This window comes from Misgurnus anguillicaudatus, chromosome 7 (genome assembly GCF_027580225.2).
Source record: "Misgurnus anguillicaudatus chromosome 7, ASM2758022v2, whole genome shotgun sequence".
Taxonomy (NCBI): domain Eukaryota; kingdom Metazoa; phylum Chordata; class Actinopteri; order Cypriniformes; family Cobitidae; genus Misgurnus; species Misgurnus anguillicaudatus.
The window spans coordinates 40,623,928-40,746,356 of record NC_073343.2 but is presented as its reverse complement, the minus strand read 5'-3'; the positions used below and the strand labels follow the sequence as shown (position 1 = coordinate 40,746,356).

At 36.5% G+C, this 122,429-nt stretch overlaps 3 protein-coding genes, 1 long non-coding RNA gene and 3 other non-coding genes across 7 annotated transcripts in view; 3 read left to right on the top strand and 4 right to left on the bottom strand.

Moving 5' to 3' along the window:
• The first annotated feature begins 17,225 nt into the window (after positions 1-17,225).
• On the top strand, positions 17,226-24,547 carry dact1 (dishevelled-binding antagonist of beta-catenin 1). Its single transcript, XM_073869989.1, has 4 exons — positions 17,226-17,903; positions 20,374-20,503; positions 21,416-21,576; positions 22,071-24,547. Exons 1-4 carry the CDS (start codon positions 17,601-17,603, stop codon positions 23,901-23,903), a joined length of 2,427 nt encoding a protein of 808 aa, XP_073726090.1. The 5' UTR covers positions 17,226-17,600; the 3' UTR covers positions 23,904-24,547.
• Positions 24,548-30,253: 5,706 nt separating this feature from the next.
• LOC129418287 (uncharacterized) lies at positions 30,254-34,849 on the bottom strand. Its single transcript, XR_008636072.2, has 2 exons — positions 34,480-34,849; positions 30,254-30,742 (listed from the first exon to the last, which is right to left on the bottom strand). It is a non-coding gene; the product is annotated as an uncharacterized lncRNA (long non-coding RNA).
• Positions 34,850-53,741: 18,892 nt separating this feature from the next.
• trnal-uaa (transfer RNA leucine (anticodon UAA)) lies at positions 53,742-53,824 on the bottom strand. Its single transcript has one exon. It is a non-coding gene; the product is annotated as a tRNA-Leu (tRNA).
• A 785-nt stretch (positions 53,825-54,609) lies between these two features.
• trnal-uaa (transfer RNA leucine (anticodon UAA)) lies at positions 54,610-54,692 on the bottom strand. The gene has a single exon. It is a non-coding gene; the product is annotated as a tRNA-Leu (tRNA).
• A 5,111-nt stretch (positions 54,693-59,803) lies between these two features.
• On the bottom strand, positions 59,804-59,886 carry trnal-uaa (transfer RNA leucine (anticodon UAA)). Its single transcript has one exon. It is a non-coding gene; the product is annotated as a tRNA-Leu (tRNA).
• A 50,248-nt stretch (positions 59,887-110,134) lies between these two features.
• Positions 110,135-115,759, top strand: lgals3b (lectin, galactoside binding soluble 3b). The gene is made up of 6 exons (XM_073869988.1): positions 110,135-110,228; positions 113,202-113,214; positions 113,304-113,720; positions 113,827-113,915; positions 114,066-114,234; positions 115,244-115,759. The coding sequence occupies exons 2-6, from the start codon at positions 113,209-113,211 to the stop codon at positions 115,400-115,402; spliced, it is 840 nt and encodes a 279-aa protein (XP_073726089.1). The 5' UTR covers positions 110,135-110,228; positions 113,202-113,208; the 3' UTR covers positions 115,403-115,759.
• A 4,454-nt stretch (positions 115,760-120,213) lies between these two features.
• Positions 120,214-122,429, top strand: part of fbxo34 (F-box protein 34) — a 16,863-nt gene continuing 14,647 nt past the window's right edge. Inside the window, exon 1 of the mRNA XM_055172739.2 lies at positions 120,214-120,419. The gene's annotated coding sequence lies outside the window, so the exon portion shown is untranslated. The remainder of the gene's footprint in view (positions 120,420-122,429) is intronic.

Genomic DNA, 122,429 nt, shown 5'->3' with positions numbered 1-122,429 from the left:
AGCAGACCGACATCAGAGCACCCGAGGATCCCTAAAAAAACAGATCCTAATCCAGGAGCTTAAGAAAGACCCAGAGCCAGTATTAAAGTGGGAGCACGGGAGGCAGGCATGAAAACCTCACAGTTTTCCTAACATGAAGCAGATCTTTAAACAGTTCGGCCTTAATGGAGTCCATCTTTTATTCTGTGACGTTTGTGAGAGGCCTACACCGGTCTCTCAGGACCGACGCCGCTACCCGCTCTCACCACAGTCACTTTCAGCCTCTGCAGATGTTTGTTTGATCTGGCCTTTAGGTTGGTGGAAACTTGAAGCTATTCTTGGAGTCACCATTTAATTAAAGCTATTAAGGGATCTCGCCTGAGATGAGGAAACCGGTCGCCACGGTGATTTACGCCTATGATGGCGCGAGCGATACGATGGTGAGAGAGATGTCGTCTGGAATAAACACATCTCGGGGTAATTAAGTGTGCGATGAAAATCCAGACGGGCTTGTGTTTGTTGGGAGTCACTCTCCGACCGTGTCAAGTTACCGAATCGGGGAAAGCTGGCCTTAAAATAGCAAGTTTGTGTTTTCATACAGTTTGTTTCCACTCCCTTGGGTTTGATTTAATCAGCTCGGTGTATTATTTGATTTATTCTTGTGATGCAAGTGAATATGTTTATTTTTTCTTTTAATATCTCAATCAGAAGAAAAGTAATTATACTGAGCTGTAGATGTATGACTGCTGGTTATCACGCTGGAAGCCACTTAATCATGTTTCAAAGACATTAGCGTATGGGTGATTCTCACGAAACCATTGAAACACCACGGCACTAATGATTTTAGCTTTAAAATGTGTAATATAGTAACATTAAAAAGCATCAGAATTTACACAATACTGTGTTCTACCTTGCAAAAGTTGTGATTTCAACATAAGAATTTATAATTGTAAATTTTATCTCATTTTCTGCTGAAAATCTCATTACCGCAATGTGTCCGGCTGTGTTTGAACATGCGTTATGTTGTAATTTAATCAAATTAACACAAAAATATTTAGAAAAAAAAAACAAATGGATGTTTTGCTAGACTACTTTAGATGACAGAAAAATATTTACTGAATATTCATGTATAATAATAATGAAGAAAAATTTGGAAAATGATGTGTCCATGCCTGATGTTCTTATCCTCCGCAACACTTTTTGAGAACAGTTTAAGCACACATACAGAATTTTAATAAAGTTTGATTTTGAGTGACTAAGCACATGGACCAGTTACTTCAAGATGGCTACCAGGTAAGATCATTTTTTTACAGTTAATTTGAAATATTGTCTTGTCAGAATGCTTACACGACATTTTGATTATCATTACCGCAACAGATGCTTATTAAATGTTAATTTAATTAATAGAAGCATAATACTTTGATTTTAAATGCATGTGCAGAATCTCCAAATTGTGTTCTTTCAGGTTTGTCATGTCATTTTGAAAATAGGTCAGTGTTGATGTTTTCTGACTGTTGCGGTAATGAGATTTTTTAGGACTAATTTTTAAAATTATGTTACAAAAAGTGTTAAATGATAAGTAAACGTTTTTAAATTAATGTTCCCATTTACTCCAGACTTTGTTTTTCAATGTCTGGTGGGAAAAAAGGTAAATTTAAGCAATTTTTACATTTTCATGCTTGACATTTTTAAAACCAAGTTTTCGTGAGAATCACCCGTATAAGATACTGATAAGTCTGATGCATCAATCCACATGGGTGTTGACAGACAGCTTTAATAACCGGATTTTAAGCCTGTAATTGTGTTTGCATTTGGCTCAACTGAGAAAGCCAGGTTGGGTATTGAGTGTTTCTGTGATTTTTAAGGTGAGTCTCACCCTGAAGGACATTTTTTACTGTAATGGTTGGCTGAATAAGCATTATTTTATTTATTTACATGGCTGCTTACCAAATACAAGGAATATTATTTTCAGTAAAAGAAAGGCCACAGAGTGATACGAGAGGGACCAGTGGCTAAAACTGGATGCCTGGGGCAGCCGTCCATTATACACTTTAGCTGTCATTACACTAAAATATCTGTAATCGTAATATAAACAAACTTCACCGTCATTTTCTGGAATAAATTGTAGCTGAGGGCTAAAATAATCTTATACATGCCTTTTGCAGGTTATGACCTACAGAGCAAAACTTGTATTCGTTTAAAGACACAGCACTCCATTGTGCACTTTAATAACCCAGAGGCTCTTTATAAAATGGTGTGTGTGAAGCCACATCGTGACCGTGTTTTAATTACACACGAATCCCTGTGATGAATGACTGAGGGGTAAGGTACCGGTGGCTGATAAAGGCGTTGCCATGGCAACCACATCCACATATCCTCCCTGTTAAAGCGAGCATTGAGGAGGTTAGGAAAGCTAAGCAAAATGTCAATCGGTACTCATTTGAGAAACAGATCTTGGCATAAAAACTCATTATTTTAGGATTACATTTTCATCTTAGAGGCTCAATAGAAATTCACCTAAATAAAATAAATATTAATATATTACATAATTAAAATCAATATTTAATCTTTATCTTTAAGGAAAACACCACAGTTTTTTCAATATTTTACTACTTTCCTCAACATACATACCTATCTTTTTTCAATGCGTGCACTTTGTGAAAGTGTTAGCATTTAGCCTAGCCCCATTCATTCCTATGGCTCCAAACAAAAGTTTTATTTTGTGCCACCAAACTTACTCGTGTAACTACTCATGTAACAGTCTTAAAATGGGGAAAACATGAAAGTGTTTGGTGGCTTCTAAATTCATCCCTGTTTGGATCCTAAAGAATGAATAGGGCTAGGCTAAATGCTAACACATTCACGAGGCGCTGTACAAAGATTAACTGCATGCATTGAATAAAGATAGGTATGTATTAATTCGTCTAATTTGGGGTAAGAACGGTGGTGTTTTCCTTTAATAATAATATTGAATCTGTAAACCTTTAATCTATCTATACCACATGTAGTGAGACCTCACTCATAACACATATGAAGAGCTCAGATGCATGCTATAAATGTCACCTCCGTCAAAAAAGAGATAATGATATTGACTGAATGATCTTGGCATGTATTACCTTCACCAAATACTTTTGTTTTAAATCCGCTTAATCCCGGCCTCAGGCCATTTAGAATTCCACAATTCATGAACATCAGACAAGACAACTACACCTGGTCTTAAAGGGGACAATACACAAGACTTTTTAAGATGCACAATAAATATTTGGTTTCCACAGAGTACGTATGTGAAGTTTTAGATGAAAATACCCCACAGATAATTTATTATAACATGTTAAAATTGCTACTTTGTAGGTGTGAGCAAAAATGTGGCGTTTTTGGTTGTGTCCTTTAAAATGCAAATGAGATGATCTCTGCACTAAATGGCAGTGCTGTGGTTGGATAATGCAGATTAAGGGGCGGTATTATCCCCTTCTGACATCACAAGGGGAGACAAATTTCAATGAGCTATTTTTTCACATGCTTGCAGAGAATGGTTTACCAAAATTAAGTTACTGGGTTGATCTTTTTCTCATTTTTCAGGTTGATAGAAGCACTGGGGACCCAATTATAGCACTGATTTTTATGCTATGTCCCCTTTAAGGTGTAGTTCGTTCGTCAAGTTCATGCAGGTGAAGATCAAAACTTGTTAAATGCTTTGCTTAAAAAGTGTTCTTGTGCAACTTTTTTATTAATTTGTCCTCTAAATCTAGTTTTTATTTTTAAGTCACAATAATCTATACCTGGGCATAGTTCACTTTGATTGAAATAACCAGAGTAATCCTTTGTCTACAGTTTTTTCTCTTGGTGTTGTTTTTTGAATGGCTTTTTTAAACATGATGGCTGTCTGCATGTAATCATTGTGTACCTGCAATGGAAAACTACTTACGCATGTGCCGTGTCACGTGTTTTTACTCAAGCGGTCATAGTGAGCATGTGTTCAGGGTAAATGGGTGTGAAGGGGCCTTTAAGAGGGGTCTATGTGACAAGGGGAGTAATTGGCATTGTGCAGACCTACATCACCCCACCATTAATACTCTTAATGATCCACAGGATGACAGTTAGGAGATCGTGAAGACCGCATGGCCTGAACGCTATTGTGTGTGTATGTTTTTTACTAAGACACTTTTTGTAGACAGCATTCTTTTAGCTGAAGTACTTCCTTTTTATATGTATTCATATATATGATTAGAAAGTTCTTTTCTTGGTGTTTTTTTTTTATTTAAAAACCTTTTGACTCAGGTCACATGCTGAATAAGAAGAAAACATCTTGGTTGATTTTCAGGCAGCTTAGTTTTTTTCATTTTTCTTTATGAAGCTTATACATAATACTACTTCATGAACCTGCGCATGTTATTGCAGGTCATGCAATGCATCATTGTTCTGCACGGCTTTTGTTTAAAATTAATTTCACATGGTGTGAATGTGTTTATTTATAGCCAAACCTGAAAGCAGTGGATTATAAAGGACTGTTTCACTCATGAAACCCTGCCACACCCACTTTTGATGAATGTTTTTTTCAGCCTGATCTCACGAATTTCCGTGTTATAGTAACCGAATATTTTGCTCATTTATCCGTGTCATTGTCACGGATCTCTGCCCTTTATCAGTTTTACGTATTGGTTACTCAATTGTTTTTCCTATTTTCTTATCATTGTCGCTTGGGTTTGGGGTTAGAATGACTTTCTGTTACATAAAATGACATCCTAACCCAAACCCAACTCTAACCCTAACGTCAGGCGACAATTGTTTAAAAATCCGGAAAAAAGTGACAATGGTTTAAAAATAGGAAAAACAATTAAGTAACCAATATGTGAAGCTGACACTGAAAAGAAACTCCGTGGTATGGACACGGAAAAATGTGGAGATCCGTGACGGTGACAAGGATAGATGAGTATGAAAAACTATGGCACGGAAATTTGTGAGATCAGGTTGCTTTTTTCCACCTTTTAAACATCATAATATTTTTTAGTGGAAACCTTTTATTTAAATCTAACTTAATTTGTAGTTATTGAAATATTTATCATGTTGACATTAAAGTAATGCTTGAACTATCATAATGATTTTAGCAAGGTGGCATTTCCCAGTAGAAAAACTGTGTGAAAAGTTGTTAAATTTTGTGTTAACTTTATGAAGGGAAACTTTATCAACCAGTTTCAATACTTCCCTTTGCTTGTAATTCATTGGTCAGGATTGTGTATAAGATGAATGTGAATAGCAGGTCGGACATGGTTTTATATTTTTTGATTTCTGCATGGTTTTATATTTTTCAAATGAGTGTTGACGGTTTCAGCGGTAACAACGTGAACGGGTGGCTGTCGTGGTCCGCACGTGGCTTCCGGTAAACTCCGCTAAGAATATATAACAACAAAGTTCTTTAAACATAGTTTATTTATTTAACAAGGAAAAAAAACAACACATAGATTATAGGAAACCAAAACATTTGTTATTTTCGACGAGGCATTTGTTCAAGAGATCAGTTTAGCAACTAGTCAGGGCCGGGTTTCCCAAAAGCATCGTAAGGCTAAGTAGATTGTAAAAACGATTGTACGAATCATCTTAGAATTACGGGCTGTTTCCCAAAAGCTTCGTAACTTAAGTTGCACTTAAAAAAATCATCGTAGATCTACGAGTGCTCTGGAGTAATCGTTCATTCATAAGTGCATCGTAAGACAACAGAGTTACAAGGTCACCAACAGGACAACCAGCAAATTGCACTCCTGCAATGACGATAATGTAATGTTTTAAATGTTTATTTATTTATTGGGTTCTTTGTTTATTTTATATTAAATATATAATATAATATATTTAAAATTCAAATGAGAAATCAAATTTAAATGACTAAACATAAATTAATAAAGAAGGAAAACGTAGTTTGTACAAGTTGGTAAACGTTTTTTGTATTTTGGTAAAAGTTGGTATAGCAAATTGATAAATGGTTCATACCGATTGCTGCTATAATTCATCTAAACATTGTTTTGAAGGGAAATGGCATCTAATTAAAGAAACCAAATAAATATTTACGGTACAATGCAATAATCCATAATAATAAATAAACATAGATAATAAACAACAAATAATAATAATAATCTAAACTATAATAGAAACGCAGAAGGCATTTCGCAGTGGGAAGAGTCCTAACTAAATACGGAAAATAATATTAAATAAATTATTAAAACATTTAAAAAGTCATTGAACAATAATGAAAATATATTATTAAAATATTAGTGCACATCAGCTGAAGATCATTAGCCTAAACAAGCTTCTGCTACAAATTCGAGTCATTCTATTGGTGACATTTCAGCACTTGACAAATGGATAGCGACTCGTAAGTAGCACTTAAAACCCAGCTGCGAAGGATCGTTTTACGTGCATCTTTGGGAAACGCACGTAAATGAACAACGAATGTTCGTTAAGTAGCTCGTAGAAAGCGCTCTTAAGTGCTAAGTTCAATCGTTATCGGGAAACCCAGCCCAGACCATTTTAAAAAACGAAACCGGAAGTAAAGTTCGGATCCAGACGTCTATCGCGTTAGCGCACGTGCGCCCGATGAAACCGTCTATATACAATTAAAGATATACTGGATGTAGGACATGACAACCACAGGGCTTTATATATGTTGGCATTATGTTCAGCATGAGCCACATGGGAAATATTCAGTAGCTTTGAGTTTCCATTAATATTCAGCTGTGAGTTTCTCTGTCCTATTGTTTGTTACTTAACAGAAAATCTATACATTTTAATTTCAGTGAAACCACAAGGGACAACAAAACTGCAGACCAGTGAATAAATCACATTATTTCTCAATTATATCTGTCTTAATGTCCTCAGTTTAACACGGGTTTCTGTGGACAGCATCCATGACTTGCTTTCAGTCGTGACCAAAATCATTTTGATTCATTTCTCAGTTTGTAAATACAAGCGCAATTGTGTTTACAGTAAAGATCTTATAGTATAGGGCAGGGGTCGGCAAGTAACTTTGGTCGCGGGCCAATATTTTTTTTAGCCAGTAGATGGCGGGCCAACTGTTGTTGGCACACTTACGTCTTATTTTGAATTAGCCTAGTATAGGCTATCTGATCTTTTGTCAAGAAACCTTGTCTTTATTTCCTATTTAAAAGACGAAAGACGGCATTAAAAATTGCTAAAAACATGGTAATGGGTCTGTGTATCATTCGTTCAATCGTTTTTTTTTTCAAATTAAAAACAAAAATGAAAAAATTAACCACCATGGGTTTTCTGATTGTGTGCTCAGATAAAAAATTAATTACTGGATTAGACATTTTTTTTATTTAACTCCTTTATAGGCATAATATATCAATGAAATCATTTTAAACAGATCAAGTACTATAGTGGTAATATTACAGGCATTTATGCTCTCATGAAATACTCTTACAGTCCGACTTTTGAACTATTCCTTTTTTTATTAATATTTAACCGGGACACACACATACACACCTAAGGTTTAAGGAGGTCTCCGCTGGACTGTTTTTTGTCCAGCTCCGACAAGGTTCTATTCATAGATTCATTTGTGTTCACCCGCTTTATTTCCCGACCTGACGGGTCCGCAAAACTTAACGTCACGTTTCGTTTCCAGACTCTCACATTCAAATGTCTCTAACGAAAAGAGACAGATAATTTTAAATGTTATACAAAAATTGTGTTCGTGCCAATAAAAATATTATTTTAACATTGTATTCATTGTATTTATAATGAAATATAAATAATAAATTAAATAGGACAAAGCCTCTCACTCAAATTTCTCACCATCATAAACCGAGTTGGTTGCGGAGTTGCTGTTCAAATTGCTGAACATCCTCCTTTGCCAAATTTATAATGTTTTAAACGGAGGTAAAGATCAAAGAACTATGCGTTAGGAAAATTAATAATGGCTTTATTTTTAGTAAAACCATATTTTGGCGGATTACTTTCATTTTTTTAACGAATTTACCTGACCATTTAGTCTTAATAATTAACGGTAAACGAACTTGACTTGCTGTTTTCGAAGGCAGGTCGAACCTTAGGTCGGGCGCTCGAGCCCCAAGTTCAAGTAGCAGAAAACAACAGTATTCCTTTCAAATCTACTTTAAAAGTGTATTAGTTAAAATATTATTGCAGTAAAAGAGTTTATTTTTATCATATTTTGTAGTGGTTTCTAAAAGCCAGCAATTACTTTTCAGTAATTTGCAATGTCACGGAGTTTAACGTCTTCACGCGTGATGAATTGACATGATTTACGAGGTAAATTTGCAAATGATTCATGAAGTCAAACCTCTGCAATTATTTGATCGATTGTGTTTTAGAAGTATGCTCAAACTCTAATGACAGTTATGATCGCGGATGCGCTGGTAAAGAAAGAGAACGAGAAAAAGCGGCCCGTTAAGATAGCTATTATACATATTTTTTTCAGGACATTCTTGCTATTTGTCAGTGTAGCAATAAATAATAATAATAATAATAATAATAATATACGCGAATAAATAATAATGAAAAAAGTTCAAAAGTCGGACTGTAAGCGAATGAGACTTACAGGAAAGCATGGTTGCTATTCAAACCCTTATTAAAACCCTTATTAAAATGTAATCTGTTAGTACCTGATCTGTTTAAATTTATTTCATTGGTATATGTCTGCTAAGGTGTTCAATTAAAATTTGTCCGAACCCGTTTTCATTCCTTTTTTTTTTTTTTTTTGATCTGAGCGCACATTCAGAAAACGAGTCGTTTGATTTTAGTTCAGGAAATAAATAATAGAAAAACAAGTCGTTTTTCTTTATTTTCTTTTTGGTTTTGATTTGAAAAAACGAATGAAGGAATGATACACGGGGACATTTTTGTAAACTGTTATTGTAAAATAAAAAAGTCTGATTAAAAAAAAATTAAAAAACGGACTTCAAATTAATCCGGAGGGCCAGAAAATATTGCTGGCGGGCCACTTTTGGCCCGCGGGCCGCCAGTTGCCGACCCCTGGTATAGGGGGTTAGACATTGTAGCAATAAACAGTAAAATACACACTGTTTTGAATGTATACCCACAAGATATAAACATTATACATGTTAACATTCACACTGTCTGAATTTTTTTCCAAAATATGTAGCCCAGCTGCATGTTACTGCATGTTACCAGGGCACATTTGCACCTAAAGAGTTCATATTAGTACCCCACAGATGCATATTGGTAACGAATATATATGAAGAGTTTCGTCGCAAAATGAGATAACCACCGTTTTTTTAATTGTTCAGAAATCTCGTTTTTTGGTTGTGCATTCCAATTAATTTCAATGCAACTGCAGTTGGTTTGTTTTGATTTAAACCTTCATAACTTAAAAAATACAGCTAAGTAGCACCATAAAACAAAATAATAACATGATAACATAATAATAAACATGTTTTGACAAAAATGTTAAAAAATGGATGTATCTCGTTTTGCAACGAAACTCTTCATATATACATATCTGTACCTAATGGGACATTTTTTAAGGGTACTGCCCCAGTGACAGCTGGGGTACATATTTTGACCATTGTTTCTAACAGTGTAATGCTGTTTTAACCCATGGTTGGATTATGGACATTTTCTAGGTTGATTTAAAGCAACAGTTGGATTTGTCCCTATTTTATCCAAACATGTTGAAAGAACTAAGCATTTTAGAGCTTCAACAGGGGGTCTGGGAGGGACCCCTTAGGGGTCTGTTGGGAATATTACTGGGAGTCCTTCAAATATTGTGTGCATTCAAAAATGTATATTAAAAAAAATGAAATTAGACATCAAACTAAAATGTATTAATAGCCTAATAACAGAAATTAAAAAATTAAAGCTCACATCACAAGCTGTTTCTGCATTTCTGATGTTAATCTGGAGTACCTATAGAGTAGTATTACATCCTTTATATCTCAGAAGAATCTTTAGTTTAATCAGATTTATAAAAGATAGATTAGCTTTACCGATTCTTTCCGATAACGTACGAAAAATGAAGAAGGAGGAGTTACTACCGCGGGAGGAGCGAGTACGAGTCATGCAACACTATACAACACTTATAACTTATGATTCACTACATGTTCGTGTCATTTATATAATATGCACACGCCTATTTCCAACATAAGACTGAAGTCTTACTTACCGCATGCAACTCATGACACAGTTGGGACTTTTCGATGAAATCCAGCGCATCAAACACACACGCAAAACTCTGCTGCTACCCCGGATAATGAAATATATCCATTGTTTTCATAAGGCTGACTTTCTTCTCCTTACATCCAAAAACACACTTTTTCATTCATGCCATTGTTGAGTTTTGAAATTAAACAAAGCTGTGTCGCGTGATGTGATGTTTGGAAGTTCTAGAGTCTCCCGCTGATTGACGGGTGGGAGGGGTTTTCTGGGGGAAGTGCCCATAAAAAGAAGTGTTGCGTATAGAAACCCCTGAAATGTCAGATGGTCCCATAATCGAAAAAAACTTTCCGAAACTTGTACGAACCCTGGCGAAGTGCATTCGTCACAGAAATACTCTGTAACACGCCCAATTGCTTTTTTGATACTTTGCCTACGTTTAGCATGAGGAAACAACTCTATTACCGTGTTAATAAGTCAGAATGCTTGAAATGCCATTGAACCCCCCCCCCTTTAAGGTTAAAATAAAGGTTCCCATATACAATAATATAAAACTATAAAATAAAGAGTCCCCCGTTAAAATCTATTCAGTACATTTAAAATATTATGAAGTATGTTAACAGTATGTATCTGTGCATACAAAAACGTATACTTTTATATATTTGTAATGCAACCATCATAACAAAGAATGTAAACGATACTGGGGGTCCTTGCTCCTCCTGGGGACCCCTACTTGGCCTGAAAAAGGTTGAAGAAGTTTTAGAGTGTATGAGAGTGTGATATAATTGCTTACTAATCTCTAACTAAATTTCTTAAACCTCATGTCCACGGTAACCTCTACGGCAGTGTTTCTCAAACTTTTTCAGCCCAAGGACCACTTTATCTTCCAATTTTTTTCTGAGGACCACCTAACAGAATCCCACTCTAACACGTCCCCAAAAACAACAAAATAGGAAGGATAAGCTAAATTTAAGTTTAATGTGCAACTGTTTCAAGTTAAAAACTAATTTTTTGAACATAAATGCAATGCTATGTTCAGAAATTATTATATGAATTTTACTTCATTTGAACAAGTAAATGTGAAATGAGTTACAGCTTAATATGAACAACAAACTGCATATATGAAAAAAAAACCCTGCAATTAAACGTAATGTAACAGCCAAGGTCCCACTTAATGTCATTCCAAAGAGCCCTTAGTTTAAAACTGAGGTGGTGGGTATATGAAGTCTATGGTTGTAACTATGGTAACAGTAAAATGCTGAAAAAATGTTCCCCTTAATGTCCAAAATCACTGAAATTACAGGGATTTTACACATGAAACAAAAACTAGTACATAACAAAACTAATAGATCTGTGGAGCTGCTTTCAGTTGACGCTTGATCTTTTCTTTTGACTCCTCTTTGGTTTAGCCACCGATCCATTTTTACGTTATTAAAACAGAAAGGCAAGAACTGATATCACAGTTTTGCAAGTGCATTAAATATCGACTTAAATAAGTGACGATTGTATAAACACTTGCCTCCGCGGACCACACTTTGAGAATTACTGCTCTACGGCTATAGCAAATCCACCATATAAAAATCTAGATCCTAGTCTCACTGCTAAAATAGTAATTTACTTTAGATAACTACAGCTTAAATCATATAAATATTGCATTTACGAATGATAATAATAAACATAAATTCAAAAAAATCCTGCTTTTAAACCTTTGGGAATGCCATTACAAGCGCATTACCATGAACCCAATTTGTTGTTTGTTTTTACAAACTGAGCGACGGATCAGAATTATTGCCTGTGGTAATTGTCAACATGCCACAGATGTTGTTTTGAAGCCGGATCACATTCCTTCCCTGAACTTCATAAAGAAATGCTTTTCTACCTTGAACCATATTTTTGTTATTGTATCATGAAAGGCATCTCTTGACATTATGATGTTATTGATGAGTGATTGGAGAGTTTGGATGCATGTGGTTTCTCACAGCGTGTGGTAAAGACAATAGCCCTTTACCTTTCAAATAGACTCGACTTTGACTCTCGTACAAGCTCTTAAAAAAGATACTCAGGCAGTTAGTTTATAATGGAAAAGCTTCCTGATCAAACATTTCACCAATGCTTTTGTTTCCAGGAAACTAAGCCAAACATTTACAACTAGTTATGTCTGGCTTATTGCCACAAACGTTGGGTGTAAATTCAAAAGTAATAAGATTGGAGTTATGACGGATGTGTTTTATAAAAAGCGCTCTGTGTCCAGTGTGACATATGATATGTGTGAAGGGCGATGATTGGGACCGCATTTATAAATCCTGCAGGGTGCGTTCGCTCAACTCGTCCCTGCAGTTCTCTATGTTGAGCGTTGTGGGCTTTGATGTATTTAGATGTATTAATTTATTCCCCGTGTTTCTGCCAGTGCTACATAATGGGCTCCTGTTCTCGTTTAATGGGCCTTACAAAATTCATAAGGTAATTACTGTGAATGATTGGATTAGGTTAAAGCACAATTGTGACTTTGTACTGCCAAAGCTTGTCTACGGAAGACCGTCTAGCCTTTTTGGGTCATGAAATGATCATCAAGCATTAATTTACGAAAACTGTCACTTTTTATTTTTTTAAAGGCTTACATTTAAATTCTAAGTTAATCTTGTTTGTCCGACAGATTTGATTCTTCTGCCTTTGATCCAATTACAATGTGTGCATATCCCGGGTCACTTCCTGTCCCATAATCTCACCCTGAGGGCATCCAGCAGTCATGACCCCGTTGAATTATTGTTGCCTCCTAAGTTTGTGCCCTAAAGCCACTCTTTCTGTCCACATCTTTGACCATATGTGTGTATATCTGTGTGTTTGTAACTGTGTTATTGTGTAACCATTTGCGGAGGGATAGTGTTTCATTCAGAGAGAAGTATGAGAAGTATCACCAGCTGTGTTACAAACATCTGTTCCTCATAGAAGCGGCCGCTTGCTCAATCCCTCAACGTTTTGAGAGAGAGATTAAGCTTTGTGCTGTCTACCGAAGGTCTTCTTTTGACTCTTCAATGGCCGCTTAGCTGTGAATCACACGAAACCGTCTGAGCCGTCGGCTGGTTTTGATGGACGGGGGTTTTTGAGGTGCAGTGTTTTTAATTAGACATGCTGAATGCAGAATGAGTCTGTCCATCAGAGTCAGAGGCGCAACTAATTTATTCAGATGAGCAAAATGCATGCTTCTTTTTTAATTGGAATTCTTGTGTCTGAATATAAAAGTGTGAATATAAAATTCAGTACAGCCACAGATCTACTTCAGTTTTGTCTATAATCATCATTTCTACATGATGAACGTTTCAGTCCAGTATCTGTCCAACAAAAGCAAACCTCAGGAGTGATATAATGTCACCCAACAGCAATGTAAAAGAACATGCCAAAATGTGATTAAAAATCTGGGTTATTCCATCAAATATTCATTTTTTAATTGTTCTTAAAATACATGTAAAACATTAGCATTTGGGATATTTTTGCGAAAAAAATTCAAGGCCCTGGAAAGTTTTTGAAAATATATATACAAAAATACGGGTCATTTAAAGTGCTTGAATCTATTTTATGCAAGAAGTTTTCTGGATAAAATCCATAATATTCCCTGTGTAGTGTAGGATAATATCATAAAAATTCTAGACTTTTTAAGCACACGTGCTAAACTCTTCGCTTTAAATGAAATATCTTCTGTATGCGAATGTTGATTTATACCAAAATGCTTTTGTTTGACACATGAAAACATCTTGGGTTACGTATGTAACTGTTGTTCCCTGAGAAGGGAACGAGATGTTGCATCTCCCTTGTCATACTTCCTGCGTCCCTGTAACCCCGTCTTTGGCAATATTCAGACAGCGATATACTTCCTTGCTCTCGCGTCACCCTGTCTTTGTTGTGAAGCCTCACCATTGGTTGAATTTGTTATACACAGTCCCCAAAGTGTCACCACAGTGACGCAGCGCGAGTTCCCTCGAAAGGGAACTTTAACATTGTATCTTAAAAAGTGACACGATGTAACTTGCTCTCACTTGAACTGTGTCCCCACATTTAGTCCTTGAATTTGAGGGTCTTGGACCTGGAAAGTCCTTGAAAGGTCCTTGAATTTGAAGTTAACTAAGGTGTGGGAACCCTGGAGGGACACCAGAGTTTACTTCAATATTTTTCATTTAATTGTTAATCTATCACGACAAACTTTATATTGTTGGGAAGGTATAAGAATGTATTTTTCTTATTTCAAATCCAAGCAATAATAATAATAATGCAGTGACTGTAATTTATTAATTTGTGACAAGAGTATGCAGCAAACCAACACAAACCTCTTTCTTTATGTATAAAATAATACTATATTGCATCATTTTTATTTATTACAATACATTTAAACTGCTATAATATTTTTTCTTATTTAGTATTTTCACCTCTAGACACTTCTGTAAAAAAATAGGCTTCTAGACCAAAATAATGCCAGGGTTATATTAATTTGAAGGGGTGCCTTTGATCACTTCACCCCCAATCAAAAAGGGCTGTGCCAGGTAAAGGGTTAAAATTAATATAAATACTTTGGAGTGTTTAAAATATGAACAAAATTGCATTTTTTGTTAGTTTGTCCAGTTTCAGTTTTTTGCAAAAAAGAAAATGCAACTAAAAAAAAATATTTTTATTAGAAATTTGGCAGAAATGTTGTTTGTGGTTGACAGAATTAAACAAAAATGATAATTTTACTTAAATACTGAAAATAATCTTAAAGTGGTCTCTTAATTTTCTGCAGCTGTACATTACATTTGAACTTGATTTGGGTTTCAGTGTTTTTATATTTTATTGCAAGTTTAACAAATCCAAAGACTTTGGCCAACCCAAAGACGCCTAATATTAAAAAGCTAAATTTTGGCAACCTAAACAAATATTTCTATATCATATGTTGTTTAACAGATAAATTAGTGTTAACTCTGCAAGCTTTGCCTGTATATTATATTGTTCGTGGAGCATATGCACAGGTAAAAATCATGATGCATCATAATCATGATCTTAAAAATAAGATTGCATAAAGAAATATTTGTATCAATATAATCTGGAAAAAGGGATTCATCAAAGTAACCACATTTCTTTGTGTCTGAAACATGAATTCGCTTCAAATCTTCCAAAACAATCACATTTTTCCTTAACCCATTTCACAGACGATAGCTGCTTGCTTCAAACAAATCAGATGTCTGCTTTCAGTTCTTCATGCTTCTGACTAATGAGCTGCTTGAGAAATGTGACATCAGCGTCTTATAGAAGCAGCTGTGTAGTCTATTACCAGTAAAGATCTTTGAACACGTGTTTAACAGATCCTTGAACCTATAGATCATTGTAAATGTATGTTAGTAAAATCCTCAACTTTTCCAGTTTAAATATACACAAACAATTAAAAAAAGTTTTTTAATAGGATCATGCATAATTACTGTGATGTTTTGAAAAAGTCTTGGATTAACAACAGTAGAGGGCAGTCACTACACCTGTGCACCTCACAACATTTTAATTACATTCATAAATCTTTATTTTGATATTAATTAACTGTAATGCTTCTCATTATCCATAATGATAATTATCTGTAATGTAGCTATAAAACATGTTAGTAGGTTATTATGCTTCTTATTGATAATACAAATTAAAAATGTCACGCCTGACCCGATGCTTATTTTGTTTTGAACCGCCGCTTTGTTTTGTTATATCGCACAGACACAGTAATTATTGAGGTTATTTTCATCTTTTTCCATCACTTTAATGTGCTTGTTTGCTATTTGTTTTGGATATATATACACCATATAATGCATGTTTTGGGAGAATTAGCACTATGATATTCTGTGAAAGCTGTAGTATTGTACCATGGTACACTATCGATAAACATTTTGGTCATACTTAATCTTTCTCATTACTTATATTATATTATATTATATTATACTAATATTATATTATATTATATTATATTATAATAACTAATTCTAACTAAAGCTATAAAAAAGACATATAGACAAAGTTCCCAAGTACACTGTCAAAAAAAATCTTAAAAAAATGTCTGTCACTGGTGCAGAACCTTTAAAAAGGTCCTAATATGTACAATTTAGGTACAAAAATGAATACATTTGGTGCCGATGTGTACCTTTAAGATACTGATATGCACTTCTTGGTACCAATATGATACTAATATTAACTATTTAGGTGCAAAGTTGTATTTTTGAAAGGTTACTGCCCCAATGATAGCTAGGGACAGAGTTGGACAATATCTGTTTTTTTCACTATTTAGTCAAGCACACAATAAAAACTAATTTCAGGTATTTAAGCATCACCTTTTAAATTAATATTGTTTTAAGATCACACAAAACATACGGTTAGTCAAGTGTGTCCAAAAGTTTAACTTGTAGACGGTTTCAGTTTTTTAATGGTCTGACTAGTTGCTAGACTGAACTCTTGGACAAATACCTCGTCGAAAATAACAAATGTTTTGGTTTCCTAGGTCAGTGGTTTTCAAACTGGGGGCCGCGAGATGGTGCCAGGGGGGCCCCAGTTTTATGACATTTTATGAAATACATTAATTTATCATGAATTCTGTGTAATTAAACCTAAAAAATAAGGCTACTTACCAAAGCACTACTTTTTTGTATAATTTTATGTTTTTTTTATTAAAATGTTGAGTTTTGGAACAGTTTTTTGTCACAAATTTTCTTTGGGGGGCCACGAAGGAATGCACCGTACACAAGTGGGGCCGCACGCTGAAAAAGTTTGGGAACCACTGTCCTAGGTAATCTACGTGTTGTTAATTTTGCTTGTTATATAAATAAACTACATTTAAAGTACTTTGATGTTATTTATTCTTAGCGGAGTTGACCAGAAGTTACGTGTTGACCATGAAAGCCGCTTGTTTATGTTGTTACTGCTGAAACCGTGTATTGCCATCTAATACTTCTGGTATTTTATTATAAAGGACAATTTTATACAAAGACATATTTTTCACCTAACGCAATTCTTAACAATGAAAACATCTTATTAAACAACTTGTAAACAGTTAATGCACGAAAGAAGCTACACAGGAGACAGCAGGAGAGAGTGTAGCCTTCTGCCGGTGGGCGTTACCTTGTCGGGCGTTAGGACCCTGCGGCATCCTCAGTGGGTTTCCTCAGAGTGTGTGAGTATTGATTGAGCTCTGGTCCCAGTATTCACATTCAGTTCCCAGTATCGTGCGGGCGCTTCAGCACCTCTTTCTCTCTCTATTTGGCACAAACATTTGGATTTGGACGTTTATCCTATAGCAAGGACGTCATGCTTTTATATGACTACAGGAGACACACCATTGTCTGAATAGTTTTTTTTCCTTTTTATAGTTTTTCGGGATCTTTCTTTGGTTTGTTCATTTCACTTTCAATCAATGGATTTGGTCTGACCATGTAATAAGTGTCTGTCAGATGCGGACTCGTATAAGCAGATGATTTTTGCTGGATGTATACATGCATGAGATGTCTGAGATGTTCATGTCCAGGGATTATTGCGCTCTGATGATGCGCGAGCGCAAGGAATGTGACACGCGCTCCCGGGACGCGGACCTGGAGCGGATTCGAACCCGCGAGCGCCTGGACGCGACTGTCGCGGGTCTGGCTGAACTGGAGTATGTGAAACAGAGACAGGAGCTGCTGGTCAGGAGCGTTTTAAACCTTCAGGAGGAGAAACATTGCGTCTTAGTGGAGGACAGTTATCTGAACAACGAGGAGAAACTTCTGGAGGAGAATATTTTATTATTGAGAAAACAACTGGTGAGTAAACGATAATCTTGACTTTTATTTACACAATTTAAAAAAGGAGGATTGTTTCAACACATGGATGGGTAAAATATAGACAAACCCAACCGGTGGTTTAAATTAACCTAGAAAATGTTCACTTAACCATGGGTTAAAACAACCCAAAGTGCAGTGCAGCACATTTCTCTTACTGAATATTCTGAAGATATTTTTTGGCAATTTTTTAGAATTTAGCCTTTTTGTTATTAATGATAATACCATGGTAGTTAAGTATCTGAATTCAAACACCTTGTACAAATATGGTAAGCATACAGTAGGCTACTGTGGCATAAATTAAAGTAGCATGGTATTTGCATGACTGTACCAGGATACTACCACAGTATTTAAATAATTAATCTTTATATTTAAAAAAAAGATATGATTTATGTGTCATTTTGAGTAGCCTAACATATTTGGTGTAATTTGTAATTCTTCATGCATGAAATAATGTATGCATTATTAATTCATTTTGAAAAGACAAACTCAATATTATTAGACTATTCTTTATTTTATTTTAGTAAATTAATAAATAAATAAAAATTAATAATAATAATAATAATAATAAATATGTAATTATTGTTAATTAAAATGCTATTAATATATATATATATATATATATATATATATCCAGTGGGTGTGAAGTCAGAATTAACTTAAAAATTAATTAATTAAGCAGATTTTAAAGCAGTCTATTATAAAATACAAGGATGTTGTAGATTTAAATTGAAATAATGAGGCAATTATTTAATTCACCTATTTGGAAGCCTAATGACATGGATGTAAGTGCTGTGTTTGGCCATGAGAGTGCATTTGATGCTGTAAAATCTTTATAAAGTCAAATAATCAAGGCATTTAAATTAAACTTCCTGAGTTTGTGATGCTGTTCTGGGGGGGTCTGAATGAGATTAGTAGGAGCGTTTCAATGGAAATGAACTTTTAAAGCCCGGCTCAAGACCCCTGCTGTCTTTAGAGGATGACCGAGATTAAAATTAACTGTTGGGTCACCTGGTTCCACTTAGGAGTATTTGCAAACATTTCCCTTATTGTAACCCATTGGGATCCATGCATTGTAGCTAATGTTTTGTATACAGGAAAGAAAATAACAAGGGTTCCTGGCTTTTTACGAGCCTCAAACATGTACATAAGTGGTTTAAGTTGCTCCCACAATTACATCTTGAGGTTAGTTTGTTAGCAAACCTCAAAACGACAACTACATTATAGTCTGTGGCATAAATGGTGTGTATCAATGTCCATGGAGAAATAAGCCAATGTCCTTCTTTATCTAGTTTAAAGCCGAGCTTTTCGAGGTGCTCCAATGCGGTGTTGATTATAAATCCGAAATGTAAAAACAAGGCCATAAACAGGGTCTGGAGTTAATTTAATGCCGTTTCAAAATAACCGTGGTGGTGTGCTGTGCAAATGGCACTTTGTGTAAAATTGGTCTCTGCACAGCCCAGCATGCTAAGAGCACAGGGCCCATAAATCACTTGTGGCCTGTCTGTCAGTACCAGACTTTTTTACAGCCTCGCTATGCAGCGAAGGCAACCCCATTCCACTGCTCCATGTAGTCCAGATCTGCCCTGCATTGCTTCCTCTGTCAGCAAACAGCAGTTAAATATGCAGCAGATAACACGGGTGATTATGGGTCATTTGAAGTAATGCATGTCTGCTCTGAAGGGGCCACATTTTCCTCGGTCTACCGTTTCGCTGCGCTTAATTTGGAATGCGCACATGATACGGGCGTTGTCAGATGCATCCAATTGCTCTAAAGCGGTGTGTCAAAGCCGGATGGTCGTTCCCATACGTGTTGTGACTCAGATTTTGTTCGCAACTACATAAATGTCTGACTGATCCGGGCCACCAGCATTGCGACATGCATTTTGAAATACGATTGTATGTGGATTACTTAAGGGCTGCATAATGCACCTACTAAAGTAAAAATAAACATTGTAAACATAATAAAGGGAGTCGCACACCGGCCGCGCAGCTCAGTGTCGCTCGGCGTCGAGTCGCGTCTAGGACAACTCGGAGGTATTGTAAACCGGAAGTGCACATTAAAAAGGGTGAGCTTCGTCAGATAGTGTCTACTTCAAAATGCAAAATATACGTTAGCAGCCAATGTTAATCGTTAATGATTTGGGACAAATATGATGTTATTTAATGTTAAACTATGTGAGTGGCGCTCTGTGGTGTGACAGGGATTTGAGCAACTTCCAGAGTCGTAGCTTGGCGGCGTGGACAGGCGCCACCTGTCGGCGCCGGTGTGCGTATACTCATAGAAAGCAATGTGTTCGAGTTTTTTAGAACGGCCGCTGAGCTGCGTGGCTGGTGTGCGACCCCCTATAGAGTTGCAAAAGAATTTGACTATGGGAAAATTATGTCTTTATGATGTCACTCGATTAAATATAATTTTGTATTAACCTATGTGTGTATTGTTTACTTATAGACCTGCCTCAGGAAGCGAGATGCCGGTTTGATCAACCAGCTCCAAGAATTAGACAGACAGATCAGTGACCTACGACTGGACACGGAGACTTCGCACGAACACGTGGAGACAGACAGCCGACCGAGCTCAGGTTGGTTCCCGTTGTAAATCCAAGCATGCATGGATGGCTTTTGAGAAAATACGAAATTCTGATAAAATCATAATTTGGTCAAAGATAACCTATATTGACTCTCTGCATGTAAAGCAACCTTTCCAACTGGCGTAGGCGGAAAGCTGCATTTTTAATTAAACCGATTCACAAGCGTCTATCATTCCTAATGTTCCGCTTTCACCCGGGGGAAGCAATCAGCCGTCCTGTTCGAATTATATCACTCTGCGTAAGTCTACTTTACGTGCTTTGGGCCTGCAGTAGCATGTGTACCTGCAAGGCCTAATGTCAGTTGGAAACTGCTTAGCTGTTTTGTTTACGCACTAATTTGGTAATATGAACAATCTGCCTCTGTGCTAGAGGCCTGCAAGGCTCCATTAGTTTACATTCCAAATACGAGAGGTCATTTTAGTGCTGGGACTGAGTGCACTTTTGTTGGAGGAAGGTTATATAAAGTGGAGATTGATTACACGTGTGGAAGCTGCTCTGTGAAAGTCGGAATTGTTAAAATGGGTTTCTAGCTACTTCTAATGGAAAGGTAGGTGTCTTCGAACTTAGAGTTGGTGATATTTGCGTTACGACAAAAGGCTAGTTTAACATTTTGAGTGCTGTGGTTTGTAGTTGTAGGAGATTTGGTCCTTGCTTCCCTATTTAAATGCTAATATCAATTGAATGTATTTCCTCTGACAAAGTGATACCTTCCTGGAAGCTGTGTTGTGCAAATTACAGCTGGATACAGTTCCGGAAAATAGTTTAGTGAAGAGTACCGAGTGTGCTACTCAAGCTGCCATAAAGTTAATATTTTATTAGTTTCTATCATTGTACGCCAAGATGTAGATGATCTTCGACTTCCTGAAGATGTGAAATAAATGTCTTTTTGTCTTTCTCTCCTAGGATTTTACGAGCTAAGTGACGGTACTTCAGGATCTCTCTCCAATTCCTCCAACTCCGTCTTCAGCGAGTGTTTGTCCAGTTGTCGCTCCACCACCTGCCTGTGCACCCCCCTCGACACCTCGTTCTGTGCCTCCGAAGGAAGGCATAAGCCTACAGATGAGATTTCCCCGTGACAGCTTTAGGTTTCTGGGTCATTCTGGTCAGTCGTATTCATCAGCACGTCCATAAAGAAACACTTTGTTAATGAAATGCAGTTCTATTTATTTAATAGTGATGCTTTCCTCCAGCGAAAGTTGGTATCACAAAGGATATCTTTGTTCATTTGACTCTAGATTCAACTGACGTCAATCTTGCGTTGTATTAGCGTTAGCAGAAAGCTTTCTGTAATCACTTAAGCTTGAATGTGTAAACAAAGGTGAAACGAGAGAAGTTTGGTCCCAGACAGAGATAGAAACAGTCTCAGAGGCCTGCTAAAGGCTCTCCCAGGCACACCTATAAGCTGTTAACAAAAGGCTCATTAGCACATCAAAACTAATCAACCACCCACCTAGCCAAGCATTAACTCTTTAAGAATGAACTATTTTAGTTCAATTTTTAGCTTGTACTGTTTTTATTCTCATATTGACTGTTGTTTTTTCTGGTCTTGGTAGATGAGCTGGGTGTTTGTGCCGAGTGTGATTGCCAGTGCGAAGACTCGACTTCCAAAACGGTCCACAGGTCTCTTTCTGCATCTTACTCCCCTTCCTCGGATGGCTGCTCTGATGGTGTATCCAAATTTCACTGTGACCTTATTGCCAAGAACGGTAGTGATGTTTACCGGTATCCCAGCCCTCTCCATGCGGTGGCTGTTCAAAGCCCCGTCTTCCTCCAATCCATGACTGGCCACCCAAAGGATGATTGTAGTTTTTCCAAACTTGGTGAAGCATCAAGTGATGAGCAAAAACCTGAGCAGCCTGTGGGATCTCAGAATTCCTCCTGGCATGGTTCCCTCCCAAACAAAAGACTGGATAGTTATATCTTTGGTTTGCTTCAGAGGAGAGTGCAGCCTTTGAGGACCAACAAACCGCGAACGAGCATCAACACTGACCCCTCCAAGAGCATTTTAAGGCAGGCTAGTCTTTGCTCACGGGCCCCCGCTGCTGTCCAGCCTCAACAATGGACCTCTGACCTCAAGCCTAACTGGCAGACATGTTTACAAGATGTGTCAGCAGCTAGCACTGAGCCAAGTACAGCTTCCCCCCAAAGACAGTGGACGGCTGAGTCCAAAGGAGGAACTTTACAAAACGAAGCATCTTTCTCTCCAAGTCAACCACAAAATGCTTACTCAACCACCAATGATACTAGAAAGAAAACTTCTGGAGCCTGTAAAGGCCAGCCATTAAGTGCTGTATCAAAGGACTGCCAGGACTTGGGAAGCCCAAATGCAGTTTCCTCTCCCAAGCTCAACAAACATTCTTATTACGCCGTGGAGGACATTAAATCAGGCCAGGCAATAAAAGCAAACCCAGTTAAGAGGAATCCCAAGGCCCAAGCCTCAGCGGGATGTGGCAAAGAAGTGGAGAGGACGGCTCCAGAATCGCTCAGTCTTGGTTCCTCCTCGCAAAGCCAGGATGAGGGATGTCAGCTGGTCAGTGCCCAGTACGTCCCTGCACAAAAACAGAATGTAAATCTCTGCAAGGGTGGCACTAAAAACATCAAGGTTGTTAAAGTGAAAAACGCTAGCGGTGCGAAATCTAGATCCCATGTTTCCGAGCATGTTTCAGAGACTGGCCGTGACAAACATCGGACGGGATCTAAGAGGTCTCGACATGTAGACGACATATACCACTCGCATAAATCCTCCAAAAAGTCCACCTCAAAACCCAAGAGAATCCCTGCCTCCATCCCTGAAGGACGAATCCTGGAGAAGCACACTAGTTCCACGGGTCGATCATCTGCCCATAGACATCACAGTCATCATCGGCATCACGAGGCAGTGCTGGCCAAACCCAAATACAAACGCAATGAGTGCCACCGGAGACCAAGGGGTCTCCATGAGATCTCATACGAGGAGGCTTTCAGGAGAGCTCATCGCAGGCAGAAAAGAGAAATGCTCAGCCAAATGTACCTGCCGTCTAATGCTCACTACACCAGTCCCTATGCTTACGTAGGCAGTGACTCTGAATATTCAGCGGAGTGCGCCTCCCTCTTCCATTCCACCATTTTGGACACCAGCGAAGACGAGCGCAGTAATTACACCACCAACTGTTTTGGGGACAGCGAGTCCAGCGCTAGCGAGGCAGAATATGTAGCCGAGAGCAGCACTAGCAGTGACTCTGAAGGTAGCGCAGGGGTCAACTGGCCCCAATTTAACCAAGCGGGCGCAGAGTCCCACGGAATGACGGCGGCACAGGCGAAGGCTTTCGTCAAAATCAAAGCTTCTCACAACTTGAAGAAAAAGATTTTGCGTTTCAGATCAGGCTCATTAAAACTCATGACCACCGTGTGAGAGAATTCAGAAACGCAAAGTCTGGTTAACGTGTAGCCAATCAAATTGGCACAAGTCACACAATCAAGTGCCTAGACAGAACTCAGCTCCACGGCCTAAAACGCTTTCGGTCAGAGATTCTTTCAGCTGGGAACTCGATTTCTGTCCGGCCCTTATTGCATGCACTTTCACAAATGAGCAAGTGCTAAGAACAGCATTTGAAAAGCTTCTTTGTATCCCCTGATGTCAATGTCTTTAGCCTTTTTTAACATTATCGTTTCGTATTTATTATAAATCCGGCTTTTGCTGTGATGCATCTACATAGCAAGTACTATGTATACTATGTAAATGCATTATTCATGGTTTACTTTTTTAAATAAGATATTTAAAACTTAATATATTTGGTTAGTCATACATGGAAATGGTATAGAAAGTATGACTTTGCAGAAGCGGTGCATCACAGACGCAGTCTGCCTGAAAAATGTTTAAGGTTACGAAGGCAAATTCACCTGCTGATTTTCAAGGGCTTTTGTTATGTGCACATTAAATATGCATGAGCAACGGCTTTACACTTTTACATTATTAGCTGTAAATGACTCGATTTTGTAAAATGAATGTTAATGTCCTTGTGTCTTATTCTTTATTAAATCTTATTGTTGAAATCATTCAAATTTTGAGTTTTTTATATGACACCAGCTGCTTTTCTCAAATAAGAATGTAAGTGCTGCAATATGTAAACTGACCAACAATAAAATCTCTCCACTGTGTATTTTAATGGCTCGAAATTAGAGTCTGCAGATGTCACAGGCATGTTAAGGCCACCGAACCCCCTGCCAGAACTGATAAAATGTGGTTTCTAGTTTTAGTCTCCACAGCGTGTTTAGTAAACAAACACTTACAGTTCTTTCTTACCATCTGTGTAACATTTCAAGGACAGCAAAGTTCACAGCTGTCAACAGCACGGTTTGTCTTATTCTCCATTGAAAGACACAGTGAAAACATAAGGGTTAAATGTTGCATTTATGGTTAAGACCTGTTGCTCTTTATAGGGAAGTTGAGATGATGTTTAGCATGAGATTTGCATGAAAGAAATGCTTAACGTGGTTTAAGTGAAAGTGCAAAGATAGTTAGAAGATAGTTTCTGTCCTTGCATGATTGTCTGGCCTTTCTTTCCTTTTTGGCTTTTGTCCCAAGTAGTCACATTTCCCATTCTGTTTCCATGCTACAGCAGGGATGGCTCCTGGAATAGGTCTGGCTTTTTAAAGCGTGGTATGTCTGTTTAGATTACCACAGCTGTGTGAAAACCAGACTGTGTTCTCCTCTTTCTGGCATTTAAGAGCACATGGCTTTGTTGCCCAGTTATAAGATGTCTTTCTATACCCTTTTGAGTCATCGAGGGCAATCAGACTTTACCTAATGATAGTTTATTTTGCGTATACTTTTACCATAGATCTCCAAAATCTTGGAAAAGGGATTAGAAAAAAGGATATGCGTTAAGGTGGAGTTTTCTTCAGCATATTGTGGTTACAGTTTGATTCCTGCATTACTTGCACAAATATGATAGTTAGTCTGTAAACTGTATATTAAAGTTAACTTAATTACTGTATTTATAGTTATGTTGCCAAATGTGTTTGATCTGCTAGATGACATTGTGGGTCATTTGCACAGGAATAAACGTGAAAGCATTGTGTAATTTATGAAACATTTCGTTTTGTTCTTTCTAATAAGTTCACAGGGAGTTTAGACGTCAGCAAACATTTGGACCGAAAAAGATAGCATTTTTGAGGTTTGACCGTAATTGTGTTTGCATAACTTGTCTGCAAAAGTACGAGCAAGGAAGAGCTTCATATTGTGGCTATTATTCTGAGTGAAAATAAATACAGATTGGAAAAATGCGTAAAAAGAACTCTTTAAGGTGCCAAAGAATGCATTAAAATAATCTGTTTAATTGTTTCTGATATCTACATAGAAGGTGTGTGGCTTTATTAAATGCAAAATTTTTTCAGAGATATGGTTTTACTTGTCCATTTACAACCCTAAGATTTGCCCTTAAAATTAAATGGTCTATCATTACCTTATTTATAAGGGTCATGAATATATAATGTTGAGCTCTGCTCTGATTGGCTGCTTTTCAGAGCAGCTTCTTTCAGTAGCTCTGTGTGTGTAAACAGATTGTATGTACAGACAAAGATACAGAAATTGAGTAATAATCAATTGTTTGGAGATAATTTATGAACTTTTCTGAGTGGTAAGTTTGTGGGGTTTTTTCATAGATCTGCAAAACGAAACCGTAATGTCAATAATAGAATTTCAGCTTACTGTAAATGCTAGCATATAGCATTAACTAGCATATAGCGCTAACTGAAGAGTCACAACTTTTTTAGCATTGTAACAACATTGTAATTAATTTAATTTAACGTTTGGGGTGTACATCTCGACTGTAACGTCACAGTCTTTGTTTCCAACGGTCTTTTGCATACATGAGGCTTACGATATGTCATTACCATGTACAGAACTGTTATTATTCATCTATGCCTAGTTTTACATTCTACGGCTTCATTACATATTTGGATATATTGGCTGATTTATTGCCACCTCAGTTATGCATAATTTGTGGAAATTATTAAAAGGGAAGATATATCAAAAAGCAATCCAACAAATTAATAAATGGGTCAATGACGTGACATTAATTATTTTGTGTCTGTATGGTTCAATTAAATGTAAAAGGGTTAAAATTTTAAAATAAATTTGCAGATTACTTGCATACATTCTCTTTTTTGACGACCAAGTTTAAAATTTCTGATTTTAGTTCATTTTGAAAGAATATTTGGTGGATAATTGCAAAAATGTCAATGTGGTGTAACCGGTCTGTCTCAATGGGTGCAACTAGTATTTTTTTTAAATTAAAATGTAAATATATTCATAAAAATGTGGAATAAAATATAATCATCTAGGTAAGTGTAATATGATTTTTTATGCATACATTTTCACATAATTTGTCAAAGATTATTAAGAAAACAGAGATGTTTTCAGCATATGTCCGGACAATATCACAAAAAGCATTAAAGTTTACACTTAGAAATAAATAATGTGATGTATTTTTATGTGATATTTTTAAAAGATTTTTTAAGATTATGCTTACATGCCATCAAGGTGGATAAAATATTTAATATTTCTCATTCTTTGGCGTAATTGGCGGTTACACCATTTGTCATTTTCAGGTCCATTCAGCCTTAACTTTCACACAAAATGGGGCAAATGCAATTTTTTTATTACATAAAATCAACATTAGTATGTGCATTGAAATATACCTCATGCATGCTTTTAAAACATTTTTTTATTTTTCTTTTAATTTCTCATCTTGGAAAACCGTTTTTTTCACTGACCCAAATACATAAAAAGTACTTATTGAAGTATTAAAATTATTGAAGTATCCACTTTAGCACCACCATATAGCACTACCATAATATTTTGGTCATGAAGTATCATGTAAATGTTATTTTATATAAATGAATGGCAATTATTATTGTTTTGTAAACATGGTAATGCAGAAAATTGCCCCAAGCTGTCACAGATATGTATACATTTGGTACCAATATGTATACTGATATGATACTGAAATGAACTCTTCCAGTGTACTTTTTGAAAAGGTACCACCCCGGTTACAGGCTAGGAACCATTTTCTGACCATTTTCTCTGACAGTGTAGTATGGTATTACCACCACAGCACCTTTATATGGTTTTACTTTAAATTATTAATGAGTCAACCATATATAATTTTTAAACCACAAAACTAGACTCATCATCAGAAGGCACCTTGTAAATAAAGTTATGATTCACACTTGTATGAAGTGCCAGGTCAGTTTGGCCCTGTGAAACAGGCGGTTGGTGACTATGGGAGGCATGCAGTCAGTGTTGATTTAGCCTTGCTTCTGAGCTGATCTTCAGGGCCCGGTGACTCTCTTAGGCCTGTCAGAGATCACACACAGATCAATCTTCTTTTCAGCCATGCAGCTCATCCAGCCGGGTCACCGAGAGGCCAAGTTGGTAAACTTAATACGTGGACAACTGGTGGAAACCAACGCGAAACAATCTGTCCACCGCAAACCGAGGTCTTCTCTTACTCATTGTCAGGAGACGTTCTCAGAAGTATCTTGATTTCAACTGTCTGGGGACTTTGGAGATGTGGTGTGTCATATGCGCTGCAGGCTGTCCGCTACATATGTGCGGTAAATAGATCTTAACCTTTCTTAATCTTCTAATATTTAACAACCAAGTTGTGCCTGGGTATTGATTACCGAGAGCTTCATCCAGTATTTATATGTTAATGAATCAGTGATTTTGCAATTAACCTGGAATTATCTGCAGTGCTTTCTTGTGACCATCTCAATTTCCATGAATTGGTTAGTCACTTATTTTAATCTGTTTTAATGCTCTTCAGCAATGTTTGAGTCGCTTGTCACGCAGGACTGTAACATAAAACTATTTTCTGTAGATTTATACTTTATTGCTTTGAATTATCGTTCTGTTTTGTATTTACAGAAGAACAATAAAAGCCATTGATTTTTTCCTGCCAAATGTTTAGCCTCATCTGAACTTCTGACTCTGGAGTTAATGAAGACAAAACAGACGTTTTTGTTGCCATCATGATAGCGGTTCAACAGGCACTAATACCCAAACACTGTCACATTAAGCTAAATAATGCATTAGCAACAATGCAGGCTCCTCACCCCCCCTCTCTCTTCTCAAGAATACACCGATCACACTTTCCCAGACCCTCTGAGTTCTGATAGGTCCATAGATCTCCAATTTCATTTGCATTGCACTCAGCTTGGCCCCCTGGACCTCCTTCTTGGGTATCTTCTCAGGAGTTATGGCTCTCTGTTTGTTCAACATTGCTTAAGTGGAGAGCGTTCAACACACTCAATGACCCAACTCTGAAGAGCTTTGAGAAGATGGAGATGATGTGTGTATGCTAGAGAGGCTGTGTAAGACACTTTGTTTGTGAGACGTCTGGCTTCGCTTTCCCTGCAGTGCTCGGTCCTTCTCCATTGATCTTCAAACAGTCACTAAGAGTCATAAACTTAAATGGGAGGAAATGGAGGGCAGATATGGAGAGATTGGAAGTGTAAATCAAAAGAGGCCAAACCCAGACAGAGCACAACATCTCCGCCTGTGTCTTAACTTCTTAGCTCTTTGTACAATCAGATCTGGATGTAGATAAAAACTTAAGGGTGAGGCAACATCTGGGCTGTTAAATGGAGATTTTGACAATCTGCAGAGATCAGTCGGAAGAGCTTAAAGGGCCAAAGTCCCTTAACTCGTCCTTGCTTTCGCACCGAAGAGAGCTGAGTGCTGAAATGTGTACTAGTGTCTGTACTTTTATAATAGGGCTGTCAAGCGATTAATCACGATTAATCGCATAAAAAAGTGTTTGCATGATTTATGTGTGAGTACTGTGTGTAATTATTATGTATATAAATGATGCAAACACTTTTATATGCGATTAATCGTGATTAATCATTTGACATGAGTACAAATTTCAGCGCTCAGCTTTCTTAAAAATGTATACATTTAAGAAAAAATGTATTTATTTATACATTTGTTTTATTTATATATTATATAAATGTAAAAAATGCGATTAATCACAATTAGTCGTCTGACAGCCATATTTTAAGCCATATGAATCGTTTGACAGCTCTATTATAAAAGTACAGACATAAGTACACATTTCAGTGCTCGGCTTTCTTAAAAATGTATAGATTTAAGAACATTTTATTTATTTATACATTTGTTTTATTCATATATTATATAAGAAAATATATAAAAATGCGATTAATCGCAATTAATCGTCTGACAGCCATATTTTAAAATCACTGCAATTTGCAATTTTATCCACTATACATACTGAAAATGTAAAAAATATTTATTTTCACTGATTTAATTATTTATATATTTTGTAATATTTATTTATTCATTAACTTTAGTTGAAGAATTTAGTGTCACTTGACTAAAATTATTAATACAACTGTTTAATATTAGTTTTACTACAGTAACCATAAAGGCAAAACCATGTTTTTTTTATATGCTTTTGGTTTTTGTTTTAACTGTAGTAATCCCCTTGTTAATTTCTATTAGGTACTTTTAACCAATATGTATTTCATTATACTCTTTAGTTAAATGTGTATAGTGATAATAAGTGCATAGTGCAGTAAAGACGTAGCCACATGAAACCAAAAAAAATGATAGGCTGTTTAACCCATGGTTGGATAATATTTGGAAAAACCTAATCGTTGGTTTAAATTAACTTAGTAAATGTCCATTTTCAACCTTTCCGTACATTGAGCCATTACCACATTTTATCAAAGAGAATATTTACATATTTTGATGTCTTGAAATGGAAGTGAATACCAAGTGTATACAGCCCCTCTGACAGTATTAAACACATAAGATTATTATTCTGAGCCAACACCGCATGCTCCTTAGAGATCAATAAATACGCCATGATTCTCAGCTATCTGCAATCTTGGGAAGCAGTAGGCATCGGTGTCTACCAGCAGCGCCCCACTCCGACAGGCCATAATTCACTCGCAAGCAGATAAATGCATCTCTATTTAAATGAGTTCCTTAGCTGACCTCTAAGAAAACGCTGCAGGGTTTCGGTGGAAGAGATCCCTGTGTAATGGACGGCGGGGGGAGAGCCGGGCAGGTGATTATTGTGAAACGCATTGTCTCCATTATAGACCTTTTTCCCCTCTTGGCTTCTCCCCCGTGTATCGTCAGGGCTTCGGTCGGCCGTCAGGGGAGGGGTCGTCTACACCCTGAAGAGAGATACGGGGCCTTGAAGAGGTCACTAGAGCCTGTGGGGAGAGGAGGGGACAAGAGTTGGTGGTCTCAACAGGACGCTACAGTTCATTTGCATGTAATCAGAGCTGCTGAAATAGGCTTGAGGGACACTTTTGACCAGTCCTATATTTGATGTTGGCTTACAAGGGGGAAGGGGACCTTTTCAAACACACTTAATTGAGGTTTTTCCCATGATACAAATTGCAAAATGTGCTTGTTGCTATGAGGCGAGTGCAAACATCATTACAAATTCCACATCACCATCGAAAATGTTTGATCTGGAGTCAATTGCGCTTAAAATTTCAAGAATAAAATGTATGCATAATAATTCGAAATCAGGTGGCATAATTTTGCTTTACAATAAGGTTGTATTTGTTACCAATAGTTAATGCCTTAGCTAACATGAACTAACAATGAACAATACTTCCACAGCATTAATGTTTGTATATATTGATGAGTTTGTTGATAAGTCCAGCGAGAGTCATTATGTTGTCAGGCTGATCCATGAGTTGTTTTCTCTTCTGGATCAAAGCCCATGCATATTTAATGAAAAGGTATTTCTGACCTAATGAGCATACAAAGCTTTTGCTGTATAGTTACTATGGAGCTAAAGTATATTGAAAAATCATGATGATTTCGTAAAAGATATTCAGAATATTGCTGTGATTTTAATGCTTATTTAATTTGACCATTATGTTTTTCCTGATGTATGTTGTTTGGAAACAGAAGTGGGAAGTGCACAAGCAAATAACCTTTAAAATATCCACCATCCAATTTCATTAATGCAAACTAGGCACATATTTGTTTATTGTACTATGTTTAGTCGTCGGAGAGCACAGATGATCTACTTTGCGAAGCATGAAATGTAGCCTAGCTTTGTTGTCAGGATGGTCACACAGGGATAAATAAACAGAAAGATGTTGTTTGAGAAGAACATCTGATGGTCTTTAGTCACCTGTGTGTATAGACAAGCTCGGATGGAAGCATAAACTACTTTAACTAGAACAATTGGAAAAAATCTAAATAGTAAATAAAGGTGCAGTAAATGATTTTGACCCAACAATGATCTCAGACTTATATTGACACTTCTGGGTGTGTTATCATGCAATAAATATGATGCCATTAATGATGCTTTTATCCATTGGAACCTACTTGTCACCCATGATTAATTTATTCAACAAATGTGACCCTGGACCTAAGGGTAATTTTTTTTTAAATTGAGATTTATAAATTTTCTGAAAGCTGAATAAATAAACTTTTCATTAATGTATGGTTTGTTAGGATATGACTATTTATGTATTTGAAATTGGCCGAGATATAACTATATGAAAATCTGAGGGTGCAAACTGCAAAAACATCTAAATATTAAGAAAAGTGGCTTTAAAGTTGGCCAAATGAAGTCCTTAGCAACTGCACCCATTCAAAAATAAAGTTTTGATATATTTACGGCAGGAAATTTGCAAAATATACTCATATACTATACTATGATCTTAACCTTAAAATGTATTTTTGGCTTTTGATACATATATATATATATATATATATATATATATATATATACCCGTGCTATTGTTTTGTGGTCCAGGGTCACAAATGAAAGTGTCTGAGTTTAAGAGTTTACAGTTTATCATTTAAAAGATATTTATTTAAAGGGGACATTTCACAAGACTATTTTAAGATATCAAATAAATCTTTGGTGTCCCAGAGTACATATGTTAAGCTCAAAATAGCATATACAGTAGATAATTTATTATAGCATGTTAAAATTGCCACTTTGTAGGTATAAGCAAAAATTTGTAGTTTTAGGGTGCTTACTTTAAAATGCAAATAATTTCTGCACTAAATGGCAGTGTCATGGTTGGATAATGCAGGTTAAGGGGCGATATTATTATAACAAGATCCCTTTCTGACATCAAAAGGGGCAACCCAATCTCATGGCAAGCTGTGTTATACACAAAATATTTTATTAATTTATTTGTGTTTATGGACACGATTTTCCGCTTTTTTCGTGCCATTAGCACAAATGTTTTTTTTTTGTGTCACTCAGCACAAATTTCTATAAATAGTTTTTCATGTCCGTGTCACGGCTTTTTTTCCTGTCATTTTATTTATTGTTTTCTCTCTTTTTTACCATTGTCGCTTGGGGTTAGGGTTAGAGCGATGTTCTGTTAGATTTCAGACATCCTAACCCAAACCCCAAGCAAAAATAATTTTAAAATCAGAAGAAAAACATGTAAAAAAACAATACATAAAATTACATCCTAACCCAAACCCCAAATCTAACCCCAAGTGACAATGATAAAAAAAGAAAAAACAATAAGAAAACAAAATATAAAATGACACGAAAAAGAAAGTCGTGCCGCGGACACGAAAAACTATCTATAGAAATTCGCCAGACATTCGTGCTAAATGGCATGAAAAAAGCGGAAAATCCTGACCATGAACACGAATAAATTAAAGGGGCCATGGCACAAGACTTTTTTAATATGTCAAATAAATCTTTGGTGTCCCCAGAGCACATATGTAAAGTTTTAGATCAAAATACCATATAAATAATTTATTATAGCATGTTAAAATTGCCACTTTGTAGGTGTGTTAAAAAATGTGCCGTTTTGGGTGTGTCCTTTAAAATGCAAATGAGCTGATGAAATTCAAACACTGATCACAATGATGGTGGTTTGTTGCAATTAAAATTCAATTGTGTTTTTTTCTGCACAAAATGGCAGTGTTGTGGTTGGATATAGTGCAGATTAAGGGGTGGTATTATTATAATAAGAGCTCCTTATGACATCATAAGGAGAGCAACATTTCAACGACCTATTATTTCACATGCTTGTAGAGAATGGTTTACCAAAACTAAGTTAATGGGTTGATCTTTTTCACATTTTCTAGGTTGATAGAAGCACTGGGGACCCAACATGGAAAAAGTCAGATTTTCATGCCATGGCCCCTTTAATCAAATATTTCGTGACCATAATTGTGGGTTCACACCAGCCGCATTTGATGCGTCAAATTTGCGTCTACCCCGTCTAGTTTGCCGCTTGAACATTTGGAGTTACTCACTTCATTCACGCGTGAAATTCTAGTCATCGAGACATAGAGATTCGTGTCATAGGAGTGGCTTCTGCGACTCCGCTCGCTTCCTGCAATCACGTCACTACTAGAGCAAGCTCCTGATTGGTTAACACGGCACGTTTTTCAGCCAAAGTTCTCACGCTTGACGCTTCCACCGCGGCTGGTGTGAACGCAGCATAACACAACTTGCCTTGAGATTGTGTTGCAAGGGGAGCCACAATGACCTCTTTTCCACATGCTTGCAGAGAATGGTTTACCAAAACTGGGTTGTTACTGGGTTGATATTTTTCATATTTTCTAGGAAGATTGAAGCACTGGGGACCCAATTATAGCACTTTTCATGATATGTCCCTTTAAAGTACAATTCATAATTTGTATTTAGGATGTAAATCCTTTTCTAAGGGAATAAACATTTTGGATAAAGAAAAGCAATTTGTTGAATCTGAAGTTATACAGCTAACTGATTGGTTAATATTTTAATGTGTCTATATTGGCTAACTTTATCAATATTATCTCCTACATATTAAAACTTTGGAGAAATATGTCAGCATTCAAACTTTGCATCTAATGTGAATATGACCTAATAGTCAGATTTCCTAAAAGCCGTCTAGAAAAACAGCTGTAGGTAAGCATTTGTACTCTGTCATTCAATCTTGTTTTTGTCATCATAAATTACCTTAAATACAGGCGCTGACGTCTGCCATAATGAGCCAACAGAGGGGATGAGGACATCCAAAAGTCATAAACCCGCCTGACTGAGTCTGAGTCTGTGTTGTACCCGCTGTCTATAAAACAATAAACCCATGGGAGAAAACAGTTCAATAGGTAATGATTCAAATTATTATCATAAAAAATTCATAGCTTTTTATTGATGGTTGGCTTACTGGTCTTCCCCATAAATTAGTTTAACTATGTTTCAGTACTTCATACACATAAACGTGAGTTAGTAAATCTCCCTTCTTTCTCAGACAATCTTATCATGATTATAATAAGACAGCAGATATAATGGCTAATCGTTTCTGGTTTTTGTGTCTTATAGTCTCATTAGAAATAATGACTGTTGTTTTCTCCATATCATTTAGGCTACTGTGGTTTGGTATGTCATTAAACTTTACAGAATGCTTCAAGACAAGCAAGAAACTTTATGAAGACTCATTAAATCTCAATTAAATCTCATGAACAGTAATGCAACTTTTTGCTGGAGTCCCCAGCAATCTTAACACATGTCTCCTCTAGAGAACAAGATGTACTCAGAAGATAAAACCAAAGTGAGATACTTCTGTACAAGGAAAAAATCCGGAAGTCAATGGTTCTTCAAAACTGTTTGGTTACAAACATTGCTCAAAATATCTTCATTTGTGTTCAGCAGAACAAAGAAATATATACAACTTTAACTATTCTTTGATTTACTTTGTTGTGAATGTGCAAGTCTTTTCAAAAAGCATTCAATCTGCTATGATACCAAATGCAAAGTCTTCAAAAAAAAAATACATTCCTATAGCAAACATCTAAAATGTTCAGCGAACTATGTGGATGGATATCGGTACAATACAAAACTTCACGTGTTGGTAAAGCTGTGGGTGGGGTTGGATGTCCATCTGTGCATGGGATGCCAAACATAGACTTGAATCCCCAGTGGAACAGTATGCAAATATAGATAACATTCCTGTCAAATATACATGCGTTCTGAATGGTTATAAAACGGTAACAGGTTTGTCATTATTACACCCACCTGACCATTTTGTGTACGGTGTAGAGAACATTTAATTGAGAAAAGCTTTTTGTAACGAACAGATATTGTTGTCCTTCCCTCTCTAAAGCAACGCAGTAAACAAATAAATAAATAGGTGCATTACGTGTCAAATGTCATTCCTTCCTTATGGCCTCTGGGTGGTTCCAAAATGTATCACAATGAACAACTGTTTGCTCTGTGGAATGTCATCTAATGCTGATGGGAATGCCGAATGTTCCCGATGGCTCAACATTGGCAGCAGAATACAACACAGCCACATATGGAGCGCTCCATTTGTCTGAATTATTTGCAGTGCTGGGAAATAAGTGCTGCGTGTTTCTAAAGTGGCCTCATGGCAGCAAATCATTAGCTGTGCCATCTGTATGTACTGTATGTGTGAGGCCCTTATAGACATTACACTACTTTACATTAATGCATTTGGCAGATGCTTTATCCAGAGCAGTTTACAGCGCATTACATCCCAGCAAGCAAAAACCGAGACGGCGGCTAACTATAGACCCAATATAGTCCAGCTATACTTCTACCTTAAATAACCTTGAATTTGACAATTTTGCCAAAATAACTTGAAGATGTACGATATTTCATCATGTAAGTAAAGTCAACAGGTGTTCAAGGTGTTTGCTTTCATTTCTTTTTCAAGTTCGAAACCTATATGCATCGTCTATTCTTGGGCTATGGTTAGACGTCTATTAGACTTTTACTGACAGCCCAAATTTTTCCTTGTTTTAGCCAAAATTGCTTGCTGGGATGAAATACATTTCTATTTGTGTTCCCTGGGATTGAACCCGCAAACCTTTGCTATAACACAATGCTCCATCAGAATGATGTCATAAAAATATTGCTTCATAACAGTGGGAGTTACAGACTTTACATGTTGAGTGCTTATATTTTCTAAATGCAATTTCTGTCAATGTTTTGTTAAAGGTCCCGTTCTTTCTGTGTTTTTGAAGCTTTGATTGTGTTTACAGTGCGTAATATAACATGTGTTTGTTTCACGTGTAATTTTTCACACAGTTTACTTATCTGTATAGCGCTGCTTTCACTGTCCTAAAAACAGGCTGATGTCTTCCTTGCTCTATGAAGTCTTTCATCGAGTTTTGATTGTGTAGCTTGTTAAGTGTGTTGTGATTTGACAGCAGCTTAGCTTAGCAAGAGCCGTTTGAGCTTAGCTGGTGTATTCCTGTGGGCGGAGTTTAGTCAAAAACTGTTTTATTGAAGTCATTAAAGCAGGAAGTGGAGGGCTGTAGTCCAAACCGGCCGTTCGCTGTAGGCTTTGAAAGGGGAATTCTGTAAAAGAAAATATATCGCCTGGCAGTGAACTTTGAGATTTTTCATTTTGCAGGTATTATTTATGCTCTAACAGCAACATTACACACTAACTAAAGTTTGTGACCTTTAATGCACATTAGTTTATTAATGTCCCTTAAAGTCACTATGAAATCAAAATGGACAATTCTTATTTTTTATGAAATATTGTGATTTGTTTAATAAAAGATCTTCATTAATTAAAAAAAATCCATGTGCACTCATAACCTTCAATCGAAAATGTTAACCTTCAACCCCATTTAAAATGACTTCCTGTCACGAGTTATGGCACGCGGGCGGAGCTGCTGCAGTTGATTGTTCTAACGTTTTCTTAGAAACGTCCAACTTCCAACAATCCAATCAGTTCCCGATGGACGAAATCAAGTCTCACCCCCTACTTTTTTCCCTAAATTCAGATGCCATTGTACATACACCCATACGTCAAAAAAAAAAAGTTTTTAATATATTTTTAAATATTTTTTAAAATATACAAAAATATATATTTTCCACTGATATATTTTTTGCAATTTTTTGTACATTTTGAAATAAATAAATAAAAATATATTCAGCCCATATTTAAATCCAAGGAAATATATTCACATCACATTAGAAGAAAAACTTTGTTACAAACCTGTAAATATAACAGTTTTAAAAAGGTTAAAATTAAATATATTTTCAACTTCAAAAATATACTTTATAAAATGTACTTGTATGTAGAATATATTTATTCAAAAAATACATTTTTGACAGATGGGATATAAAATTTGAAATATATTTGCTTGCCCTTGAAATACATTTTGAAATATTTGTTGATATATGCAGGTTAAAACTAAATATATTTCCAAATTCAAAATATATTCAATTGAGCATAACATTCTACCAAATGTATTTAGCACATATTTAAAATATATTTTTTGGTCAGAGAAATAAATTTTTTACCTATGGGTAACGATAGGGAAATAAAGACACTTGTGTTCGACTTCATGCGACGCTGCAAGAACCGACTGACTGATGACATCATAGTACTGCAAGAGCGATTGAAAAGCACACATAATTATGATTTCTCAAATCACTTGGAAAGTCGAACACACCTAATCGCAACTTCCATTTCATGCCGACTTTAAGGCCAACATATTCATAAAAGCCAAAAAACTTCAGTTATGATTTTATGTGGACTTCAATAGAAAATACAGATTTAAATAAGAATCACAGTTTCATTAATATTTGAATGTACAGACACTAATAATTTGTTAAGCATTATATAAAATAATAATTTATATTTATTTATATTTATTTATTTATTTATTCATGCAGGTTATTGTACACTGTAAAAAGTGAAAGTTTGATTAACTTAAAACATTGGTAACACCTATAAAAAAGTTTTCAACTTACATATCTCACTTTTATTGAAAAATCTATTTTGAAAAAGCTTACATTTTTAAAGTGTGAAAATTCCTAAGTTGACAAACTTAATTTTAAAAGTGTATCTAACTTTTACTTTTTACAGCCAAAAAAGTCATATCTAACACTTACATTTATTTTGTGTATTTGAGACTGTCAGGAGCCATGTAGAGCCCTGATGGTTACAAAGCTCAAGGTGTCCCAGCTCTTTGGGTGAAAATCAGCCATGTAGGTTAAAATAATAAAGGGAAGTCTGAAGACTCCAAATATGTGTGAATGTGTTGAAATGACATTCAATTCTGGATTTGATTTTGGATCCTTTGAAGGGTTTAAATCGGAGCCAAATCTGACGTTATAAGTATTATTTTTTAATAGTAGTTAATAATAAAACCCCCAGACATGTGAACACATGAAAAATCATAGGAAGAGGAAATATGCTAAGAAGGCAAGAATGTAATGGGTCCAGGGAGAGTTTGAAATGATCCATTACCACTTTAAAATCCATTTTTCTAGCAGTGTGTCGACATATTGCATTTGCAGGAATTCAGATTCACTGTACAGAGAGCTGTTTCCACATTGCTTTGCCCACAACATTAATACGTATTCTGTTAAACCGCACGTGCTGAAAGCTGCTCATTAGCAGGTAAAGCGAGACCAGCGGTGGCTGATACTCACATTGCATTTTAAACCATGAGGCTTGCCCACTTTTGACCTGCTGAAACTGATACTAGACGAGAAGCAATAGAGAAAGTTGCCATACTGAGACAACTCAACGTTTACAACACTAATGGCCTGGAAAGTTGTCGGTAAAACAGATCTAGAGATAACACGCCTACCACAAACAGTTCACACTTCTCTTAAAGGAATCAATCGAGCGGAGAGGTCTTTTTGAATGAAGCGAGGCGGAGTTGTTGGTTACCTGGGCGAGATCTCAAGGTTTTCCCAGTAAAATCAATATGACTCAATTTACAGTCAGATCTTTTTTCCACGCCTGGACAAGAAACTATAAAACACAAACCTGTTTATATGTAAAAAAAAAAAAGAGTGTGTTCAGTTTGTGTTTTTAGATCCTGCTTTTTGGTTTTGTATTACAAAGTGTTCCTAAGTTCAATACAGGGAACGTACAGAAATGCAATACAGTAAACAAAACCCATCCCTCTTGTGCTGTCAATAGATTTAAATAATGAGTTCATGTAATTATTTAAAGGTTTGACGTAAAAATATATGAAAAACCCAAAAGTGCGTCTGACATGTTTTCTTGTAAATTTGATTTGTTTACTAGGCTTTTATGTTTAGGTTCAGTAATGTCACTTTAATGGCATAGAAAAAGTTATTAGTCAGTAATTGAAATGCCTTATTTTCACAAATGTCACTTTAGTCATTTCATTTATATTTAAAAAATTTGACTGTCTTTTCGCATGCAAACATTTTTTTTAAAAAGTCACTCTTCACTGTCCTTTCTGAATAAAGGTAAAAGGCTAAAAAATTCAGTCAATATCCTAATATATGCGGTAAACATCCTTTAACTGCGTAAAAAAATGTACGTCTGTTGTATATTCAGTTCTTCTTCACTAATGAAAAAAGATTTGAGTGCTAGTTCATAGCTGGTACGAAATTGGTACGACTGGTAAGCCTTCTAAAATCCTGTTTGCCAATTCCAATGTGCATGTGCAGCTTGACGTAATTTATATCAACACTATTAATGGTCATGACTTCGCTTACCAGCACTGGCATCCAAACGTGGCGAATCCAACGTGTACGTGCAGCTTGACGTAATATATCTAAACGAAGGTTGCAATCGAGAATAACGGTACAGGCATAACATATTTTATCATTTACACAGAACAACGTTAGCCTTATGCCGGGTACACACCAAAAGATTTTTTACATCCTATAAGATTTTCAAAATGTGATAGACCACAAACATGAGGATAAAAATCCTAGATTTAACCCTTTTTGCATCTACAGCATGTGGTGTGCCATGATGTGTCAAAGACAACACACCACACACAAACAGAGTCTCAACTGTGAACACAGAAAATCTCACGAGATTCAGAATAAGCATGGCGGACGATATGCAGTAAGAAATTTCAATGATAGTGTTTGAAATGATTTTCACAGAAAATTCAAGAAAAAAAAAAGGGTTTGGGTGAAGTCGTGGAGACAGCGGGAATATGGTCTGTACAAGTTCGCTTTGCATCAATTTCACTTTGTGCTGCACCATGACTGCTTCAGTCTTCCATCATCTCGCTTTCTGATATTGTTTCGCTTCATGTGATAATCTCAAGAGCGTGCACGCGTTTGTCCTCGGGGTTCCCCCCACACATGAGGATATGTGTTTAAATGTGTTTAATATTTACGATTTGCGATTGGGGCGCCTCCGACGTTCTTCCGATAAGGTTTGGACACTCTTAACACACCTCACACCAAGGGAAAATCTGATAAGATAATCTGTAGAACCATCAAGATAATCGGGACATAGCTAGGATTGTCGGAAGGGGGGATTTCGGCCCAAAATCAGCCCGATGTCAAAAAGAAAGAACTGATTTGAAATTAAACTCTGGCTCTTATCCAGCACTCAAACTGCCTTGGAGGAAATGGGGCTTTAGAGGACTTTGCTGAAAAATCATGATGGCATTTAACGGATTTCACAGAAAAAACACTATTTCTGAATAGCAAAGGCCTGGGATTAAGTGGATTTGATGTATTTGATAAACGGATGATACGTGCCAAGAGCTCATTCAATATCATTATCTCATTTTTGATTGAAGTGGCATTAAGCGTCTTTTGCATCTGAGCTATGTAAAAATATATTTTCATATCTGGATTTGATTCAGAAGTAAATCCAGGAACACAAACCTTCTAAAAAGTAGAGACTCATTAAATCTCATTAGTCATAAATTAAATAATTAGCCATCATTATGACAACTAGTATTATAAAATTGCATCTTTTTGTAAAAATGAGCCTTTGAGATGGTTTTTCTCATTCAGCTAAGCCGGCTGCAAATGTTTGTTGTGCAAATGTATTGTGCTGTTTTCCAACCTCTTCAGACATTTTAATGTCTTATCAGGTAAATGCATTAACTGTGTCAAATCTAACACTGCTAAATACATTTAGTTAATCTCATAAGTTAATGCGTTAACTTTGTCAGTCTTGCTTTTCAGGCATCTGTCGTAAGGACTCGGTTTCAAAGCCAAGAACGCTATACTAGAAAGAGGTTGTCTCTGCTTTGATGGGCTTTTGTGACTGTGAGTAGAGAATAGGAAGGGGTGAGAAATCGGGGGGTGGCAGGAAGACACTGCTGTGATGGTGGTGAGGGTGGGACACCTCAGCTGGACCCGGCTTTGAAATGGACGGCTGACCACAGGGGGAAACGGGAAAGAAAGAGTCCGATTCAGGGAAATACCAACAAGTTGCTCTTCACGGGAATGAGAGGAGCTCTGTGAGAGGAACTTACGCTTCATTCAGCTTTAACCAAATGCATGTGCCTCTGCTTTCAACTCGGTACTGCCGTACTGTTATTTGTCTATTAGCATTAGTGGATCAATGGGCGCAGTTAAATGGAGTCTCAGTTTGCTGCAGCCAGCTTAGCTTTAATGAAAAGGCAACGTTGTGGGTTGAAGTGAAAATGAATTCAGAGTTAGAAAGCAGATATGAAGCGGCTTTGAAGTGGCCTGGCCAGTCTTAAGACAAGCGGTTTCTTAAATCTTGGCACCCCACGCTTTCAAGTTTTTACTACAATTGGCAACCTTCAGGAGATCTGGAAAAGTGAAGAGGGAAGTCTTTTCTTCTCTGCAGTCACGGAAAGCCCTTTTATATTTTTTCGATCGGTCTGTAACAGTGCAATTCACACTACATATTAAAAACATCTCCAAAGTTTTGGGGAGGAGCGTGTCCATATAATCTCAATCACAGTGCTAAAAATATGTAAACATCTATTTCAACAACTCTTCAGGCATCTTCTGTCCTTTATTTTCATAATTAGGTCCATAGGGGAACTGTGCTCTTGAGTCCGGTCTCACGCTAAAGACTATTGACTTTGGATTGCCAGTTAAACCTGTTTAACTCTTCGCTTGTTTGTATTGCATGCACACCTTGAAAGTAAGCAATGCATTTTAAGTGCATTATTTCTTTGATTGAATTGAAAGTGAGTTTGTCTTGCACTTAACATGTTGACAAGACAGTTCTAGGATAGCAATACAGAAGTCATGGGAAACAACACACATAATGATCAAAACAAGTGTACCTTGAATGCACATAAGGGATGCCTGTATAAATATCAAGTAAAAAAGTTAAAAGTAAAAAAGGCAGGCTGTGGATTTGCCAACATCTCTCTTGGGCTGGATGACAGCTGACCCAAAGCAAACGACACCAGGGCGCGAGTCGCACCGATGGTAACTTGCTAACAAAGTCAAGACGAAAAGTTACAGACGACCTGATGTGTAAAAAGGGATTCCCTACAGCTCAGCATCTCACCTCACCTCAGTGATCAGGATCTGCTACTGTATCACCCAGAGGAGACACCACAGGCATCGAGGCCGAATCCCTGTGAGGTTATCGGTTCACCTGTTGTGCAATCAAATCAAACCCATCTGAGACTCAATTGCACACTCGCTCGCTCACCATTTGGTCCCTTCCGCCAAGCAATGACACAGCTTTAGCTGACTGCTTGGTAGCCATAGCAACATTTGCCAGGTTAAAATCTGCAGTAAATCCAAGATTTCACCAGAAATCTAACTGGCTCTTAGAACTGTTGCACTGTAAACATACCTTGCACTTACATTTTTAAATTGAATGAACTTGAAATTACAATTAATTTCAGCTTTCTTGACTAGTGAGGAGTTGCTATAAATTATAATTGAATTAAAGTTGAAATAACTTAAGCTAACTCCTCAATAGTCAATAATTAGTTGAAGTTTAAATGAATTGTAAATAAAAGTAGATTAAAAGTGACAACATTCCCTGTCTGTCTGTCTATCTGTCTGTCTGTCTGTCTGTCTGTCTATTACTCTGTCTGTCTATTACTCTGTCTGTCTGTCTGTCTGTCTGTCTGTCTGTCTGTCTGTCTATTACTCTGTCTGTCTGTCTGTCTGTCTGTCTGTCTGTCTGTCTGCAGCATCTGTCTGTGTGTATGTTTGTCTATCTGTCTGTCTGTCTGTTTATCGATCTATCTATATGTCTGTCTGTCTGTCTGTCTGTTTATCGCTCTATCTGTCTGTCTGTCTGTCTGTCTGTCTGTCTGTCTGTCTGTTGTTTTATCTGTCAATCAGTCAGTCAGTCAGTCTGTCTGTCTGTCTATCTATCTATCCTGTCTGCCTGTCTGCAGCATCTGTCTGTGTGTATGTTTGTCTATCTATCTTTCTGTCTGTTTATCGCTCTATCTATCTATCTGTCTGTCTGTCTGTCTGTCTGTCTTTCTGTCTGTCTGTCTGTCTTTCTGTCTGTCTGTCTGTTTATCGCTCTGTCTGTCGGTCTGTCTGTCTGTCTGTCTATTGTTTTATCTGTCAATCAATCAGTCAGGCTGTCTGTCTATATATATATATCCTGTCTGTCTTTTTATCTGTCTGTGTGTATGTTTGTCTATCTATCTATCTATCTGTCTGTCTGTCTGTTTATCGCTCTATCCATCTATCTGTCTGTCTGTCTGTCTGTCTGTCTGTCTGTCTGTCTGTTTATCGCTCTGTCTGTCGGTCTGTCTGTCTGTCTGTCTATTGTTTTATCTGTCAATCAATCAATCAGTCAGGCTGTCTGTCTATATATATCCTGTCTGTCTGTCTGTCTGTCTGTCTGTCTGTCTGTCTGTCTTTCTATCTGTCTGTCTGTCTACAGCATCTGTCCGTGTGTATGTTTGTCTATCTATCTATCTGTCTGTCTGTCTGTCTGTCTGTCTGTCTGTCTGTCTGTCTGTCTGTCTGTTTATATATCTGTCTGTCTGTCTGTCTGTCTGTATGTATGTCTGTATGTCTGTCTGTCGGTTTATCGCTCTATCTATCTATCTATCTATCTATCTATCTATCTATCTATCTATCTATCTATCTATCGTTCTATCGTTCTATCGTTCTATCGTTCTATCGTTCTATCGTTCTATCGTTCTATATCGTTCTATCGTTCTTTCCATTGTTCTATCGTTTTCTAATCTGTCTATCCATCTATCTGTCTGTCTGTCTGTTTGTGTGTCTGTATGTCTGCGTTTTATCTCTCTATCCATCCATCCAATTGGTTTATAAATATAGTAATAATAGTGCAACATATCATGCTGTCTGGAAATGTAAACACTATTGTTTGCTATGATAACTTGGCTGCCTACCTACATTTTTCAGTGAACTCAATTTTCTCCTGGCCATCCTGAAAGCAGGTGCCCAATTAAAGGTGTCGCTAAATAAGAAAAGAGCTCATTCTCATTGATAGAGAGCAGGTGGTAATACAGTTTTACCTGTTTCCACAGGTCCCCAAGAGAAGCTGAGGATAGAGAGCCTCTCATAGCCAATTTATCCTCCCTCCCCGAGCTGCGTGTGCTGCTGATGGTGAAATGCCTGTAACTTTCGTGTTCCCTCGTCTGGAAGGTAATTAGGAAAGTCTGTGTTTGGCAGTTGGGGCGAGCTGCGACACGCCACTGATGAGGGGAACAGGGCTATCAGTTACATTTGGCACTGAGATAAAAACGATTAAAAATATGAGTCAATGACATTGTCTTATTTGGTTGTTTATGGCGTGTCGAGAGCTGTCGAGTGGTGGATGATGTATTGTCACCCAGAACCACAAATAATCAATCAATGATGTGATGGTCCATTGCCACAGTGTCAGTGGTGAAGTCTGCACAGGTTGGTGAGCAGGTCTGGGGACAGATATTATTGAAGAATAATGAACTTTTGATGTTGTGATGTTGTTATTGTACAGCTATAGTACAGTGTAAATAAGGATGTACCAAACATTGGACAAATATTATTATATTTTATTTAAATAATATAATATGATATTAAATAATATCTTAGCTAAGATATCGTTTTAAAGGACAATCTGTTAAAGTTCTTTAGCTTCTTTTCAAAATCTCACTGAAGTCAAGTTGTACACACAAAAAGCACACAGTGTACATTTAGAGACTCAGGGTTATCTCCTAAGGGAAGAATAAGTGAGACTATCTTATCGGGTTATATTTCACTGCCATGTCCCTGGCTGTTTTGCCACGTCTGTGACAACGTGAGATATCCTCTGCCAGCTGTGTTTATACATGCACAAGCTGTCGCCGATCACTGTAGCTCCTGATGTGTTTCAGAAGCAAGGCGACCTGTCATGTTATTATCCCATCAAGCAAAAGGACAAAAGAGCGCTGCATGGTTGCAGTCATCCATGCTTACTGCGGTTGCCTTGGAAACCAGCTGCTCAGCAGGAATGTTGGAAGTGGGGGGGTTACAGCGAGGACCAGTTTACACCCCTCTCCAAAAATGGGTATTAAGCCCATTGAGAATGCAACGCTTGAAAGAACTCCACAGAGCCACAGGTCAACACAAAGTGAGCTGTTAGTTTAGCATCTTTGCTTTTGAGCTGACAGAGCAGTCAGAGCAGTCATCCTTGGTCTGTTTAGCAAAGGGAAGGGCCAGTCGGTGGGTTGGTTGGGAGGGGAAACAGTTCCTAATTTGTGCCGCTCACTGTCCTGGTTACCATTGCATGCTGCAAGTCAAGCATGCATTTTCCACTGACTATAAAGATTATTAGACTAATTCAAGTGATTTGACAGACTCTCCCCATTTTGGGTTTTGGGAGAAGCTAACACAAACCAACCAAGGTTTCTTATTTGCACCTAATCCCTGTAATTTTAAATCCATCAGTCTTATTCATATTTCGTGAGTTCTGCTTCCCAGGCCACAGACTTCAGAGATTGAACATGGATATACATTCCCAGAAACCTGCTTAAAATAAACCACATCGGCTATGTTCAAAACATACTGGCATACTGCTTACTAGATGTTAAGTACTACAATGTCACCTAAAGGAGTAAAATTTTTTATTTTTACACGTATGTGAGCGTACCAGGAATTTGTACGTATTTGACGAATTCTTTAATTCGTATGAAGTAATTTGTACAAAAACATGTGATTATTATAAAAAACAATAATGAAACCCCACCCCTAACCCCTACGTCACAGGAGCAAATCGTTCAAAAGTGTATGAATGTGGTCGTACGAATTTATACAAATTAGCCACCTTGTAAAATGAGTACAAATTACCATAAGATAGGATTGGAGCGTACACACACAGTAAAATGCAGAGCCTTGCAAAATATACTTTATTTGGCTCGCATGCGTATACAGGTGTTCAATGCAACAAATTGCAATACGTCTCCATGGCCTACATATTCCTGTACGTGCATGTGAGACCTGTGCGTACAAAGTATGCATCGTTACAAAAATCCACAAAAATTACTTCACTTTCATTCAAAAATATCTGATAATTTACTCACCCCCGTCATCCAAGATGTTTATGTCTTTCTTTCGAGAAGAAATTAAATTTTTTGAGGAAAACATTCCAGGATTTTTCTCCATATAGTGGACTTTATTGGAGCTTCAAAGGGGCTCTAAACAATCTCAACCAATGCATAAGGGTTTTATCTACCAGAACGATCATCATTTATGCCAAAAAATAAATAAATAAAAATGCACCTTTAAACCACACAACTTCTCTTCTTGCATTAGGCGTGTGACGTGCTAGCGAAAACATGACATATGCGAAACTACCACTCCAAGGTTTACAAGTGTGGAGAAAGAAGACTGTTCAGACATTGTTGTATGTCGAATGATATTAATGTCTTTGTGTCAGTTTATTGTTTAAAATGATCCTCAAGTGTGCGTTTCACATATGTAACGCGTGACCTTTTTTACACGTGATTACGTAATACGTAAGGTAGCGCAAGTGCGTCACAAGGCTAGTGCAAGAAAAGTTGTTGTGGTTAAAAAGTGAATTTTAAGGCGAAAATGCCGATTGTTTCGCTAGATAAGACCCTTATGCCTTGATTGGGATTATTTAGAGCCCTTTGAAGCTGCATTGAAACTGTAAACTGTTGAGGTCCACTAAAGTCCACTATATGGAGAAAATATCCTGGAATATTTTCCTCAAAAAACTTAATTTCTTCTCGACTGAACAAAGAAAGACATAAATATTTTGATTGATGGGGGTGAATAAAGTAGTAAAAAAAATTCATGAAAGTGGAGTAATCCTTTTAGCCTTAATTAATTTATTTAATTTTCTGCGTGTAACATTCAGTTATAATAATTATAGTTAGTATAGTATATTATTTAACTATATCTATTATTCATTTTGATTTACTGCATATATTTTGAGTCTAATTTTATATATAAAAATTATATACTTTTGGTTAACCTAATTTGAATTAAATTGTAAAAAATTGGGTACAATAATAATTGTGTACGTTTTTCGTATTTATACGCACACTTGAACCGCCTAATTCACAACGTGCGTATGCACATGAGTTTGTTCTTATACTTGTTCTTACGTGGCCGTATGCAAGAGGTTGGTAATTTGCATAAAACACGCTGAAACCAGCTAAACGCCTAAACCAAAATTTTAGAGCAGTTTGTCATAGAAGCAAAAGAGCTCGAATAGAAATCCATGATCATATTTATTATCGGTAAAGTTCAATTTTTTTTCTGGGAGGTTTTGCTGTTGCTGAAGGAAGCCAGTCCTGTCCACCAACCGGAGTAACATTAAAGAAGTATTGGATACGTTAACAAATATGACATTTAATTAATATGACAGAGACGCGCATCGGTATCTAAAATAAAACAGACAGGAGATCAAGTGATTGACGTTTGGACTTCTAATTACATTTACATGACGTTTACATTAGGCATTAAGCAGACGCTTTCAAAAAGGGAGGAAGGAAAGCGTGAAGATTTGTCATTACTTCTTTATATGTGTAGAAAAAATAAGTGGGCTATAATAATGTATAATATAATGTATATAATAATAATAATATAGATCATGTATATATAATACAGAAAATATTATAATATGAAATATAATCATGTAAATTTTATATCAAGATTATCATACACATTATAATTATAGCCTAGTATTTGATTATAGCCTAGCCTACGTGATTATTGCGTACGAGTGATTTTAGGTTTTCTTGAATTTTTGCGTACATTTAGAAGACATTTTGATACGAAAGTTTTTGTTGAATCACAATTGTTAGTGAAAACATCCGTACGCACATCTCACGCACAAATTTGTGTGTACGCATACTTAGTGAATGAGACCCAATATCCCATATACTTACTTAGCAGAATTGATCCAAGTAAAACTGTTCTAGCACATGAACTGAATTCAATACTTATTAGAAATAGTTCACATAATAATACTATATGCTAGTATGCTGTTCTAAAAATAGACACCCTGGCTACTGCAGGGCTCATTAACATGTCTTAGTATGACCCGAGCTTAAGAAATGGGGTGCAGAACCGATGCTTTAAACAACACTTGATGATTCATGGCATTATCAAGATCGCTTACTGCCTAAAATACCCACAGACGTACAAGCGACGAAGCCTTCTTAAATCATCTTAAGAACAGCATTGGACGGCAGCCAGAACGAGAGATCGGTCTGTTCGAATATCAGCAACTCTAGACGTCAGGTTGGGTGGAGTAATGGGAAAAACAGAAAGCCCGACAAACAGACATGTAAAGATGGCAAGCGGCAGCACGCAGGCCTGCAGGCGAGAGATTGGAGACGCTGATTGCCGCAGGGAAGGAAATGAGGTGGTCAGAGAATACACCACACGGTAATCCTCGCTCTGTACCGGCTGCACTGGTTCCCGTCTCCCCGTCTGTCTCTCAGGAGAACGGGAACAGATTTTGTGTTCTCTCAGTGCCAGTGCACAACGCTCTGCCCATGTTTTCTCAAGTGCACTGATGAGAGTGACAGGCTGGCTCCTAATAAATGCAGTCCTGGTTTAAATGACGGCTCTAATTTCACTCTCTGATGCTCTGTGGAAAAGCGTGGCACAGCTTTGGACAAACAGAAAGGGTTTGAGTCAATGTCTGATATAGCTACTGCATTCACTTTTATCCAATAAGACATACATTTTTTATCAGTATTTGTGTTTTCTGGTATCAAATCCATGAACTTTGCATTGCTAACACTTTATTCTAGCAATTGAGCTACAGAAGGAGGCTGGACGTGCTGCCCACCTTTAATTTAAACATGTGTTGTATCCATAAGGCGGCATTATTCAGCGGTTGGCCTCGGATCGTTTCAGATTAATTCAATTTCCTTGTGTAAATGAAGTGTGCCGCTGAGCTGATATCTGATTAGGGGACTCAGGGAGTTGTTTGTAATTAGTTTGGGTGTAAACTCATTTCACAGCACTTTGCAGGGAGGCAACTGTTTTCACAAATTTATCTGCGTAATTGGCTAAGGTGTTAATCGAGTTGAGAAATACCTGCTGGTCAGATAAAGCAAAAAACAAACCTATTTAAAATAACCTCACAGGGAAATTGGGTATGCAGTTACACAAGCATCTGGCAGTCAGACGCTTTAATCCAAAGCAATTTACAATGCATACTAGTAGGTACACATTTTATCAGCATGTAATACTGAAATTGGTTGCGTGGCTGTGATGTGTTTTGGTGTCGCCCAATATTTAATTATTGTCATTTGTTTTGTTTTTGTCTTTGTTGTATGTAATGATGATGTTGTCATGGGTCTTTATTGTCGTTTGTTATTTGTTTTATTCTGCTATCTGACCCTGTCTTGACTAGGTCTCACTTGTAAAAGAGGTTTTAACCTAAATGTGGCTTTCCTACAGGTAGTTAAATAAAGGTTATGATGATGATATGTTTCCTGGGAATCAAACCTATGACCTTTGCCCACCAGTTGAGCTACAGGGACACTGTAATGACTTGGATGCATGATAGGCTTAAAATACTTTTATATTTATGTATAGATGGTTTCATCGGACGCACGTGCGGTGACGCAAAACTAAACTGGACTTTTGAACAAATACCTCGTCGAAATTAACAAATGTTTTGGTTTCCTGTTAGGGTGGCCATTCGTGCCAGTTCCGCCGGACATGTTTTCGGGTTGTTCTCCGGAGGTCGCGTTGGTCGACCGCATACGTCATCAAGGTTTAATATTTCGGGTTTTATTTCAGAAAAGCAACCGTTACATTTCAAGGTAAGAATGAAACTACAATGATTGTATGTCTTAAAAGAAATAAATCTTAATTTTCTAATGTATTTTAACTGAAATGTGATGACGTATGCGGTCGAGCAACGCGACTTCCGGAGAACGAACCCAAAAACATGTTCGGGACGTTTCCGGCGGAACTGGCACGAATGGCCACCCTATTTCCTATGTAATCTACGTGTTGTTTATTTTGCTTGTTATATAAATAAACTACGTTTAAAGTACTTTGTTGTTATTTATTCTTAGCGGAGTGTACCGGAAGTTACGTGTTGACCAAGAAAACCGCGTGTTTATGTTGTTACTGCTGAAAGCGTCTATATAGCAAAATATATTTGGATGAGCACTGTTCAGTGTTTGGCTAGTGTTATGGGTGGTTGTCCGGGTCTTTTTACCATTTGCTTCTGTGTTCTTAGGGTTGTTAGGACATTGTTAAGTGATTGCTATGCTTTTCAATGTGGTTGTGTACTGGTGAGCCAAAGAGCCTCTTACCCTTCAAATTGCGAAAACTGAAATTTGAAAATGCGCCAATGGAAACATAAACTTTAAAATAAGTTTTTACGCTCAGGTTTTTTTTCATGCAATTCAAAAAGGAAAATATCACAAAATTGCAATGGTTTTTTCGCATTTACATGCCACCAGATGTGCATTAAAGTCACATCATCGATTTTTAAATATGGTGCGGTGTGTTTTTTTAGGACAAGACAGAAGAGGTGTTCAACTTCATGTGGCGTCACAAGAACCGAAAAGCGCATGACATCAAAATACCGCATGAGCAATTCGGGAGTCAACTGCTCTGGATGCTTTCGAGTCGAGTTAAATATTGCAAGCACTTTCTGTGATGTAGTATGCTAGGAAGTAATAAGAAATGACTCTTTACATTAAGGTAGTACTCTAGTGAGAACAGGGTTTTGGGGGAATCACTTTTTTTCTCTTTTTCATCCAAGCACAGTTTTTGCAAGTTCCCGCAATTTTTGCAAATTCCAACAATTTCATCATATAAAATTGCATAAATATCCCGCAAATCCCATCACAGTTTTTACAAAAACGTGCCGTAAGATCAAGGATTTTTGCCCGCAGCAATCACAAAAAAACTGATTATCAATATAAGGCTCAATTCAAAGCATATGTTAATCAAAAAGTTTGTGTTACCAACCAATGAATAACAAGCACTGTTATGACTGTCATTATGACATTAATCAGGAACGACTTCGCTTTACTTACATTTTCTACATGCTGTTTTAGTGAGTCACAAATCTTTGTTAATATCCTGTCTCTGTGTTTGACCAAATGCGGTGCTGTCAACCAGACAGATGGTTTCTCCTGTATTTTTCACCTCTCGCTCAGGTTCGAAAGGCAGACTCAAGCCTCAGACAAACGCCAAATGAAGCTTCGCTGCCATAATATTTATCTTGACACCCAAAGCTTCCTGAGCTCTTTGTAGAGTAGGTGAGCAGAGGTGTCACGTGTATGATACATTAAAGACCTCTGGCTGTTTATTTGTTGTCAGATGGAAAGGAAGGGTGAGAAAAACCAGGCCCGTCCTGCTGTTCAGCACCACGCTACCAAAGGGAAGTGAACCTTTATTGGTGACCCCCAGTGAGGGCACAATCAGGTGTCCCCAATTTACAGATATTTCTAGACTGTTCAAACACAACCAGAGCGTAGTTTGGGGGCATAGCATTGGAGCAGATGTGTTTGAGGAAAACATCACAAAAAGAAGTGACAGCCTATTCTGATGAAAGAAAAAGCAGCCGGGTGACGTCCAAGGAGCTAATGTTGTGTTCAATTAGAGCAAGAGTTCAGCCAAAATAACATCATACAAATAATGGGAAAATATGGATTCAGGGTGGGTTTTCAGAATAAAAATTGTACATCATTATCTGGATACAGGGTAGTTGTAATAACATGCAAATCAAAGCTTTATCTGGCAACAAACCACTACATCATTCAGTATGATTGTTGGTTTTGAGCAGACAGCAGCAAAAATCTTATTTTCAAATTGGTTAGATTCAAGCTTCAAATTGCTTATTTTCTGCAGCAAAAAACATAAATCTTTATAAACCTTATTCATGCCACATGAGCAGTATGAAATTTCTGGGTTAATTTAACCCAGCGGTTGGGTTTTTCCGTTATTAAAACTGTAAGAAATAGTAGAAATAGTCTGTCATGACCAGAATACCACGTCCTCATCATTCTTACCTGGGTAATTTCAGACACAGTAATGCCATTTACTGTTTTTGTCCTTTAACAGTGATTCCATGTTATTCCTTGGTTCTGTATAGTATTTCAGCTAACTGAATAAATATCCTTGCGAAAATCACAATAAAAAATATCAGTTACGTGGTTTCTAGGGATCTAAAAGTGAATGAAGGATCTGCAGATGCTCTGTGTGAGATTGAAGGTGTGGATAGCATCTATATACAACCTGCCAGTCACTGCACGCCGCTCCTTTCACTTTCTGGAACAGCAGATGTCCCTGCTGACATGATTCTTATTAACACTCATGCAGAAATGCTCATGTAAGGTGGGTTTTTGAGAAAAACAAACAAACATCTGGTTATTAAAATGATTTCAGTGTGACATATGTGAAATACGTTTTGTGCAAGTATTCTGCCCTGCCTAAACATTTTTGGCATGTTATAACATTCTTTATAAATGAGAATTAACACTTCCTAACTCATTACTCCACCAAGAAGTGTGGTTTAAATCCACAAGGACATCTTAGGTCCAACACCTTAACCATTCAGCCATCCTGGTTGCTACGTGGTCATTCTTTTGTTTCTTTAATGGGGTACTTTAGAAACCAGCTCATTTTTTAATTGAGAACTAACATGATCAGAACAGATCTGCATGTTGTTTAAAACACATCTGTACCAAGAGTAGGGTTCGAACCCAGAGGACATTTGTCCATTGGATCTTTAGGCCCAATCCGATTTCTCTGTATTACCCCTTACCCATACTCCTACCCTGTCCCCTGTCCCCTTACCCCGTCCCCTTACCCCGTCCCCTTACCCCTACCCTGTCCCCTTACCCCTTAGATTTGCATGTTCATGTGAGAGGAAGGCCCAATTGAGATAGCCCTTACTCTCACGTGAACATGCAAAACTAAGGTGTAGGGGGTACGACAGAGAAATGGGATTGGGCCCAAGCCCAATGTCTTAAACACTCGGCCATCCTGGTTTCTTTGCGTAATTGTTAGCCCCTTTGTGAAACACACAGATTTTGGGTAATCACAGGGGAACATTACGGGGTTTTTTTTAAAGATATGACTTGCCATACCAGGAGTGGGGTTCGAACCCACGAGGATATACATCCATTGGATCTTAAGTCCAACGCCTTAACCACTCGGCCATCCTGGTTGTTGCACAGTCATTCCTTTGTTTCTTTACCACTCAAAACTCTCATTTCTTAATTGAGATCTAACATTTCTGCATGTTGTTTAAAATAGAACCCACGAGAACATTTGTCCATTGGATCTTAAGTCCAACACCTTAACCACTGGGCCACACAGATTTTGCATCATCACAGGAGTGTGGTTCGAACATACGAGGATATACATCCAGCAGATCTTAAGTCCAACACCTTAACCACTGGGCCATCCTGATCGATATGTGGTCACCTCTTTGTTTCTTTACAAGGGCACTTTAGAAACGCGCTCACATTATCCCACCCAAACCTTGTCTGAACGCGTTTGAACCCCAAAGCCTGTTTGTTTGCTATTGTGATCACTCTGTGTTGTGCCCAGGCGCGGTTTGCTTAATCGCAGCCTGGCTGGCTTGCAGAGGTGGGCTTGGGCGCGGGTTACTTGGGCTCGGGGGCGAAACGCGCAGTGTGATCTGCAATCACGCCAGAGCGCGGTTTAAAAGAAGAGACATCAACTGCATGACCACTTACCTTCATTTGCCTTTGTAAAAACCTTCTGATGGGTTACGTGAATGTCTAACACTGCAAAGAGTGACTTTCTTGCTTGGTATTTTTGTCTTGTTTTCAGTGGAAATGTCTAAAGATTCTTAAATCAAGATGTATTTTCTTGATGAGCAAAATGACATGAGAAAATAATACTAGTTTTTAGACAAAAAATATACAATTTAAGTCAATTTGTGCTTAAAACAAGCAAAAATATCTGCCAATTGAAAACACAGCTTACCAGGAGTGGGGTTCGAACACACGAGGACATTCGTCCATTGGATCTTAAGTCCAACGCCTTAACCACTCGGCCATCCTGGTTTCTTTGGGTGCTTGTCAACACCTTGGGTACACAATTTTTCATTTAAAAGGTAACTTTAACAGATGTGGGGTTCGACCCACATGGAAATTCATCAATTGGATTTTAAGCCAATGCCTGCACCCTAGTTTTTTGGGTGTTTTCTTAACTCCTTTGTGAAACAAGTCATTGATTTTGGGTAGCCACAGGGAAGCATTACTGTTTTCCATTTAAAATTTAGATTCCCATTCGGGTCACTTTGTAGAAATCCTTTTGTTTTTTTAATAGCGCACCTAAGAAAGCGGCTCACTTCTGTGAGATCCAACAATTACTGCTTTCTGTAAAACAGCTGTTCTAGGAGTCCATTTGCCCATTGGATCTTAAATCCAACTTAGCCAAGTTCTAAAATTAAAGTTACCCTCAACAATTAAATCAAGTTGTGCAGCTGCTCAGTGTGTGTGTATGGTGTGTGTGCATGTTCTTATCTGACCTTAATTCAGAGTGAACGCGTCCCCTTAAGCACCTTCCCCATTTGTGACTCAACAGCGTTCGGCTTTGATCGCCTTCTGCACGGCTCACCAAGCAAACGCTTTAATTAGTACTTTATTGACTAATGCTTTTCTGCAGACCTTGTGTCAATGGCTTTACCGACCACCAGCCTATTCTCTGCGGATTAACCTCTTTCTGTGCACAGTTTAACCGGCCATTGTCCTGCAGTAACGTGAACTGCTCTCGTAGGAGGTTTTGACACAAAAGCCCTTCAGTGCGCATGGAGACCTCAAAGAGCCATCATCCCTCCATCTCCAGCTCTTCAAAGACTCCTTCATCATTCAGAATCCCTCTCTGTTCCTCATCGGCCCCTCGTTTGAGAGCGGGACCCCATCGGCCCTCACCTCCCCCACTGACCAACACGCTTATTTCAGTCTCTCCTGGGAGCATGGAGCTCATATATAAGACCAGGACAGCTGATAATGACTTTGCAGCTTTGGGGGAAGGAAATCACCACTGTGTTTTGGTGGTTATGGCAGTGGTTCTGTTTGTGAACGCCCAGGGGTGAACACCAGCCAATAACAAATTTATGTAAAATTGGCTGAATGAAAGAGCCATTGGGTATGTTTGGTTACACTTTTAGCAAATGCACTTTTTATGCAATGGCTTTAATCAGGACCTCAGTCAGTCTGAATTTTAACTAATTATACATTTCATTTTGGACCATGCATGTGTCCAAGTGTTTGTTTGTAATGATGGTGGGGGTTTATCTTCTCTCTCTTATCCTAACCCCCTTTTCCTCTTTAAAAATTGTAGGCCTGCAGCACCTAATGTGGAGGTGTCTCTTTCATCTGTAAGTCCCTCTAATGATCTCTTGTAATGAGCAGACCTTTGCCATGCTAATAGGCGTTCAATTGTTCCCACTTTTACATGGGGTCTCCATCAACAGGGGCAGTGTGTCTTGGTTGGGGGGCTTTACTCTGTCCATCTTAAAAAATCCCTGGATCACAGTGAGGGGGACGGAGAGACACCTTTGAAGCCAACACTAATGCTCACACTCATTATCTTCTATGAAGGCTTTTGTCTGGTAATTGTTGAGGCTTTTTGGTGCGAACGATTTCTTGATATTGTAGGCGAGTGATTCTCAGCATGCGTTTCATTTCTATGTTATTTTTTTCCTTTCTTTGGGTCCATCATACCTTACAGGTCATGGGGGAAGGGTTGGTTCACTGCAGGGTGCTTCAAATCAATATAACACACTGGTCTTCTTTCGATAAATGACATGGTGTTGGAGGAAGATCCGGATTCATTAGAGCTTAGTTTTTACTTTACTATTTATAACGACCTCCTATTTTAGGCCACCTGAGAACAGCAGTCCGTGTTTTTGAAAGAATTGTCAAAATATGTCGCCTACCCTAGCTGTCATTGGGCTGTACCCTTTCAAAAAGTACACCTTTGTACTTGTAAGAGTTCATATTAGCACCTCAAAGGTACATATTGTTTCCAAATCTAGTACCTAATAGGAACTTTTAAAAGGGTACTGCCCCAGTGACAGATGGGGGTACATATTTTTGCCTTTTTTTCTAACAGTGCTGGTATTTGAATGGATACTCACTGCAGTCTTTGTTCTGTGATCTTTCTGTAGTTACTTAAAAGTATTCATCGGTTACTGAAGTGTTTCTAAAAATGCACAGAGTCCACACTCCTCCCCTCAAGATTTACACAGCTGGTCCACAAATACAACACACACTCACACAGTCCATACTTTATTTCTGTAGTGTTGAGTACATATCACAGCTTGAGTATGTATATCTTCAGTCTTTTATCAATGTTAAGAGTTTTTCATGCTTTACATTTACACATTAGCAGATGCTTTAATCTAAATCAACTTACACTCTTAAAAATAAAGAAGATGCTGCAAAAGGTTCTTCACAACAATGTCATAGAAGAACTATTTGGAAGAACCTTTGGGTTAAAGAAATTTTGCAGTTTGGAAAAAAATGCTTAAAGTCGTCATGATATAGAAATTAAAAACTTTTATATTTTGGAATATTGTGGTATTTTTTTACAAAGGACTTATCTGTATCATTATTTTTTTATTAATGTACCTCCTCCCCTCCTCGAAACAATCTCTCTTTACCTCTGGTCATGAGGAAGCCAAGTCCGGGAAACGATCACAGCACTTAGCAATAGCAACATGACCCAACTTCCAACGATCCAATCAGCTCTTGATGAACAAATTCCCTACATAACCTTTCTCTCATTTCAGAACCGTTTCACTCGGATATACGTCACAATGGAAAAAGTTAGACAATCGCTACTTCCGTTTCATGACGACTTTAAAGCTGAAATCTGTAACTTTTGCCTCTCTATCGCCATCTCTGTTTGAAACATAAAATTTAAGTTATGTTTTCTGTTCAGCACATGCGCTGTGCTTCCACCTTAAGTCCAATTTATAGTCATGTTTATGCCATAGCTACGCCGTAGGTAAGTCTCTACGTAGCCTGACGTGCACCTCAACAAATTTATAACAGCATGTCATTTCTACGCAAATCGCAAGGGCTGTGATTGGTCCACCAAAACCCCTCCCATCAGGTAAAAAACTGTGTCATAGGTATTTCCGTTTGCGACAGTGAGAACAAAGATGGGCTAAGGTTGAAGAGTGATTTAACTCAAACTGCAACAAAAGTCTGCTGGTCTTCTCAAAACATACACAACAAGCTGCTTTTTTTTCGTTTGTAGGTTAAACTGGCCAAGCTGCCTCTTTATTGGTGGTGGCACTGCTACTGTGGTTACACCCGTGGATACTGCCTGCATGTGTGTTTGAACGTCGACACGGATGATGACGGAGAAGTATATATTAAAACTGACGTGCATCCTATGACTCTGTGGCTACGACTTACAGTAAGACGTATGCACAACTATAGACGGTTTCATCGGACGCGCGTGCGCTGGCGCGGTGCGCGTCTGGATCCGGGCTTTGCTTCCGGTTTCGTTTTTTTTTAATAGTCTGACTAGTTACTAAACTGTGGCTTGTTGCATAAACATAGCCGTGACGTTAAGACTGCGTCTTAAGTATGACTCTGACTAACTAGCAATTAGTTAGGGCTAATCAGTCTTATTATTTGGATTTAAATTAGACCAATCTACCTTACTTTGTAACATACTTAAAACAGATCAGTCTTGAAGAAAAAAATTCATGACTAACTTAAAAGACTAGTCTTAAAGTTTTATGCAACCGGCCACTGATCTCTTGAACAAATGCCTCGTCGACAATAACAAATGTTTTGGTCTCCTAGGTAATCTATGTGTTGTTGTTTTTTTTTTGCTTGTTATATAATAAACTACATTTAAAGAACTTTGTTGTTGTTATTTATTATTAGCGGAGTTTACCGGAAGTTACGTGCGGACCACGACAGTCGCTTGTTAAAGTTGTTACTGCTGAAATCGTCTATAATGAGCCCAAAGTGGATCTGTCATTATATTTCAACATGACATTTAAATGTACATCCTAAAAGTCATATTACCGAAAATATGTAATCTCAACAAGTAGTATATCTGCCGCATTTGTTCACACTAAATTAAAACCCAAATTTCAGGATAAATCATGTTACTGATGCCCCACGTGTTCAGAGGAAAAGCTACAAACTCTTCACCATCTACAACAGCATACACAGATAATATAGTAGATGGGACTTCTACTTTCTGTTTATTGATGTGATGAAATTACACACAAATTAAAACAAGTGGGGAAAAATGTATTCCATTTTTCTGCGAAAACCGACCCGGACAATTAAATTACATAACATTATTACTAACCCTCCATTGTGAATTGGGAAAAGGTTGAAACATTGTTCATTCAAGTACTTTATGCATTTTTGTTCATTTTTACCAACAAAAAGTTACAGATTGCAGCTTTAGGTATTTTTATTATTATTACTTAAATTTAAACAGATAACAAAAAAATAAGAGCTGGATTGGGAATGTTGCAAGTCAGACAGCACGAGTCGTCAATGCATTTTGCTAACAGTTAATCTCGTCAATTTTTAGGAAAACACAAGCATGAGAAAAGTAACAGACACTGACTAAAAGCTTCAAAACTTTTGTTTTATTTTATCCAGCCTGTTCTGCCAATGACTTCCGGTTGAAATTGTACAGTGTCAGGCGAAGCGGCCCAGGAAAGCAGCTGCATCTTTTCCATGTCGGAAAAAGAAAGGAAAACACACGCAGCCCCCGCAAGGCTCATGGGTCTGGCAGGGTCATAACCCAGCACCTGAGCTAATCATGGACATTATCAAAACAGCTCGCTCTCTGGGGTCTATTTGTTTATGTAATCCTGGGTGGCCCTTGCTTTGCCCTGCCTGGCCCTCGTAACTGCACCTGGAGAAGGCAGTAAACACCTCTCCCTCATTTCTGAAGGAATGAGGTGCTAAAACTGAACAGGAAAGAGGAAGAAACCTTTCGATTAAGTTGTAAATCAGGGTATTTGTGTGATATGTGCATTACTATTGATAATGTTAGAAACTGTTGAAGAGTTGACCATCAGGTTAGCACTATAGTAAGAAATGTGTAGCTTACTATCTTCTTTGACAGACTACATAGTTCAGTCAGTAGTACTTTCCTTCTCTTAAAGTTTACAAAGTGATACCAGGAGTGGGGTTCGAACCCACGTGGGCATACACCCATTGGATCTTAAGTCCAACGCCTTAACCACTCGGCCATCCTGGTTGGTTGGTGGTCTTGGTTTGGATTTTAAACTTTGAAATGTGCCATATGTACAAACCGAGGTAAATGTGATAAGCAGTCATGTCAGCGGCTTATCTGAGACAGAGCACATTCTCATAGCTCCTGAATTCCAGCAAAGCTTTCTCAACACAGTCTCACACCCTATTCGTCACATACTGCCGTTTGGTCATGACCCCCTCACGTCCATAGCGGACGTTGAGGGTACCCCCTATTCGTCGCTTGAAAACGTAGAGGGTCGTCCTATAGATTTGAATGCAAACCCCTCATCTTTGAATTTTGACGAAATGGGTTTATCGGTTTGCCTGCGCAATATGGTTTTAGGCGATTGATTTTATGCTGCAAATGTGCATTTTGCACAAGCGTGCGGCGCATAAACGGTTACAATCATTATTGATGCGGTGACCAAACATTTTCGTGGAGCGGAAAGCCTTCTGAATCGGTGTATCACGACTTTTCTCTCTCTTTTTATATAGATATATTTGGTATACAATAAAATGACATATTTACAGGGCTGTATTTGCTGTGTGTTTAAAACATGCCTTAATTAACGTAGATATTAAGATATTTTATTATTTTCGATCACGCACAGTTGGTCATTCCCCTCACGTCTATAAGCTGACGTTGAGGGTACCCCCCAATTCGTCGCTTGACAACGTAGAAGGGTCGCCCGATATTTGAATCCAAATCCCTCATCTTTGGATTTTGACGAAATGGGGGTATTCATGCCTGCGCTGCAAAGTATGTTTTAGGCGATTGATTTTATTGTTCAAATGTGTATTTTGCAGTAGCGTGCGGCTGTTACATTCATTGGTGCGGTCACTACGGTTACGTACCGCGGCAGAATCCCTTGTCTGAAGCGGGATCACGAATTTCTCTCTCTTTAAGTTATATATATATATTGTTCTACATTAAAATGACATGTTTACAGGACTGTATATTTGCTGTATGTTTGGGTAAGATATACCCAAGGCAGTTCGTGTAATTTAATCGATTCGTGTCCATGGACACGATTCCCCTTTTTTCGTGCCAGTCAGAACGACTTTCAATCTAATGTATTTCAATAGGAAGTATTTTTCGTGCCTGCACCACGTTTTTTTGTCCTATTATTTTTGTGTTTATAAGCACGAATTTAATCTAATGTATTGCAATAGTATATACCAGGGATTGTTTTACTTTATTTGTCATTAATTGATTACACTTTAAGCGCTACTTTACTCAACATTTAATCAGGAGATGTTTATCCTATAATATTGATTTTTCGATCGGTTTCGTGTGTCAAATACAAGAGTAAATACTACACTACCCATGAGCCTTATCGACATCTACTATGGTGAAGGCACCAGCTAAAACTACATGTGGGCCCGCTGCAGATCACAATATTTTCTCAACACATGAACACTAACGTGTGCTTGATAATTCAACAATACGATGTTATGGCCATCAATTTTGATTGTTTCTACTTTGATTGTAAAAAAAATAAGTCAGTTTCGGACGCCTGCATTTCCCAGAATCCTCTCTGCCTCCGTTGCTATGGAATCTGAGCCAGTCCTCTTTGCTATTGGGTGATTTCTTCTTCGGTACTCGTAATTGACAGGGATTCTCTCATACGCGAAAATCATTGTCCAGGTAAGTGATGCTTTCGTTTAAAGTTCACTATTTGTTTAAATGTTATAATTCACACCTTTCTTTTGGCATTACGCTGACATTGCCATACCCGTACGAAAATTAACCATGTTTTGTGGTAAAAGTGTAGTAACTACGGTTTGTGTATCGATTATTTGCAAAATGGTTTTACTAAACCAAACATGGTTTAACTTTTTTTTTTCAAATTCATGGTTCTTTCTTAACTTGCAACCTATCTCTATATACTGCATCTGTTGTACCTGTCTGTCCAGCTGTGTGTTTGTCTTTCTGTCTTTGTCTGCTTTGCAATGGCCACCAGATATACCCCTCACAAACAGGATCCCCACTACCAAGAGGGGAGGCTCATGGCTCTTGAGCTGAACCATGACCACATTCTAGCTGAAGCCAAGGTTAGAGTTTTTATTTACCTGTTAGTTTATACTTAAACATAATGGATGTGTGACAACTTAAAATAAAAATGATAAATATGGAAAAGAGATGAGTGTTGAAGATTTAATACGGTATATTGTAATAGCAACTTATTTAGCAACTAACATCCTATAATGTTCTGTGGCATGTTTTAATAAGGTAATATATTTTGGAAAAGAGAGGTTTCATCCCCTGAGTTTCAGAGACTTGGAGGATCTATGCCAAGGCTCATTAAGGTGTTTCAATACTTATGCTGTGTTTCCTTTTAGTTGTTGCATGTCTTTCACGTCCTGTACCTTTATTAGTCTTACAAGAAATATTCACTTCAACACACACAGAGCAGCTGTGGAGACGAAACGTTTATGCCCTAGAAGAGACCCTTCACAGACCTCTAAAAGGATCTTTGTTGGCTGGGGCAAGCCGAGGGGGAGGCAAGGAGGGTGACGCCAAGCCTCAGCTACAGGGTATATCTGAATTATTTCAGATTTGTAGGAATTGAAATGTAAATGGTGGACCAAATCAAATTACGGAATAACATTGTAATTGTATTTGAGTATTAACAGTTTAAAACATTTAAATATGACAAAACACATAAGAAATAGAGTATAACACTTAAGTATACTATCATGTCAAGTACTTCGTTATGTCTTTACCAAACCCTTAACAGAAATACATCTGATTTCATAAACAGTTCTGTATATATGTTGAAAAATATCATGTATGTAGTGATAGCCTAACCTGTTCTGTGTACTGTTGCAGTCACTTTTACAGGTTGAGTGCTTCCTGTCATCCAGTGTGGAGATTTCACCTAACTGTACCCTCAGCAAAACTAAATCCTCATGAGGAATTTGGTAAATCGCATTGATTAATTTGAGTTTAATTTTATTTAGTCAATAATATTAAACTTTAATTACTTAAAGTATGCTTGCTAAGAATTAATGCACAGTGCCCTGCTTTATGGTTTAAGATGCATGTTTTTGGGGGGATTTGAGAAACCAGATAAAAACACATTTAAGAGAAAAGTAAATCTAGGACTTTCATGCTGTGAGGTGATAGTGCTAAACATTGAGCCACTATGAAATCCTATACAAAAAAATCAAACCTAGAATCCAACTAAATCTTGAATAGTCTGGTTTAGTGTATTATTTTTATATGAGTTATTCACCTAGAATAATGTTAATTTTTTTTTCTCCCTAGGTGCAGAGAGTGGTTCTGTGGGGACCGTGATGTATTACGTCACAAAAAACAGCCACTCCCCAATAGGGAATGTGTAATTAATAGTTTTTTGTAGCCATCCGTCCAACCAAATGCATCATTAAAGGGGAAGATGGATATTGCACTCAACACAAGGTATGTTCTCAAAAAAGCCCTAATTTTGATGTTTTTATGTGTCTGCAGCCAGTAACAGGTAATCTAAACTAGTGGTTTTCTTTCTTTTTGGCAGTCGGCAAGATGACATACCACTGTTGTAAACGCACAAACGTAATAATGCTTTCAGGCAAACCAATCATTTTAATTATCATCAATGGTAAAACCAATTCACAGTTTAGATTTCCATTTTAGATTTGATGTTTTTCACACTATGTTTTGATGTTTTCAATGCTGTGGCATTGTACATTGCAGTAGAGTCAAAGTGCATTGTATAGCACATTACAATCCAAGTAGGGCATCGTGAGCAAGGCCTGTTGTGGGAGTCTAAACGGGGGTCAACTGCGTGCAATTTATGTTTAGTTATTATTTATTTATTTTGTGATTTTAGATATGTTCATCATTCATCAGTTCTCACTTCCCTGGACTTCAACCTTGCTACACACATGGTATCGTTATTAATCGAAACAAAGACAGATATCTTTATATTTTTGTTCTCTGCAGACAAACAAAAAATGTTAGCTGTTGCAAAGCAATTTGGTGAGTTAGCAAATGATACTACTCGAGGAGTTAGGCAGAAGGAGTGCTATACTGGGATTATAGAAACTTATAAGATGTCTCTTAAACATTCACAATGTGCAGAATGAACTAACTGTTTTAAAATAGTATGTGGTAAATGTTTTTTTTCCAAGGGCGTTTTGACTTGCCTCAGCCACTGTATGTCTGTTAAACATGCAAACAGCAAAGGACCCCAGACCTGAAAGACCTTCTGAGGAGTGGATATTGGCCAGCTTCAATAAACAACACCACACTTTACACACTGGACCTCCTGATCTCCTTTCAAGAACTCAAGGTCATCTCTCCAAGATTCTCCAGACAAGCCTTCGCAAAGCTGCTGGAGCATCGCACGAAGTGTGGAGGAAGAGTAAGTGTAAATGTTATCATTTTATTCAAAACTCCATAAGCAGACAATATCACAATTACTATTTCATTCTATATATCTTCCAGTTTGGATATATCAACGGCGATGCACTGCAATGCAGCTTCTTGGAGTTTTCATATGCTTAATTTGAATCAGACCAGCTCTGGTGTGGTGCTCCTTTCACCTGCCCAGCCTGAACGCTAGAATTGTTGGCTGCTTCAGCAGATCGAAACAGAAAGCTATATCGCTTTTGCCCAAACAGAAGGTGGTCTTTATTCCAGTATTTTTATTGGTTTATTTATTTACTTTAATTGATGGATTTCCTATTTTTCTTTCTTAGCTCTGGTGTTCCTGTTTTTTGTTTTCTTTTTTGAGGGGCCTTTTGTGGCTGAAGACAGTGCGGTGTCTAGATTTGTCAACACCATCCAAAAAGCACTGAAAATTGACAAAATAGTTGTTACACAAAAAAATCTTGTTCGGAGTTGATTTCTACTTTTGCCTACCAAGTACTCCTAAATCAAATTAGGAATAAATGCCATATACTGTATTGTATGACACCATCACTTTAATTTGATTTGTTGTGTTTGTTGTGTGTTTCATAGACTGTGGCTTGCAAATATTGGCCATTTGAAGAAAGTTGCTAGTGTCCTTCCTGATCTTCAGGAGCTGACCTCAATGAAACCTTTCCTTAATGTTATGCATGCTTGAGCCACACAAAAAAGTTTGAGGTATGTATAATATTTTTGCTTCATATGTACATGTGTAATGTACATTCATAAGAAATAGAAGTTAATGGCTTGACTACACTATTTAGATTCTTTTTGGCATAACCATTTCTTGTACAGGTTGTAAAAGCCTTTTGAGGACAAATGTGATATTGGGCTATATAAATAAAATTTATTTGAATTGAATTAGTCTTGAATTCTTAAATTAGGCTTCCACCATTTATTCACAGATTAAATGAAGTGGTAGGAACCAGGAAGGAACAGGGACAACCACCGGTGAGTGGAGCAAGTGAACAGCTACCTTTCACGTTGTGCCCGTACAACCAAATATATGTCCAAAGCAGGTGATCAGAGTGTTTGTAATATTTTTGTATACTTTTTTATATTGAGCATCATACCCTCATTATTTTCTTTCAACGGCAGGGGTGGACATGCTTACATTGCATGCAATGGGCTGGAACCATAAAAAAGTATCTCTCTACATCAGGCACTTTCCACAATATATGTGAAAGTAAGTTTTTATTTTTATTTTTTTATAAATGTTTTGTGTGTCTTTTAGTTGTTGTGTGCATTTTGCCTGTTGTTAATTGTACAATGTACAACAATCCTGATTATTGAATAACACTGTTCATCAGACATCCAGCACGAGACTGCAAGGCTAGCAGAACTAAAAACAAACCTACATCCCACAGATAAAGGAACGTCACAATGGCTTTCTGATGTGAAAGAATGGGTAGCTCGTGGTACTACTATGTGAAATTTTTAGTTTGATATTAAACAAGTGCCAAAGATGGCAGGCTTATCATCTATTTCTTAACCTCCTAAGACCTGGTGTGTCCACATACATGGACATCACATTTTTTGTTGTTTGCATCATAATACTTTATTCTGTGTAACTGGAACCTGGTACACAAACATGAACAATTACACTGCTTCATTTTCAAAAAAAAAAAAATATTTGGTTAATATATTTATTGATTTTTCCTGACCCCAAATAGCTGGAAGAAATCTAAAATGCAAGCCAAACCAAAGCTCGGGTCTTAGAAGGTAAAACAGTTGGTGACATCTCCTGCCACCATAAACAAGCCAACTTCATCTCATAATCAAATGTTATTGCACATTTATGTTGTGTTTATGTTTATTATAGTTTCTTTGCAGGAACCATACATATCAAGTAAAGTTGTTTAAACCATTAAAATGGCTTTTATATACAAATTTATCCTCTGAAATGTTTGTGTGTTGTTTAAACAGTGAATTTGCTTTCATTATCACTTCTACAGAGACATCAGAAACATCTCATGCCAGTCAAGGCACCACACACAGAAAACTTCAGCAGTCAATTGAGGGGCTTTATCTTAGTGTGATGCTGCGCAAGCAGACTCTCTACCGTCAGAATGGTATAACTATTATAATTTAATAGCTTGATAAATTCTAGCTAATGTATGCATCCTACTTTCCAACAACAATTACATGGAATTAGCATTTAATTCTGAATTCTGTTCTTGAATGTCTAGTCTGTAGGATTTATGTAGCTGTAACATTTTAGCTTCCTCCCCCAAATGGATCTTTCAGTTACCTCTTTGTCAATCTAAATTGTAATTTTCACATAAAATTCAATTGCTGCTTTCCCTTTTGCTTGTAACATTTTTTCTTGGTGAACAGTTCACAAATCCCTGTAAATGTCTTTCTAGACAGCAGCAAGCTTTGCCACCGCCTTCAAAGGAAGCTGTCAGATGACAAAAGCTCCTTCTTCAGGAGATACAGAACTACAATGATCTTGTACTAGACTCTGCCACAAACATTGACCTAGCTGTGGTGGAGCATTCCCTCACTGGAGAGAGCAGTGTGTCTCAGATATGACCGTGGGACCTTCATGGCAGTGGTATGTCAAGAATTTATTTACAGTTTTGCTTTATAGAGTATTCTGAACAAAAGCATGCAACATAGTCAGTGTTAAAATATTCATTTAATTTATTGGTGTTTGCTTATTATGTATCAGTTTGTAACAAATATGCATAATGCTATTATGCAATATGGTCTCAAATTAACATATAACTGTTGATTGATTCTTAGCAAACATTTCAGTCAAGAAACGATTGCATGACCAAGTGATGTTGACAATGCGACTGCACGAGGAAAGGGGCATTGTGGTGTTGGAGATGGCTCAACAATACACATGGTTGCAGAGCCTGGCAGTGGCTCTCAAGAACAAGATGGCTGAGGAGGGTAAGTTAAATAAAAATCCTGTCAATTCAAAGTTTGAATAAAGAAGTAACCCTTAGTCTCCGAACTTATATGGAGTAGAACGGTTATTGCTCTGTTTACCATGGTCATTTGGCTTGTACATAATAAAATAGGCATTATTGTTATTTTCAACAAATACGGCTTTGCTAGACTGTGATTTAGGTAGTACTAGTTAACACAGGACAGAGTTAAATATTTAACACAATGCCAGTTTCTTTAACTCACGAAAGTTTTAAAGGGGTCATATTATGACATGTTTTATTGCGTTAAATAAATGTTTGGTGTCCCCAGAATGCATATGTGAAGTTTTAGCTTAAAATACCCCACAGATAATTTATTATAGCATGTTAATATTGCCACTTTGAAGCACACACTCCAAAATGGCACGTTTTTGCTCGCACTTACAAAGGAAACAGCCAACATCTAAACCTGAGTTAAGAAAATAACACATAACACAGAGATGGTGATAGAGAGAATAAAGTAAAAGATTGCAGATCTTCATCAGTGTTACTTTTTAACACACTTTAATATTGGGACAATATATATATATATAACCCAGCAGTGTTCGTTTAACTAGGGTTCAAGGAAAACGAACACAAAAAGTTTAAAAAAGTTCATTACAGTTAAAATCGGAGCATTAAAAATGAGTTTAAATAATTTAGTTTCACTGACGGAAACGGAAGACTGAAATGTGTGGGTGGACTGTAATTGCATCTCTAACTGTATGTTCACAACGCTGATGGAGACTGCTTAAAAAAACGCTCTGGCTGCCCTGCAAACGACGCTATAGAAAAAGAGTAGCAGACACTCGAATACATTCTCTGGAATCCTTTTCCACCTTCTGATTGGTTGCCGCCGAATGTTTTCTCTGACTGCTGGCCACATTAACGCTCTCGTCGGTGGCGGTGTGAACGCATAGTAAGGAAACTGGCATTATTAACTCTGTCAATTAACTCCAACTCTGAACAACAATTTACTCTGAATATGTTAAATTTACTCTTTAGGTGTTCAATTCAAGTCAGAAATGTTTAACACTGAAATTTTTACTGTCCAATTTTGCTGTGTACTTAAGCACAACTATATTGAAGAAGAAAACGGTTAACCAAAAGGACCTATCAGACATTGGCTGAAACACAAAATGCTTTTTTCTGCTTTTGGTCTTTCTGCATTAAATTACCTCAGTGAGCCATCATGTTGCCTCAGTTTATACAGAATCATCTAGCTGGGTACCATTGCAACAATGCACAGAAAAATGACAGCCATTCTTGTATGTAGATTTGAATGGGTGACATTTTTTTACTCTATTGAAGTTCTTTGGCCTCAAAAAGCAAAATTAATATCAAGTTAGTTTACATTAAAGACAATCTCTTTTGTATTTTAGACAAGGGAAATGAAGGACTTTGCTGTCTCTTAAGAAGAAGATCGTCAGTGGTGTCAGAAGGGTTACAAGTCGTCCTTCAACAATACAAGACTGCATTAGGTCTTGAGGCCTCTGTCCTTCTACATGTTGAAGAAGAAGATCAAAGTGACCTCAGCAGTCCAGATACCAGCGAGGATGAAGAGGAAAACATAATTTAGGTATTTTATTTATTTATTTATTTATTTGTTTGTATGTTTGTTCTCAAAAATTGACCAGAGGCTGTTCCATCAAAGTGGATAAAGGAAAAGATTTTTGATAAGTCTCACTAATTTAAGTGGGAGTTCTGTTCCATTACTGTGGCTTAAGCCCAGTTCAGATCAAAGATTCACAACAAGACAAAGCTGTTTTAAAAGTTACAGGGGGAAGTTTTAGCAACATGAACTGGCTCATCTCAGCTCTACTCAAGCCAGCTAATGGGGTTGCTGCAACACAGCTTGTCAATTTGCCAGCTTCTGGTTTTAGAAGGTTTCAACACACTGTCAGCTTGTAACAGAGTCAACTGGTCAAGTCACTATTCAACTAAGTCAACTATTGGCTGGTTCAAGTTTTGGACGAAAGAAAGTGGGGAACAATTAGTTTATTTGTTTGAGGAACAGCTGTGTCTGTTTGCCTAAAAACGTAAAATGTACTTAACTCTTCAGGGCACCTTATGTGCACGAGCACACTATATACCTATTCTGGCTCGGTTAAAGTCAACATGGACTTGTAATTGCTATATTACACTGACTTTAACTGTAGGCTCAAGCCATTTCACTGACAATGTTAATTTAAGCAAGGCTTTTTCAAGTGAGCACAGCTTTCCTTAGCTGCATTGATGGAATATCCCTATTACTGTTACATTAAATCACATTTTTGTGTAATTAATAATGCTTTACACACCTAAAACAGCTGAACTTAACCTTCTTTTCCTACCTCTTGCTTTCCCAGATAGAAACTGCACAAAGGACTGCGTTTAAGGAAATGGACTTGGCATATATCTGTGTAGTGTTAGTATGCTAACTACATTATTATCTGTATGCATCCTATATTGTTAAAATGTTCAACCTGTGTCTAGATTATCAAGCATGTTATTTAGCACGTTGATGCTCCTTAAATATGCACAAACATCTCAATATAGGTGCAAGAATCGTATGATATTATCAGATGTAATAATTGAACTTATGTTATATTTGGATAGTGTATTCATAATTTGTGTATTTAAAGTTGCTAATGGGCATTGTTAGCCACATCACAAACTCACTGTTAAAACACTGCTTATTGTGCCTTATTGTGTTTATGTACTTGCATTGGTGCAGTAATATTGAATGCAGTAAGGTCATTGGTGTGTTTTAGCTTTGAACACATAACACAGAGCTCAACCAATCAGAATAATCATTGATAATGAAGTAAAAGTTTTAAACGGGTAAGTTGATATGAAATATTGTAAGCACATTCATCAGGATGACTTTGCTGACCTTGTGACCTTTATTACCACATTTAGGCCAAAATGTGAAAACTCTACTTGATTGAGTGTATTATAGGATATAACTGTTGTGCACCATTGAAGATAAACATCATAAATTCTTTCTTAAAGATGGATAATTTGTTGGCAATGTGTCTGTCACTATTAAACACTATAGTATGCAAAAGAAAAATACACTAGATTTGTATTTTATGATTATACTTATATTGTGTATTACTACATTTGATAGATAACTTTATTCCCTGTTCTGCTGGTGGTTTTCAAGTGAACTTCACAGTCTAGTGTTATTAAATTCAGCCTTATGGCTTGATTGACAAATTTGCATTTCATGTATTTTCACTGCTTTTATTGTGAAAGACAAAAAATAAAGTGTTTCTAAACATGAGCATATTATGTTTTTACTTGTTCATACATTTTTAGTTAAAAACAAAATGTGATTATGCATATTTATATGGGGGATCTTGGTTAATTTGACAACAGACTACATTATATAATAAATGCATTACTTTAAAGCAGGGGTGGGCATTCCTGGTCCTGGAGGGCTACTGTCCTGCAAAGTTTAGCGCCAACCTTAATGAAACCTTTAATTGCAGCCTTTGATTAGGGTTTTCAGGTGTGTTTGATTAAGGTTGGAGCTAAACTTTGCAGGACAGTAGCCCTCCAGGACCAGGAATGCCCACCCCTGCTTTAAAGCATTGGTCTCCAACAAGGTTGCCCTGTGAATTGTCTGCCAAAGCACACTCTACTAATAGCCTTAATTTAATTTAATTTATTATACTGGACTATTTATTTATTACATATTTTTATATTAGCTTGGCTTCTTTTATGTATGTTAACATTTTAAACAATTATAAAACATTAACAAGTAAAACAAAATAAAAATCATCAAGTAAAACAAAAAAGTTTTTAGTAGACTTTTTTTTTTTTAAAGTGGCCCTGCAGAATTGTTTTATCCATTGTGGTAGCCCTTGCTCACAAAAAGGTTGGAGACCCATGCTTTGAGGCAGGGGTCAACAATCCTGCTCCCGATGGGTCGGTGTCTCTGCAGAGTTTAGCCCCAACCCTAATCAAACACACCTGAAGGGCTGGAGCTAAACTCTGCAGAGACACCAGCCCTCCAGGAGCAAGATTGGTGACCCTTCCTTTAAGGCATATATTTTACTTATCTTCAAACCGCTTGCTTTTACTTATATTTGATGATGTAATGATTTTGTATTAGTATTTATACATTAACTGCAGGTATTTTGGCATTTTTAGTGAAATGAGTGATGTGGTGGTTAGTGGTTAAACCTTGGAGTGTTCTAGCAGTGGTAGAGCTCAAACTAGATCAGTAGGACCCACAGCTCTGCATATTTTGTATGTTTTCCTTAACTGACACACCCAGAACCCAGATCTGTTCATGGATCTCTCCCTTAATGAGCTGATGATCTAAATCAGATAAGGGAGACATGCAAAATGTGCAGAGCAGTGGATCACCTGGGAACAGTTTCAGATCATCAGCTCATTAAGGGAGAGATCCATAAACAGAAATTGGTTTGTCAGTTAAGGTAGACCTAGAAATTGTGCAGAGCTGTGGGTCCCCTGGGACAAGATTGAAAACCACTGGTTAAAGCAGACAACATAGATCGGGTGTAGGCAAGTTCGGTCCTACAGAGCTGCAGTCCTGCAGAGTTTAGTTCCAACCCTAATCAAACACACCTGAACAAGCTAATCAATGTCTTTAGGATTTAGACATCAGGTTAGATTATCAGTGCTTAGGCTAAAATATGCAGGACTGCGGCTCTCTAGGACCGAACTTGCCCCTGACATAGATCTTGGATGTTATTATCCAAATGAGCTAATATTTCAGGCCATGTCAAACAGTTTCTTTTCAAAGGGTTCTGTGAAGCTATGCATGCAAAGTCATGTCCAAGAAAGTATGAGAATTAAACCTTTGTCACATGACTAAACATATTGAAGAACTCAAACTAATTTGGGCACTATTTCTACATAAAATAACAAAATAAAAATGAAGCTTTGTGTTTATTTGTGTATATAATAGGTCTTCGAAGTGCTCTCTGAAACTAGGCCAGGGACAGCTTGAATCAGTGAAATGAGGAAAAAAAACATTTTATCATAGAGCTATACCAAATGCATCCTTGGAAAGGTCTTGACCTGGGGAGTAACATATGTGAGTGTAAAGATTCTACATGACTCATGCTTTCTAAATTCTGACCCTTGAACCTTAACATTTTACCATTGTTAAAAGCGTATAATCCAGCAACAAGAATGTCTACAGATGTGAGACCAATAGTTATACACAGTTCTGGACCTCACTTATCACATGAGTATAGTCACTACTGGGCACCATCCGAAAGTGCAGTACAAATAGCCCATAAACAATTTTCACCCATTTAACAATTAGACTTTTAAAATCTGACAACACTAATATTTTCCCCACCCCTTAAAACCGCTAGAAGTACCATCAGTTTTATATTACCACCTTCTAATTATGGTGAATATACCAATGTATTTAAAGACTACAATTCCCAGCAGAGACACGCCCTTGAACTTTTTACTAAGCATGCAAATCGGTGTCCATATTTGAAGTTCTTCAGACTTGAATTAGGGTTAGGCTTATAAAATGTATTTATACTATGTGTTTCAATAATCTACTACAGCTAAAACATACATTATACTATATAGCGAGGACGTCAGTTTATTGGTGATATTGTAGAGCGTTCAGCCGTCTCCCATGTGCTTATAAACTACAACATCCAGAGTAACGCGCCATAGAGCTTCGTACAAATCAGCCATAATACTTGTAGTTCTTCCGGTTTTCAGAGCGTGAATATGGTTATAGCCTACAGATTTACTATTTATATATATCAACGATATTTTACTTTAAACAGCCGAAACATAAATTATTTTGTATTTACATGTTCAGGTTGAAAAACACGGCAGTATGTCAGTTCATTCGGGGTAGTTTAGCTAGTAGCCTACTGTAGAACTGAATGCAAGGTCAATGTCGGCGGGTGTTACTGTACACTTCAAATAGCGATCTTATATTAAACAGTACCACAACAATAAATACTTTCAAAAGGTGCAATGTCTACTCTCCAGACAAAGACTTTCAGTTCACAATAGTTGTTAACTAGTGACAAAAACGGTTTAATGCTAGTATATAACAGTGATCCAGATAAGTAGCCTATATTTATAATTAAGTAGGGCTATTATCTCTAATTAGCATTTCAAAACCACTTAAAACAACCTAAGGCAAAGTTATTTCTTAGGTCTACTTTTTCATAACCCTGTCATATTGTGTTTGGAATATGATGTATGGAATCAAAAAGGATTATCTTTTGCAATATTTGTGGTTCTTCACAAAGATACAGGTGACCAAACGCTTATTTATTGCTTAATTATTCAAGCTTAAAGATCAAACAAATGCATTATCAAGATGCACAACAAATTTAAATGATGCAGCCTTTGGCAAATTGACCACATGTAGGTGCAGAGAAATGCATGATATATAAAGGAATCCTCAATTGGAGTCTAAACACTGGTGGTGGTGGTGATGAAGAAGTGAATAGCAATGCTCAAGCTCCTGATGAACACGCACTGGAAGGATACCTAGGAGCTTAAAGCAATGAGTGTCTGCAGATGGAAATGGGGTGAAAGAGTTGCGTCGTTTACCCTGAAATGACAACTGACTACAGCAGAGAGTAACATAAGATGAGAGTAAGATATGATTGGTTTAGGAAGTAACAACATAGAATAGCATAGTGCAGGACTATTCAAATCTTACCCTGGAGGGCCGGAGCACTACAGATTTTAGCTCCAACCCTGATCAAACACACCTGAGCAAGCTAATCAAGCTCTTTATGATCACTACACAATCACAGGTGGGTATGATTAGGGTTGGAGCTACACTATGCAGTGCCCTGGCCCTCCAGGGTAAGATTTGAATAGCCCTGGCATAGTGCAATGTATAATCATGAAATAAAACACGTTCCTGAAGATCTTTCTGTTTTAGCCCTTTCTTTGAGCATTTTGAGATTAAACTCCATTCGTAGCACTGGTGCCTCACAGCAAGAAGGTCCCCGGGTTTGAGCCCAGACTAGGTCAGGTGGCCTTTCTGTGTGGAGTTTACATGTTCTCCCTGTGTCAGCATGAATTTACTCCGGTTTCCTCCCAAAGGCCAAAAACATGTTAGTTAGGCAAATTGGAAATGTCAAATTGTCCCTCTCACCATGAAAATAGCCATAGATGCTGGAATGGCGTAAAGAATAATAAAGAAACCCCATGCGTCACATTTCTTGAACATTTCCAACTTTTTACCACTACAGAAGGGAAAATATGACTTCAAATGCAGCACAGAAAAATTTAATAAATAGTCAGAAACCAAAATGGAATTTTAGTGTAATACAATTTTTATTTAATTATTTTAATTAATTTGGAGAGAATCCTTTGGCTGCCAGGGATGGGTCCAAATCTCATCACTAAAACAGAAGAGAAAGTGTGGAGCACAAATTATAACATGTCTTTTATAAATATAAGTTTCTTTTTTTGTCATTTGTGAAACAGTTCAGATAAGAAAATTATTGTAGCCAAATAAAAAAAAAAAAAAAGTTAAAGTGAATAAATAAATAAATAAATAAATAAATAAATAATGCATGCATTAATTGATAAAGCAAGCAAACAGAAGGTTACATACCATACTGGACAGGGCTCCCAGTCCACCAAAATGTCTGCTTTGCCCTATTAAGGAAACAACAAAACAAAAAAGCAAACAGATGAATTTCATTTTTAGCATGATGTTTAGATTATGTTTGGCTATAGGCATTAAGTTTAAGTAACACAGTGGGTCAATGTTGATATTTACAGCATCTGATCATGGATTTTTCTGTTCCTTCTTAGCCTGTAATTCAAAAAGACTAAACACAGAAAGTATCTACCTAACAATTACGATATCAATGTTATTTATTACCCACAAGGAAGTATTTGAATCCTATATTAGACTCTGCATATGGTCTACTATGCATTTCTTTTATGACTGTCTAACCTTTGTGACTGTTGTAAGTAGTTAGAGAAATAAACAATAGAACTATAACAAATAACCAGGGGTAAAAATAGCAATGTCAACACACTGATAAAAGCATCAATGTTTACATACACTTACTCCTTTTAAGCTTTTTTCTTATCAGGTATAAGACTTTGGTCCACCTGTAGGATAGAAGATTACAGTCCAGTCATATATCCACTAAGAAAAAACTCATTAATAAAAAAAGACAAAATGCTTAGTTGTAATGTGTGCCTGGTACTAAACATTGCCATCAGAAACAAAAAAATTTGGGTGGGTCCAAAATATTTACTGGGGTAGATACCATTTTCTTGTATTCTGGTGCATTTTAATAAATAAAAAATGCTTTTATAACCTAAAAGCTTTGTTTAGCGTGTTGTGTTGTGGAAGTGCATCATGCAAAGTAGTAAAAACAAAATGTTTAATTTATAGGGACTCTAAATTAGACAAGTGAAACGGATTTGAGGAAGCAGCAACTAAAATGTGGAACGCAGTTGAATTTATTAAGGCATTACTCTGGTGCAGTGTTCTTCAACCCTGGTCCTGGAGGACCTCCTTCCAGAATGTTTTAGATGTCTCCTTAATCAACACACCTGTTTTAACTTATCAGCTTGTTAGGGAGACATTCTGGAAGGAGGCTGATGAGTTGGTTCAGGTGTTTTAAATAAGGAGACATCTAAAACTTTCTAGAAGGGGGTCCTCCAGGAGCAGGGTTGAAGAACACTGCTCTAGTGGAATAGACTTGATTGACGGTGCTCTGACAAGTGAAAAGACTAAAGGTACATTCACATAAGCGATTTTGTCGCTGTGTGTCGCTCGTCTCTTCAAGAGGTCGTTTGGGGGTGTTTCTAAATCTGGTTGTCATAAACAAATGAGTAACGTCCACTCCAGTAACTGATAAGAGACGGATGACATGAACTCCACTGCTTCGCTCTCACTGGTAGTTGCTCCAGAAAATCGCTCATCATTTGCACAAAGTTAAGCTGCATTCAGACTAGCAGTAGCAGTGTGACACGATTTCATTGATTTCAATGGAAGCTTGGTGACTTCTGGCGACACAACCGACAATGACCGTTGGCTTCTGAATGGGTGTGTCAAAGTTGAGACAAGGTTGAGAAAAGTTTAACTTTATACAAATGATGAGCTACTTTCTGGAGTGACTACCAATAAGAGCAAAGCAGTTGAGTTCCTGTCATCCATCTGTAGTCAGTTACTGGAGTGGACGTTAATCATTTGTTTATGACAACTAGATTTAGACACTCCCCTAACGACCTATAGACGGGTTGCACGGCGACGTCACTAACTGGTTGCGCGCGCAAACGAGAGGCAGAAAGAAGAGACGTGCATTGTGTTGTATGCTAGTAGCGGTGTCTGTAAGTCAAAATGCCAAGGAATTGTTGCGTGGAAAATAGTACCAACAGAGTCGGTGCTGGGTGCCTGATGTTAACATACCAGTAGATGCGACTATTACGTTATTAGCATTATAATTATAACATTATAATTCATACATGTATCACAGTAACACTGCAAAAATAAAGACAGAAAAACAGATCCAACTAAAATCAAGTCTTATTTATATACAAACAATAAAGAACGCTTCAATAATTAAGGTTGTTGCAGTAGCAGATCAGCTCACCAATCGGGCTTTCTGCCTCCTGGATGCGCGCGCACCCTGCAATGTTTGTAAACTTGCAACCCCTCTATTTGAAAGAGACGAGCGGCACATAGTAACAAAGTCACAAGTAATATGTATGAGGCTTTAAACTTTTCTTAAATTTGTCGTCCGACTGGACATGCCCAATCTGGTCACCAAAGGTCACTGTCGCTCGTGTCATTGAGCTGGCATTGAAATGAATGAGATCGTGTTGCTCTGCGCTAGTCACTGCTAGTCTGAATGCAGCTATATGCAAGTTTAAGATTAAGATGCATTCTAGTCGATCGGATTACAAGTGGACTACACTAAACACAGGTTTAAACAGTGTTCAAAACGTTTTGGGCTCATCCACTTTTGACCACATTCAGAGGTAGGCTTTTATTTTGTGAGCATGTAAAAGTTGTGCAAGCTTATTTCATCAATGGCTCTGAAATATCAGAGAAAGCTCTTACATAAACATGTACAAAACACTGTGCAGCATGTTTACTAACACCACAAGCAGCGACTTTGACATAATATTAGTTTGCGTCAATTTAAACCCGCCAATTTTCCCGCTCACTTTTAAACGAAAGCAGAGGGACTCGCTCAGTTTCTCACAGTAATTAGGATGAAGTGGTCGAAAGTGGACAAAACAGATCAAGTCAAGGTTTATTTATATAGCACAGATTTAACACAGCTGTAGTGTGTTAATCCATCTGTAAAACAGATACATTTAAATACCACCAATAATTACTCTACAAACATTATTTACATACCTGGCTTTTTCTTTTTGCGACAGAGTGCAAGATTTGTGACTGTGGCTGACCATGTGTAGACACCTGTGGGTTTGAAGAAAGAAAATTACTCATTAACCAAATAAACCTTTAACTTCTTATTTCAAATACTGGACAATCACAACATCACTGTGCTGCAGTACATGTATAAGTGTGAAGTACATGTATAGTTATTGTGATTTAAAGTTTTAAGTTAAGTGTTTATAAACAAGGACATTAAGGATCTACTGTATATATGATACTTAACATCTTCTGTTACTGGATTTTTTTTAAAAATAGCCTTTTGTTATGGGTGATCTATAAGCAATGTAACTGTGTTTCAGCTGGTGCAAAGAGTTTGCTTTACTTTTAAAAATGTCTATAGTGTATTGCATGTACAAAAAATGAAGCATGACCAAAATCAAATCTACTTTATGGTTGATCTGAGTGGCAAAATATTCTGGTGCGGCTGAACAGATTTATACAACGTTACATGTCATCTTGTAAATAGAGTTTAGTTCTGTCAATCTTCCTCTATTATCAGATTCATAGTACATTTTATAGTATTTTTAATATTCAAATTATCACAATATATTGAAATCTTAAAAAGTAGCCTAGTCACAGGCCTTTAGTAAGCACATCTAATCATTCAATTGTGTCTTTATGGAACAAGAAAAACTATGACCATATTTAACACCTACAGCTACAAGTATAAGTGTAATAATTGACTCCAGTCCTTTGAATTATTTGAAAATAATGTACACCTGCGTTGTAATACTTCACTTTGCATCATGCCACATTACCACCTTGAATGTGCATTATTTTTAATATTCAACTGCCCGTCATCAATTATTCCTAACGCAAAACACATATAAATAGTAATTTTGCACTTAAAAATGACAATCCACATTGTGTGTTTTTTGATGTCTTTATGACACATGACAAAGACACCTATTTTAATGTCAGAAAACCCTATAACATGATATGTTTGAGTTCATTTTCGCAACTTGATTTCATGCGTCCTGCAATGTGACCATTTCACATGCACACAATGCAATGTTGATGCTGAAAATATATCAGCCTTAACCTAAATAAAGCTCTATGGGAAAAACACTGGACAACAGGTAGCGTTAAGGTAACCCATAGCTTAAATACTTGAAACCCAGATATAAATTGCAACTCTTAAAATCTGTCTTAATTACCTTGGCCCTTTGTAGTGGTCGCCTGCTCCAGCTGCCCTTCCATAGTGTTCGCTGCCTCCACATGTCCCTCTGTAGTGGTCGCCTGCTCCACCATGTTTGTCATCTCTTCCAGTTGTTTGGATTCTCCAGTGGGTCACAGGGTGTGAGGTGCAGTGTAACCAGCTGATCATAATGCCACTGGAATCCTGGGTCCAACCTGTGCAGGTTAAATCATATGGATGTTTTAAAACATAAGACTTTAAAGGGATAGTTGACCAAAAAATTTATAATTTTTGATCCTCATGTTGTTCTAAACTTGTATGAATTTGATTTCTTCTGTTAAACACAAACAGATATTTTGACAAAATATTTTCTTTGTGTTCATTTGAAAAAAAAAAGAATCACTTTAACCATGAGATTGGGCTGTGCCTCTTAAGTGTTTGAATCATATGGTCTAATTTTTCCAAACCAGATTTATTGGCACTTTAGATTAGAGCTGAGGTAATGATAGACTACTGGATGTATTAGATATGTGCAAATCTATATTTGATTGATTCTATAGGACTATAACAAATACAATATATCTTTTGATCAGGAAAAAACAGAGCGCTTATATTATCAATTCAAAGAATAACACCAAGTGTGATGTTTGTTTAAAAGAAAAATGTATGCTTTACGCTTTCAAGTTAGCAGCAGCGTAAGTGTATGATGTCTCCAGCCAACATTTGGGTCCAAAAAGCTCTATCAGATTCTGAGGAAACAACAAAAATACTGATATACAATCACAATTCTAACCTCTCTCTCTCTATGTGGACATCCCAGATGATTGTTCAGTCGTTACAAGGGTAGTGCTGCGAGCCTGGAGAATGTAGTGCACAGTGTGAGTTTATAAAAGCTTAGCTTAAATGCATGAAATCAATAAACTACTTTGTTTTAAATGTCTGTTTAGATTTCACTCAAAATAAGTTTTTTTTTTACATTTTCTAGGTTGATAGAAGCACTGGGGACCCAATTAAAGCACTTATACATGGAAAAAGTCAGATTTTCATGATATGTCCCCTTTAAGATTTTAATATTGATCAAATCTTTTGCCTACTCAACACAAGCTGTGAACTGTGACTTTAAAAATACAGTGCATGCATCTCACCTTCACAAAGGTATTCATAAAAGGAACCGATCTTCTGAAGGTAGTCCTGGGCATAGGCGATAATCTCTCACACTTAATATTTTGCTTCTTGGTCTCCTTTTCACGAAGCAGAACTGGCTTGTATCCAGTAGCATGGAGTTTTTCAAGCTGCAATGACAACATTGTGTATTTACTGAATGGAATATTGGTTAATGTCATTCAGGATATTTTTTACTTCATGGTGAGTTTAGCTTTTGCATAACCAAGTATGTGAAAACAGGAAAGAGTAATACATTAAAAGAAAACAGCAAAAACATAAATGACATTATAAGGTTATAATAGAACTTTCTGTAACATTAGTAGGTTTGGCTGGTACTATGGTAACTATTGTGCAATTGGACAGTGACAATCTACTGTATAGATTTATTCAAAATAAAGTCCAAACGTTAATCATTAAATGGGTTGCTTTGGATGAACTACAGAATCTACAATAGTAGTATGAATGCAGTCTATTTGATAAATGTCATTCAGAGAATTCCCAAGTGTCACTTATATTTTGTTGTGGAAGATAATTTAGGACTGTGATGTGTTAAAGTGAAAATGTGGTTACTGAAGGGAATTGCCACTAAAAAAACCAATATATTAAAAGAGATATATAAGAATATGTAAGAAATTCTACTTACTACGGCTGCACGATAAATCACATGTGATTTTCATGCGCATCTCGTCAGTAAAGCCGGTTCTTTGATTAGTAGTACACCAACATCACCTGCTTTCAGATGGAGCAGCATTTACTACACAAAGCCATAGCTCACCGACAACCAGGGCAATCCCGCATTAATTATCGCCTGCGATATGGCCCAGCTTGTCAGTGAACTATGGCTTTGTGCAGTAAACGATGGCTTTTAAAAGTGCCTTTGGGTTTATAAAATAAGCAACGTTAAATCTAAGTTGTGACAGGTGATTCGAATGACAGGATCTGCAGGGAGAACAGAAAATTTTTCTTATGTAGTGTAAATTAGCTCTAATATAAGGCTTAAATAGTGTATCCCAATAGTGGGGATTCCTATTTTCTTACAAATATTATAAGACAAATATTAAAACTTTAGACTATATTAAGCTCACACAATAAAACAATGAACACGTTAAGTTACCCTAAAGGTTGATAACTTAAACTAGGTTAACGTTAGCTTATTAATGGGACTTTAATTAGACTTCCCTTGCAAAAATTAACCATTGTTTTACTACAGTTAAGAAAGAACCATGAATTTGAAAAAAAAGTTAAACCATGTTTGGTTTAGTAAAACCATTTTGCAAATAATCGATACACAAACCGTAGTTACTACACTTTTACCACAAAAACATGGTTAATTTTCGTACGGGTATGGCAATGTCACCCTAATGCCAAAAGAAAGGCGTGAATTATAACATTTAAACAAATAGTGAACTTTAAACGAAAGCATCGTGACTTACCTGGACAATGATTTTCGCGTACTGAGAGAATCCCTGTCACGAGTACCGAAAAAGAAATCACCCAATAGCAAAGAGGACTGGCTCAGATTCCATAGCAACGGAGGCAGAGAGGATTCTGGGAAATGCAGGCGTCCGAAACTGACTTATTTTTTTTACAATCAAAGTAGAAACAATCAAAATTGATGGCCATAACATCGTATTGTTGAATTATCAAGCACACGTTAGTGTTCATGTGTTGAGAAAATATTGTGATCTGCAGCGGGCCCACATGTAGTTTTAGCTGGTGCCTTCACCATAGTAGATGTCGATAAGGCTCATGGGTAGTGTAGTATTTTTACTCTTGTATTTGAAACACGAAACCGATCGAAACATCAATATTATAGGATAAACATCTCCTGATTAAATTTTGAGTAAAGTAGCGCTTAAAGTGTAATCAATTAATGACAAAAAAAGTAAAACAATCCCTGGTATATACTATTGCAATACATTAGATTAAATTCGTGCTTATAAACACGAAAAAAATAATAGGACAAAAAAACGTGGTGCAGGCACGAAAAATACTTCCTATTGAAATACATTAGATTGAAAGTCGTTCTGACTGGCACGAAAAAAAAGGGGAAAATCGTGTCCATGGACACGAATCAATAGATTAAATTACACGAACTGCCTTGAGACTGGGTATATCTTAATTAAACATACAGCAAATATACAGTCTGTAAACATGTCATTTTAATGTAGAACAATATATATATATATATATATATAACTTAAAGAGAGAGAAAGTCGTGATACCGCTTCAGACAAGGGATTCTGCCCCACGAAAATGTAGTGACCGCACCAATGAATGTAACAGCCGCACGCTACTGCAAAATACACATTTGAACAATAAAATCAATCGCCTAAAACATACTTTGCAGCGCAGGCATGAATACCCCCATTTCGTCAAAATCCAAAGATGAGGGATTTGGATTCAAATATCGGACGACCCTTCTACGTTGTCAAGCGACGAAATGGGGGGTACCCTCAACGTCAGCTTATAGACGTGAGGGGGAATGACCAACTGTGCGTGATCGAAAATAATAAAATATCCTACGTTAATTAAGGCATGTTTTAAACACACAGCAACAGCCCTGTAAATATGTCATTTTATTGTATACCAAATATATAAAAAAGAGAGAGAAAAGTCGTGATACACCGATTCAGAAGGCTTTCCGCTCCACGAAAATGTTTGGTCACCGCATCAATGTGGTCACCGCATCAATAATGATTGTATGCGCCGCACGCTTGTGCAAAATGCACATTTGCAGCATAAAATCAATCGCCTAAAACCATATTGCGCAGGCAAACCGATAAACCCATTTCGTCAAAATCCAAAGATGAGGGGTTTGCATTCAAATCTATAGGACGACCCTCTACGTTTTCAAGCGACGAATAGGGGGTACCCTCAACGTCCGCTATGGACGTGAGGGGGTCATGACCAAACGGCAGTATGTGACGAATAGGGTGTGAGACTGTGTTGGCGTTCTAGAGTATCTGATAAGAACTGCGCTCTTTTTGACTTCAGTCTGACCTTGATTTTTCATTCTCCAGCACCTTTTCATGTAAGCCCAGTAAAGTGCCATTTGATGATTTAGTCAGTGTGTTTGGTATTTAAAATGATTATTTCATTTTTAAACACATTCAAATGGATGAAAAGCCTTTGGTTCCCGGGCTTGCCAAGGTCTGACATTTTGAGCTCTAAAGCTTAGAAGATGCAAGGTCAATCTGCACATTCCCAATGCAGTTCTTCCTATTATTACTATCAGTTCTTGAATTTGATGTGAGAATATATACAAATATTTTCCCCACCATACAGTGCACTTAGTACACAAGGGGTTAAAAGTGTTTGTATCAGTACTGAAGGACATCTGCTTCCGAAAGAGACGACAGAATAACATCCCTCGTCCTTGCTTGTGTATCTCCAATGGAATGAAACCCTGTCGGATCAAAGATTATTTTATAAGTGCCTGGGTTCATAAATCGAGCGAAGGCTTTTTTCATTAACTCATCTTTATAGCTTTCCTTCAAAGAGCCGTAAACAATGATGTTTTCTGGAACATGTCAATTTATTGATTGAATCTCGTTAAAAGAAAGCGCGTTCATTATTACCATACCAGTATAGCTGTCAAAAAACTTTGGCTATAAACCACACATATGTAGTATGTATCCAGACACAGATTTACCCTTGATCATCAGTGACTGACTCATGAGACATTTAAGCTCTAATGGACTATAATATTGACATTTGTTTCTCATTCCATCACATTTTATATTGACTTGAATTACGTGTCACAAAGTGACATAGTTTACTTAATCATTCAAGGCTTTTGCATTGCAGAATTTCTGGTTTAAAGACACTTTCCAAACATTTTGCTTGGTTGTGGGTTGTTTAAATGTTCAGGTTTATTAAAATTAAAGGTGCAGTGCCAGCCGGTGACTTCTTTTTCGAGTGCACATGAATGCAAAGCTCGTCAAAACATGTGTCCATTAAGGACTTTGCTGCCGTAACAGCCATGTTACAGCAGCAAAGTCCTTGATTATTACACCAGAATGAGAGTATAGTTCCTAGCCATATCTGCCTAGAAAATCACAATTTTTTATTTTCTGTCGGTCTTAGTACACGATGTAACTACAGAAGAGTTTTAAGCAGGAAAAATATTGAAACTCTTTTGTTACTTTTGATAGCGATTCTAATGGTCTAATCAGATTCAATGGATTGTGCTAAGCTATGCTAAAAGTGGTACTGCCAGACCGGGAGATCGGCTGAATGGATTCAAAACTGTAAAATCAAATGTTTATCTCTAGGGGAGCTGAAAAATGAGCATATTTCAAAAAAAGTTGAGTGTCCCTTTAAAAAGAATAAAATTAATTTGTAAGGTTCTTTGAAAATCCAAATATAGTTATTTTAAAGCATAATGGTAAAGAACCCTTTTAGAGCATTATTTTTAAGATTTATAAGTTTAGATGATATTCTGGTGCCTAAATAATGCTCATGTCTCTATTAATACTGAAATCAGACCTTAAATATGAGCAATAGCAATAGTGATGCATGCTATGCTGAGCCAGGAGCTGAAGGAAAGCAGAAGGTATCTGTGCAAAGGTCATTCATTCATTACTTGTGCTCGGTCAGTGGCTGCCGGCCAGTGCATAAAAAATATGAACAGGACACTGAGACAGCGAGCCAAGGTGATAAATGATGTCAGCGGTGGGGGAATAGAGAATATTTCACAAAAAATAGCAAAGACGATACTCTCACACCGCCCTCCGACCGTTCCCAGACAAGTATGCATGTTTATTCCCAGGTTGCACAAGCATGAAAATCTCAGGACTCTTTAAAATGTAAGCAACACATTTTAGTAATGAACAAAAAATTGCAAATGTTCCTGTCTGGGTCAAGTTTCTGGATAACCAGAAACTCCTTTAAATAAGGAGACATCTAAAACTTTCTGGCCTCGAGGACCAGGATTGGGAAACACTGCTCTAGCGGATGGTCTTATTTCGCCATAAACATGGTGTTGTGCATGCTTTTAAAAATGCCTCAGACGAAAAGCATGGCCTTTGACCCTTATGCTGAATGACAATATGAATGATTGATTTATATTCATACAGCTCACCTCCCATCACGCTGTGGGATGGTTTTCAGTGCTGAGAGAAAGGTCAAAGGTTAGTGAAGATGTTTTTATTGTTATCTCATGAGACATTCAGACTCACAAATGAATAGCAGAATACTTTATTTATTTATTATATGCTCTTTAAAATTTAAGTTTTAAATATGTGACCCTGGATCACAAAACTAGTCATAAGCATATTGGTAGCAATAACAATACAACAAACAGATTTTTTTAAAGCAAAAATCATTAGGATATTAAGTTAAGATTGTGTTCAATGAGAATATTTGTACATTTTCTATGGTAAATATATCACAAATGTATTCATCAGTAGTAATATGTGTTGCTAAGGACTTCATTTGGACAACTTTAAAGGCGATTTTCTCAATATTTAGATTTTTTTTGCACCCTCAGATTCCAGATTTTCAAATGATGTCATATCCTAACAAACCATACATCAATAAAAATCTTATTTATTTAGATTATTTATTAATTTGCAAAAATAACCCTTGTGAATGGTTTTGTGGTCAAGGGTCACAGATGGTTCTTCACATGAGGATTAGTAAACATGTAGTATTTGGTTTTTAAATCTATTCAGTGGCGTAGCGTCTGGGCATGCAGGGTATGCACGTGCAAATGGGCCCAGGCCAATAGGGGGCCCGCCCCAGCTTTTAATTAAAAAAAAAAATTTCAATTTAATTTTTATTTCTGGCTGCAATAAATATATTTTTGTATGCATATCATGTGTAGTGATTTCTTATTTCTCCATAATGTATAATTTCTCCGTCATTTCTCTCAGTGTGAGAGGTTAATAGAGGCAATCTACATGAACATTAAGGATGGAAAAATATAAACATAAAAGTGGGGCCTTAAAGAGAAAAGAGAAGGCGGAGAAGTTAGTCACGAGTCAAAAACTACCTAAAACATTTCGTTTTTCTTTACTTAAATCTACCCTTTAAAGTAAAAAAGTAAAGTAAAAATATTTGACTACCTTATTAAAAGTATATGTTGTTAACAGACCTGCGCGCCACAGTTAACAGTGCCAACGGGCAAGGTTGGAGGGGCTTTGGCTTTAGGGGGCCCATAAATTTTTTTTGCATATGGGCCCGGGACTGACTTGCTACGCCACTGAATCTATTTCTAAGTTTTAGCTTTATTAAATTCAGTCATTTTGTTTTAGTTTCTACTTTTTTAATAATTTTTACAGTCAAGCTACTAGATTTGAAGGTTGAACTTGTTAATCCATTCTTAGTTCTGGGGTCACTTTTGGAATTTCCTCAGGATTTATTTTATATATAATGAATGGATTCCACAGTGGACTCTCTGTCTTGCAGCTTTACATATACACAAGGTTTTGAACTTTGGCCCTGACCCTGGTAGGACACCGGACCGCCTGCAGTTGATTTTTATCTCTAGAAGATTCCTTGTTTCATCTTGCCTCTCTTCTCTGTTGTCTTTGGCCTCCTCCTGCAGTTTGTTTGTGTTTTCAAACAGAGCTCATGATAACAGGATTGAGCTCTCATGATACAGAACTCTGATAAGACGCTTGATAGCAGGTCAAACAAGAATCAGGTCTGGTTATCCAGAAACTTGACCCAGACAGAAAAATCTCCAATTTTTTGTTCATAACTTAAAATGTGTTGCTTACATTTTAAAGCTAGATTAGACATATTTTTGCAGGATTTTTTCATCCATGTGACCTGGTTTTAAAATCTTCACCTTCACATTCCTCTTCTTTCGTTTGTGGTCTCTTATTGGATGAGGGAATATCTAAATCCACATCTGATTGCTATCAGAAAGTTCATGTGCAGACGTGAGACTCTCTCAAATGCTTTCATCACATGTATTCAGGTCAGAGGAGATATAAGGGATGGGTAGATAGTCGATGATGGGTTTATCTAGATTCATCTAGATCTATATTTTTTGTGGTCGTGCTTTAAGGGAGATTAATGGAATTATTACACATGTTAACATGCAACACTTATAAAGATGAAATACAATTAAACACATAGTAGATTTGTCATTATAATGCTGAAGTCATGCAGGGTTGCTCAGTCTTGTTTGTTATGTCATTGATAATAATCGGAGTGATGTTTCATACATCTGTTCTTCTCCCATATTATATTACACCATCAGTGTTTTCTCACCTCTTATTTTGCCCTACCACATTTTAAAATCCTGAGGGTCTAATCCTGAGAGTCTTATGATAGTTACGTAATATCCAAATATTTTCATTCCTCTAAGGTTATAAAATACTCTCACTTCGATCAAGTAAACCTCAAACATAACTGGGATATCACATCAGCGTGTCTGGCACATCACTTGAATGTTGGCTTTTCTCTGTTATTCCATCGTCATGACGACTGTGCCATCTGTCATAAGATAAAGTGGTTTGGACAGAGATAATAAAGTTCCTTCATCCATCATAAATATTGCATCTATCAAAAAATCTTGAGGAAGAGACAATGAACGCCCAAAACCATATAAGACCATTATCAATAATGTGTGTTTCTTCAGGGTTGGACTGAAGAAAAATTGCTCTTTGTTCGACACTTCTTGAACTTTTCAAATGTATTTAATGTCTAGATCTTATGGTTGTGCTTTTGTGAGACTTAAAACTTGAGACATTAAAATGTAAAAATTTATTATAAAAATCTAAATTATAAAATGATGTCAAATCAACATATATTTTTATGTTGCTTTAATTTAACAAATTAGGTTAAACCATATTCAATTTGTTTTAACTAATTACAAATCAAGACTTAAACTTAGAAGGTTGAATTGATTTGCAAAACCAAGTTGTTTTAACTTCTAACTTGTTTAAACTTAAATGTAGTGAATGTCTAGATTTTATGGTTGTACTTTTGTAATCGACTCAAGACATTAAAACGCCAAAATTGACTGTAAAAACCTAAATTATTAAATTGTAAAATGCTGTAAAATGATTTCAACATATAGATTTTATGTTGTTTTATGTAAGCTAAACAACTTCAACGTGTTTTTATAAGTTATATCTACTTATACCAAGGGGTTGTTGAATGCTTTATTCTGACTGGTTGAGAAATGTTCCATGGGTGTTGATTATTTTTCAATAACCGCACACCTAACCTTTAAAATGTTTTCAAAATAGGCACCAGAGCAATATTTTTGGTAACCGTGCACTGTAAAAAATAAAAATTAAATCAACTCAGATTTACAAGTCATGTCAACAGAGATGAGTTGTCACAACTTTTAAAATATAGTTGAGAAAAGTCATTTTTATAAGTTTTAACAACGGAGCTAGTTATAACAACTCATCTCTAGTCAAGATAAATAATAGCAAGTTGAAATGACTTGTAAATCAGTGTTGATTTAACAAAAAATTTTAAGGCAGCAAAGTATTTTTTACAGTGTGGTATAAGCGGAATAATTGACTTCGGTCCTTTGAATTATTCGAAAATAATGCACACCCGCGGTGTAACAGCACTCTGCGAACCTTGGCTTTGCATTATTTTCTTATAATTCATCGGCCTGTCATCAATTATTCCTTATCACAAGTCAAGACTTAAACTAGTAGGTTAAATTGACTTGCGAAACCAAGTTGTTTTAACTTCATGCTGTATTTTTTTACAGTTAACCAAATAAATAACCAAAATACATAAATATTTATTTCATAAAAATTTATCATATTTTTGTATTGCTAAGTTGTTTCAACTCATGGTTGAGTAAAATATGGATAAACCAAACAGTTAAGTTTATCTAGAAAATGTATTTTCCCAAACTATGGTTAGAAACAATAGCAATTTCTTTGATTGCAATTTAACATCTAACTATAGCAACTCTGAGAATGTAATGATGAGTCCAGTTTACTAAAGCACTTTATTATTTTACACTAGTATCACATTTTTTAAGTTAATCATATTTCTAGGGCATGTGCTAAACCCACAAAGTGCATAAGTGTATTTCTCATTTGACCATCAGATTGAAGCTCTTATCCAGTTTATATTTCCCACGTAATTTTTGTACAGAGCTTCAGGTATCATTGGACTGCAGACAGAACGGCTCCAGACTGCTTGTTAACCTTGAAGTCATATAGAAGGTGCAGGACTGCTATGAGGCCAAATGATCTGGAACCAGATGTCCAACCACTCTGTTTTCATTCCTAAAAAACATTGCGTCTAACCCCACGGTTTATTCTGAGAGCAGTGGGCAAACAATAGTGGTCTACGGACCAATCATATCTCTTTTAAAAATAAAGCTATGGGTTATTCGCAGGAGTCATAGAAGAAACATTTTTTGGTTTTCAAAAAAACTTTGTAAGGCGTCAATTTCTTACCTTTATATAGCCTGTAGAGCCTTTACAAACATGATTTTGTGAAACAGAAAGGTTGTTTTGTGGATGTTAAACTTTCCTAATGGAACCATACAACCTGAAAAATAAAATTTCTGTGACCTTTATTTTTTTTAACACCAGACAGTTGTTATTTTTTTCTATTTTTCATAGGTATAAAGCTATAAAAAAAAATGCAGAGAATTTCCTCTTCTTGCATGAATGAGATAAAAAAAATTGTTCATATTTTGCATTTTTTGAAGATTTATTGTGAATCTCAGCTTGAGATATTGTTGATGTCTTTTCTAAAACACTTGAGAAGACACAACTGACCATAAGAAAAATCTGACCAGCAGGAGCCCTTAAAGGGACACTCCACTTTTTTATAATATGCTCATTTTCTAGCTCCCCTAGAGTTAAACATTTGATTTTTACAGTTTTGGAATCCATTCAGCCGATCTCCGGAGCTGGCGGTACCACTTTTAGCATAGCTTAGCTTAATCCATTGAATCTGATTAGACCATTAGCATCGCGCTAAAAAATAACCAAAGAGTTTCGATATTTTTCCTATTTAAAACTTGACTCTTCTGTAGTTACATCGTGTACTAAGACAGACAGAAAATTAAAAGTTGCGATTTTCTAGGCGATATGGTTAGGAACTATACTCTTATTTTTTTATTTTCTGTTTGTCTTAGTACACGATGTTACTACAGAAGAGTCAAGTTTTAAATAGGAAAAATAGCCAAACTCTTTGGTTGTTTTTTTTGCGCGATGCTGATGGTCTGGTCGGGTTCAGTGGATTATGCTAAGCTATGCTAAAAGTGGTACCGCCAGACCTGGAGATCAGCTGAATGGATTCCAAAACTGTAAAAATCAAATGTTTAACTCCAAAAAAAATGAAAAGTGTGGCTACAGCACTCAATATCATTTGTGTTTAATATTGGGTTGGAATGAAGAGAAGCTAAATAAATGGTGAAAGTGTTTTCATTTGATATAAAACAATCGTTAAGGATTTTTTTCTTACTGATGTGTGGCCAAATCAGCATCAGTGATATTAAGTTTGTATTTTCTGGGCCACTAGCATCACCAAAATAGAAATGCAAAAATAATGACAAACAAAATTGTGATTTTCAGATATTGTTCTTCAACATGTTGTCTATCCTACTCTCCATATTTTGGCAAAAGTCATGCTAACATTCCAGTCTGCCCTTACATTTTCCATCTGGTCAGGAGAGATCTGCCTGCAAATTCATCTTTGAAGATCTTATCAACAAGTGTTTATTTTAACATCCATTGCAGCTGCAAAACATTCCCCATGAAGTGAAGAGCACATCTGTCTAAACAAGCCACTTTCGTTTTTGCAAAATGACTGGCGACAGCGTGAAATTATTAATGGGCAAGTGGTCTGAAACTCGAATAGAGCAAGTTTGAATCTGTTATACATCATAATTTTTGCTGTACCAAAAAACTAAAGATATTAATTGATTTATCATAACTTTTGAAATGTAACAGTGCTTATGCTAAAAAATTTTTTGGAGGTCTTTGGGTTCAAATAAGACAATAGGTTAAAACAACCCAGCATTTTAGGTTAAAACAACCCAGAATAGGTTAAATTATAACCCACTGAGTTGCATTTATCCTTTTGACCCAACTCTGGTTTTAAAGTGTATATAAAGTCTTTATAAATAAATGAGAAATAAATAATTTGTTCACATAGAGTTGTAGTATTATTTTTAAGAGAAGATTATGAGAAGTTAAATAGGTTTAGATAAAACCATGCTTGTTTCATGTCTCTCTCATACAGCCTTGCTGAACCTCCCATGGTCTGTGAATCTTTCATCTATTCCTCAGATTTTAGTTTTTTTTACTTTCCACTGTCAAAGCCATAATAAAAAGCTCTGCCGCTTTACATTTGTTTTGAAAGAAGTGACATCCACTTTATCACTGCAGACCTTTGTGATCCTTCAGCAGAAAAGTGAGACAGAGTTAGTGGTCGCAAACAAAACCTCGGCTGGAAGTTGCTGCTGGCATTGAACTTTGGACAAATGAGACATTGTGTCTGTCTTTCTTTCTGTCTACAGGCTATTGTCGGTGTGACAAAAACGTAATTTCAATGTGCATGTCAATCACTTGACTTTTCACCAGGGTCTTGTTAAATGTGATTTTGAGGGGTTGACAAGCAGATGGTCACTATTAAATTATTTCGAGTGTTCATTGTGTATTTAGCAGTGGCGTAGCAAGTCAGTCCCGGGCCCATATGCAAAAAAATGTATGGGCCCCCTTAAGCCAAAGCGCCCCCAACTTTGCCCGTTGGCACTGTTAACTGTGGCGCGCAGGTCTGTTAACAACATATACTTTTAATAAGGTAGTCAAATATTTTTACTTTACTTTTTTACTTTAAAGGGTAGATTTAAGTAAAGAAAAACAAAATGTTTTAAGTAGTTTTTGACTCGTGACTAACTTCTCCGCCTTCTCTTTTCTCTTTAAGGCCTCACTTTTATGTTTATATTTGTCCATCCTTAATGTTCATGTAGATTGCCACTATATTAACCTCTCACACTGTGTTTTCTTTTTTATTTGGCGATGCGTCATGTAAAAAAGGATAGCGTAGTAGTCTACGGCAGCCGCGGAGTGCAAAAAAAAATAATAAACGCAAACAAGAAATGACGGAGAAATTAGACATTATGGAGAAATAAGAAATCACTACACATCATATGCATACAAAAATATATTTATTGCAGCCAGAAATAAAAATTAAATTGAAAAAAAAATGTTTTAATTAAAAGCTGGGGCGGGCCCCCTATTGGCCTGGGCCCATTTGCACGTGCATACCCTGCATGCCCAGACGCTACGCCACTGGTATTTAGGTCTGATTTAAGAATTACTTTGCTGTTTAATTCAGTGTTTACTGTCACCCTGAAGCTTTACATACAAAATTTATTTTGCAAAGAAACCTCTTGCGTTTTGTGTATTGCACGGCTCTACAAGTAATTGACAGATGTCGACCCCACTCTGTGTGTGTTATTTTCAAGCCTGTCTGAGACTTTTAATGTATTGTTACCATTGGGGAAAAACCTGTTGATGTTCCAGGGTGATGCAAATGGGGGTCTGAAAAAGACAAAGAAGAGAAGCGATGGACTTTTAATACGGTAAACAAAAACAGATCTTGGCAAGACTTTGGGTAAACATCTGTAAAGCTAATGAATCACATGCCGAACTTTAGAGGAAACAATAGTTTTGTTTTTTACGTAAATTACCACTAAATACATTAGGTAATCTAAATGCACCGAGTGGATGCGTAATCTCCCTGCTGTAATTTTAGGTCATTCACACATGGATGTTAATTGCACCCAACGGCTCAGAAGTCACTACCCATTACACATCACTGATGACTGTGTCCTATGGTGACTGCGCTATTTCACAAACGCACTTATCAACATCTTGTCAGGTCATTTTTATAAGAGACCTTTTGCCTTTTATGGGAATAAGACTCAGTGTTGCGGTAAGCCTGAAATAAAATAGTCTGAGAATGTGTGATAGAGCCCAGATCAACTGTTGCAGTTTCATACAACAATAGTAAGAAATGTTGCTCCAGTTGGTGTACAGAATGTATATAAGCAAACAAAGACTCATCCCAGTTTGTGTACTACATCCCAGACAGCAGGCACTTTGGGCCGGATCCACGCCGAAGTCAGCAGCTTTGGTGCAGATCTGGCGTGGTTCCGGTCCGGAGTCGTCTGCTGTCTGGGATGCTAATATTTACATCACTTGTTGTGTAATATGATGTGCTAGTGTCTTGATAACCCAATGCAATTTGTTGCAAACTATTTGTGCTAAGCATACTTTTAAGTGTACTATATAGTTCATTACCAAATCAACACACAATTTGTTTATACACCAATAGCTGTCTCTGCATATTAAACTAAGACTATTTGAGCAATGATAACTGATACTGTTTTACCATTCCACCTGCAGTACTATTGAGGATTAATGGATGCACAGATGCATACTTTAAAAAAGTGTATACTGTGCATATTTTAAAATACTATGATTTGGAATACATTAATTCATATATGGCATACAGTGGATTCAATTTACTATACAACTTTTGAAAAGCTTATACATATTTTACAAGGTGGCTAATTCGTGTTAATTCGTACTCTTTCTGTGGCGTTGGGGTTAGGGGTGGGGTCTCATTATCGTTTTTTTATTATTTATGGTAAGCTTTACTTCGTACGAATTTAAACGATAATGCAACGCTATCTCACCAGATTTCCTACATATGTTACAAGTTGGCTTATTCGTATCAATTCATACGACCACATTCGTAAGTTTTGGTAGAGTTTGCCTTGACCCCTGTAACGTTGGGGTTATGGGCGGGGTTAGGTTTCGTTGTTGTTTATTCTTGAGAATCGTACGATTTTGCCCACTTAACTTCGTATGAATTGATACGAATTAGCCAACTCGTAAAATATGTAAGATTTCTCGTAAGATTAGGCTGGATAATACAGATTTATACAGATAATGCTGCAATATAATAAAAATTTCTTCTCAGAATCGTCTCCAGGACAATAAGCAAACTTATTTGTTGCAATTAATGTTTATTGAGGCGTTCAAAGTACTTTAAAGTGCCTTTTTTAACATACATAAACAAAAACTTCTGGCTCCTTTAAAGTTCCTAACATCTGTTTAAATAAAACCTACAGTATGTACAATATATACTATCATAATAAAAACGTTACTACTAATTTCACTTTGATTGATATGAGATATAAATATATAGGGCTGTGTTTCAAAATCTGTGTTTAATGGTGATGTCAGCAGCACCAGGTTAAATTAATCATACTGAAGGTTTGGACAATCGTACAGTATATGGAAAGTCATTTAACAGCGATAACCACAGCTATGACTCACGAAACCAGCTGTAATTGGCTAAACTCCTTCATACTGATAAAATATTACAGATTTTAGCTGACGCTGTTGAATAGAAACTCAGCGCTGCTCTCCCAGACAGGAAATGAAAACAGTATGAAATCTGTTAAGGGCAGACCCTCAACACCCCTCACCCGACCGGCTTCTGTCCCAGGCGACTGTATGTTTTCATAATGTTCTCAAATGATCGATTGCATGAACACTGACGGGCCAGCCAACATGCTCCTCTATGGCTCTCGGTTAACCGCAAAAATTCGTGGTACTTCATGTTGCTCGATTCAGAGGGCAGCGTTCGTGTTAATCTCTATTATGAAGTCAGTCTTGTCATCGTTGGCTGACCTTACAGAGAACAGTGTTTGACTTATAGCTTTAAAGCGATGCTAAATTGCTTTAAGTCCCTTATGAGGGACCTTTTCGGTGACATGAGGTTTTTGAAAGCAACTTTGAAGGTTGTGCTGAGCAGTGGATACTTGCGACACATTTTTTTTGAAAATATGCACATTTTATAGCTTCTATAGAGTTAAACTTTTGAATTTTACCGTTTTGGAATCATTCAGCTGATCTCCGGGTCTGTTGGTACCACTTTTAGCATAGCTTAGCATAAACCTTTGAATCTAATTAGACCATTAGCATCGCACTAAAAAAATAACCAAAGAGTTTCAATATGTTTAAAACTTGACTCTTCTGTAGTTATATCATGTACTAAGACAGACGGAAAATTAAAAGTTGCGATTTTCTAGACAGATATGGTTAGGAACTATACTCTCATTCTGGCGTAATAATCAATGACTTTGCTGCTGTAACATGGCTGTGGGAGACGCAATGATATTACGCACTGTCTTCTGCTATTGAAAGATATTAAGGGGACTATTTTCGGGTGCTGCGTAATATCACTACGCCTGCTGCAGCCATGTTACAACAGCAAAGTTCTTGATTATTACGCCAGAATGAGAGTATAGTTCCTAACCATATCTGTCTACAAAATCACAACTTTTAATTTTCCGTCTGTCTTAGTACACGATGTAACTACAGAAGAGTCAAGTTTTAAATAGGAAAAATATCAAAACTCTTTGGTTCTTTTTAGCGCGATGCTAATGGTCTAATCAGATTCAATGGATTATGCTGAGCTATGCTGGGGGTGGTGCCGCCACACCCGGGGATCGGCTGAATGGATTCCAAAATAGTAAAAATCAAATGTTTAACTCTAGAGGAGCTGGAAAATTAGCATATTTTCAAAAATAAGTGGAGTGCCCCTTTAAAAAGACCCAGACTGGATGATAACAATGCTACTAGTATTGGTTTTGTGCTGGGTTTAGATTTACTTGCATTAATACAGATTTAGTGAAAGTCTTTTAGTTTATGAGTACACCGCCATCTTGCTCCAAACCAATTGACTTGAATGCACCTTTAAGTATGACCTTCTAACTCGAAATACGAAGTTCCCAGCATGTTTTAACCCTTTCAGACCTGAGTTTTTCAGGTGTTTAATCAGTGTGTCTTATTTTGATTGGTTGATCAGTAGTTTTAATGGTTTGAACCACAAAACATGCGATGTCCATTCCAGTGGACACAGTGTCTGAAGGGGTTAAAGAACTTAAACGCACCATCAAAAAGTAACAATGGTTTTACTACAGTTAAAAAACTATGGTCATTAAACCATGGTTTTGCCAATGGTAATTAAATTAATAAAAAAACATGGTTATTACAAAAAAACATGGTGAACTTTTGAAAGGGATTACATTGCAACTTTTGCTTGACTTGTATTTGTTATTACACTGCAAAAAATGACTTTCTTACTTAGTATTTTTGTCGTGTTTTCAGTAGAAATATCTAAAAATTCTTAAATCAAGATTATTTTCTTGATGACCAAAAGGACCTAAGAAAATAATACTAGTTTTTAGACAAAAAAATATACAATTTAAGTGAATTTGTGCTTAAAACAAGCAAAACTATCTGCCAATGGAGTGAGAAATTTTTTTTTGTTTAAGAAAAAAGAAATCTTATTTCACTATTTTTTCTCTCACCCCATTGGCAGATAGTTTTGCTTGTTTTAAGGACAATTTCACTTAAATTGTATATTATTTGTCTTAAAACTAGACTTTTTTACTTAAGTCATTTTGCTCATCAAGAAAAAGCATCTTAAATTAAGAATTTTTAGATATTTCTACTGAAAGCAAGACAAAAATACTAAGTAAGAAAGTCATTTTTTGCAGTGTACCTGGTAAATACATTTAATCAGACAAAAACACAGGTAATGTGGCTTATAATCATTCTAGATAAGCCATAGATAAGCCAAGCAATTCTAGATAAGCTAGATTACCCATAATGCAATTGGTTTATTACACAGTGACATCGTTGCATCAAACGAATATAATTTTGAACAAGCAGAGAGTAAGTAAATAATGACAGATATTTCATATATTTGGGTGGTCTTCTCATAATGCAATTCTCGTTTTCTATCAGCCTGGCAAATCTTTAAGTGTCACTGTTCTTGCATTCAAACAAAGGGTGTTTTAATTGCCTTAAGATCCACCTTTAAAAGAAGGAAGCAGTCTGATAAGGTAAACGACTAATCCAACTCCCAGCATGCCACGGCCATTCAGTTATCTCAGCGTTTACTGGAATGAAGGAATGCTGGATCGACTATCCTAAAATCTAGATGCATTATCTTATCTGATAAAGCTCTGTCCCTGTGTCCGTTTATCTAACAGAGTCAGCGTCTTTAAATAATCCCCAAATAGTATCTTACACATGGATCACCTTCTAATGCAATCATTTTGTTTTAATACTGCATGGGTGGCTTTCTCCTTAATATTTTTTGTTTGAATAGTGTCAGATTGTGTCAACCAATTGATCTTTAACCCATGCATGCCCCACCAGTGAAATTAACACTCATCATAATTTTATTATAAGGCAATAAAAAGAATGCATGATTTTACACTCGTATACTTTATTAAGTCATTTCATTTAAAAGCATTTAACACAAAAGCAAAAAAATAAAACCATCCTCCTCAGTGTTCAATTAGTGTTTGTTGTACTCTATCGTTGAGTATTTCCACAGTTCCTTGTTCAAAATTCCATGATGCAAAGTCTTCAGTGTGTAATTAAATGTGTTAGCCATCCCTGCGGATGGTTATTGTGCTTTCATCTTGGTGTGAAGCTTTACCTACGCACTATAGCTGACCTTGGGGACCGCAGGGTCATCGCTGAAGCGTTATGTTGTTTGTAAGAGAGTGAATATGTCTTGCAGACCCATAATCTGTGCAAAGAGTCCTTCACATTTCCAATTATTCCTCTCTCTGGCTGTCAGCACTATCAGGGATGCGGTTGCTATGGTAATGCAGTAGCTCTGTCTGAAAGCAGTTGAGAAAAAGCTACGATGTGCTATATGTTGGGTTTGGTATTTCCACTGATAAATTGCAGGCTTGCTGACATTGTTCATGGATGGATGTCTAGTTTGTCTTTGAAAGCTGTCTGGGTGTTGGGCACATTGTTCTCAAGGGAGCGGTGACCTTGTAGAAGATATGTGCTTAAAGAAACATGTTATGCATCATTACCCAGATTCTCAGACACATGCATGTACTAACATGTACAGTGTGTTTTTTAGGCACAAGAAGAATAACAGATATATATTTGATATAAATTTGATGTATATATTTGTTTATTTGTTTAGAGACCTTGTTTGCAAGTGTTTGTACATAATTCACAAAATAATTCTGGGTTGTTTCAACCCATGGTTGGGTCAAATATGGACAAACCTAACCGTGTGATTCTCACGAAAACTTGGTTTTAAAAATGTCAAGCATGAAAATGTAAAAATTGCTTAAATTTACTTTTTTCCCACAAGACATTGAAAAAAAAAGTCTGGAGTAAATGGGAACATTAATTTAAAAACGTACTTATCATTTAACACTTTTTGTAACATAATTTAAAAAATTTGTCCTAAAAAATCTCATTACCGCAACAGTCAGAAAACATCAACACTGACATATTTTCAAAATGACATGACAAACCTGAAAGAACATAATTTGGAGATTCTGCACATGCATTTAAAATCAAAGTATTATGCTTCGATTATTTAAATTAACATTTAATAAGCATCTGTTGCGGTAATGATAATCAAAATGTCGTGTAAACATTCTGACAAGACAATATTTCAAATTAACTGTAAAAAATGATCTTACCTGGTAGCCATCTTGAAGTAACTGGTCCATGTGCTTGGTCACTCAAAATCAAACTTTATTAAAATTCTGTATGTGTGCTTAAACTGTTCTCAAAAAGTGTTGCGGAGGATGAGAACATCAGGCATGGACACATCATTTTCCTAATTTTTCTTTATTATTATTATACATGAATATTCAGTAAATATTTTTTCTGTCATCTAAAGTAGTCTAGCAAAACATCAATTTATTTTTTTTCTTAATATTTTTGTGTTAATTTGATTAAATTACAACATAACGCATGTTCAAACACAGCCGGACACATTGCGGTAATGAGAATTTCAGCAGAAAATGAGATAAAATTTACAATTATAAATTCTTATGTTGAAATCACACATTGTGCAAGGTAGAACACAGTATTGTGTTAATTCTGATGCTTTTTAACGTTACTATATTACACATTTTAAAGCTAAAATCATTAGTGCCGTGGTGTTTCAATGGTTTCGTGAGAATCACCCAACCGCTGGGTTATAAATAATGTTGTTGATGTCCAACCATGTGATAAAATAACCCAACTTAGCTTTATTTATAACCCACTGACCACAAGCTTTACAAAAGGTTTTTAAGGAAGTTTTAGAAACTTTGGTGTGCTTTATGACACACATATAATCAAATAACAAATTGCATGCATATCCACACAAACAACAATAAACACACACAATTTCCTCAAGGCATTCGTGCCCAATGGAGATGATTTCATTTTAATATTAATAACTCATCTGACTCATTCGTTCCAGGCTAAATGTTCCATGTGCACTTCACCTTAGGGGGAAAAAGCATTTGACACCCCTACACACAGTGGATGATCTCATACGCAAACACAAGCTCCCCAGAGCAGAAACCTGTGACTGCCTTGTGCGGATGTCTTTTTGTCAACATGTGGTCAAGGCTGACTAGACCCACGCTGCGTGATTTAATCTGACAGATCAGAGCATTCGATTGAGCCCCCATGGCAGAACATTTGGGTGCTTTTTCAGTTTGGGGATTAGAGTTCATTTCTAGGACACCCTTTATTGAATCAAAAACACAATTTCCTGAGACAATGAGTGGGGGTGGAGTTGAAACAATGTCAGTGCTCCAGATGATATGGCTCATGTACCCTCGCTAATTCTATTGTATTGACAAGCAGCACTGATGGAATATGTTGACTGAGGTCATAACGGCGTTCAATGATATATAATGAAGTTATGAAAAGAAATATGTGAAAATTAGTGTCTGTTTTGACTGAAAGAGACAGTGATGCAAGAAATCAATGGGAAAATTAACTACATGTTCAGTTACGGGCCATAGCGTTTTTGTAAGTGTTCCAGTAGCTCAGTTGGTGGAGCATTGCATTAGAAATGTAAAAGTTGCAGGTAAAGGTTTGATTCTTAGAGAACACTGAAAATGTATAGTATAGATTAAATGCATTTTATTTTAATATTAATAACTCATCTGACTCATTCGTTCCAGGCTAAATGTTCCACATGCACTTTTTTTGTTTGTTTTGTGTGTTTGTATAGTGCTATGGACCATTTTTTAATGTATGTCCTGAATAAAGAATATGATGATGATGAAATGCAATTTAAATGTAATTTCTCCATGCATGAAATGTGTTTGGGTTATTTAAATCCTCAACCTTCTGTGTAAAGTCTGATATTAAATGTGTTCTCAGTTTTTGACACAACAGAAAAATGTGATAATAACCACCCAGCCAAATTTGAATAATTAAAAAACGCCAAATAAATAAAATAAGTTATCAAAATCTAAAGCCACGCCCCCTCGTGGAAAAGGGCATTTAACTTTCGAATGTTGTGGCTATGGATACAGGGATAAAGCAATCGCCGAAATCTCACCAGATGGGCTCTGTTTTTATCCTTATACTACCCCAAACCTAACCCTAAACCCAACATTTCATGGGATTTAGGCTGTAGCTGTATCCCGTCTAGCCAGAAACTCATCATGGATTAGGTGTTGGGGTTGGATGTTCCACAGCTTTCTGTTCTTGAAAGAAGTGAAAATAAAAGAAGAAAAAATAGTGTGTGTGCAAATGCTGCCTATTGCCTTTGTGTAATTGTTTGAAGTGGAGTGTCCTGTCTCAATATTTTCTCGAGCATGCGCTGTTGTACCCGTACTGTCCGAAATACATTATACCTTCCGATTTCGGCATTTTCTGTATCCTTTTAGCCAAAACCACTTTTAAATGCCGCTACAACCCGGGTTGTACATCCTGAAAGTGAACCCGCTGGCTTTTTGATCGCCCCCTGGTGGCTGGCTGCAGTACAAGTCATAAACCCCGCCCTCTCCATGCAAATAAACGGGAATACACTTCCAATAAAAATTTCCGAAAGATGGTTTTGGTCCTTTAAAGTTGTTATTACGCTGATATATGTTCATGCTGATATATGTTCAGTTGGTTATTTTTGTGATTCGTTTCATTTTAGCTAATAATTTGATTCCATTGAAACGGGGCGTGTCGTTATGATTGGCGTGGTTAAATTTGCAGCGCGAGCATTTAGACGGAAGTTTGATACCCTAGCTATGCCTCTGGCTCCACAAACAATTCCTTCTGCATATGCCCTGGCTCCAAACTGATGTTTTTATGCAACATGGCAGCGGCCATGGTCGGACATTTTTGCCTTCAATTCATTACAATGGAAGGAAGCAACATCGGGTCGTCCATCTTTTTTACAGTCTATGCTACAACCTGTATGGATGCTCGCGTTGTGTTAGGGGCGGGGCCATGCTTGGTGGCTCCAGTGTGTCATCGAGACAACAGTTTAGCCCCGCCCAAATAATCCAGAACACAGAAATGTTAAAAACTATTTAACATTTATAATGTGTTTAGAAACAATTATCTGACTGAAATGACTTTACACGGACTTTAATTATGAGCAATTGTTAAAGCAATGCTTGACTTGAACATACCAATAATATACAGATTCATGTCATCTTATTGTTTGTTAAAATGTTTAAACCAATACAGACACAACCCTTCATCAACTTCTAACCCCCCTGTCTCTTTTCTTACTGTAGCATTACACACAATTGAGTAGGCAATGTGGTAGCTGTAAAAGACCATTATTAGGCTTTCTCTGTACTTTGACTGACATCCCATTTAGTTTTACTGACGTGAGTCCGCCTCTTTGGTTTATCTGTGAAACACATCTCTGGACCGGACAGGTTGATAAACCGTTCTGTAGCCTATGTGTGCTTGCAAGTGCACATGAAAGAAAAATGGGAGGTTTGGGTGGAGACAGTGAGAGCGCCCTGAGAGCTTACATTTTATATTCAATCTCTTGTATTGCACCCAAAAGCAGGTTAGATTAAACCTACTCAGCTAATGTTTAGCTCCAGTGAACCCTGTTGATGATGCCTGCCTTAAAACATAATCATAAATGCAAGCCCATCTTGCTTTAAATTGGCTTTTACAGTGTATTCGATTCATAAAAATGATCACAGTCATGCAGTGGGTCTTTATTTCTTATGGGCTAGAAATAAGTCCCATGTTTTAATCCAGTCCTTTGTTAATGCAGACACTGCTTAAAGCCCTTGATTGTCTCTCCATTGTTTTTGTGCGACAGCTTGTTGGGTTTGTTTATGTCTATTGATGCATAAGTATTTGCTTTTCAAATGCGTAGCAGTGAAGCTCATTAGAAAGACTTTGTTGCTGTATTCTCTATACACAACCAATGCTGATGCTGATTGCAGTTTTTAATGTGCAATCAAGTGTTACATATTTACTCTATGTGGCTAATGAGAGTAAACTAATTGTGTGCTTTCTTGATGAATGCCAGCTGACAATGTATAATTAAATGAGAATTTACATTAATGCATTTGGCAAATGCTTTTATTCAAAATGCATTCAAATATTTTATTAGTATGTGTGTTCCTTAAGATCAAACCCACACTGTAAAAAATACTTTGCTGCCTTAAATTTTTTGGTTGAATCAACTCAGATTTACAAGTCATTTCAACTTACTATTATTTATCTTGACTAGAGATGAGTTGTTATAACTACAGGTGAGTTGTTATAACTTATAAAATTAAGTTGACTTTTCTCAACTATATTTTATAAGTTGTGACAACTCATCTCTGTTGACATGACTTGTAAATCTGAGTTGATTTAAAAAAAAAATTTTTACAGTGCATGACCTTTTGCCAGATGAGTTGGAAGGACAAATGTGAATGATGCTTGATTTGAAAAGGATCATTTGCACAATTTTTACTGTTTTTCCAATTTTTCCTTTAAAACTCTCTCTGACAGTGATTGCAATTAACATTTTCTTGAATGCATGTTTCTACTCGGGTTGATCACTGTGTGAATAGTCTCATCAAAAATAAAATTATTCTGCAGGATTCAAGGGCAGTGCATCTGAATGGGCACAAAAACGAAAGAGGCAAACAAAACACACCATCATCACATGATGCAAAAAATTGTGCAAGCGCGTGATTCAATGACATTTCACTCAACATTCCTGAGCTTCTGCTGCATTCAAGGCAGGTTATCTTCAGTGCCCTTGCTGTCAAAAGTAAGCTCAACATGTTGTTTTTTTGGTAGAGCATTGCGTTCACAGTGCAAAAGGTTGTGTGTTCAATTCCAGGGCACAGATGTACTAATGCAATTAAATGCACAATAAGCCATTTTGCAGAAAAGCACCTGCCAAATGCATAAATGTATTGTTAGATTATAACACTGTAGGACTCAGAAATTAAGGTATTTTGAGGGTCAGCATCAGCAATGTCAGCAAATGTTGTGAAAAATGTAGTGAAATTCTCCAGAATGCAAAATGTAAAAACAAAAAACGTCTGACCTTAAAGGGATGGTTCACCCAAAAATGAAATTTCTGTAAAAAAGATATTTTGTAACCAAACACTTTTTGAGCACCATTGACTTCCATAGTATTTATTTCCTACTATGGAAGTCCATGGCGCTCCTGCTTGATTACATACATCCTCCTTTGTGTTTAACAGAACAAAAAACAACTTGAAGGTGAGTAAATAATGACAGAAATTTTATTTTGGTCCCCAGTGCTAGAAAATGCGGGAAAAAAACAGTAAATTAGTTTTGGTAAACCATTCTTTGCAAGCGTGTGAAAAAAAGGTCATTGAAATTTGGCTCCCCCCTTGTGATGTCAAAAAGGGATCTTATTCATTGAAAATAAGGGAAATTTCCCGAACCCTAACAATCTAAGTATTGTTGCCTTGTTTTCAGTACAAATATCTAACAATACTTAAATCAAAATATATTTTTTGATAAGCAAAATGACCGAAGAAAATAAGCTTAGTTTTTAGACAAAAAATATAAAATTAAAGCAAATTTGTGCTTAAAACAAGAAAAAAAATTGCCAACAAGGTGTGAAAAAAAAATCTTAGAATACGTTTTTTAATTGTTCAGAAATCTCGTTTTTTGGTTGTGCATTCCAATTTATTTCAATGCAGCTGCTGTTGGTTTGTTTTGATTTAAACCTTCATAACTTAAAAAATACAGCTAAGTAGCACCATAAAACAAAATAATAACATGATAACATAATAATAAACATGTTTTGACAAAAATGTAAAAAAATGGATTTATCTCGTTTTGCAACGAAACTCTTCAAGTATACTTTTTTCTTAAAATGCACAATTCAATCAATTCAAGAAAATGAATGTAATGTTTTCACCCCATTGGCAGATTATTTTGCTTCTTTTAATTACAAATTTACTTAGATTAGTTTTTTTTTGTCTAAAAACTAAAAGCTTTTTTTTAAGTAATTTGTGTGTTTTGTGTCAGGTTTGTGTACGCTGGCGGGTGGACTTGCGCCGTGGTTGTAGTTTTGTGCGCGGGCTCGTAATCCTCAACCCATCACCGGGAAACTTTTTTCTTATTGGATGATGGTGGGAATGAATGGGAAAATACCGGGGAAAACGGGAGGGTTGACAGGTATGTCTTAAAAATACAACCCCTTAATCTGCACTATCAATGGCACTGCCATTTAGTGCAGCGATCAGCTCATTTGCATTTAAAAGGACAAACCCAAACATACAAAGTGGCAATTTAATAATGCAATAATAAATTATCATATGGTGTTGTAAGCCAGAACTTTACATAGGGGCACCAACTATTTATTTTACATCTTGAAAAAGTCTTGTGAAATGTCCCTTTTAAGGGAATTGAGGTATTTATCAGTGCAAAATGTGCACTAAATATACTCATAACACCTTATAGCAACACTTTGCCAGTCACCTACAGTACAACAGCCTGCATTGGATAGCTGTTTTTTAAAGCACCATTCATATTTTCTATTGCAAATTTATTGCTGTACAGATCTGGTATCCTACTCTTCTTCTCATAACAGAGTCTGAGACGCTGCTGACCAAGCATTATGGATAAATAAATTGTGCGTCATAGCGGTTTTACGTGAATGCTCGGCAAATGAATAATGCACAATGAGTTCCAGGCCCCATCATTTATGAGCGTACCGCTAAATTCGTTCACCTTCGGTTTGATTTGTCAGCTGCAGCGTTCATTTGACTTTATCATGTGGCTTCACTTTGTGCCGCAGAGGCTTTCTGTCTGCTTCTGTCATTAAATACTGGTTTGCCAACAGGAACGGGTAGCCAAGCATTAGATTAAACGTCTTGTTTAGTTAAGCCTCACAGGCTTCTGAAGGAGAAACCAACCCATTTAAGGGATTATTTTATTTAACTCTTGAAAAAACAGCTCATTTGTATTTAAACTTATAACTTGTGTTTATTTTACAACTGCCCAACATCACCACAAGCAAATTTACTCCCAAATTCGTACACAACATGTCGTAACTTTTCCAATCCAATCAAAACATTTGTGTAATGTTTGTCTGTTCACTTTTATTTCCGTGGTGCTACATCTCAATGACTGTATGTGCTAAAATTTAAAGTTATTTACTAAAGTTATATATAAGTTAAAGGAAAACACCACCCTTTTTTAATATTTTACTATGTTTTACCTCAACTTAGATGAATTAAAACATACCTATCTTTTTTCAATATGTGCACTTTTTAATCTTTGTACAGGGCTTTTTGAATGTGTTAGCATTTAGCCTAGCCCCACTCATTCCTTAGGATCCAAACAAAAGTTTTATTTTGTGCCACCATACTTACTCATGTAACTACTCATGTAACAGTCTTTAAATAGGAAAAACATGGAAGTGTTTGGTGGCTTTTAAATTCATCCCTGTTTGGATCCTAAGGAATGAATGGGGCTAGGCTAAATGCTATCACATTCACGACACTCTGTAAAAAGATTTAAAGTGCACTCATTGAAAAAAAGATAGGTATGTATTAATTCATCTAAGCTGAGGTAAGAACATAGTAAAATATTGAAAAACTGTTGTGTTTTCCTTAAAAAATATACTAAATCGTTGCTGCCCAGTCTCAAAAGGTTTCGTGACATAGTCACGTAATTTTTTGATTTTTTTGAATTTCCGCGTTTTTCCGTGGTCGTATAACGAATTCCTGTTTTCATGTGATTATCACATATTGGTTACTCAACAGCTTTTCCTATTTTTAAACGATTGTCGATTTGGTTTAGGGTTAGTGCTTGGTGCTTGCATTAGAATGTCACTTTACTATTTTTTCTGATTTATTTTTTTTGCCTTGCGTTAGGGTTAGAGTTGGGTTTGGGTAAGGATGTCATTTTATGTAAATCTAACCCTAAACTGAAGCAACAATGGTAAGAAAATAAAACAGTTGAGTAACCAATACGTGATAATCACACGAAAACAGGAATTCATTATACGATCATGAAAAAACACAGACATTTGTGATAATATCACGAAAAAGAATAAAAAAAATTAATTGAATTTCCTGAGACTGGGCTGATCTTTTTGCGTGCGTGTGCATGCCGGCGTGCGTGCATGCGTGTAATGTAATGTCATGGTAATTCTACACAGTGTGAGGACTAAATGTACACAAAGATAAAGTAATACCAGCCTGATCAACAAGGACCCACAAGGTCAACAACTGGTATTACAACACAATTTCATGGTAATTTGTATGTATTTTATGAGATTCTAATGAATTTGTACAGTGAATCAAACAAATTCGTACAGTGAATCATAAAAAACTTATTATTAGAAAAAAAACAATGAATCCCCACCCCTAACCCCAACATCAAAGGAATGAAAGGAAATCATACAAAAACATACGAAAAAAATACAAATTAGTCACAACGTAAAATACGTACAAATTGACAATAGATTGTATTGTGTTGTAATTGTTGAACTTGTGGGGACAATTTTTGGTCCCCATGAGGAAACAAGCTTGTAAATCAAACTAATTGACAATTATATGAAAATGTAAAAATGCAGAAAGTTTTTTTGTGAGAGTTTAGGGGTTGGGTTAGAGAAAAAGTTTGAAATATACACACCTTAAAAAAGTTTTGTTGTTCCAAAATTTTTGTTAAATGGGACATCAGATCATTTATTATAACATGTTAAAATTGCCACTTTTTTGGGTGTGACTTTATAAATGCAAATGAGCTGATCTCTGCACTAAATGGCAGTGTTGTGGTTGGATAGTGCAGATTACGGGGTGGTATTATCCCCTTCTGACATCACAGGGGGAGCCAAATTTCAATGACTTATTTTTTCACATGCTTGCAGAGAATGGTTTACTAAAACTAAGTTACTGGGTTGATCTTTTACACATCTTCTAGGCTGATAGACGCACTGGGGACCGAATTATAGCATTTTAGATTTTCATGATATGTCCCCTTTAACTCAAAAATATGTTGAGTCAACTAATATATTTAAGTTGAATTAACTCAAAATTTAAAGGCAGCACGAACACTTACTTTTTAAGTTAAAACAACAAATCTTTTTTTACAGTGCAGTTTGTCAGTATAAAAGTCATTACGTCTATAGAAAGTGTGCGTGCATTTGTGTGCGTGTAAGAAAATCATACACCTCCTTGTGCAAACTCCTAAGATTGTATGACTGGTTCTTAACATGCTGTGCCAATGTTATGGGGTTCTGGGTGATTGCTTAAATCTGTATGAGTTTGTATGATATCTTGTCTTTTGATATCGCTCTGACCTCTCTTTAAACCCAAATTTACGGGATTTATTTTCCATCTATTTAATTTTCCACCCGGCCAAAATCTTACAAGCTAAACAATCTGAGTTGAATTTATAGTCTGTAGCATAAACAGTGTGGGAAGAGGTTTAATACTTAAGGTTTGGGCTTTGTTCAAATCATTGACCTTAAGTACGAGCCACTGCATTCCATTTTGCTAATGGACTTATCAGACACCCCTAACAAAGCAAGTGCATAAGCGCACATATTTATAGGTTTCTGGTCTGAGGTACTGCAGACGGGTCAGACATCTTTTCCTGTTGAGACTTCGGATGGCTCATCTCCCTTCAATAACCTTTCAGCAAAACAGAAAGCAATTCCAGGGTGTGTGTGTGTGACGAGAGAGAGAGAGAGAGAGAGAGAGAGAGTGAATGTTAACATTTATGAGGCCAGCTATGTATATACAAAGAGGTTTTTGTGCAGTGGTGGAGGCAGCGCAGACCTTCATAATCCAGATATGAGATGCACAGGATAAAATATGGAGCGATTGTTTTTGTTTTGATTTTTTGGGGTCAGATAAGATGGATCTCTCACAAAACAATTAGACGCTGCTTGTTTTGCTTTTGAATGTTTGGACATGGTGAAATTGCTCAGATAATCAAACGAGTCTAAACAAACATGTGCTCTTTATACAGCAGTGTTCAGGAAGAAGCCAATAGAAAAACCAAATCAATAACGCTGAAGTTCGGCTGGGGGTATTTTTAGGGAATGGTCTATAAAAACAGGCTTGATGACAAGCAGACCTGAAAACAATTGAAAACAGATACCATAAATGAGTATCTTTAAAATCCTTTGGAAAAATATGGGCTGCGTCTTCCATGTGAAAAGGAAATCACATCCTCACAGCACATGTTGTGTTTTGACAACAGCAGTGATAGTATCCAAAAAATACAAAGTGTTACATTCCTAAACTACATGAATCATTTTTACAGACGGGACATTTGTGTGAGCTCCACCTGATCCCATCAGATCCAGCTCATAGTCAAATAAAGAAGCTTATTAAATATTTGCTGTGAAATATTTCAGTTTAGTGAAGTGGGGAGGGCTTGAAATACACAATCAATAACTGATTGATCCATTATTGATTACAGATATCTGCTTACTTTTTTAAATATCCATAGTAGGATTTATATTTGTCTTAGTGCCTTAGTGTATTAGGTCCTTTGATATAATATTTTATGAAGCTGAATGACTATCCACATGGAAAATAACCTACCACACCTATTAACCAATCAGATGTGACTTCTGAAGCTTGAATTTTTGTCACCCACTGCCGATTTAAAGTACTTGATTGACCCCTTGTGTTCATAAAATGTATTGCTCCTTGTTCTCACATCATTGTAGTGTCTCAAATTTCATGTTAACATTTTTAGCACTTATGGTATAGGGCTATATATAAGTAATATATGTAGTATTGTCTATTAAACATTGCTTTGTTTTTTGCCAGTGGTGGTCATTTTGTGTATGATTGGTAACGTTTGTTAAGATTGTAATTAAGGCAAATTAAAGCACTTAAGATGATCTGATCAATAGAGTACCAGAGTTGAACAAAGACTTTTGAAAAACGACTTAATAAAATAGTATGTGTGACGTCATTGGCACTTATTTACAAGACTAGGTACGCCATCTAGTGGACATACAGTAGGCCTGCACTTCTCTTCCAAAATGTTGGCAAAGATAAAGCAAATGAAATAAATAAAGATAAAAAATGATCTGTATTATTCAGCATTAAATGTAGTGAAACTAATAATAATAATAATAATAATAATAATAATAATATTTAAACAATAATAATAATAATAATAATAATAATAATGCAATAAAAATAATAATATTAATAGGCTGCTACTACTACTACTACTACTACTACTACTATTACTAGTAGTAATAATAATAATAATAATTATTATAATGATAACAATAATAATAATAATAATAACAACCATACAAATAATAATAATATAAAAATAATAACATTAACAACAAGAATAAACTATTATTATTATTATTATTATTATTATTATTATTATTATTATTATTATTATTATTATTATTATGTGGGATGGGTTGGCTTAATTATAAAAAGAAAATATTGTCAGAATGTAAAAAATAGTTTAAGCAAAATATTATTTATTACATCTTTCTTTTGATTTTTGTGTAATAGTTTTATGAAATTCTCCCAATATCATGAAAATGAACTTGTTCATTCAAACAGCACCAAATAGTTTACATGTTATGTAAATGGAAAAGCCATGTAAATAACTCTGCAGCCCTATTGTTTAAACTATAAACAGCTCTACCAAACCTTACCTTGTTGCTGAGGTAACCCTTGGCTTTTACTTATACTTGAAATACATTTGTCTTTGATTGTACAAAAAAAGAGTGAAACTCCCTAAAATCTCCTATTTTTTTACAATTACACACATCCTCAAAACACACATGTGAAGTAGACAGAGTTTATTCAGACCAAATGAAGGATGCTTGCTAGATAATGTCCTTTTAATTTTATTAAAGAATCTGTTTCTTTGTCCGATCACAGACTTCCCTGTGGAGATCAGGCCACGTGTTTATATAGATACAAGTACACCCTCTTTTCAAACATACAGGAGAGGATTTTCCGGGGCGTGACGGTATTACAGAATCTCCACCCGGAATTCCTGTCTGTTTATCAACTACTTGTGTGCCATCCACCACCAAACAGGTAACTTTTTTATAATTATGTCTTTACTTTTGAAGTTTACATATTTGAGCTTGGTTTGTGTATTTGTAAGTAAAAACAATATGCATTAGGTGTATTTACGACCTGAGTTCATTTTTGACTAGTCCAAACGAAAGTAGTTGGACCTGTCATGCTGCTATTCAAGCCAACTGAGGTGTGCAGATATTGGATATTTTCAAAAGACATTTTTCTTTTGCCAGCTTAAATAAGTAACTTGTGATAGTGTTTTAGGATAGTGTTTTACTACATGTCTGTTTCTATCTAATTTATAAATAATTTTCACTTATGTGCAACTACTTTATTTATAACTACAGAACATTTCTTAGAGCAAGTCACTATGTTTGAAACAATGGGTATAATATTTTGATAAAATATAGCCTGTTTTGATGTATGAACCCATTTTATTTCAATATTATAAATATTTTAAACATAACATTACCTGTTATGCCTTATTGTTTAGTCCTTGATTCTGATTGGTTAATAGCTGTGTTTCGTTCACGATTAAAGGACAAGTTCGGTATTTTACACTTAAAGCCCTGTTTTCAGATTGTTTATGATGAAATAGAACGGTTTTGACTGAAATTTCGACATTTGCGGCTGCCCCGAGAATTTTTGGGTGTTTGTGTTTCAGCTCCTAACGTTACCTTTACAATGCGTTTAATTGTGCACTGGAACAATCCTTTCTAAAATGCATTACACTTTCGTTTACAAAGACGCAGGCGCGGAGCTATGGGCCCAGATTGACAGCTGGCCCGCCCAATCAGAAATGTAAAAAATACTATGTATAGTTAGACATGTATACTACTTTATGTGGTGTAATTTATCTATTGCATGTTATGTTAAAAACAGTAAAATTATAAGTAAGCCTGATAACTATTTAAAAACTATTAAAGCAGTTGAATGTTGCGTTATAATGAAATATTCCCGAGCAGCTTTCAGCCATGATCACTTTGAGAACTTTTTTTGCAAGCAAGTAGAAAACGTATTTTGAATAACAACACGTTATAAATATGTGCTGCGCGCTTTCCTCTCAATAACATAAACACACAACAAATATGACAGCGGGGTAAAAAATAGAAAGAAAACATCTGATCATAGTGATGTTGTTTGATATAGCGATATAGCAGCACTATAAGTCACGCCACGTTTATTGCTACACTTTATACAATATAGCTTATTGCTTTTAAGCAACAAATAGCCTATCATAACAACCTATAATCCTACTGTGTAATTGAGACATTAATTTAAGAAATGCATTAAAAGCAGAAAGACGTGTAGGCTGCGGAAATATAGTGGGTTCACTTCAATCCACACCACAGACGTTCTTGGTTTGCTTCTTATTTATTAAATCGAGGCAATTGTTTGATCAAACATTGATTAATATTAAGATACAATTTATACAAAACGAAATTCACATTAAAGAAAGTCTTTCTACAAAACAAACCTCGCAAAATCGCTTGCCCGACGTCCATTACGGGCTATGGCGAATTCCTGTCGGGCTAAAAAAAAAATGATGCGCCTTGGCCGTCGGGCGGAGGAAAAAATATTGTAATGTGTTTGCATTCTCTCAGATTTAGTTAGGTAATTATGTTGTATGTAATTCGGCGTCATCTTGTTAGCCATTACTATCCTCACTAACAAGTGAAACTGTCAGGAAATGAAGTTAAATCATTAAATCCATTATTCCTTTCGTTCACGTCTGATATGCGCGCTCCTCGGCTCCGCTCTTCACGAGTGCTTGCTTTGTGCTCATCAAAAAGTATATTAAATGTTTATTTATTTGTCATTTCGTTTAACCCCAGAGTCTAACATTATTCTAGCAATTCCCTTTTTCTTTCTTTATTTATTAAGTTAACTTAAATATGTGAGAACGAAAATATATTTTTAGTGATTTGCATGAAGAGAATATGATGTTAGAAGCTTCATTTTAAGCATTTAGTAGCCGTATTTATTAAAACACTTTAATAGGTTATTTAAAAAAGTATAAGTTTTTTTGGGGGTTCATTTATATTTCCTGTCACTGTGTGCAGGTTCTTTTTTGTAGGCTATGAGAGCCCAATATTTTTTTTACCAAAAAGGCTTAATAAATGTCACGTTGCATTACAATTTAAAGTATCAATAATGTCAAAAATGTGACGTGCAGTTCGGGTGTGTGTGTATGCTGTTTAAATTAGTGTTCTGAAGTTTTGACGAATTTTATAGACTTGTTATAGTTTCTTATTCAAAAGTGACACCCATAGATTCAGGCCCACCCGGACTTAATCCATGCCCACCCATATGTCACGTTCTGCATCCGCCACTGCAAAGACGTGAAACTTATCGAGTGGTCAGGGGTGTTCAATGATATGCTCACACAAAAATCGCGTTAAAAGATGCTTTCCAACAGCTGTTTTAGCATTCGTTGTTAACTTGTGGACCTATTTTTCCAAACGCCCCACACCCGAATAATAGACACTCCAGCCCAGTTGGTGGCGATAATCCGCCATTGCCAATTGCAAGAATAGAAACAAAGTTCCCGGCGCAGAGTAATACCGTACCTCACAGCACAGCTAATACAAGTCAATGGAGTTGGCAAAAACTACGATAAAACCTGTTGGAATGCGTATTTTGCAGCGATTTTTGTGTGAGCATACCAGTGAACACCCCTGACCACTCGGTAACTTGTATCGCAATTTGTTACTGTTCAGAGTCGGTCAGGGACTATTTTTTCCAGCGGAAGGAAACCCTTTTTATTGATTTTACTTTATGAAAGTTTTGTTAATACATATTTTTTGCTTTAATATTTGTATTGTGCGGTAACCGTTATATAAAAGCAATTAGGTCATGGCTTATTTACGGGATTACAGGAACTTATTCCACGATAAAGCACAGCCTCTAATACATTATTGCTTACATACATGTAACTATTTGCAGTAATGCTAACAAATATGTCTCTCATCACTGTCTGGTTTTCAGATATATAATGAATGTGAGTACATTTTATTCCTCAATTATTTTATTTTTTCAAATGTAATACAACAGATAACATGATATAATTTATTCTACTTTCCACTGCAGCCAGAAAATCCCACCTGGCCTGGCCAACCACCCAATCCTGCCTTGCCCGGCCAACCACCCAATCCTGCCTGGCCCGGTCAATCACCCAATCCCGTTTGGCCCGGTCAATCACCCAATCCCGCTTGGCCCGGTCAATCACCCAATCCCGGCTGGCCCGGACAATCACCCAATCCCGCCTGGCCCGGACAGCCAACTAATCCCGCCTGGCCCAGCCCACCAACAAATCCTGCCTGGCCTGGCCAACCATCCGACCCTGCCTGGCCCTGCCAACCACCCAATCCCGTCTGGCCTGGTCAGCCAAACCAGCCAGCTCCACCAACATGGCCGGGTCAGCCTGGACAGCCAGGAGCTCCAGGATGGCCTGGACCTGTCCCGCAAACTGGTCCTTATGGTATTCCCGAGCCTCCAAAACCACTAGTGAGATGTTTGTTCTTATAGTTAAATTTTGGGTTAGAATGCAAAAAAATACAGATTTGATTTGGTTTTGCATTATTATATTGACCGCTTGTTGTCTCTTTGCCAGACTGTGCCCTTTGAAATGACTCTGCCCAATGGTGTATATAACAAAATGCTCATCACCATTAATGGAGAAGTAAAACCCAATGCTGAGCTGTAAGTACAAAGATTTACTCTACAGATCAATTCATGCACAAAGGTCTCTCATACTTCCTTTTTACAGTGCATGGACATTTTAGTGTCAAACTTCATGATCATGGTTTGTGTATTAATCCATGTTTATCATGTTGTTTTTCCTTTTATTAGTATCACTATTGATATAAAAAAAGACAATGACATTGCCCTTCATATAAACCCTCGCTTTAATGATTATGGACAGAAAATTATTGTAAGAAACAGTTTAATTGGAGGCCGCTGGGGACCAGAAGAGAGAGCATGCCCATCCTTTCCTTTTATTCCAGGAAAGCCTTTTGAGGTAAGTGGTTGGATCATTTCATCATAATAGCTTTATTTTTATCAAACAAAAGTGTTCAGAAAAACATTTTTTTCGTCCCGTTTGTGTTTACTTTATAGAGTTAGACTCAAAAAAATATTTTTGAAACAAGTTAATACAACACATTTTTTTTCTTTTTTGTCTCAACCTATTTTTATCATGTTCAATCTGCTTAAATAAAAAAATTACATTAACTCAATTATTTTATGCTGGGACCACATGAATGATTTTTGTTGCTATTACTTACTGGGCCGTGAATCTGTATTTTTCAGCATGCTTTGCATGCAACTGCCTTTGGAGAGTAATTTTTAAAATTAATTGTTGTTTTATGCATTTTTAGGTAAAGAGAAAGACTTTATAGTGTTTGATGGTCGTTTATCTTATTGATTTAAAAGAGTTTGTGTTATATTTTTACGAATTGTTTGGTTACTACTGTGCAGAAGAGTGGGACTTGTGGTTAAGTTGTGGATGTGACGTACTTCTTTTAAAAAGCTTTAACTGTATTAATGCCTGTTTGAAGATCAGTCTCTTCTCACATGTTCATCCAATGTGTCATTAGCATGCTAACGTGTGCTTATGCTAATTCGTATTATATAGAAACTGACAATTGTTTTAACAAGACTTTTTTGCTTGAATGAACTTGTTTTGTCATTGTTGAACAGACCAGAATTAATTGTGTGAAAAGTTTTCCTTAACTGAATTAAGTTTATTGAACAAGATATTTTTTATGACCAAAGAAAATATATTTATTAGGTTGGTGCAACAAAAGATTATTTGTTTAAATTAATTTATTGTATTCTTGTTCTACAAGCCTAAACAAATTTCGTGGAAAAATTTTCCTTAATTCAATTAAGTTGAATGTCAGTTTGAAGAAGAAACACAGTCTAACAGTAGCATCGCTTAAATGAAATTTTTTTTATTAAATGTTATTTATTTGTCTTCTGCTTTGTTCAACTGGAACTGATTACATTTTGTTTTTTCTTAATTATAGCTGAAGATTTTATGCCTTGACTCTGCATTTAAAGTGGCAGTAAACAAATCTCACCTTCTGGAATACAAACATCGCATTCTTGAGCTCAACAAGATCAAAACACTTCGAATCTACAATGATCTCACCCTCAAATCAGTTGATGTGGAGACGCTGCCATGAGATCGTACTATCATAGTTACTGATGTCAATTCCATTGACTCCATGATGATGATCTTGATGATGATATTGTTTTTTATATGATGAATGGTGTAGTTTGTCTTTGCTACCTCTAGGTGAATCTGTTAAACTACCAGGCAGTTTGGGTTTCAATAAGTTTCAATAACAGGTTTTAAAGGTGCACTGTGTAGATTTTAGCGGCATCTAGTGGTGAGATTGTGAATTGCAACTCAGTCCACAGCTCAGGGCTGTGCAGACCTTTGGAGGGGCAGGTGCTCAAGTATAAAAAGGGCACATTTCTCGCTGACATGCACGCACACAATTGAAACAAATAATAAAGCAAAACCATTTTAAGTATGATATTTGTCTTTATTTTCCTTGCAAATAAAGTGAGACAGAAAAATCTAGACAGAGTTTTATATCTATATATTTATGCATTTGGAAGACGCTTTTATCCAAAGTGTGTGATAACAGTGAGAGTTTGCGTTATATATTTGGTCTCATCTTTTACATCCAGTGGCAGATTGGATTTCAGCTAATGTTTAGCTCTGGTAACCCTGTTGATGATGCCTTCCTTGAAACATCATCATGAATGCTACCTCATAATGCTTTTATCGCCTTTTTCAGTGCATGCAGAATGTTTTTTACAGCAGTGATAGTATCTAAAAATATCTAAACTACATGATTCACTTTTACTGATGGGCCTTTGAACGATCTCCACTTGATCCCATCAGATTCATACCTTAGAATGAAGTATTAGTTATCTTCTGCATTAGGGGAATTATTGTTGAGGGAAATATAAATTGAATGAAAACATATCAGTCAGTGTCAGGGAGATCCATTATTGATTACAAATGTCTTCTGCCAATTTGTTTTAGTGTGTATTAGGTCCATTGATATATTATTTTGTGAAGCTGAATCACTTATTTAACCTAACTCACCTTTTAACCAATCAAAAATGACCTATGAAACATCTGTGACCCTACTGCAGATTAAAAGGACTTGACTGACCTCTAGTGTTAATAAAATATATTTCTCCTTATAGGCTGTAAGATTTACCAAGTAACATAAACATTAGCTAGTTCATTCCTATGGCCCATAGAAATTTTGTGCACATGTCATTAAGACACTACTAATAATATCTATGCAACACTACAAGTACAGCACTGACAAACCTAACCTAGTTCCCAAGGCAACCCTTGGCTTTTGATAATACTTGGAATCTTGGAATTTTTTATCCATCGATTGTCCAAACAAATGAAGAAACTTCTAGGATTTCAGTTACGCCCATCATCAAAACACATGTAAGGCAGACAGAGGTTATGCAGCACAAAGTACCCAAGAGCCCTTACTGTATAAATCTTCCTGAAGTGCCAGCATTGACTCAAACAAACAAGAATGCTGCATGATTGTTAAAAAATCATACAATATTTCCTTGTAGAGATCAGGCCACATGTTTATATGACTAGAGGTTTGCGGCGTACGCCCTCTTTTCATGGGAATACTGCCAAGGATTTCTGAGGTGTGAGAGCTTTTCAATCTTCCTTCTGTCTCTGTGCCACCAACAACACCAAACAGGTACAATCTTCTTATAGTTTTCTGCGTTCACTTCCAGAACTGTGTCATCATTATTTTTGAGAGTTTAATTTGCATAATCCAACAAGAACTAGATGGACCTGTCACGTTATAATGTTACCCAAGTAAATGACTTCTTTACAGTTGATCTCAGTCACTTCTCAGACTCACCTTTGCATTTCTTAGGTCAAACGCACAAAGATCTGTCATAATAATACACAACAAAGTAAACAATACATTTGTTTTTACCATTTCTTTATTAATTCTTTCTTAATTAGTTCTTATGATAAAAAAGATTGAATAAAATTGAGGAAGGTTTAGAACACCCATGAGCAATAAGGATGTCTTCCTTGATTTCTCTTTTACATCCTGAATGAAAATGAAATGGATTATGAAAGGGCTGTCTATATGATTGGATGTGACATTTACAAATGATGACATATAAGGGCAATTTTGTGTCAATTTACTGTTGATCATCTAATGCTTGAGAATCTCTGTGTGATGTTGTTGTGTATTAATCTATGTGTATCACATTTTAGTAACACTGTTGAAGTAAATGCTAGACATTATGTTTCATTTAAACTTTCGCTTTAATGAAGAAAGTGATTGTGAGAAAAAGCTTGATTGGAGACAACTGGGGATGAGAAGAGAGAGAAAACCCCTCCTTTTCTTTTGTTCCAGGAAAGCCTTTTGAGGTGAGGCAATGGACTTTGAAACTGGAAATTGTTTCTTTTTTCATCACAATAGCTCTGTTTTGATCAAACAAAAGTCACAAGAAACATTTGCTGTTTGGCCTTTTATTGTGTTCACTTTAAAGATGGTTTAGATACTGTATTGTATGTACATACTTGGATAAAAATGTGAACAGTATATTAACAAGTCTAAAAATAGCATCACTTAAAAATCTTTTTAAAGATGCATCTTCAGCTTTGTACACTGAAAAAAAATGATTCATTGAATTTAATAAATAAAATATAAAACTTTTGTTTAAATGTAGCTTAAATAAATTGATTGGAACCACTTACCTTAAAAAATTGATTAAATTCAATGAATAATTTTTTTCAGTGTAGGATACTTGTATAACTATAACTGTATTATTACACTGTGTTTTTAATTTAAGCTAAAGATTTTATTCAGAGACACTGAATTTAAAGTGACAAGTGACGTAAACACAGAACATCTGAAATACAAACATTGCATTTGTGTGCTCATTGAGATAAAAGGTCTTGTAATCTCACATTGCAATACTGTAATATCACACCTTAAATTATGTCATAGTAAAAGGTGTATTCAATACCAATGTGTATGTGCCGTTTTTTTTTTTTTACCATAAACAGCCATCTTTATTACCTTTTTAATGTAATGTGTGTTTCTGTAAGAATTAATATTTACTACAGAAGTCAGAGACACATACTGTAAATCTCTATACATAAATTTGTTTGTTTTTCAGGAGGGTTTGGTGCAAGTATGGTGTAGTTATCTTTGCTACCTCTAGGTGGATCTGTTCAACAGGGAAAGTTTAAGATTTCAGAAGCTTCAATAACAGGGTTGAAGTTCAATTTTTAATGGACTTTTAATATTTTACAGAACATGGAGATGTTACTTTTATGTTTATTGTATTTATTCATAAAAAACATATGAGGTTGAAGTCAAATTGTTCCCTTAAAGTATCCTACATTTCTGATAATGTGGATAATAGGAGGGTAGTGGGGAAGAGGTGACACTGACCAATCAAATAAGAATAAAATTATTATATAAATGTTATATAAATGTAGATTACTTTCAACTGTAAATTCTGATATTAATTAGTAGCAGATGTAAAAATATGTGTTGTAGTACTCAAGACTTGGTCTAATGAAAGTGATTTTTATTTCAAGACTGGTCCATATTACTAAATTGCCAATGCATTGTTTTGATCTATTTAAAGAGCACGTATTATCCGATTCACGATTTTACGTTTCGGTGTGTAAGTGTGTGTACACTGTAAAAAATACGTTGCTGCCTTAAAAAATTTTGTTGAATCAACTCGGATTTACAAGTCATTTCAACTTACTATTATTTATCTTGACTAGAGATGAGTTGTTATAACTACAGGTGAGTTGTTATAACTTATAAAATTAAGTTGACTTTTCTCAACTATATTTTCTAAGTTGTGACAACTCATTTCTGTTGACATGACTTGTAAATCTGAGTTGATTCAACTAAAAATTTTAAGGCAGCAAAGTATTTTTTACAGTGTAGGTACATGTTAACAAACGATATGCAAAATGTACAAATCCCAAAGTAAACGATGACACGAGTATCATAAAACCACACGCTTCTAAAATAGTAGCGTTTGTTGTTTCACGATCACAAATGCAGACATGGTAATAATGTTTTGGTATCCTTACCTTACTAATCTGCTTAAGCTGCGCTGGCAAAGTTGATCGACCAGCTTGGTCATCTGCATTTTCTGGATCAGATTCGTCTAGTACTGATAAGGTAGTAAAGACGATATTAACTACTGTCAGCATTGCATTGTGAGCTAATCTTCAAAACATGGCAAGGAGCATCACATTTCCGGCTGACCTCAGAGGTATTCAGGTCAATCACAACTGGCCAATCAGGAACACAGCGCTTTTCAGGTCAGTGAGCTTTCTACAAAATCTGAGCGTTTGAGGAAGGCAATTATATCTGGAGCAACAAAAATGTTTTAAACCAAAAACTACATGAGCACATTGTATTATACCAAATACACAAAATAACGTTTTTTAGCAACAAAATAGGTGCTCATTAACCCCATTACTGTTATTGGACATGAAACTTCCTGCTTCAAATGCAACCAATAATGTATTTGTAATAACATTGCAATGCTTCTGCAAAGCTTTTTTCTTCTGCAAATCTTTCAGGTGATTTTGAGGAGGACTAGTCTGGTCTTTACTTTGGTTGTATTTGGTCTCAGCCCATCAAAGTCTTAAATCCAGAAAAAGCTAAAAATGTTTTTGCCAACCTTTTTCATATAGATAAAATAAGACTACACTTGAATCATGGCTGTATATAAATACTTTATACCAGTATATACTAAACATAATGGCGTTTTTTGCCAATCATTACTTATTTAATAAATACAAATAAGAACTGTTTCATACAATTTAATTTATGTTTTATTGATTGGCTGTCCAATGAGAGTTGCCAGTCCTAGCAAGGCTCCAGATTTCCCTGCCATGGGTGCGTGCACGCTCGCGTACTCCTGTGTGCGCGTGCTCCTGTTATATGAAGCAATGCTCGCTGTGCGCGCACACCTGATCAGATCTGATCTCGCTCGCACACGAAGATCTGAGTCCTGAAGGACGCCAGACTTTAACATCACGTCGCGATGAGATAAATTCACCCCAATTAAGACAGAAGAACAAAAGTTTTCTCTCAGAAACGGAGTTTTCCGCTTTATTTCTCAGTTTTACCTCAGGTCAGTTTTGAGTCGTCTGTTTCCTCATGTTTGGTGTGTTACTTCTTCGTGTCAGTCATACATATCACTGTTTGTCGCCTCAACTGAGTTTCGAGAGTTTTGTTTAGCATTTTATTTGCTGTACTTTTAACATTTATGTTGTTTTTTCACGTGGCTTCGTTTTTGCATATGACGAGCGGAACTAGCATTTAAACACCCCAAAACACGGGGCATACAGGGTGTATAAAAACTTTCATGGCATCTTATGGTTTCTATTTTGATTATTTATTTTGTTCATGTGTATTTGTTTCTATAATCGTTTTAAAACGCTTATTTTTTTTGCTCTTGTATGGTAAGTGGCGTTTATGTCAGTTAGCCTCGGTGCTAATAAGCATAGACGTAACGTTAGCAGTGTCACATTTATTTCTAGAAGTATAACGTTACATATATTTTCTTTACATTTTTTTTTCGACACTGCATGTGTTAATGTGAGAATATGTTTTATGTTGCATTTCTATTCATTTATGAATAACTTTATGTCGCCTATTTTTCGCAACAGGGGCCTGTTCCTAGTTTGGGTGGTTCTGTTTTTGTGTTAGGCTATTTGCTTTCATTTAAATGAAGTTCAATGTTTGTTTTATTCATTTACTATGCTTCATCTATCAGTTTAGAGAGCTGTGAGCTTGTATAAATGCACAGTTGTAATGCCCTGTTAATGGTTTGAAGTCAGTTTCATTCAGTCACGTTTAAATAGACGTAGTGACATCTAAATATTTTTAGATTAATGCAAAATATAAGACCATTAAAAGTGGATTACTCCCATAAGCACTATAATTACTATATGAATGCATTACTGCCATTTAATCAAAACACACAGCATGCTGTTTTTTGCATGCGCCTCAATTCACCCTTGGAGACATGTTGTGTAGTCAAAGTTGTTAGAGGACTGTAAAGGTGAATATGATACTTAAGAGAATATAAATGTTTAACTACTTCATTAGACATCTGAACTTTGTCCCTACGCAAGACAGTCATGCACTTATATGGATGGTTTCCTTGAAAGCAGAAGTACATGTAATAGTATGCAATAGTAGGTAATATAGTATTTAGAGCCGATCGATAAAGGATTTTGAAGGCCAATACCGATACAAATGTTTGTTGTCTTTAAAATCCAATATTCCGATATATATAGTTTTTTTTTCAGAAACGCGCAACAAAACATTAACAGATTTCCCTAACATTAGTTATTTGTAGTTATTTATGAGTTTTAACTAAAATAATATGATAATGCATTTTAAAAAGAAACTGGTTTCTTTTATTGTCTCGTGACCAACTCACCATGAACTCACTTAAAGGAATAGTCTACCCTCTTGCCATATTAAACTATGTTATTACCTCAACTTAGACGAATTAATACATATCTATCTTTTTTCAATGTGTGCACTGTACAGCGTGTCATGAAAGTGTTAGCATTTAGCCTAGACCCAGTCATTCCTATGGTACCAAACAGGGAAGCCATCAAACACTTCCGTGTTTTCCCTATTTAAAGACTGTTACATGAGGAGTTATACCAGTAAGTATGGTGCCACAAAATAAAACTTTTTTTGGTACCATAAGAATGAATGGGTCTAGGCTAAATGCTAACACATTCTCAACGCGCTGTACAGTGCACGCATTGAAAAAAGATAGGTATGTATTAATTTGTCTAGTTGAGGTAATAACATAGTTTAATATGGCAAAAGGGTAGACTATTCCATTAACCGTTGTTCTCTCTGCCCAACTCTGGCTGGATCAGCAGGTTGCAGGATGTGTGACGCGTTATACACGAGTGTTGCCAACAGGGAGGTTGTAGAGTGCCCTCTGGTGAACAAACTGCAACACTCACGACATGGTTGAAGGCTGTTTCGTCTGTTTTTTTTTTATATTTACTTATCGGCCATTATGAATGCGGATACCGATAGTTTGGAAAATCCCTAATATCGGCCGATAATACCGGCCTGCCGATATATCGGTCGGGCTCTATTAGTATCT

Coding starts and splice junctions, on each gene's coding strand:
- dact1 (XM_073869989.1), top strand. CDS start 17,601: ATGCATGAGATGTCTGAGATGTTCATGTCCAGGGATTATTGCGCTCTG. Junction 20,504..21,415: donor AGACAGCCGACCGAGCTCAG/GTTGGTTCCCGT, acceptor TTTCTCTCCTAG/GATTTTACGAGCTAAGTGAC. Junction 21,577..22,070: donor GGCATAAGCCTACAGATGAG/ATTTCCCCGTGA, acceptor TTGGTAGATGAG/CTGGGTGTTTGTGCCGAGTG.
- lgals3b (XM_073869988.1), top strand. Junction 113,721..113,826: donor CCGAGCCTCCAAAACCACTA/GTGAGATGTTTG, acceptor TCTCTTTGCCAG/ACTGTGCCCTTTGAAATGAC. Junction 114,235..115,243: donor TTCCAGGAAAGCCTTTTGAG/GTAAGTGGTTGG, acceptor TCTTAATTATAG/CTGAAGATTTTATGCCTTGA.